Here is a 144,179-nt window from a genome sequence, read left to right as displayed (position 1 = left end):
ATTTGGTCCAAGTATTTCTGGTGAATGAGTCCATTTGAAAGTTTGACCCAAAACACCCTGCTCCCCTCTTTGGCCACGACAGTGCCGGGAAGCCACTTGGGACCTTGTTCATAATTTAATACAAATACAGGATCACTGACTTCAATCTCGTGTGACACATCTGCGCTAGCATGGTATGCACTTTGTTGAAACCAGGGTGAACTAACAAGAGCCTTGTCTTAAATGCTCTTTTCATGAGCAGTTCAACAGGTGGGATCCCAGTGAGTGAGTGTGGTAACGTGCGGTAGCTAAGCAGGACTCGGGATCGGCGAGTCTGCAGTGAGCCTTCAGTTACCCCCTTCAAACCTTGCTTGATGGTTTGCACTGCTCTCTCTGCCTGACCATTGGACGCTGGTTTAAACGGGACAGATGTGACATGTTTGCTCCCGTTACAGGTCATGAAGTCTTTGATCTCAGCATTGGTAAAACATGGCCCGTTGTTGCTCACCAGGACATCCGGTAAGTCGTGTGTGGCAAACATGGCCCGCAGGCTTTCAGTAGTGGCAGCGGACATGTTAGCCAACATTATCTCACGTTCAACCCACTTGGAGTACGCATCTACAACCACAAGGAACATTTTACCCAAGAACGGACCTGCATAGTCGACGTGTACCCTAGACTACGGTTTGGAGGGCCAAGACCATAAACTTAGCGGCGCCTCCCTGGATACATTGCTTAATTGCGAGCATGTATTACATCTGTGGACACAGGACTCTAAGTCCGCATCGATACCGGGCCACCACACGTGGGATCTGGCTATTGCTTTCATCATTACAATGCCTGGCAGGGTACTGTGGAGGTCATTGATGAAGGTGTCTCTGCCCTTCTTGGGGACCACTACTCGATTGCCCCATAGAAGGCAGTCTGCCTGTGTAGACAATGTATCTTTGCGCCGCTGGAATGGCTTTATCTCTTCCTGCATTTCCACTGGGACACTGGACCAGCTCCTGTGAAGCACACAGCTTTTGACTAGAGATAATAAAGGGTCCTGGCTTGTCCAGGTTTTGATCTGCCGGGCAGTGACGGGTGATTGCTCACTCTCAAATGCTTCCATAACCATGGCTCGATCTGCGGGCTGTGCCATTTCCACCCCCGTGGTGGGCAATGGCAGCCTACTGAGAGCATCGCGCAATTTTCTATGCCTGGCCTGTGGAGGATGACGTAGTTGTGTGCAGACAACGTGAGTGCCCATCTTTGGATGCGGGCCAATGCATTGGTATTTATCCCTTTACTCTCGAAAAACAGGGATTTAAGTGGCTTATGGTCAGTTTCCAAATCGAATTTTTGCTGAAAGAGGTATTGATGCATTTTCTTTACCCATAGACACAAGTTAATGCTTCTTTTTCAATCATGCTGTAGGCTCTCTCGGCCTTAGACAGACTCCTGGATGAATAAGCAACCGGTTGCAGTGTCCCAAAATTATTAGCTTGTTGCAATACCCACCCGACGCCATATGACGACGCATCACATGCTCATACCAAACACTTACATGGATCATACAACACAAGCAATTTGTTTGAGCATAACAATTTTCTCGCTTTTACAAAGGCATTTTCTTGGCTTTTGCCCCAAACCCATTCGCCCCCTTTTCGTAGTAATGCATGTAGTGGTTCGAGCAGGGTGCTGAGACCCGGTAAGAAGTTACCAAAGTCGTTCAGGAGTCCCAGGAACGACGGCAGCTCCGTCACATTCTGTGGCCTCGGTGCGTTCTCGATTACCTCCGTCTTCGCGTTGGTGGGCCTGATGCTGTCCGCCGCAATCCTCCTTCCCAGGAACTCCACTTCAAGTGCCAGGAAAACGCACTTCGAGCGTTTTAACCTGAGTCCCATGTGGTTGAGTCGACTAATAACTTCCTCCAGGTTTTGCAGGTGCTCGACTGTGTTCCGACCTGTGACCAAGATGTAGTCCTGGAAGACCACGGTGTGCGGGACCGACTTCAGTAAACTTTCCATGTTTCTCTGGAATATCGCCGCGGCTGATTGGATTCCAAATGGGCATCTGTTATTAACAAAAAGATCTTTGTGCATGTTGATGTAGGTGAGGGCCTTCGATGATTCCTCCAGTTCCTGCGTCATGTAGGCTGAAGTCAGATCCAGCTTCGTGAACGTCGTTCCCCCCGCCAACGTTGCAAAGAGGTTGTCGGCTTTTGGTAGTGGGTATTGATCCTGCAGGGAGAAATGATTGATAGTTACTTTGTAATCGCCACAGATTCTGACGGTGCCGTCTCCCTTGAGGACTGGGATAATAGGACTGGCCCACTCGCTGAACTCGATCGGTCAAATGATGCCCTCTTGTTGCAGCTGGTCTTGCTCGATCTCTACCCTTTCTCTCATCATGCACGGTACTGTTCTCGCCTTGTGATGGATGGGTCGCGCCCCCGGAATTAGGTGGATCTGCACTTTTGCTCCTTGGAATTTCCCGATGCCTGGTTCAAACAGCGAAGGAAATTTGTTTAAGATCTGGGCACACGAAGTGTCGTCAGCGGGCGATAGTGTCAGACGTCGTCCCAGTTTCAGCATATCTTTCCCAGCCAGCTCCTGCCGAGCAGCGTGGGACCATCGTCCGGTACCACCCAGAGTGGTAGCTTGTGCACCACTCCATCGTAGGAGACCTTTACGGTAGCACTGCCGATTACAGGAATCAGTTCTTTAGTGTAAGTTCTTAGTCTCGTGCGAAGTGGAGTTAAGACTGGCCTTGAGGCCTTGTTGCACCACAAACTTTCGAAAGTCTTTTTGCCCATGATGGACTGGCTCGCGCCAGTGTCCAGCTCCATTGACACTGGGAGTCCATTTAGTTCAACATTCAGCATTATCGGGTGACAATTCGTGGTGAATGTGTGCACCCCATGTACCTCTGACTCCTCTATCTGAGGCTTTGGTTTGTAGTGATCCTCTGTGGATCTGTCCTCCTCTGCAACATGGTGGTTTGCAGGTTTAACAGGCTTAGCAGCTCACCTGCACACTAGTTGGAGGTGTCCCATTGTTCCACAGCACTTGCAAACGTATCCTTTGAATCGGCATGAATGGAAACGATGATCACCTCCACAGCGCCAAAAAGGTGTTAATGGCCTTGCATTCATCACCCTTGATGGTGGACTCTGAGTCACAGAAACATAGAAACATACAAAATAGGTGCAGGAGTAGGCCATTCGGCCCTTCAAGCCTGCACCACCATTCAATAAGATCATGGCTGATCATTCCCTCAGTACCCCTTTCCTGCTTTCTCTCCATACCCCTTGATCCCCTTAGCCGTAAGGGCCATATCTAACTCCCTCTTGAATATATCTAATGAACGGGCTTCAACAACTCTCTGCGGTAGAGAATTCCACAGGTTAACAACTCTCTGAGTGAAGAAGTTTCTCCTCATCTCGGTCCTAAATGGCTTACCCCTTATCCTAAGACTGTGTCCCCTTGTTCTGGACTTCCCCAACATCGGGAACAGTCTACCCACATCTAACCTGTCCCATCCCATTAGAATCTTGTATGTTTCTATGAGATCCTCTCTCATCCTCCTAAACTCCAGTGTATAAAGGCCCAGTTGATCCAATCTCTCCTCATATGTCAGTCCAGCCATCCCAGGAATCAGTCTGGAGAATCTTCGCTGCATTCCCTCAATAGCAAGAATGTCCTTCTTCAGATTAGGAGATGAAAACTGAACACAAGGCCTCACCAAGACCCTGTACAACTGCAGTAAGACCTTCCTGCTCCTATACTCAAATCCCCTAGCTATGAAGGCCAACATACCATTTGCCTTCTTCACCGCCTGCTGTACCTGCATGCCAACTTTCAATGACTGATGAATCATGACACCCAGGTCTTGTTGCACCTCCCCTTTTCCTAATCTGCCACCATTCAGATAATATTCTGTCTTTGCATTTTTGCCCCCAAAGTGGATAACCGCACATTTATCCACATTATACTGCATCTGCCATGCATCTGCGGACGTATAGCTGCAGGTATGTGTGACTTGCCCTGTACGTTAAGATTCAAAAACAACATCACTTTGTTCACAGTACTTGTAGCAGCACTTGTGTGCTGAGAGATTTGCTTCATATTGTCACTGGTGGCAATGAACGCCTGTGCTATCGCTATGGCCTTACTCAAGGTTGGGGTCTCTACAGTCAAAAGCTTGTGAAGTATGGTTTTGTGGCCAATGCCAAGTACAAAAAAGTCTCTGAGCATGTGCTCCAAATGTCCTTCAAATTCGCAATGTCCTGCAAGGCGTCTCAGCTCGGCGACATAACTCGCCACTTCCTGACCTTCAGACCTTTTGTAGGTGTAGAACCGGTACCTCGCTATCTGAACTCTTTCCTTCGGGTTCAAATGCTCTCGGACCAGTGTGCACAAATCATCGTATGAGCAGATTCTTCATGAGGCCATACGTTGGTGCCCCACAGATGGTGAGGTGGATCGCTCTACGTTTGGTAGCGCTCTCTTCCCCATCTAGCTCGTTGGCCCCAAAGTATTGGTCGAGTCGCTCCACAAAAGTTTCCCTATCATCTCCCTCCGAGAATTTCTCCAGGCTGCCCACTGTTCTCTGCATCTTTGGGTTCGCTATCTGTATTTCGTTGCCAGTTGTTGTGTATGGAGAAAGAGTCAGACTGAACACTGTGAGCTTGAAGTAACGTGTGACCTTAGTCTTTTATTGCAGGTCTCCAGAGTGCCTCTCTAACCTATGAAGCCTTCTTAAATACCTGTAGTCGCAAGGGATTATGGGATCCCTTGGGACTCCGGGGAATGAGCCCTCTGGTGGCTGTACAGAGTAAATACAAGTCTATATATATAACAGGAAGGAAAAAGGGCAAGGAAAGAGGCGGGGAAGAAAATGGGATGGGAGGTTAGGCAGAGAGGAGCAGCCAGTTAGTTCATCTGGCATGGGAGTGGTCCGAATTTGTTCTCAGATGGGGCGGGGCAACTTCACATACAACCTTTGAAATTCCTCTCACTGAATATGTGCAACACATTTTCTCCTTCTGGCCTTGAAATTCACTTCAATGGGGGTGGGGCAGAACTTCATATCACCCAGGTTACTACAATCCTTACAGTTGATGGAACGGGGATGGTGGGGAAACGTTGGTGGGCAGGTGCTAGTGGCAATTTAAACTTTTGGTCACAATTGAGCCTGTATTTGGTCTCTGTTGGAAGGTGTTGAAATTTGAACATTCCCCAATACTCTGCATTGGGAAAAAGAGGCTTTTCCTACAGAAAAATGCAGAGTTGCCACAGTTCAGCAGCTGGTGGGCTGGGCTCGGTCCTGTATGTGTTCCCATGGCAGGGGTGATTGAGTTTCACTATTGGGAATATAAAAGTCTCCTGGCGGCCAGTTAACATTTTTCATTGGGCGCTCAAGAGAGACTCAGATTGCTTCAACAGCTGGGCAGTGGGTCAGGAATGTTATGTATTTAACCCTTTGCAACCTGTATCACACCACCACCAGAGGGCCTACCTGTTGGAGTCCCAAGGGAACCCAGCATCCCTTGGGAGCATGGTATATAAGCAGGCCACCCTTGAGGTACCTGCACTCTGGAGTCTTATTAAAGGAGCTAAGGTCACACTTATTCATTGTTCACAGTACTCAGTTTCATCCTTTATTATCAGCGTATCAATTGGTGACGAGGTAACAAACAACTGTGCGAAAATGCAAAGAACAGTTGGTATCCTGGAGAAGTTCTCAGAAGGGGACGATTGGGAGTCCTTCATAGAGAGCCTCGACCAATACTTCGTGGCTAACGAGCTGGAAGGGGACGAGAACGCTGCCAAACGAAGGGTGATCCTGCTTACTGTCTGTGGGGCAACTGTGGCCTCATGAAGAATCTTCTAGCTCCAGTAAAACCAACAACTAAATCCTATGAAGAATTGTGTACGCTGGTCCGGGAGCACCTAAATCCTAAGGAAAGCGTTTTGATGGCGAGATATCGGTTCTACACGTGTCAACGATCGGAGGGCCAGGAAGTGGCGAGCTATGTCGCCGAACTAAGGTGCCTTGGTGTGAGTTTGAGGGATTTCTAAAACAAATGCTGAGAGACTTTTTTGTACTGGCCATTGGCCATCAGGTAATCCTTCGCAAACTGTTGACTGTTGAAACTCCAAATCTAAGCATAGCCATAACGATAGCCCAGGCATTTATGTCCACCAGCGACAACACCAAACAAATTTTGCAGAGTAAAGAAGTTTCGGCCAGTACTGTGCACAAAGTAATGTTGTTTTCGAGCAGGAATATACATGGCAGAACGTACACGCCGGCTGCTGCTGCAGGACCTCAGATGACGCAGAGTCCGCCATCAATCGTTAATGCGAGGCAGTTAACACCTTGTTGGCGCTGTGGAGGTGATCATCGGCCCCATCAATGCCGCTTCAAGCACTATGCGTGCAACAGCTGCAGAACAATGGGATACCTCCAGCGAATGTGCAGGCAAGCTGCAAACCCTGCAAACCACCACGTTGCAGAGGAAGATCGATTCATGGCAGATCAAACTGAACTAGAAACTCGAACCGAGACGGCAGAAGTGTACAGGGTACACACATTCACCACGAAATGTCCACCAATAATGTTGAGAGTTGAACTGAATGAAATTCCAGTATCCATGGAACTGGACACGGGTGCGAGTCGGTCCATAATGAGTAAAAAGACCTTCGACAAGCTGTGGTGCGACATGGCGACACAGGCCCAAGCTCAGCCCCATTCACACCAAACTAAGGACTTACACCAAGGAACTGATCCCTGTAATTGGCAGTGCAGAAGTCAACATCTCTTATGATGGAGCAGTACACGAACTCCTGCTGTGGATCATGCCAGGGGATGGCGCCACACTGTTTGGCAGAAGCTGGCTGGGAAAAATCCGCTGGAACTGGGACGACACCCGAGCGCTTTCGTCCGTCGACGGCGCCTCATTGGCCCAGGTTCTGAGCAGATTTCCATCGCTGTTCGAGCCAGGCATTGGAAGCTTCTCGGGGGTGAAAGTGCAAATCCATTTGGTTCCCAGTACACGACCCATCCACCACAAGGCACGGGCGGTACCGTATATGATGTATGAGAAAGTGGAAATTGAGCTAGACAGGCTGCAGCGAGAAGGCATCATCGCGCCGGTGGAATTCAACGAGTGGGCCAGTCCGATTGTCCTGGTACTTAAAGGTGATGGCACGGTCAGAATTTGTGGGGACTATAAAGTAATGATTAACCGTTTTTCGCTACAGGACCAGTACCCGCTACCCAAGGCAGATGACCTATTTTGACCCTGGCTGGAGGGAAGACGTTCACCAAGTTGGACCTGGCCTCAGCCTACATGACGCAAGAGCTGGAGGAGTCTTTGAAAGGCCTCACGTGCATCAACACGCACAAAGGTCTGTTCATCTATAACAGATGCCCATTCGGGATTCGGTCAGCCGTGGCAATCTTCCAACGGAACATGGAGCGCCTGCTAGGTCGGTTCCTCACACTGTTGTTTTCCAGGATGACATACTGGTTACAGGTCAGGACACCATGAAGTACTTGAAGAATCTGGAAGAGGTTCTTAGTTGGTTGGATCGCGTGGGACTCAGGTTGAAATGCTCGAAGTGTGTTTTCCTGCCGCCGAGGTCGAGTTCTTGGCAAGAAGAATTGCAGCTGACAGCATCAGACCCACCGAGACAGATGCCATCAAGGACGCGTCAAGACCACAGAACGTGACAGAGCTGCGGTCGTTCCTGGGACTCCTTAACTATTTTGGTTATTTCCTACCCGGGTTAAGCATTCTGCTCGAACCCCTACATGTGCTACTGCGCAAGGGAGACGATTGGGTACGGGGGAATTCACAAGAGGTTGCCTTTGAGAAAGCCAGAAATCTGTTGTGTTCAAACAAACTGCTTGTCCTGTATAACCCTTGTAAAGGATTAGTGCTAGCTTGTGATGCGTCGTCATACGGGGTCGGGTGTGTGTTACAACAGGCTAACGAATCGGGGATTTTGCAACCGGTCGCTTATGCCTCCAGGAGTTTGTCCAAGGCTGAAAGGGCCCACAGCATGATTGAAAAAGAGGCTCTGGCATGCATTTATGGGGTAAAAAAAATGCACCAGTACTTGTTTGGCTTCAAGTTTGAGCTTGAAACTGACCACAAGCCGCTCATATCGCTGTTCTCTGAGAGCAAAGGGATTAACACCAAAGCCTCTGCCCGCATCCAAAGAAGGGCGCTCATGCTGTTGGCATACAACTATGTAATCCGCCACAGACCGGGCACAGAGAACTGCGCTGATGCTCTCAGTCGGCTACCATTGTCCACCACCGGGGTGGAAATGGCACAGCCTGCGGACTTGCTCATGGTAATGGATGCATTCGAAAACGAAAAGTCACCCGTTATGACTCGCCAGATCAGGACCTGGACCAGCCAGGATGCTTTACTGTCCTTGGTAAAAAAAACTGTGTCCTCCATGGGAGCTGGTCCAGTGTCCCAGCGGAGATGCAGGAGGCGATTAAGCCGTTCCACAGGTGCAAAGACGAAATGTCCTTGCAGGCGGACTGTCTGTTGTGGGGTAATCGCGTGGTCTTGCCCAAGAAAGGCAGAGAAATGTTCATTTGTGAGTTACACAGCATCCACCCATGCATTGTAATGATGAAAGCCATAGCCAGATCCCATGTGCGGTGGCCCGGCATTGACTCAGATTTAGAGTCATGCATGCGCCAGTGCAACACTTGCTCTCAGCTGAGTGATGCACCCAGAGAGGCACCGCTAAGTTTGTGGCCATGGCCCTTCAAACCATAGTCGAGGATCCATGTGGAGTGTGCGGGCCCATTTCTAGGCAAAATGTTCTTGGTTGTCGTGGATGCTTATTCAAAATAGATTGAATGTGCAATAATGTCTGTAAGCACGTCCACAGCCACCATCAAAAGCCTATGAGCCACGTTTGCCATCCACTGCCTGCCTGATGTCCTAGTCAGCGACAATGGACCGTGTTTCACCAGTGCTGAATTCAAGGAATTCATGACCAGCAATGGGATCAAGCACATCGCATCTGCCTCGTTCAAGCCCGCATCCAATGGCCAGGCAGAGCGGGCAGTTCAGACCATCAAGCAAAGCTTGAAATGCATGTTGGAAGGTTCCCTGCAGACCCGGCTGTACCGAGTGCTGCTCAGCTACCGCACCAGAACCCACTCACTCACCGGGGTTCCCCCAGCAGAGCTGCTCATGAAAAGGGCGCTCAAAACAAGACTCTCTCTAGTCCACCCTGATCTCTATGATCACGTGGAGAGCAGGCGTCATCAACAAAGTATGTACCATAACCGCGCAAATTTGTCATGCGATATTGAGATCAATGATCCTGTGTTTGTGCTCAGTTGTGGACATGGTCCCAAATGGCTCGCTGGTACGGACATAGCCGAAGAGGGGAGCAGGGTGTTTCAAGTCAAATTGGCCAATGGACTAACGTGCAGAAAACATTTGGACAAAATCAAATTGCGGTTCACCAACAGCTACGAACAACCCGAAGAAGACACCACCAACTTTGACCCTCCAACACACACACACACACAAGTGGCAACTGACATCATGGTTGACCACGAAACCGAACTCACCATCCCCAGCAGCCCAGCAAGGCCGGCTGCCCAACAGCTCAGTGAAGAACTAACCAACTCACCCACACCCGCATTTGTACCGAGACGATCAACAAGTGAGCGAAAAGCCCCAGATCGTCTCACCCTGTAAATAAATGTACTATTAACTTTACTAGGGGGTGATGTTATGTATTTAACCCTTTGCAACCTGTATCACACCACCACCAGAGGGCCTACCTGTTGGAATCCCAAGGGATCCCAGCATCCCTTGGGAGCACTGTATATAAGCAGGCCACCCACGAGGTACCTACACTCTGGAGTCTTATTAAAGGAGCTAAGGTCACACTTACTCATTGTTCACAGTACTCAGTTTCATCCTTTATTATGAGTGTATCAAGGAGGATGGATCAAACTTACACAGTGCTCGAGCTTTATTTCATTTTCAAATGGACAGAGAAAAGAATGAAAGACTTGCATTTATATAGTGCCTTTGACGACCAACGGACATCTCAAAGCACTTTACAGCCAATGAAGTACTTCTGGAGTGTAGTCACTGTTGTCATGTGGGAAACGCGGCAGCTAACTGCGCACAGCAAGCTCCCACAAACAGCTTTGTGATAATGACCAGAGGAGGTGGTACTCAGTAAGATAATGAGACTAAATGGTAGATAAATCCCCTGGACCTGATGGCTTGCATCCCAGGGTCTTAAGAGAAGTAGCAGCAGGGATTGTGGATGCATTGGTTGTAATTTACCAAAATTCCCTGGATTCTGGGGAGGTCCCAGCAGATTGGAACACTGCAAATGTAACGCCCCTAATTAAAAAAGAAGGCAGACAAAAAGCAGGAAACTATAGACCAGTTAGCCAAACATCTGTGGTTGGGAAAATGTTGGAGTCCATTATTAAAGAAGCAGGACATTTGGATAAGCAAAATTCGGTCAGGCAGAGACAACGTGGATTTATGAAGGGGAAGTCATTTTGACAAATTTGATGGAGTTCTTTGAGGATGTAACGAACAGGGTGGATAAAGGGGAACCAGTGAATGTGGTGTATTTGGACTTCCAAAAGGCATTTGACAAGGTGCCACATAAAAGATTACGGCACAAGATAAAAGTTCACGGGGTTGGGGGTAATATATTAGCATGGATAGAGGATTGGCTAACTAACAGAAAACAGAGAGTCGGGATAAATGGTTCATTCTCTGGAAGAAGAGACTGAGTGTAACATAGCCAAGTTTGCTGAGATACAAAGATGGGAGGAAAAGCAATGTGTGAGGAGGACACAAAAAATCTACAAAAGGACATAGACAGGCTAAGTGAGTGGACAAAAATTTGGCAGATGGAGTATAATGTTGGAAAGTGTGAGGTCATGCACTTTGGCAGAAAAAATCAAAGAGCAAGTTATTATTTAAATGGAGAAAGATTGCAAAGTGCCACAGTACAGCGGGACCTGAAAATACTTGTGCATGAAACACAAAAGGATAGTATGCAGGTACAGCAAGTGATCAGGAAGGCCAATGGTATCTTGGCCTTTATTGCAAAGGGGATGGAGTATAAAAGCAGGGAAGTCTTGCTACAGCTATACTAGGTATTGGTGAGGCCACACCTGGAATACTGTGTGCAGTTTTGGTTTCCATATTTACAAAAGGATATACTTGCTTTGGAGACAGTTCAGAGAAGGTTCACTAGGTTGATTCCAGGGATGAGGGGGTTGACTTATGAGGAAAGGTTGAGTAGGTTGGGCCTCTACTCATTGGCGTTCAGAAGAATGAGAGGTGATCTTATCGAAACGTGTAAGATTATGAGGGGGCTTGATAAGGTGGATGCAGAGAGGATGTTTCCACTGATGGGTGAGATTAGAACTAGAGGGCATGATCTTAGAATAAGGGGCCTCCCATTTAAAACAGAGATGAGGAGGAATTTCTTCTCTCAGAGGGTTGTAAATCTGTGGAATTTGCTGCCTCAGAGAGCTGTGGAAGCTGGGACATTGAATAAATTTAAGACAGAAATAGACAGTTTCTTGAGCGATAAGGGGTAAGGGGTTATGGGGAGCGGGCGGGGAAGTGGAGCTGAGTCCATGATCAGATCAGCCATGATCTTATTGAATGGCAGAGCAGGCTCGAGGGGCTGTATGGCCTACTCCTGTTCCTATTTCTTATGTTCTTATAATCTGTTTTTTGTTATGTTGATTGAGGCATAAATACTGGGGAAAACTCTCCTGGCGATGGTGACTAATGCTCCCAGATAGTTTCAGATTAGAGTTTCTTTCAGTGAACCTGATTTTTACCATTCATTCTTACACTCTTTGGGTGTGATAAATGGTTCCTCAGTGTCTTTGTATTGCAATTGCATGATGAGTCTCATTGGTTAGCATACAGACCCAGTAATGAGTTATGCAGCTAATGTTATATTTTACATTGTAAAAGGCTATCATAGCACTACCTACAGGCAAATCTGGTTTTGCAGGTGACAACTTTCCTATGAGTATTCACATTGACAGGGCCTAATATAGGAGTTTTTAAATGCAATTTGAAATGGACTGTTTCAACCCATACAGTGACTTTAATATATAGTAGATGATCTTGAAGTCTTTTGTTGTGGCCTCTTGACTGCCAGATTTCTCACAACACTATGTCCAAATCTCTGATTCTTCATCCAGTGATTCAAGCACTTGATGATTAGATAAGATGTCGACATTTTAGAACATTAGTAACAGATGAATGCCCTAACTAATACCTTTTTAGTAAGATGGTCTGAACTAAGAACTCTAGGGCAATCTATTTTACTGAGCAACTTGGAAAGGTCTCACCATGACCAACTTTTGTCTTTCTTTTTCTGTAACTGGACTTGTTGGGACCGATAGCAAAAGTGAAGATTGACATTTTAAATTCAGTTCTAATAATCATTGGTCCAGCATTGTAGGGTGGTAGTTTATAGGGAATGTTTAGCAGTATTCTATATGTTTTGTTCATTTATAATAAATAAACGACTACATTACAAACATCGATAAAATAACTTAATTTATTTCATTTACAATTTGTGACTTGAGCAATGAACATTATTAACAATGGTTTAAGATTAGCTTGGTGACAAATGATGATCTTTGAAACCATGGCCCGGAATTTGCTGCAACGTCGATATTGGCCACGAACACCAATGTGCTCCCCGATCCTCCAGTGGCAAATTTACGCCAAAATTTTATGGAGAAATAATTAGAATAGGCCACAGTGAGCCAGCAGCGAATCAGAAGCAGCACAGGCAATGGCCAATGTGTTCATCCTGGCTCCGACATTACAATTTATCTTTCAACCCAATAGCAATACTACAGAATTTTTTTTTCTTCCAAAACATGATACAAAATAAGTAAATAAAGTTGGGCAGTTTGTTTATCAGGCTGATTTTAAAATGTGCTGGTATATTCTGTGAATAGAATAGAGCTCCTAAGGACAAGTGGTCTATGATTTTAGGTGGAAGCTATCACTCATTGAGCTGTCAAAAGCTGCTTACTCTTCAGCATCAACATTGATAATGGAAAAGGTGTTAAAAGTAGGTCGAGCTTTCTTATTTATGGTTGCTTACTATACAGACTTTGTCACATAGAAAACTCATTTTCCATTGATCAGAAAAACCATAAAAACTAGTAATTATTGCTAATTTTGATTGATGAGTAGTTCTCTTTTTAATTAGATTTTAATTAGATAAGTCTAATTAGAGGGATGGCAGGAGAGCTCAGTCCTGTGGAGTGTGCATCCTGCGGCATGCGAGAAGTCCTGGTCGCTTTGCGCGGCCTAGACAACTATGTGTGCAGGAGGCGTCTCCAGCTTCAACTACTCGAGCTCCACGTTTTGGAGCTTGAGCGGCAGCTGGAGTCAATACGGTGCATCTGCGAGGCTGAGAGCTACGTGGATAGCACGTTTCAGGAGGTGGTCACCCCGCAGCTTAAAAGCGTGCGGGCAAAGGGGAAGTGGGTAACCACCAGACGAAGTAAGAATGCTCGGCAGGTGGTGCAGGAGTTCCCCCGTGAGTCCATCTTGTTTTCAAAACGATATTCACTTCTGAGCATCCGTGAGGGCGATGGTGCCTCTGGGGAGTGCAGCCAGAGCCAATTCCAAGGCACCACGGGTGGCTCAGTTGCACAGGGGAGAGGGACGAAGAATAAAAGAGCTCTAGTGATAGGGGATTCTATAGTTAGGGGAACAGAGAGGCATTTCTGTAGCTGCAGACGTGACTCCAGAATGGTATGGTGAGGATGGATGATATGTTAGAGGGATCATCAAATTAGGCCAGATGGGTCGAATTGAAAAATAAAAAAGGGGCAATCACACTGCTGGGTGTGTATTATAGACACCCAAACAGTGGGAGGGAGATAGAGGAGCAAATATGTAGGCAAATTGTTGTGAAGTCTAAAAACCATCAGGTAATAATAGTAGAGGATTTTAACTACCCTAATATTGATTGGGACAAATATAGTGTGAAGGATATAGAGGGTGCAGAATTCTTAAAATGCATTTAAGAGAACTTTTTTCGTCAGTATGTAACAAGCCCAACACGAGAGGGGGCGGTTTTGGATTTAGTTGTGGGGAATGAAGCTGGGCAGGTTGAGGGGGCATCAGTGGGAGAGCACTTGGGTGCCAGTGACCATAATTCAGTCAGAATAAAGTTAGTTATGGATAAGGACAAGGATAGGCCTGGAATAAAAGTCCCAAATTGGGGAAAAGCTAACTTTGCTAAGTTGAGAAGTGATTTGGTCATAATGGATAGGAAACAGCTACTTGTGGGTAAATAAGTGTCGGAACAGTGGGAGGCATTCAAGGAGGAGATCCGGAAGGCTCAGACCAAACATGTACCTTAAAGAAAAAGGGTGAGAATAACAATTCTAGAGCCCCCTGGATGTCTAGGGACTTACAGGGAGGATAACGAAAAAAAGGGAAGTTTATGTCATATTCCGACGGCTAAATACTATAGAATCTTTGGAGGAATATAGAAAGTTAAGAGGTAAAGCTAAAAACGATATTAGGAATGCTAAGAGCATGAAAAATTCTTGGCTAGTAAAATTAAGTAAAACCCAAAGATGTTCTATAAATATATTAAGAGCAAGAGGATAACTAAAGAAAGGGCAGAGCCTATTAGAGACCATGAGGGTAATCTTTGTGTGGAGGCAGAAAATGTTGGTATGGTTCTTAATGAATACTTTGCGTCTGTTTTCACAAAGGAAAGGGGCGATGCAGATACTACTATCGAGGAGGAGTGTGAAATTTTGGATGAAATAAACATAGTGAGAGAGGAGGTATTAAGGCGTTTAGCAGCTCTGAAAGTAGATAAATCCCCAGGCCCGGATAAAATGCATCCCAGGCTGTTGAGCGAAGTAAAAGAGGAAATAGCAGAGGCCTTGACCATCATTTTCCAGTCTTCTTTGAATTTGGGCATGGTGTTGGGGGACTGGAGATGTGGTACCCTTGTTTAAGAAGGGAGAAAGGGATTGGCCAAGTAATTACAGGCCTGTCAGCCTAACCTCAGTGGTGGAAATATTATTGGAAAAAAATCCTGAAAGACAGGATAAATCTACATTTGGAAAGGCAAGTATTAATTAGGGACAGTCAGCACGGATTTGTTAAGGGAAGATCGTGTTTGACTAACCTGATTGAATTTTTTGAGGCAACCAAGAGGGTCGATGAGGGTAGTGCGTACGATGTTGTGCATATGGACTTTAGCAAAGCTTTTGATAAGGTCCCACATGGTAGACTGGTCACGAAGGTTAAAGCCCATGGGATCCAGGGCAAAGTGGCTAGTTGGATCCAAAATTGGCTTAGAGATAGGAAGCAAAGGGTAATGGTTGATGGATGTTTTTGTGACTGGAAGGATGTTTCCAATAGGGTTCTGCAGGGCTCAGTATTGGGTCCCTTGCTTTTTGTAGTGTATATCAATGATTTAGATTTGAATATAGGGAGTATGATTAAGAAGTCTGCAGATGACACTAAAATTGGTTGTGTGGTTGATAATGAAGAGGAAAGTCATGGACTGCAGGAGGATATCAATCTACTTGTTAGGCAGGCAGAGCAGTGGCAAATGGAGTTTAATTTGGATAGTGTGAAGTAATGCACTTTGGGAGGGCTAATAAGGAAAGGGTATACACATTAAGCGGTAGGCCACTTAATAGTGTAGATGAACAAAGTGACCTTGGAGTGCTTGTCCACAGATCCCTGAAAGTAGGCCAGGTGGATAAGGTGGTTAAGAAGGCATACAGAATGCTTGCCTTTATTGGCCGCGGCATAGAATACAAGAGCAGGGAGGTAATGCTTAAATTGTATAATCCTCTGGTTAGGCCACAGCTGGAGTACTGCGTACAGTTCTGGTCGCCGTATTATAGGAAGGACGTGATTGCACTAGAGAGGGTGTAAAGGAGATTTACTGGGATACTGCCTGGAATGGAGAATCTTAGCTATGAGGACAGATTGGATAAGCTGGGTTTGTTCTCATTGGAACAGATAAGGTTGAGGCGTACAAAATTTTGAGGGGCCTGAATATAATGGCTAGCAAGGGCCTATTTCCATTGGTGGAGGGGTCAATTATGAAGGGGCATAGTTTTAAGGTGGTTGGTGAAAGGTTCAGAGGGGATTTGAGGGAGGGCTTCTTCACGCAGGGGGTTGTGGGGGTCTGGAACCCACTGCCTGGAAGGTTGGTGGATGCAGAAACCCTCACCACATTTAAAAGGTGCTTGGATGGGCACTTAAAGTGCCGTAACCTGTAGGTTACAGACCTAGAGCTGGTAATTGGGATTAGATTGGATAAGCTCTTGTTGGCTGGTGCAGATACGATGTTAAGTACTGCAGGGATTCGAATATGGCCAGGGTGATCTCCTGGACTAGTTTCGATCACCTGAATGGGCCGGAGAGGAATTTTCCCAGATTTTATTTCCCCCAATTGGCCTGGGGTTTTATCTGGTTTTTGCCTCTCCCAGGAGATCACATGGTTCCGGTTGGGGTGGAGTGTAGAATGTTTCGGTGTAAGGCGTGTCGCAGTTGTGTGGGTCGGACTGGTTGGGTTGGGTGCTTTTTACCTTTCCGCCATTGCTCATTGTAACCTTCAGGGCTGCTGACCGAGGGCCGTGCAGCTCTTTGTCGGCCAGCGCGGACACGATGGGCAGAAATGGCGCTGTAAGTTTCTATTTTTCTAATTTCTTTTCAGCCTCATATCTTATAGCTATAGTAATTAGAAATGTACTGCTTAAATTTATTTGTGGATATCATTTTAAAAAGATAAATAACTCCATTTTATTGCTATGGTATTTTGCAGCTAAATTCACTTAGATATTACATATGTGTATGTGTTGCTTTCTTGAAATTGAATGCAGACCACCAGGATTAAAATTATTTATCAGATTTTGTAAAAGAATAATGGAAACAATAATTTATCTGTGCAGACTTTTAATTGCAGGTATCTATCTCCTCTGTGCATCGTGTCATGTAACAAATGTTTATGGTCTCTTTCAGGGAAGATTTTAAGTGGCTGGTAGTATAAAAGTGACTATTCGTGATCAGGGTTTTTCTTGGATTAATGGAGTCAGGAGACGTGAATATATCTCGCACAGGATCCAGCTACTTCCCAATCAACAGCTTTGAATTGATTAAGGGAGAAATCCGGATTGCTTAGATTGCTTCCCAATAATGTTCATTACATCTTGGTTTGGAGTATGGCATGTGCTGAGCTCCCAAAAGACTTTCAAAGCCTGGGAAATAAAACAATTCTTTCCTCAAATATCATTTCTCAAATACAAGTCAATAAATCACACCATTGCCAGGTCTCCAGCACCATTATTTTTCAGACTAAGTGGCAGCGGATTGACTTAACTGCAGCAAATTTGTGACCGCCTTTGATTTTAATGGGGGCAGAGCTGTGATAATGATCTTCTAGCTGTTTTTGGCAAGGAGTAATGGAGGAATGGTGAAAAAGTTACAGGAAATTATGGCGTAGCGTAAGAAACGGCATAAGTCATTCATGCCATAATTTTCTGAATCTTCTGCACTAGCATAAGTATTAAGCAAATTCCGGGCCCATATATATATATAATTAAAATTGACAGAATGAAAATTATATATGCATTCTGAGATACATTAAAGATAAGATTGTCACTGAAAAACAAAGCACGTCAAAACTTCCCAATAAAACACTGCATTTAACGAGGAGCATTAGGATAAGGGTAATAAGGAATGATGGCAATAGGGTTTGTAATCTATGACTTGTTTGCAGACCAATTGTGACAGATTTTCTTTTGTAGTTATTTGTAAATATTTAACTTTGACTAAAGACTTGAAACCAAATCGCAAATTTCATTATTTCAGAGAGCACACAAAACATAACTGGGTAAGTAATTTGGCATGGCATGACAAATTCTATGAATGTCTATACTTTCTGCATGTAGAGCAATTTGCTTTCAGAGTCTTATAATTTTGCATGTAAAACATCTGAGACAGTGCTGGTTTATGAGCGGATATAACATATCACTTAGCACAACAAATCACCTACCGGTAAATAACACAGGAAAATCAGATGAATATTTGTTATCAAACTAAATGAAGACTCTTCTACATTTTCACTACTATCAGTGCTTAAAAGAGATCTTAAGATGGTAACCTATACAAAAATCTTCACATATGATTAAAAAAGTTAAGTAATAAACATTCTTTTGGTATCGAGTATGAGTCATTGGTGTTGTTGGTGAAGGGTGCTGAGAGGTGCTTTTTCACTCATTCAGTGCACTAAACTTCAAAGGCCCTGATCTTGCGGTCAGGTGGCAAAGTGATGGTGCTCACTGCTTCGAAGAAAGCTGCTCACAAAGATCTAGTGATCTCTGAGACACGGATTTCATCTTTCCCAATGTTAAATTAATTCTGGCGCCAAGTCTAGGGGATCTCCAGCACCCAGCAATAGTGATGTCATCAAGCAGGCTAAGCAGTCAATCATATTGGGAAATATTCTCACAGACAGCAAACCAGATAGTAAAATGCACTGATTATCCTTCATTTTTTAATCATTTTACAGAGAGCGAAATAAAGATTGGGACATATACAGGGGATTAAGGTAGAAGCTGAAATATCACAAACAAACTTCAATTTTTAAAAATATATTAAAAACCTAGTGAATTTTTATCATAATGGAGAAATTTGACATTCCACAAATATATAATTAGTTTTTCAGGGCCAGACAGGTTGTTCCGCAGCAGTTATGACTTAGTACACCATTAAAAACCTAGTTACACCTCATTCAACAAGGCTTAACTTTTGAGGGGGATTTTACAGCGCGATTTGAGCGTAAAAAATGGAAGTTCACATCAATTCAAGTGAATTCTAAAGATTTCTGTCTGCGTAGACTTCAACAGCACCCCCTCTGGAGGAGCATGGAATCACTGACAGGAACATCTGGATTTCCACGTTTAACTGTGCATGTGCGGACGCCAGAAGTTACTGTCAGTTTCAGAGTTATGACGGCGCACAATGACAGTTTCGCCATTATCACAACTGCAAAATCCAGGCCAATGTCTTTCAAGTTTTAGCCATCCTTGCTGTCCAAAGGGGACTGGATGATATAGTGGGTTAGATAGTCTTCTTTCTCTCTGAGATTTGTACCCAACTCTAGCCCAGGCCGATGGGATGAATGCCCCAATGTGAGTGCCATATGAAATTTGGGTAGCTTCAACTCATTTCTTAGTAGGTACAACCAACAGCAGAAATATACTCAGTGTAGCACAAATTGGCAGTCTCATGAAGAAAGGTTAGTGTGGCAAATAGAAAAATTGACACGTGCCATGAGGAACACTCTTTTGTGCTGGGACCATGGGATATTTCAGCCCAAGTAACTCCCCTTCTGTGTGCAAATATTGCCAATCTTTACCATTATAAATTCCTACATAAGCTTGTCATACCATAATTGCACACTCCAGTCAATGGAACTGCTGCAGTGACACAACTGGCAGGAGGATGCAATTATTATGTGATAAGTTTATATAGGTAATTTCCATGAAAATGTGGGCTTAAGAACTTAGAATGGAATATAAATATAAGCACAAGATGTATAACCAGAATTATGCTGGTGCTCAGCTGTGAAATATGAGTTGACAGTGGGTCGAAAACCCATTGTCAAAATGTGCACACAAGACTTTCCCGATGTTGGGTTGTCAGCATTGAGCAGACCAGACAGGCAGTGGCAGGGGAGGCGGCTAAAATCATTACTACCTTGTTTGCAGCCATTTAACAATGGTTTTTTGAAAATGACGCCAATTGGTTTCCCACTATGACTAGATCTCGTCAGTGAAGTTGAGGTGGGAGGTCAGTGGCCATTGAATCACTGAGTTCACAGCTCCAAATGTCAAGTCAAAGCTCCCAGCTGATCTGAGACATCTTCCCTTAACCACTAGCTTTTATTAACTGCATTTCCATTACAAATTCAGGATGCTGCAAGTCTATACACAAGTCTCCATCCACTATTGACGGATCGTTTCTGTCATCTCTACTTCATCTGCCATCTATTCCATCAGCATGAGTGTCCTTGATACTCTCTCACCTTGCTCCTCATAATCTGACCTCAACATCAGCATCACCAACAACACCAACCTTCTCCGCAATCACCTGATGCTGCACAGGATAGACATCAGCACGTAAGAACATAAGAAATAGTTGTGGGACGAGGTCATTCGGCCCCTCGAGCCTGCTCTGCCTTTCAATAAGATCATGGCTGATCTTCTACCTCAACTCCACTCTCCTGCACTATCCCCATAGTCCTTGATTCCCTTTATGTCCAAAAATCTAGCAATCTCTGTCTTGAATGTACTCAACGACTGAGCCGCCACAGCCCTCCAGTGAGTGTGGGAGGTGTTAGTGAGATGGGGATGTGATAATGTAGAGAGAAGGATGGGTGGAAGTGCAAGGTAAGTCGGTGTAAGTAAGGGTGTACAGGAGTAGGGAGGGAAGGCAGAATGATGGGGATGTGATGAGTCTGAGTGTGGCTTTGTACTAATATTTCATGATCTACTGAGATCTTTGAAAAGTTTGCACCACTGTACCCAGGTCCTCCTGACCACAGCCCTCCTCTGCAATGTGTAATCAGGCTGTGTTGATCTCCTGGGGAGGTTTCTTCTGCCCATGGGAAGGAAAAAGAACCTAGCTGTGTGCTGTGACTCCTTCCATAAGCATATGGAGGGAGTCATGGGAGAGCCTGGGTGCAGCCCTGTGCCTTTGTGCAGTGATTGTCCGTGTTTGCAGCCCTCAATGCTGTAGAACACTGACAGCATAAATGTCAAGATAAATTTGGCCATGGTCCCTTTAAAGAAACCGACTGATGATGCATCAACAAATGACGTCGCCAGACCCGCTGGGAAACATGCTGGGCGGGCTTAACAAGCCCTATCAAGTGAAATTCATTTCAGAGGCCAGAATGGAACCAGCAGCGAGAAAGGGACCCGCCACCGACATAGCCAGCCATGGACCCACCGAGGTTTGGAAAATCGCGGCTGAAGAGTTTAAAATGAGGATGGAATATTGTCTATGCTCCTGCCCTCCAAATTTATTTCACCTGAACACTACACTTGATCTCGACTCCCTGTGTTTCTGCCAAAATCTGCCATGAACCAGCACAACCAGGCAGCATTTTAAAACATAGGAATGTGGGAAGGGAGGACCTTGAGATGATCACTATCACTAGGGAGGTAGTGCTGGACAGACTAATGGGACTGAAGGTAGACAAGTCCCCTGGTCCTGATGAAATGCATCCCAGGGTATTAAAAGAGATGGCGGAAGTTATAGCAGATGCATTTGTTATAATCTACCAAAATTCTCTGGACTCTGGAGAGGTACCAGCGGATTGGAGAGCAGCTAATGTAACGCCTCTGTTTAAAAAAGGGGGCAGGCAAAAGGCAGGTAACTATAGGCCGGTTAGTTTAACATCTGTAGTGGGGAAAATGCTTGAAACTATCATTAAGGAAGAAACAGCGGGACATCTGGATAGGAATAGTGCAATCAAGCAGACGCAGCATGGATTCATGGAAGGGAAATCATGTTTAACTAACTTACTGGAATTCTTTGAGGATATAACGAGCATGGTGGATAGAGGTGTACCGATGGATGTGGTGTATTTAGATTTCCAAAAGGCATTCGATAAGGTGCCACACAAAAGGTTACTGCAGAAGATAAAGGTACGCGGAGTCAGAGGAAATGTATTAGCATGGATAGAGAATTGGCTGGCGAACAGAAAGCAGAGAGTCGGGATAAATGGGTCCTTTTCGGGTTGGAAATCAGTGGTTATTGGTGTGCCACAGGGATCAGTGCTGGGACCACAACTGTTTACAATATACATAGATGACCTAGAGGAGGGGACAGAGTGTAGTGCAACAAAATTTGCAGATGACACTAAGATTAGTGGGAAAGCGGGTTGTGTAGAGGACTCAGAGAGGCTGCAAGGAGATTTGGATAGGTTAAGCGAATGGGCTAAGGTTTGGCAGATGGAATACAATGTTGGAAAGTGTGAGGTCATCCACCTTGGGAAAAAAAACAGTAAAAGGGAATATTATTTGAATGGGGAGAAATTACAACATGCTGCGGTGCAGAGGGACCTGGGGGTCCTTGTGCATGAAACTCTTTTTGGAGTTCACCTGCAAAAACATAAAACATTAAACCGTGCCACCCGACCTGGGTGACACACCAGACATTTACAAGGCCCTTTTTTCCTTTTTTTTTTGTGTTTTTCATTTTTTTGGGGGGTTTTTTTGGGCGCTAAAATCACATTTTTCCAGTGCCCCCTATAAAAGGGAAGGGGACACTAAAAGCACCGGCAATTAAAACAAATTAAACTTTAAAACGTAAAATCAAATTAAAATTTGGTTGCCGGGCGTGATGATGCACTCCAGTCCCTCCGGTGCCCACCTCTCGCGGAAGGCCGCGAGCGTACCGGTGGACACCGCGTGCTCCATCTCCAAGGACACCCTGGACCGGATGTAAGAGCGGAAGAGAGGCAGGCAGTCAGGTTGAACGACCCCCTCGACCGCCCGCTGCCTGGACCGGCTGATGGCACCCTTGGCCGTGCCCAGGAGCAGTCCTACGAGGAGGCTTCGGACCTACCTGCTCCCCTCCGCACAGGGTGCCCAAAGATCAGGAGAGTGGGACTGAAGTGCAGCCAGAATTTCAGGAGCAGCCCCTTCAAATAATGGAACAGGGGCTGCAACCTCGTGCACTCGATAAAAACATGGAACACGGACTCCTCCAGACCGCAGAAATTGCAGGCGGCCTGGGAGTCCGTGAACCGGCTTAAAAATTTATTGCACGGCACTGCTCCGTGCACCACCCTCCAGGCCAAGTCCCCGATGAATAGTGGGAGGACCCCTGCGTAGAGTGCCCTCCATCGGGGACCCCCGCCTCCTCCGGACGGCAAGATGGTACGCCATGGCGTGTCCGGACGGCCGGCGAGGATGGCAAAGTTGAGAGTGTGCAGGAGCAGCCCGTACAGGAAACCCCTCCGCGCGGAACTGAAAGGCACGGAGGGGATTTCCCCGAGGCGGCTCAAGTTGTGAGGCGCCGGCTCCTTGTGCATGAATCCCAAAAGGTTAGTTTGCAGGTGCAGCAGGTAATCAGGAAGGCAAATGGAATGTTGGCCTTCATTGCGAAAGGGATGGAGTACAAAAGCAGGGAGGTGTTGCTGCAACTGTATAAGGTATTGGTAAGGCCGCACCTGGAGTACTGCGTGCAGTTTTGGTCACCTTACTTAAGGAAGGATATACTAGCTTTGGAAGGGGTACAGAGACGATTCACTAGGCTGATTCGAGAAATGAGGGGGTTACCTTATGATGATAGATTGAGTAGACTGGGTCTTTACTCCTTGGAGTTCAGAAGGATGAGGGGTGATCTTTTAGAAACATTTAAAATCATGAAAGGGATAGACAAGATAGAGGCAGAGAGGTTGTTTCCATTGGTGGGGGAGACTAGAACTAGGGGGCACAGCCTCAAAATACGGAGGAGCCAATTTAAAACCGAGTTGAGAAAGAATTTCTTCTCCCAGAGGGTTGTGAATCTGTGGAATTCTCTGCCCAAGGAAGCAGTCGAGGCTGGCTCATTGAATGTTTTCAAGTCAAAGATAGATAGATTTTTAAGCAATAAGGGAATTAAGGGTTACGGGGAGAGAGCGGGTAAGTGGAGCTAAGTCCACGACCAGATCAGCCATGATCTTATTGAATGGCGGAGCAGGCTCGAGGGGCTAGATGGCCTACTCCTATTCCTAATTCTTATGTTCTTATGTTCTTAAATCGTAATTAAATAAAAAAGATTAAAAAATATTCCTTGATCTATTTAAGAGTGGTAGCTTGGTGCAGTTTCATTAATACAGTTGAAAATAGGTTTCTGTCAAAAATAAGCATTTTTAACCAGTGTCAATCTACCACCTGTGAGTAATCTGATTTTAAATTACTGAAAAAGACTTTTAAAAAATGTTCATAATCATCTGCTAGTTATATTGGGGTACAGTAGTCAGTTTTTTAGTAACTTAAAAGAACTTACATTCAAAAGCTTTTAAAATGTGCCCATTAGAATCCTTGCATCCAAACGAACCAGCTTACCATTTAGAGCCTTCTCGAAGGCCTGCAAAATCGCGCAATTGGCAGAAACTCCCAATGGTGATTAATTCATCCCGGGGGCATGGCCAATTTTGTGGGTCTGGCTGGCTTTTAGCACGATATTTTTTAAACTGCTGCAAAAGATTGCAGAAACTCAATTTGCACCGCACATAATTTGTGCTTAAAATTCTGGGATCTTTTGCATGGGTTACCCCGATATTGGATCAATGGCGCCGAAATAAACAGCGCAATTAAGTGGAAGCTCTACCCCAACATATATGTGCATATTTGTTCAAGAATATAACCATTGTCTGAACTAATCTTTAAGCATACTGTTAAAATGAATTCTGAATATTTTCTTCATAAATGTTTTCACAATTGTGTATTTCTCATTCAAATAACCCCAGTATCTTAATTTCCGATTATGCTGTTTTTAGCAGTTCCTTAATTAACCTCAAATAACCTTTTGTCCTAAAGCTATAATGGCTCTTGAAGTGAATAACAAAAGCACCTTTCAAAATGCCAAAAGGTTGATTCCTGTTGATTTACCATAATTATCTGAGATTTCCCTTTCCCTATGATATGAAAAAGAGAAAAAAACAGTATGACTCTCAAAATACTATATTCTTAGCCACTTTTCTAATCAGCAGAGGAACTGATAAGACCACGATCTAAAGAAAATACGTACCAATATACACTGGCAAGGTTTTGGTCCAAAGGTGTAGTATCACTTGGCAAACATACTCGCCTTGAATTTCCTTGGTACACTTGGAGCACTGGAGGTGTTATTGGGCTGGGTGGGTCTGCGTGGAAATTACAATGGGACCCATTTACGTGAGAGGTCTCCACCCCACTGTGGATATACTGGTGGTTCCTGGAAGGCAGTGGGCGTTTCTTACATCCTTTGCTGTTTACATAAAAGATATAGGCGCGAGTGGAATGATGATATCAACTGGCAGAATTCCCCTTAGTTCTATCTCTGGTGCCCGAGTGTACTGTACATCTGCATGAAGTAGGCATACAGTCCTTGTCTGATGGTGGAAGTAGGGCTCACCAAATATGAAAAGGCGAAAGTCCTTATGGCATTCAGATACAAAGCAGTTGGCTGGTCTAAGTAAGGTGGCCTTCTCGGAAAGGGCCAGTTCTTTCCTCCAGCAAGTTACCTCGGTCACACTGGCCAGCGCTCAAGTCCAGCAGTTGGCTGACACATAGGGGGGTAAATTTTAACCTAAAAACGGGTGGGTTGGGGGTAGGTTAAGTGTTAAAAATCAGAATCCCGACCTGATCCCGTCTCCATCCCACCCACTTCCGGCTTTAACGGAGACAGGACAGGAGGCGGGCAGCCAAACAACTTCCATGGGGCAGGTCGTCTATTTAAATATTATAATGAGGCTGGAAGCCTCTTCTTTAACCTCGATTTTGCATTTAACTGTAGCTAGTCACGTTTTTCATACTTTTTAAAACTCGGCAGCTACAGCAAGTCGAGGATTACTGTATCCAGGAGGTAAGTGCCTTTACACTTAGGGTCCCTGCTCAACAAGTCCCTCCCCCCCACCTTCCGTAATCGGAGACGCCCCACGAGGTCTCCGTTTGCCTTCCCGGACTCCCGCACCTGCCCACCCTTCCCACTATGATCCTCAGTTTGGCCCCTCTGTTTCCACCCCCCGCCACCAATGATCCTCAGGCTGAGCCCTAATGCTCCCCTCACCCTCCTGATGATCCTCAGGCCGACCCTGACGCTTTCCACCCACCCGATCCTCCAAACCGATCATTGCCTCTCTCTCGCCCCCGCACCCCCACCCGCCCTCATCACAATGGCCTGGCCCCGATTGTTGCTTCTTTCTCCCAGCCTCCCAATGCTCCGGCCCTGACCGATGCTTCTCTTCCTCCACCCCTGATGCTCCATCCCCAATCGTTGCTTCTCTCCCTCTAACCCCCACTCTCCCCCCCACATTACTCAGGCCCTGATCGTTGCTTCCCCGCCTCCCCCCCCACCCCCACACTGATGCTCTGCCCCAATTCTCTCTCCCCCACCCCCATCCTGCTATGGCCTCCGACACATTACCCAGCCCCCAACTGATCCCTCCCTTCTCTAGTGCCACAGGCCTACCCACCAGCCAGCCAGCCAGCCTCTCATCTGGATGGCTGTGGGTAGGAAACAGAGGCTTCCCGGTCAAAATCAAGTGCTGCTGTTAAATTAATCGGGAAAGCTGTTCTCCTGGGTTTCTCGGCCGCCTTGGAGGCCCCACTCCCCCAAACAGCCTTCCCAATTAAACTTCATCCCACTATTTCCTACTCATAGAAGTTTACAGCAGAGAAGGAGACCATTTCAATCCATCATGTCCGCGCCGGCCAACAAGAAACTATCCAGCCTAATCCCACTTTCCAGCTCTAGGTTCGTAATCCTGCAGCACTTCAAGTGCACATTCAAGTACTTTTTAAATATGGTGAGTGTTCCTGCCTCTACCACCCTTTCAGGCAGTGAGTTCCAGACCCCATAACCCTCTGGGTGAAGAAATTTCTCCTCAAATTCCCTCTAAACGTAACAATTATTTTCAATTTATGCGCCCTGGTTGTTGACTCCTCTGCTGAGGGAAATAGGTCCTTTCTATTCACTACATCTGGGCCCCTCAATTTTATACACCTCAATGTGGTTTCCCCTCAGCCACCTCTGTTCCAAGGAAAACAAACCCAACCTATCCAATCTGTCGTCATAGCGAAGATTCTCCATTCCCGGCAACATGCTCGTAAATCTCCTCTGTACCCTCTCCAGTGCAATCCCGTCCTTCCTGTAATGCGGTGACCAGAACTGCATGCAGTACTCCAGCTGTGGCCGAACTAGTGTTTTTCCAGTTCAAGCATAACCTCCCCCTGCTTTTGTATTCTATGCCTTGGTCAATAAAGGCAAGCATTCCGTATGCCTTCTTAACCACCTTATCTACCTGGCCTGCTATCTTCAGGGATCTGTGGACATGCATAGAAACATAAAAACACAGAAAATAGGTGCAGGAGTAGGCCATTCGGCACTTCGAGCCTGCACCGCCATTCAATAAGATTATGGCTGATCATTCCTTCAGTACCCCTTTCCTGCTTTCTCTCCATACCCCTTGATCCCCTTAGCCGTAAGGGCCATATCTAACTCTCTCTTCAATATATCCAATGAACTGGCATCAACAACTTTCTGCGGCCGGGAATTCCATAGGTTAACAACTCTCTGAGTGAAGAAGTTTCTCATCATCTCAGTCCTAAATGGCCTACCCCTGCTGGTGACTGGTGTACCATGACACCCAGGTCTCGTTGCACCTCCCCTTTTCCTAATCTGCCGCCATTCAGATAATATTCTGCCTTCGTGTTTTTGCCCGCAAAATGGATAACCTCACATTTATCCACATTATACTGCATCTGCCATGCATTTGCCCACTTACCTAACCTGTCCAAGTCACCCTGCAGCCTCTTAACGTCCTCCTCACAGCTCACACCGTCACCCAGTTTAGTGTCATCCGCAAACTTGGAGATATTACACTCAATTCCTTCATCTATATCGTTAATGTATATTGTAAAGAGCTGGGGTCCCAGCACTGAGCCCTGTGGCATTCCACTAGTCACTGCCTGCCATTCTGAAAAGGACCCGTTTATCCAGACTCTCTGCTTCCTGTCTGCCAACCAGTTCTCTATCCACGTCAGTACATTACCCCCAATACTGTGCGCTTTGATTTTGCACGCCAATCTCTTGTGTGGGACCTTGTCAAAAGCCTTTTGAAAGTCCAAATACACCACATCCACTGGTTCTCCCTTGTCCACTCTGCTAGTTACATCCTCAAAAATTCCAGAAGATTCGTCAAGCATGATTTCCCTTTCATAAATCCATACTGACTTGGTCTGATCCTGTCACTGCTTTCCAAATGCGCTGCTATTTCATCCTTATTGATTGATTCCAACATTTTTCCCACTACTGATGACAGGCTAACTGGTCTATAATTACCCGTTTTCTCTCTCCCTCCTTTTTAAAAAAGTGGTGTTACATTAGCTACCCTCCAGTCCATAGTAACTGATCCAGAGTCGATAGACTGTTGGAAAATGATCACCAATGTAGCCACTATTTCTAGGGCCACTTCCTTAAGTACTCTGGGATGCAGACTATCAGGCCCCGGGGATTTATCAGCCTTCAATCCCATCAATTTCCCTCACACAATTTCCCGCCTAATAAGGATATCCTTCAGTTCCTCCTTCTCACTAGACCCACTGTCCCCTAGTACATTCGGAAGGTTATTTGTGTCTTCCTTCGTGAAGACAGAACCGAAGTATTTGTTCAATTGGTCTGCCATTTCTTTGTTCCCCATCATAAATTCACCTGAATCCGACTGCAAGGGACCTATGTTTGTCTTCACTAATCTTTTTCTCTTCACATATTAATAGAAGCTTTTGCAGTCAGTTTTTATGTTCCCTGCAAGCTTCTTCTCGTACTCTATTCTCCCCTTCTTAATTAAACCCTTTGTCCTCCTCTGTTGAATTCTAAATTTCTCCCAGTCCTCAGGTTTGTTGTTTTTTCTAGCCAATTTATATGCCTCTTCCTTAGCTTTAACACTATCCTTAATTTCCCTTGTTAGCCATGGTTGAGCCACCTTCCCCGTTTTATTTTTACTCCAGACAGGGATGTACAATTGCTGAAGTTCATCCATGTGACTCTGTTTCTCTACACCTGTGTCCTACCATTTAATGTGTATTCCCTTTCCTTGTTTGCCCTCCCCAAATGCATTACCTCACACTTCTCCGGATTAAATTCCATTTGCCACTGTTCTGTCCATCTGATTGATATCTTCCTGTAGTCCGCAGCTTTCTTCTTTATTATCAACCACACAGCCGATTTTAGTATCGTCTGCAAACTTCTTAATCGTCGCCCCTATATTCAAGTTTCGACCATTGGTGTATACCACAAAAAGCAAGGAACCTAGTACTGAGCCCTGCAGAACAGATAGATTTTTAACCAATAAGGGAATTTGGATTTCCGGATGTGGTGTATTTGGATTTCCGGATGTGGTGTATTTGGATTTCCAAAAGGCATTCGATAAGATGCCACACAAAAGGTTACTGCAGAAGATAAAGGTACGCGGAGTCAGAGGAAATGTATTAGCATGGATCGAGAATTGTCTAACTAACAGAAAGCAGAGAGTCGGGATAAATGGGTCCTTTTCAGGTTGGAAATCGGTGGTTAGTGGTGTGCCACAGGGATCGGTGCTGGGACCACAACTGTTTACAATATACATAGATGACTTGGAAGAGGGGACAGAGTGTAGTGTAACAAAATTTGCAGATGACACAAAGATTTGTGGAAAAGCGGGTTGTGTGGAGGACACAGAGAGGCTGCAAAGAGATTGAGACAGGTTAAGCGAATGGGCTAAGGTTTGGCAGATGGAATACAATGTCGGAAAATGTGAGGTCATCCACCTTGGAAAAAAAAACAGTAAAAGGGAATACTATTTGAATGGGGAGAAATTACAACATGCTGCGGTGCAGAGGGACCTGGGGGTCCTTGTGCATGAATCCCAAAACGTTAGTTTGCAGGTGCAGCAGGTAATCAGGAAGGCGAATGGAATGTTGGCCTTCATTGCGAGAGGGATGGAGTACAAAAGCAGGGAGGTCCTACTGCAACTGTACAGGGTATTGGTGAGGCCGCACCAGAGTACTGCGTGCAGTTTTGGTCACCTTACTTAAGGAAGGATATACTAGCTTTGGAGGGGGTACAGAGACGATTCACTAGGCTGATTCTGGAGATGAGGGGCTTACCTTATGATGATAGATTGAGTAGACTGGATATTTACTCATTGGAGTTCAGAAGGATGAGGGGTGATCTTTTCGAAACATTTAAAATAATGAAAGGAATAGAGACAAGATGGAGGCAGAGAGGTTGTTTCCACTGGTCGGGGAGACTAGAACTAGGGGGCACAGCCTTAAAATATGGGGGAGCCAATTTAAAACCGAGTTGAGAAGGAATTTCTTCTCCCAGAGGGTTGTGAATCTGTGGAATTCTCTGTCCAAGGAAGCAGTTGAGGCTAGCTCATTGAATGTATTCAAATCACAGATAGATCGATTTTTAACCATTGAGGGAATTAAGGATTATGAGGAGCGGGCGGGTAAGTGGAGCTGAGTCCACAGCCAGATCCAGCCATGATCATGTTGAATGGCGGAGCAGGCTCGAGGGGCTAGATGGCCTACTCCTGTTCCTAATTCTTATGTTCTTATGTTAATCCCACTGAAAACATCCTTCCAGTCACAAAAACACCCTTAACTTTACCAGCGCTAAAATGGAATTTCTTTAGTTAGAACTCAGAGTTTCTCAGCAAGAAAGCTAATTTTACAATTGCAAATAAACCCTGCAGAAAGCTGAAAACCCCTTTCCCTGCTGATACTCCTATGGAGCCCATTCCTCTTTCAAACTTGCTCTGCACTTTTGTTTACAATATATGCTGTAGAACCAGCAACATTGGGGCTGACAGAAGAAAAGTCCAAGGGGTCAGTGTTCCATCGATTTCCTTTTCTTGCAGTGATGGACCATCAATGGAAGGATCAATGCTAATTTCTGCTGATCTCAGTAAGAACAGGTCAAAGTCATTAGCCTCCAAGTCACACACCATCCTGACTTGGCTATATAGCGTCATGTTAAAAGCTGGAATTCCCTGTTCAATATAATCATGGGGGTGCCATCAACACTAAGACCATAGAGGTAAATGAAGTGGCTTCTCAAGGTAACTCAAGATGGCAATAAATGCAGCCTTACAATGTCACCCATATCCTGTGTACACAAAAGAAACTAGAACTCCATCAAACAATGATTCTGTCACTTTTTAAATTCTGGTAACAGCTGACACAAGAGCAGCGATAGACTCCTGAAGCAAGCCTGTTTGGGCCCCAAAGACCCCTTAGCAGGTCCTACTTAGCAGGCATCCTAGGTGCGTTGATATACCCTTTGGAATTTCAGCATGGTCAGTGGTACAAGTAGCCAGTGGGCAGAAGTCTCACCACACTGAGTTATGACAGTCCTGCAGGCTTTGAGGAAATTCAGTATCAATACTATCATAGACTAATATGAAACAACCTGCCTGGTCCATCCTTTAGGACATCTATTGCTGGAAAATCTGAACCAGAGTGGAATAAACCAACCCCATGAACTCCATTTATATGACTTACCTTTTATTTAAAATAAATTATACATAGCTATGATTTTTGGTATATCATCTCATCTTTGAATTCTGATGGCATACATGGCCTTTCTCTCATTTTTTTCCATTCTTATTTTATTATCTCCTAATTACTCCAAGATATCCAGTGTTCTTTTTGCAAGCTAAGATTTTCACCCTTTTATACAAACCTAACTCTCAGTCACTCACTATTTTACTGGCAAACTGTTCCAGAATCTCCCTATTCTTGGGGAGCTATGCAGGAAATTGAAACTACTAATTTTTCTGTTTGGGGGCAAGGGTTGTTGCAGAAACATAGAGATTTATTAAATATAGCAGTGAGGTGGGTCCACCCAGAGCCATCTGCTGAAACTAGTCGATCTCCCGACGCATGGGCCCCTTGAAATTCTCTCACGGACCCCTGGGAGCCGTGGACCCCCAGTTGAGAACTCCTGCTTTGAAGATCATCTCTTCCAACAACAACTTGTATTTATATAGCGCCTTTAATAGAATCATGGAATCATAGAATGGTCACAGCACAAAAGGAGACCATGAGGCCCGTCGAGCCCTTGCCGGCTCTCTGCAAGAGCACTTCCGCTAGTTCCACTCCCCCGCCCTTTCCCCATAGCCCCCCTGCAAGCTTTTTCCTTCAGGTACTTATCTTTTGAAAGCTACGATTGAATCTACCTGCACCACCCTTTCAGGCAGTGCATTCCAGATCCTAACCACTCGCTGCGGAAAAAAGTTTTTCCTCATGTCACCTTTGGTTCTTCCACCAATGGGAACAGTTTCTCTCTATCTATTCTGTCTAGACCCCTCATGATTTTGAACACCTCTATCAAATTCCCTCTCAACCTTCTCTGCTCTAAGGAGAACAACCCCAGCTTCTCCAGTCTATCCATGTAATTAAAGTCCCTCATCCCTCGAACTATTCTCGTAAATCTTTTCTGCAGCCTCTCTAAGGCCTTCACATCCTTCCTATTGTGCAGTGCCCAGAATTGGACACAATATTCCAGTTGAGGCCGAACCAGTGTTTTATAAACTTCTTGCTTTTGTACTCTATGCCTCTATTTATGAAGCCCAGTATCCCGTATGCTTTAACCACTTTCTCAACCTGCCCTGCCACCTTCAACAATTTGTGCATATATATCCCCAGGTCCCTCTGTTCATGCACCCCCTTTATAATTGTACCCTTTAGTTTATATTGTCTCTCCTCGTTTCCTACCAAAATGTATCACTTTGCATTTTACTGCGTTAAATTTCATCTGTCATGTGTCCACCCATTCCACCAGCTTGTTTATGTCCTCTTGAAGTTTATCACTGTTCACTATACTTCCAAGTTTTGTGTCATCTACACATTTCGAAGTTGTGCTCTGTACACCCAATTCCAAATCATTCGTATATATCAAGAAAAGCAGTGGTCCTAGTGTCGACCCCTGGGGAACACCACTGTGTACTTTCGTCCAGTCCGATAAACAACCGTTCACCACGACTCTCTGTTTCCTGTCACTTAGCCAATGTCTTATCCATGCTGCCACTGTCCCTTTTACTCAGTGGGCTTCAACTTTGCTGGCAAGCCTATTATGTGGCACTTTATGAAACGCCTTTTGGAAGTCCATGTACACCACGTCAACCACATTGCCCTCATCAACCCTCTCTGTTGCCTCATCAAAAAAACTCAATCAAGTTAGTTAAACACGATTTGCTTTTAACAAATCTGTGCTGGCTATCCTTAATTAATCCACACGTCCAAGTGACTGTTAATTTTGTCCCGGATTATCATTTCTAAAAGCATCCCCACTCCCAGGGTTAAACTGACTAGCCTGTTATTGCTGGGTTTATCCTTACACCCTTTTTTGAACAAGGGTGTAACATTTGCAATTCTCCAGTCCTGCTATGAAGATAATCTCTCCCAACAACAACATCTTGTATTTGTATAGCGCCTTTAACATAGCAAAACATCCCAAGGTGCTTCACAGGAGCATTACACCAAAATTTTACACTGAACCACACAAGGAGATATTAGGGCAGATGACCAAATTTAGTCAAAGTGGTAGCTTTTCAGGAACGTCTTAAAGAAGGAAAGAGAGGTAGAGAGGCGGAAGGGTTTATGGAGGGCGTTCTAGAGCTTGCAGGCCCATGCAGCTAAAGACACGGCCACCAAAGATTGAGCGAGTAAAATCAGGGATGCTCAAGAAACCAGTATTCGAGGAGCGTAGATATCTCCGAGGGTTATGGGGCGGCAAAAGAACAGAGATAGCGAAGTCATGGAGGGATTTTAAAATAAGGATGATAATTTTAAAATAGAGTGTTGCTTAACTGAGAGCCAATGTAGGTCAGCGAACATAGGGGCGATGGGTGAATGGGATGATGCAAGTTAGGACATGGGCAGCAGAGTTTTAGATGACCTCAGTTTTACGGACGGTAGAATGTGAAAGGCCAGCCAGGAGTGCATTGGAATAGTCAAGTCTAGAAGTAACAAATGCATAGGTGAAGGTTTCAACAGCAGATGAGTTGAGGCATGGGCGGAGTCGAGCGATGTTACGGAGGTGGAAATAGGCTGTCTTAGTGATGGCGTGGATTTGTAGTAGGAATCTCATTTCAGGGTTAATTATGACACCAAGGTTGCAAACAGTCTGGTTCAGTCTCAGACAGATGCTAGGGAGAGGGATGGAGTCGGTGGCTATGAAATTGAGTTCGTGGCGGAGACCAAAGACAATGGCTTCGGTCTTCCCAATATTTAGTTGGAGGACATTTCTGCTCCTCTAGTACTGGACTAATTGTCGGACAAGTGGTCTGACAATTTAGAGACAGTGGAGGGGTCGAAAGAACCAGCCGTGTGTCATCAGCGCACATATGAAAACTGACGACGTGTTTTCAGATGATGTCGTTGAGGGGCACCATGTAGATGAGAAATAGGAGGGGGCCAAGGATAGATCCTTCGGGACACCAGAGATAACGATGCTGGAGTGAGAAGCGAAGCCATTGCAGGTGATGCTCTGGCTACGATGAGACAGATAAGAATGAAATCAGTCCCACCCAGCTGGATGACGGTGGAGAGGCTTTGGAGGAGGATGCTGTGATCAACCATGTCAAAGGCTACAGACAAGTTGAGAAGGACGAGGAGGGATAGTTTACCTTTATCACAGTCACAAAGGATGTCATTTGTGACTCTGATAAGAGCCGTTTCAGTACTGTGGCAGGAGTGGAAACCTAATTGTAGGACTTCAAACATGGAATTCTGGGAGAGCTGGGCACAGATTTGGGGATCGACCACAAGTTCTAGGACTTTGGAGAGCAAAGGGAGGTTGGAGATGGGGCGGTAGTTTGCAGGGACGGAGGGATCAAGAGTTGTTTTTTTGAGGAGAACCAACGGTCTAGTGAGAATGAGGAACTAAAAGAAATTAGTGTTGGTAAAAAAAAATAGTATTGGAGAAATTAATGAGACTGAAAGCCGATAAATTCCCTGGACCTGATGGCCTACATCCTAGGGTTTTGAAAGAGGTGACTATGGAGATAGTGGATGCAATGGTTGTCATCTTCCAAAATTCCATAGATTCCAGAACGGTTCCTGCGGATTGGAAGGTAGCAAATATAACCCCGCTAATTAAGAAAGGACGGAGAGAGAAAACAGGGAACTACAGACCAGTTAACCTGACATCAATAGCAGGGAAAATTCTAGAATCTATTATTAAGGATGTGGTAACAGGGCACTTAGAAAAGAATCATAGGATTGGGCAGAGTCAACACGGATTTATGAAAGGGAAATCATGTTTAACAAATCTGTGAGAGTTTTTTGAGGTTGTAACTAGCACAATAGATAAGGGGGAACCAGTGGATGTGATGTATTTGGATTTTCAGAAGGCATTCGATAAGGTGCCACACAAGAGGTTATTAAACAAAATTAGGGCTCATGAGATTGGGGGTAATATACGAGCAGGAATTGAGGATTGGTTAATGGAAAGAAAACAGAGAGTAGGAATAAACGGGTCATTTTTGGGTTGGCAGGCTGTAACTAGTGGGGTACCGCAAGGATCAGTGCTTGGGCCTCAGCTATTCACAATCTATATCAATGCTTTGGATGAGGGAACCAAATGTAATATATCCAAGTTTGCTGATGATACAAAGATAGGTGGAAATGTAAGTTGTGAGGAGGATGCAGAGAGGCTTCAAGGGGATATATCCATTTTGGTAGGAAAAATAAAAAAGCAAAGTATTTTTTAAATGGTGAGAGATTGGGAAAGATTGGTGTTCAGAGGAACCTTGGTGTCCTTGTCGAAGAATCACTGAGAGTTAACATGCAGGTACAGCAAGCAATTAAGAAAGGAAATGGTATGTTGGCCTTTATTACAAGAAGGTTTGAACATAAGAGTAAAGATATCTTACTGCAATTATATAGGGCCCTTTATATAGGGCCCTGGTGGGACCACACCTAGAGCATTGTGTACAATTTTGGTCACCTTACCTAAGGAAGGATATACTTGCCATAGAGGGAGTACAACCAGACTGATTCCTGGGATGGGGGACTGTCCTATGAGGAGAGATTGAGTAGACTAGGCCTATATTCTCTGGAGTTTAAAAGAATGAGATGCAATCTCATTGAAACATACAAAATTCTTACAGCGCATGAAAGGGTGGATGCATGGAGGATATTTCCCCTGGCTGGGGAATCTAGAATCAGGGGTCACAGTCTCAGAATAAGGGGTCGGCCATTTAGGACTGAGATGAGGAGAAATGTCTTCACTCAGAGGGTGGTGAATCTTTTGAATTCTCCACCTCAGAGGACTGTGGATCCTCAGTCATTGAGTATCTTCAAGACAGAGATCAATAGATTTTTGGATATTAAGGGAATCAAAGGATATGGGGATAGTGCAGGAAAGTGGAGTTGAGGTAGAAGATCAGCCATGATCTTACTGAATGGCGGAGCAAGCTCGGTGGGCCGAATGGCCGACTCCTGCTCCTATTTCTTATGTTCTTAACCGTTAACAATATCCACTAACATGGGAGCCAGAAAAGGAAATCGGGTAGTCAGCTGTTCAGTGCGAATAGGTAATTGGTTCAATGGAGTAGGAAGTGGGTCTCAGAGACTATGAGCTCAGAGAGGGCATGAGATCGGAAAGAAACTGGAGAAGATGTGAGTTCAGGGCTAGGGCAAGGGGGAACCTTAGAGGAAGTTTGGTCCGGTGGGCGAGGGGAAGGAATGGAAGTGGCAGAGGCAACTGATCTGGTGGTCTCAATCTTCGTGACAAAGAGCTCTTTGCACTTGTTGTTGGAGGCTGAGAAGACAGGGAAGAGGGGTTTAAGAAAATGGTTTGCAGTAGCGAAAAGAAGCCCGGGGTTATTTTTGCATTCCAGAATGATCCTGGAATCCCTTGGACTTAAGCGAGTGAAGATGAAGGCCATGCTAGGGAGAACGGCCAGGGTGAGAGAGTAATGGGGACTAGGGCATCAAAGGTGGTGGTGAGGGTATGGTTGAACAGCTGCAGAATTGGAGGGCCAAAGGCTAGACAGTTGGGATTTTGGAAGTGCCACTATAAGTGAGCTGGGAGAGGGTTTTTTCCAGGGCGAATACAGAAGGAAGTAGGGCAGGTCGGGGGAAGGGGGCTGTGGGTGGTGAGCAATATAAGGAATTGGTCAGAGATGGCCATAACTGTGATTGACACGATGGGAGTAGTAAGGCCACATAAGATGGCAAGATCATGAATAGGGGTTGGGGAGTTTACATGGCGGGAGAGATTAAGGGAGGATCGGAGGGCAATGAATTCAGAGGAGAGATTGAAATGGAGATTGAAATCACTAAGGATGAGAAGTCGCTCAGCGCAGAGGCTGAGGGAGAAACGCAGGAAATAAATCTTGTTGAGAAAATGTTTATGGTACTCCCGATTTTCATTTCCATTGACTGAAGACTTATACTATCACCCAAAGTCAAAATTACCCCAATGACTTGATCAAACAGATACTATGCAATGAATTCTAAGAACTGAAGACAGTTAAAGTAAATTGAGGAAACATGGATATCACAGTGATGATAGCACATCATATCAAATTCAAACACCAGTTGTAGTATATGGACTCCCAGGAGGTGCAGAAAAACATGATTAACATTCAAGGATTTGACGGCTATTCTTTCAAAACAGGGAGGGAGTTGTTGAAACAATAAATGAAGGTTGGCAGATTCTCTAGGGAAATACTTCCTTTCTCCTCCATTAGGCAGTCAACAAAGGCAATGTTGCAAGGCAACAGATGTACAAAACAATCCAGTACTCAATAAAAATGTAACTATATTATACACAGGGTATGCTATTCCTATACATTGGAGTAAGTTTAGTCTAGTATCGAATCATGTGGTAAAATATCACCAGTTCAAATCACCATTTATCAGGGTCTGCTGTCAATCACTGTTTGCTACAAGCAAGGAAACACAATCCCCACAAACTCAACCTCTATATAGTATAAAGAATAACAGAGCACATAATGTATCTCAGGATTTTGTGTGTGTGTGACAACATTTGAATCATTCAACATGTTACTCCAGTGTAACACAATCTGGCTTACGTCCAGTCTTTTTAAAAAGCTTTAAATATTCACAGCTATTCCCTTTAACTTGCCTTTCTGCATGGCCTGTCTACTTCCATTGTCTCAATCACAGAAATGGCCAAATCTGATCACTGGTCACAGGAGGGCAGGAAAAAGAGTGGGAGGGCGATAGTGATAGGGGATTCAATTGTAAGGGGAATAGATAGACGTTTCTGCGGCCGCAACCGAGACTCCAGGATGGTATGTTGCCTCCCTGGTGCATGGGTCAAGGATGTCTCGGAGTGGGTGCAGGACATTCTGAAAAGGGAGGGAGAACAGCCAGTTGTCGTGGTACCAATGATATAGGTAAAAAACGGGATGAGGTCCTACAAGAGGAATTTAAGGAGCTAGGAGCTAAATTAAAAAGTAAGACCTCAAAAGTAGTAATCTCGGGATTGCTGCCAGTGCCACGTGCTAGTCAGAGTAGGAATCGCAGGATAGCTCAGATGAATACGAGGCTTGAGCAGTGGTGCAGTAGGGAGGGATTCAAATTCCTGGGGCATTGGAACTGGTTCTGGGGGAGGTGGGACCATAAGAACATAAGAATTAGGAACAGGAGTAGGCCATCTAGCCCCTTGAGCCTGCTCCGCCATTCAACAAGATCATGGTTGATCTGGCCGTGGACTCAGCTCCACTTACCCACCTGCTCCCCATAATCCTTAATTCCCTTATTGGTTAAAAATCTATCTATTTGTGATTTAAATACATTCAATGAGCTAACCTCAACTGCTTCCTTGGGCAGAGAATTCCACAGATTCACAACCCTCTGGGGGAAGAAATTCCTTCTCAACTCGGTTTTAAATTGGCTCTCCATATTTTGAGGCTGTGCCCCCTAGTTCTAGTCTCCCCTACCAGTGGAAACAACCCCTCTGCCTCTATCTTGTCTATCCCTTTCATTATTTTAAATGTTTCTATAAGATCACCCCTCATCCTTCTGAACTCCAACGAGTAAAGACCCAGTTTACTCAATCTATCATCATAAGGTAACCCCCTCATCTCCGGAATCAGCCTAGTGAATCGTCTCTGTACCCCCTCCAAAGCTAGTATATCCTTCCTTAAGTAAGGTGACCAAAACTGCACGCAGTACTCCAGGTGCGGCCTCACCAATACCCTGTACAGTTGCAGCAGGACCTCTCTGCTTTTGTACTCCATCCCTCTCGCAATGAAGGCCAACATTCCATTCGCCTTCCTGATTACCTGCTGCACCTGCAAACTAACGTTTTGGGATTCATGCACAAGGACCCCCAGGTCCCTCTGCACCGCAGCATGTTGTAATTTCTCCCCATTCAAATAATATTCTCTTTTACAGTTTTTTTTTCTAAGGTGGATGACTTCATATTTTCCGACATTGTATTCCATCTGCCAAACCTTAGCCCATTCGCTTAACCTATCTAAATCACTTTGCTGCCTCTCTGTGTCCTCTACACAACCTGCTTTCCCACTAATCTTTGTGTCATCTGCAAATTTTGTTACACTACAATCCGTCCCCTCTTCCAGGTCATCTATGTATATTGTAAACAGTTGTGGTCCCAGCACCGATCCCTGTGGCACACCACAAACCACCGATTTCCAACCCGAAAAGGACCCATTTATCCCGACTTTCTGCTTTCTGTTAGCCAGCCAATTCTCGATCCATGCTAATACATTTCCTCTGACTCCGTGTACCTTTATCTTCTGCAGTAACCTTTTGTGTGGCACATTATCGAATGCCTTTTGGAAATCTAAATACATCCATCGGTACACCTCTATCCACCATGCTCGTTATATCCTCAAAGAATTCCAGTAAATTAGTTAAGTGTGATTTCCCCTTCATGAATCCATGTTGCGTCTGCTTGATTGCATTATTCCTATCTAGATGTCCCGCTATTTCTTCCTTAATGATAGCTTCAAGCATTTTCCCCATTACAGATGTTAAACTAACCAGCCTATAGTTATCTGCCTTTTGTCTGCCCCCTTTTTTAAACAGAGGCGTTACATTAGCTGCTTTCCAATCCGATGGTACCTCCCCAGAGTCCAGAGAATTTGGGTAGATTATAACGAATGCATCTGCTATAACTTCCGCCATTTCTTTTAATACCCTGCGATGCATTTCATCTTGAGATCCATTAGCCTGTCCAGCACTACTTCCCGAGTGATAGTGATTGTCTCAAGGTCCGCCCTTCCCACATTCCCGTGACCAGCAATTTTTGGCATGGTTTTTGTGTCTTCCACTGTGAAGACCGAAGCAAAATAATTGTTTAAGGTCTCAGCCATTTCCACATTTCCCATTATTAAATCCCCCTTCTCATCTTTTAAGGGACCAACATTTACTTTAGTCACTCTTTTCCATTTTATATATCTGTAAAAGCTTTTACTATCTGTTTTTATGTTTTGCGCAAGTTTACTTTCGTAATCTATCTTTCCTTTCTTTATTGCTTTCTTAGTCATTCTTTGCTGTCGTTTAAAATTTTCCCAATCTTCTAGTTTCCCACTAACCTTGGCCACCTTATATGCATTGGTTTTTAATTTGACACTCTCCTTTATTTCCTTGGTTATCCATGGCTGGTTATCCCTTCTCTTACCGCCCTTCTTTTTCACTGGAATATATTTTTGTTGAGCACTATGAAAGAGCTCCTTAAAAGTCCTCCATTGTTCCTCAATTGTGCCACCGTTTAGTCTGTGTTCCCAGTCTACTTTAGCTAATTCTGCCCTCATCCCACTGTAGTCCCGTTTGTTTAAGCATAGTACACTCGTTTGAGACACTACTTCCTCACCCTCAATCTGTATTACAAATTCAACCATACTGTGATCACTCATTCCGAGAGGATCTTTTACTCGGAGATCGTTTACTATTCCTGTCTCATTACACAGGACCAGATCTAAGATAGCTTGCTCCCTTGTAGGTTCTGTAACATACTGTTCTAAGAAACAATCCCGTATGCATTCTATGAATTTCTCCTCAAGGCTACCCCGTGCGATTTGATTTGACCAATCGATATCTAGGTTAAAATCCCCCATGATTACTGCCGTTCCCTTTTCACATGCCTCCATTATTCCCTTGATTATTGTCCGCCCCACCATGAAGTTATTATTTGGGGGCCTATAAACTACGCCCACCAGTGACTTTTTCCCCTTACTATCTCTAATCTCCACCCACAATGATTCAACATTTTGTTCATTAGAGCCAATATCGTCTCTCACAATTGCCCTGATATCATCCTTTATTAACAGAGCTACCCCACCTCCTTTCCCTTCTTGTCTATCTTTCCGAATTGTCAGATACCCCTGTATGTTTAATTCCCAGTCTTGGCCACCCTGCAACCATGTTTCTGTAATGGCCACCAAATCATACCCATTTGTAATGATTTGTGCCGTCAACTCATTTAATTTATTTCGAATGCTGCGTGCGTTTAGGTAAAGTGTTTTAATACTAGTTTTTAAACCATGATTTTTAGTTTTGACCCCTCCTGCAGCCCCTTTATATTCATACATATTGTCCCTTCCTATTACCTTGTGGTGTACACTTACCCCAGTGCTACTCTGCTCTGTTGCCTCCTGCCTTTTGCCTCCTTTCTTGGGGTTCTGTTCATCTGAGCTCTCACCCACTCTAACGAGCTCAGAGCCCTTTCCTGGGTTCCCATCCCCCTGCCAAGCTAGTTTAAAGCCCTCCCAACCGCAGTATCAAAACCACCCGCAAGAACATTGATTCCGTCTCTGTTGAGGTATAACCTGTCCGACTTGTTCAGGTCCCACCTACCCCAGAAGCGGTCCCAATTGTTCAGGAAACTAAAGCCCTCCCTCCGACACCAATGCCCCAGCCACATATTTATCTGACTAGCCTTCCTATTTCTACCCTCACTAGTACGTGGCACTGGCAGTAATCCTGAGATTACCACCTTTGAGGTCCTGGCTTTCAATCTTACTCCGAGCTCCCTAAACTCAGCTTCCAGGACCTCACCCCTCTTTCTACCTATGTTGTTGGTACCAATGTGGACCACAACCACTGGCTGTCCCCTTCCCTCCCCAGAATACCCCGCAGTCGCTCAGTGACATCATTGATCCTTGCACCAGGGAGGCAACACACCATCCTGATGTCACTTTTGCTGCCGCAGAAGCGCCTATCTGCTCCCTTAACTATTAAATCTCCTATCACTATAGCCCTTCCCATCTTCTTCCTCCCCCCCTGTGCAGCTGAGCCACCCACGGTGCTGTGAACTTGGCCCTGGCTGCACTCCCCAGAGGCATCACCGCCCTCGCCAGTAATCAGAATAGAGTACTGGTTGGAGAGCGAGATAGCCTCAGGGGACTCCTGCACTACCTGCCTTGCCATACTCTTGTGTGCGACGGTCACCCATTCCCTATCCTCCCGGACGGTCTGCACCTGGGCAGGACTGGAACCAATGTCCAAGGGGGAATGTTTGCTTGTGCTGTGGGGGAGGAGTTAAACTAATATGGCAGGGGGATGGGAACCTATGCAGGGTGGCAGAGGGAAACAAGAGGGAGACAGAGGCAAAAGATAGAAAGGAGAATAGTAAAAGTGGAGGACAGAGAATCCCAAGACAAAGAACAAAAAGGGCCACATTACAGCAAAATTCTAAAGGAGCAAGGTGTGTTAAAAAGACAAGCCTGAAGGCTCTGTGCCTCAATGCAAGGAGTATCCGTAATAAGGTGGATGAATTAACTGTGCAAATAGATGTGAACAGATATGATGTAATTGGGATTACAGAGACGTGGCTAGAGGATGATCAGGGCTGGGAACTCAACATCCAAGGGTATTCAACATTCAGGAAAGATAGAATAAAAGGAAAAGGAGGTGGGGTAGCATTGCTGGTTAAAGAGGAGATTAATGCAATAGTTAGGAAGGATATTAGCTTAGATGATGTGGAATCTATATGGGTAGAGCTGCAGAACACCAAAGGGCAAAAAACGTTAGTGGGAGTTGTGTACAGACCTCCAAACAGTAGTAGTGATGCTGGGGAGAGCATCAAACAGGAAATTAGGGGTGCATGCAATAAATGTGCAGCATTTATCATGGGTGACTTTAATATGCATATAGATTGGGCTAACCAAACTGGAAGCAATACGGTGGAGAAGGATTTCCTGGAGTGCATAAGGGATGGTTTTCTAGACCAATATGTCAAGGAACCAACTAGAGGGGGGGCCATCTTAGACTGGGTGTTGTGTAATGAGAGAGGATTAATTAGCAATCGCGTTGTGCGAGGCCCGTTGGGGAAGAGTGACCATAATATGGTGGAATTCTACATTAGGATGGAGAATGAAACAGTTAATTCAGAGACCATGGTACAGAACTTAAAGAAGGATAACTTTGAAGGTATGAGGCGTGAATTGGCTAGGATAGATTGGCGAATGATACTTAAGGGGTTGACAGTGGATGGACAATGGCAGATATTTAGAGACCGCATGGTTGAACTACAACAATTGTACATCCCTGTCCGGCGTAAAAATAAAAAAGGGAAGGTGGCTCAACCGTGGCTATCAAGGGAAATCAGGGATAGTATTAAAGCCAAGGAAGTGGCATACAAATTGGCCAGAAATAGCAACGAACCCGGGGACTGGGAGAAATTTAGAACTTAGCATAGGAGGACAAAGGGTTTGATTAGGGCAGGGAAAATAGAGTACGAGAGGAAGCTTGCAGGGAACATTAAGACGGACTGCAAAAGCTTTAATAGATATGTAAAGAGAAAAAGATTAGAAAAGACAAACATAGGTCCCCTGCAGTCAGAATCAGGGGAAGTCATAATGGAGAACAAAGAAATGGCAGACCAATTGAACAAGTACTTTGGTTCGGCATTCACTAAGGAAGACACAAACAACCTTCCGGATATAAATGGGGTCAGAGGGTCGAGTAAGAAGGAGGAACTGAGGGAAATCCTGATTAGTCGGAAAATTGTGTTGGGAAAATTGATGGGATTGAAGGCCGATAAATCCCCAGGGCCTGATGGTCTGCATCTCAGAGTACTTCAGGAGGTGGCCTTGGAAATAGCGGATGCATTGACAGTCATTTTCCAATATTCCATAGACTCTGGGTCAGTTCCTATGGAGTGGAGGGTAGCCAATGTAACCCCACTTTTTAAAAAAGGAGGAAGAGAGAAAACAGGGAATTATAGGTCGGTCAGCCTGACCTCAGTAGTGGGTAAAATGATGGAAAGAGGTGACATGGTAGGTCCAATCAGCATGGATTTGTGAAATGGAAATCATGCTTGACAAATCTTCTGGAATTTTTTGAGGATGTTTCCAGTAGAGTGGACAAGGGAGAACCAGTTGATGTGGTGTATTTTGACTTTCAGAAGGCTTTCGACAAGGTCCCACACAAGAGATTAATGTGCAAAGTTAAAGCACATGGGATTGGGGGTAGTGTGCTGACGTGGATTGAGAACTGGTTGGCAATCAGGAAGCAAAGAGTAGCAGTAAATGGGTACTTTTCAGAATGGCAGGCAAATGACTAGTGGGGTGCCGCAAGGTTCTGTGCTGGGGCCCCAGCTGTTTACATTGTACATTAATGATTTAGACGAGGGGATTAAATGTAGTATCTCCAAATTTGCGGATGACACTAAGTTGGGTGGCAGTGTGAGCTGCGAGGAGGATGGTATGAGGCTGCAGAGTGACTTGGATCGGTTAGGTGAGTGGGCAAATGCATGGCAGATGAAGTATAATGTGGATAAATGTGAGGTTATCCACTTTGGTGGTAAAAACAGAGAGACAGACTATTATCTGAATGGTGACAGATTAGGAAAAGGGGAGGTGCAACGAGACCTGGGTGTCATGGTACATCAGTCATTGAAGGTTGGCATGCAGGTACAGCAGGCGGTTAAGAAAGCAAATGGCATGTTGGCCTTCATAGCGAGGGGATTTGAGTACAGGGGCAGGGAGGTGTTACTACAGTTGTACAGGGACTTGGTGAGGCCACACCTGGAGTATTGTGTACAGTTTTGGTCTCCTAACTTGAGGAAGGACATTCTTGCTATTGAGGGAGTGCAGCGAAGGTTCACCAGACTGATTCCCGGGATGGCGGGATTGACATATCAAGAAAGACTGGATCAACTGGGCTTGTATTCACTGGAATTCAGAAGAATGAGAGGGGATCTCATAGAAACGTTTACAATTCTGATGGGTTTAGACAGGTTAGATGCAGAAAGAATGTTCCCAATGTTGGGGAAGTCCAGAACCAGGGGTCACAGTCTAAGGATAAGGGGTGAGCCATTTAGGACCGAGATGAGGTGAAACTTCTTCACCCAGAGAGTGGTGAACCTGTGGAATTCTCTACCACAGAAAGTTGTTGAGGCCAATTCACTAAATATATTCAAAAAGGAGTTAGATGTAGTCCTTACTACTCGGAGGATCAAGGGGTATGGCGAGAAAGCAGGAATGGGGTACTGAAGTTGCATGTTCAGCCATGAACTCATTGAATGGCGGTGCAGGCTTGAAGGGCCGAATGGCCTACTCCTGCACCTATTTTCTATGTTTCTATGTTTCCTTGTATCCCTCATCACTCACATCCCCTGCACCTTTCCAAGCCCATTTCTTCTGTGCCCGCTTCTGGAAAAAAAATCTCCCTAAGTCACGACCCGTGAGGCTGGCACAGACACCACTAGCGGCAGCATTGTGGGTCGCAGGGCAATATCTACCACATGGTGGAAAGGGGTTGGTGCGCGGCGCTAAGAGGTTGCTACTGACGACAATGATGTCATCACCAGTTGCGCAGCAACCCAGGGTGCTACTCGCGGGGCATGGCACTACTGTGGCAGTGCCTCCACTGGCTCCCGTGCAATTCCATGCAAAAAGTATTTTGCACCCTGGTAGGCACTAATGGGCATTGCAAAAAGGGACAATTTCAACCGCTTACTCTCTCCCATTCTGGTTGGTAGCCTTGGAATGGTCCTCACCTTTGTTCCTTCAAGTCCAAGAGGAGCAAACTTGAACTTATCTGGCGCACAACTGGCTATTTATTGGCAGGTCTGATTTGACTACATCAAGCACTATCGAGGCTTGTTCTTTTCTGCCACTGCTCACGACTCCAGGATCATCCTGGAAAGAAAAGATAATGTCTAGCTTATTTTCTCCATTATAAACTGTCTCCCCAAAGCCAACTTCCTGCTCCCTTCACCCTCATTTCCATCAACAAGTGCGAGGAACAACTTCTTTTGTATGGAAAGCAAATCAAATGTCAACATCAAAGTCAGATATCAAGACCAAAGCTTGCTGTGTAACAGCGTGGATATCGTGTAGGCTGCCTGCAAATTTCCTCTGGGGGCAATGCTCAATGATGTGCTCCAGGGTGTGATTTAGGATTATGGGGATGCTTTAATCTGCCATCTATGGAGAAGGTGGCAGCATCTACCATGGTTGCTTCTGAGGCAGTTGATGGTTGTCCACTGTTTGCAAGGAAGTTTTGATCCTTGTGGGGTTCTCTATAAGGAATCCAATCAGTATGTCACTCTTGCAAGCATTTCATCATCGGTCATCAAGGCCGAGGGATGAACAGTGAAGGACTTTGGCAATGGTCCAAAATGGCCTTCTAGATTTGAGATGGGTTGATGGTAGGTTGCTCAAGTCGATCAGGTGTAGTAGTTGTATTCTTTGGAGATTGTATATTCGCGACGTAGGTGATGCGATGTTTGCAAACATGGGCAGCCCAGGTGTTGGTATTGATAATTCTCAGTCGAATTATCCATGAGCAAGGAGCTTCTTTGTCACTAAGGTTGAGGCCATTCAATCAGCTGCCTTTGCTGCACCCACTTCCCCATGCCCACCAAGCCAGACTTTCTCCAAGTTCCCACGACCATCTTTCTCTAGCTTCTTTCCTATCTCCCCTCATGTCCTTGCTGTTGCTGAGCTCATCCTGTCCAAGAGATCCAAGTTCTGCTCTCTCAACTCTATTCCCACTAAACTGTTAACCACCCATCTTCTCTTCCTGGTCCCATGCCACCTGACATTGTAAATGGTAGCCTCGCCTCAGCGACTGTCCCCATCCCTTTCAAAACTGTTGCCAGCATCCCCTTCTCCCCAAACGGTTCAACCCCTCTTGTCCTTGCAAATCTCCAATCTCCCTTTCTTTTCCAAAGTCTTTGAACATGTTGTTGATTCCTAAATCTGTATTCATTTTTTCCCAAACGCCATGCTTGAATCTCTCCAATCAGCTTTTTGCCCCTGTTATCACACTGAAACATTGAAACAGGAGTAGGCCATTCAGCCACTCAAGCCTGTTCCGCCATTCAATTTAATCACGGCTATTTTGTATCTCAACACCATTTACCCACCTTGAATCCATATCTCCTGATACCCTTACCTAACAGAAATCTTGCGACCTCGATTTTGAAGGTTTCAATTGACCATGCATCCACAGCCTTTTAGGAGAGCGAGTTCAACTACCCTTTGTGTGAAAAAGTGCTTCCTGATTTCTCTCCTAAATGGCTTATCTCTAATTTTAATATTACGTCCCTCAATCTTGATTCCCCCACCAGTAGAAATTGTTCCTCTGTATACAAGAACACAAGAACATAAGAATTAGGAGCAGGAGTAGGCCATTCGGCCCCTCAAGCCTGCTCTGCCATTCAACGAGATCATGGCTGATCTTCCATCCCTTGGTTCCCTTAATATCTAAAAATCTATCGATCTCTGTCTTGATTATACTCAAAGACTTATACGATGTCTCCGCAAGATCCTGCAAATCTTCTGGGAGGACAAGTGCACCAACATCAGTGTCCTCGACCAGACTAACATCCCCAGTATTGAAGCACTGACCACACTCGATCAGCTTCGCTGGGCAGGCCACATAGTACGCATGCCAGATTCGAGACTCCCTAAGCAAATGCTTTATGTGGAGCTCCTTCGTGGTAAATGAGCCAAAGGAGGACAGCGGAAACGTTATAAGGACACCCTCAAAGCCTCCCTGGTAAAGTGCGACATCACCACTGACACCTGGGAGACCCTGGCCGCAGACCGCCCGAGGTGGAGAAAGTCCATCCGGAAGGGCATTGAGCTCTTTGAGTCCCGATGTAAGGAGCATGAAGAGGCCAGGCGCAGGCAGCGGAAGGAGCGCGCGCAAAACAGCCCTACCAACCCCTTCCCCCGATGAATGTCTGTCCCACCTGTACCAGGGTCTGTTGCTCTCGTATCGGACTGTTCAGCCATCAAAGAACTCACTTTGGAAGTGGAAGCAAGTCTTCCTCAATTCTGAGGGACTGCCTAATGACTCAAAGACTGAGCCTCCACAGCCCCCTGGGTTAGAGAATTCCAAAGATCCACCACCCTCTGAGTGAAGAAGTTTCTCCTCCTCTCAGCCCTAAATGGCCGATCCCTTATACCCTATCAATTCCCTTTAACATTTTAAACATCTCAATCAGATCTCCCCTCAAGTTTCTCTTCTCATGGGAATACAAGCCAAGTTTATGCAACTTGTCCTCATAATTTAGCCCTTTGAGCCTTGGTATTATTCTAGTGAATCTGCGCTGCACCCCGTCCAAGGCCAATATATCCTTCCTGAGGTACGGTGGCCAAAACAGAACGTAGTATTCCAGGTGGGGTCTGACCAAGCCTCTGTACAAGTGCTTCAACCATTCCTTGTGGCAACAAGTTCTACACTCTCACCAGTCTCTGCATAAAGAAATTCCCCCTAAATTCTTTATTTGATCTATGAGTGACTATTTTATATTTATGCCCCCCTGTTCTGGACTCACACAATTGGAAAGTTTCTCCATGTACACTTTATCAACATCTTCATAATTTTAAAAAATCTCTCAGCTCTCCTCAATCTTTTTTTCAGAGGAAAGAGTCTCCTCTTAGCCTGTTCAATCTTTCCTAATAGATACATCCTCTTAATTCTGATAACATCCTCGTAAATCAATTTCGTACATTTTTCTGCAAATTTTGACATCATGGCCTCGAAATTAGATATCGCCATGAAATGGGCAGTCTTAAGGCCAAACGACGTTAAGCTGTGCCACCTGAAAATGATAACGGTAGCATGCAAAATTTATGCTCATTCTTCATTCACATGATTATAGTCATGATTTCAGCACTAAAACTGCTGCTCATTGGCTTAATGCTCAACAGCTGGACCAACACCAGTCTAATTCACAGTCATGTTTGGCACAGGCTTTTTCCACTACTTAAAGGGGAGGTGCATTAATGCTACAACACCTTATTGTCGCGGCAGTTGGATTTGAGCTTCCCCAACAAGCACAATCCTGAGTCTGAGTCTACATTGTGGATAAATAGAAACGGCAGATCGTCATACAAAGGAAAGAGCCAGGAGGTTCTCCAACGAAGGTCTAGAGGCACTTGTAGTGGTCGTGGAGAGGTGGCGAGCTGTCCTCTACCCCCAAAGTGGCAGGAAGCTCTCGCCCGAAACATCTCGTACCATGTGGCAGGAGATAGTGGACCATGTAACAGCAGGAAGAAGTTTAATGACCTCATTCAGCAGGTCAAGCTGAGTGAAGGCTTCAGCAAATGATAAATACCACCATCTGCACCACAAGCCTCTCACACTGCTCAATGCACCAAATGTCCAGCAGTCTCCTACCAACAATCTCTAGCTATCACCACTCGCACCTCACAATCATGGCTTCACTTCACACTCACGATCATACCACTGCTGCAATACTCACACCCACATCTCACATCTTGCACACACTGACTACTATTCAATTATAGGTGTCAGCTGTGGCTCAGTGGGAGCATACCCGCTTCTGAGTCAGAAGGTCGAGGGTTCAAGTCCCACTCCAGGAACTTAAGCACATAAATCTAGGTTGACACTCAGTGCAGTGCTGAGGGAGTGCTGCACTGTCGGAGTTGCTGTCTTTCAGATGGGACGTTAAACCAAGGACGTAAAAGATCCCATGGCACTGTCTATCCCTTAATCAAAATAATTAAAAAAAATTATCTGGTCATTGTCACATTGCTGTTTGTGGGAATTTGGCTGTTGTGTTTCCCACATTACAACAGTGATTACACTTCATTAGCTGTAAAGCGCTTTGAAATTTCAAATGATTGTAAAAAGTGCTACATAAACGCAAGTCTTTCTTTCTTCTATGGCAGGCACATCATCCAAACACATTGCACGACACACACTTCTCTTTCTCTTGCATGCTAATCTGGCACATAATCGGAAGGAGCAGCAGCAGACAGGCGGGGACCAAACTAAAATACAGGACTTCAGCCAGTTGGAGGAGCAAATTGGGCGGCATATGCTAAAGGCTGTGGCAACCGGCGAGGTTCAACCCCTTGGGGGACAATAACTGTATGCTCATTCCTAATCCTTCTTCTCACACCTATTTCCCCCTCAACCCACAATCTTTTCTCACTTTCAACCTACTCATGCTGTATGCATGCATTTCTGGCTTCCACCCTCCGAGAGAGAGTTCCCGTGCGAGTTCTGCTGCACAGATCTCAGATGGGACGGCCTTCAGAAGAAGGGTGAAGGGCATGCACACCGAACTGATGGGTGTAATGGCAAGCCTGCCAGAAAGCCTCACGGCAGTGTCAAGGAGTATGGAGGAGTTCGCCTCCAACATTGCACGGGGCTCTGTGCAGAGCATGGAGCCCAGGATTTCCAGCCTGGAAATGACTGTACATTCCCAGAGAGACCGTGACAACCCAGACGTGAAGGTGCGCAAGATGGGCAATGCTGCAGCTTCCATTGCAGCACAGACAGAGTGACCCAACATCTTAATACATAGATATATAAAAAGGAAAAGAGTGGCAAAAGTAAATGTTAGTCCCCTAGGTTGGTACCTTCCAGGTTGACCTCCCCGCTGCCAAGTCCCTCCAACTGAACCCTCGCTTCTCGCTCCCCACTGGCCGACTCAGCTGCTCCAACCGATTCCCTGCGATCTCAATGGCGGTGAACCCCCGACCAGCTGCAAATACAGGTTTGGGCTCTATCTTCATTCCTTGCCCTCAAGCATGAGCTTTCCCTCCGGCGACGTCCTGGCCTTCATTCCACCAGCGACATTAGGGCCTTCATCCCTCCGGCAACGTTCAGGTCTCCATCCCTCCGGCGACGTTCGAGCCTCCATCTCTCTGGCGACATCCTGGCCTTCACTTTGCCAGCGACGTTCTGGCCTTCATCCCTCCAGCGACTTACTGGCCTTCCCTCCTCCAACGACGTTCTGGCCTCCACCCGGCCGCTGGTACCACTCAACGGCGGAGTCTCTGTCGAGCACATGGTGCGCACAATGGCTATTGTCACGCTGACCTCTGTGACCTCTTCCACAAAGTGGACCTCTGACCTTCCCAATGACTGCCCTCAGCCAGGCCTCGGTTTTCTCACTACCTCACCGAAGGGTGCTGCTCAGCACCGAGCTTATGGCTCACAACCCACCGTAGGCAACTAGGCTCATACAGAAATGCCTGGTCTCCAGTTGTCTTGCACCCCCTTGTCACTGAACCAAGACCTTGCTCTGCTAAGCCCGTGTGGTAGCCGGTGTGCAACGGCCACCCCATGTTAAAAGAACTCAGCACAGGCATCTTCCACCCTTCATAATGAAGTTCGGGACCTGGAACGACCGGAACGCCACACCGCCATCATTGCCAGGGAACTTAGACGCATCGATGTCAACACCGCCCTAAGCGAGACCCGGCGCGCAGGGGAAGGCCAGCTCAAAGAACAAGGTGGAAGTTACACCTTCTTCTGGAAAGGCAAACCAGAGGAAGAATGCCGCCTCCATGGAGTCGGTGTTTTCATCAAGAATGAGCTGGTCGACTGCCTCAGAGACTCCCCCTGCGGGATTTGCAAACATCTCATGACTCTCTGACTCACTCTACCCCGGAACCAGTGCGCCAGAGTTATCCGCGTACGACCCAACACTCGACGCAACAGATGAGGCCAAAGAGGGATTTTACTCCAGCCTCGCCTCCAATGACTGTCTGTCCCACCTGTGACAGAGACTGTAGTTCCCATATTGGACTGTTCAGTCACCTGAGAACTCATATTTAGAGTGGAAGCAAGTTTTCCTCGATTTCAAGGGACTGCCTCTGATGATGATGATGATGGTGGTCCCCTAGAGGATGAGACTGGGGAATTAATAATGGAGAACAGGGAAATGACAGAGACTTTGAACAAATATTTTGTATCGGTCTTCACAGTAGAAGACACTAAAAACATCCCAATAGTGGATAATCAAGGGACTATAGGGAGGGAGGAACTTAATACAATCACAAATGAAGTAGTACACAGTAAAATAATGGGACTAAAGCGGACAAGTCCGCTGGACCTGATGGCTTACATCCTAGGGTCTTAAAAGAAGTAGCTGCAGAAATAGTGGCAGCATAGGTTGTAATCAACCAAAATTCCCTGGATTCTGGGGCGGTCCCAGCGGATTGTAACGCCCCTATCTAAAAATGGAGGCAGACAAAAAGCAGGAAACTATAGACCAGTTAGCCTAACATCTGTCATTGGGAAAATGCTGGACTCCATTATTAAGGAAGCAGTAGCAGGACATTTGGGAAAGCATAACTCAATCAAGCAGAGTCAGCATGGTTATATGAAAGGGAAATCATGTTTGATAAATTTGCTGGAGTTCTTTGAGGATGTAACGAGCAGGGTGGTAAAGGGGTACTAGTGGATGTAGTGTATTTGGATTTCCAAAAGGCATTCGAAAAGGTGCCACATAAAAGGTTACTGCACAAGATAAAAGTTCACAGGGTTGGGGGTAATATATTAGCATGGACAGAGGATTGGCTAACTAACAGAAAACAGAGAGTCGGGATAAATGGGTCATTTTCTGTTGGCAAACAGTGACTAGTGGGGTGCCGCAGGGATCGGTGCTGGGTCCTCAACTATTTACAATCTATATTAATGACTTGGATGAAGGGACCGAGTGTAATGTAGCCAAGTTTGCTGATGATACAAAGATGGGTGGGAAAGCAAATTGTGAGGAGGCCACAAAAAATCTGCAAAGGAATATAGACAGGCTAAGTGAGTGAGCAAAAAATTGGCAGATGGTGTATAATGTGGGAAAATGTGAGGTTATCCACTTTGGCAGAAAAAATAGAAAAACAAATTACAATTTAATGCAGAAAAAATTGTAAAGTGCTGCAGTACAGAGGTACCTGGGGGTCCATGTGCATGAAACACAAAAAATGGAGATGATTCCATGATCAGATCATCCATGATCATATTGAATGGCGGAGCATTCTCAAGGGACCAAATGGCCTACTCCTGCTCCTATTTCTTATGTTCTTATGTTAATGCTGCAATGCTCATATTCCTCTCATGCAGTCACTACTTGGTGCCATCGAAACTCAGACTGCTATCATGCAGTCTCAGCTGAAAGCCACCTAAGCTCAGACTGCTGCCATCGTGGCTAGGTTTACCATTGTTTATCGGGGCTTGCAGGTTTTCACAGCAGGCCAGCAATCTGCTCCAACAGATTGCTCGGAATGCTGAGGCACTGCCCCGGGGGAATGGCAATGGGTCAATGGAGCAGGACCCTGCTGTCCTCTCTCAATAGGATAGTATTCCTGTTCCTGCCTCTGCCATTCTGCCTTTACCCTTGCTGTTGTCTGTCAGCTAACCATCCCAGATTGCTGCCGCCTATGCCAAGGTGGTGCAGGTGGTGAAGACGGGCCTTCTAGGGCCACAGCTGCTCGAGGTCATCCTGCAAGGCCATCTGAAAGCTCCTGCAAGGTAACTCAGCAGTCATGAGCCAGGTGGAGAGCAAATAGGTCTCGTCTCCATGCAGCCACTCTTAAGTTTGCTGTGGTGGCTGGAATATTGCTGGCACACCAGCCTGTCACAGGATGAAGGCATCATGGCTCCTGCCAGAATAGTGACCATTCACATTGAGGAATCGCTGGGTGTGGTTGTACACCAACTGCACATTAAGTGAGTGGTAACCTTTGCAGTTGCAGAAGATCTCAGGGTTGTTTTGCGCACCCGCAAAGCCATGGGGAAGCCCGTTATTCTGTCAAAGCTACATGCGGCTCCTTTTGAGAGAGAAGACTACGCTGTCCCTTCTCCTGATGTAGAGAGCCTCAGTGACCTCCCGGATGCAGTGATGGACAGAAAATTGAGACGTTAGCTCTGTCTCCTGCTAAGGCTAGAAGAATCTGCTGACAAAGAAAATAAGGGCAATGGTGACCTTGAGGGCCATTGGAGAGCCGTGGTCGCCCAGCTCTCAGGCTGCTGGACTGGTTGCAGGAGATGGCAAAATTCTGTGACCACCTTCTTGGTGAAGCATAGCCCCTTGTAATACATTGCTCCTCGCTTAAGAGGAGGTAGGAGAAGTGTCCTCTGAAGACCCTAAGTGGGTAAGGCCTCCTGTTGAGAGCCTTCATTGCTCTCCTCACCTTCTTCTGCATGCATGTTCCCATCTTCCTCGCTGCCTCCACTCCCTCTGCCGTAGATCCTGGAGCGCGAAGTCGACTGCTATTACAGCCCCCATGACTGTAGGCAAGTGTTGTGAGCAGATGCCTTTAAAAAAATAATGAAGGCGTTCTGCACTTGCACCAACATTCCCTGTTACATTAGAACCTTGAAAGAAGTTAATAAGCTGGTGGAGTTGCAGAAAGTAGCACAGAGCAACTCAAACTGCATAACCATGTCAGGTGCTCTGTCTATCATTGTTAGTGCATGCTGGTACGTGCAGCGGCAAAATCCAATGGTGCTGATCGGGCACCAAGTGAGCATTGCGCACTCACTGACGAAATGATCTGGTTAATTTCAATCCCTGTTGGCAGCGCTGCCAGCCATCGCTGAATGACGGCCGCCGCGGGACCCGTCGCCAGCTGGCAGAAGAGCGGCCATTGCCATTTTTTCGCCCAATTGTGGCGGTAACGGATAGTGTTATACACCTGAATTTTTAGCCCCATAAGTCCAAATCATTTAGGTATATGGTAAACAGCAGTGGCTCTAGCAGGAATCCCTATGGGACAACACTTCCCACTTTCTGACAATCTGAGAAGCTTTCCTTAAATCTTATATTGTTTTGTAGTCATCATTCAATCTATTCTGCTACCTGGTTCACAACTCCACATGACCTGACTTATGTTACAAGTCTCTTATGTGGTACCTTATTGAAGGCCTTCTGAAAGTCCATGGGCTAGAACCTCCACTTTTTTTGCATGCTTAACGCCCTCTTAACGCCCATTTTACCGCTGAAATGATGTATAACGCCCATATATCGCCCATTTAGCTACAAAATGGAAACTGATGGGCATTTTTTGGAAACTTATTGCCGAGCGATACCGGTCGGAACGGGGCGATACCGGTCGGAGTGGGGCGTTACCGGTCGGAGAGTGCGCGATACGGGTCGGAGAGTGGGCGATATCATTTACACCCCATTCGTGGGTGGCACAAACGACCTGAATTTTTGCCCCCATTATTTTTCCAGCAAGATCCGGGCCAATGTCTCTATTGTTTAATCTAGACAGGATCCATTCTTCTGCTTGCTGTTCAAAAGCTTTTGCTGTAACGTATACATATATGGATGTGAAAATCAGGCTCAGCTGTGATGCCGAATATTCACTGTCCAGGCTCACACATGAAGAATGGTCATTTGGGTAAGGCACCAGAGTACTGGCAAAAGTCAATCTTCAGGAGAAAATTGATGGGACAAAAAAAGGGAAGTTTATAAAAAGATTAATTTCATATTCTAGATTTTAAAAAGGATTCAATCTACATGCAATCACAGTTTTCACATAGATCTCACATGTCAATATAATTTCTTATTTATTTATAAACTACTTTTTTATAAAGTGCTCTGGATGTTTTCAGATTAAAGGGATTGTAAGGTGAAACTGTTGTCATCATCTTAGCAAAGGGTGCTTGTTGCCTATATTTTGTCTGTTTTTCAGTGCTGTGTGGAATTCTGGAAAAAAAAGTCAAGTTATGATTATGATGAACCTTTGTACTGCACTTTAACCCTTCTCCCTGCACTCTCACCAGTATTTATTAGTACTTTGTAAAAAGGATCTTTAGCAGGCCAGAAATTTAAAAAAAGGAAATGCATACATTCTTGAAGATTAATCTTTTTTTTTTCTGAATGTTTGACAGTCTGCATTTTGGTGATCTGGGCTTGGATTTACACTACTTGCAGTAAACCCTAACCATATCAATCACAAAGGAAAAATAAGTCAAAAACTGCCTTGCCTTAGAATAACATTTAGGTAGGATTGCTATATTGCAGTTAAAATCAGTATTAACTGTGAGATTGGATTCTTAAGATAGATATGATTTTAAATAATTCAAATTATTTCAAACAATCCTGAAGCAATATTGACAGTGTGCCATGACCTTGATGTCTCTAGAAAACCTCGTATTCATGAAGTTCAGCTTTTCCATCACCAGATGGCAATGTTGTTCTTTGGAAAACCAACTTGTAAACACACAAGTTGTAGGTATGTACAATGCCCCAGCATTCCCACTTAAAGGCAATGCGGCTGAATTTGCGGCCCCTATGGGTGCATACAAAGTGGGCACCCACTCGTAGGAGCCACATAAGTTCTGGGTTTAGGCATGCACTGCACAAGCATCGAAACCTGGAACTTGCGATCTGTCAAGATCTGTTTTTATCAGCATAAGACTTTTAAAGGACAGATAAATGCTTTTTTTCAATAATTTAAACATTTAAAAACCTGTGAAATAAGGTAAGTTTATTTTTAGACCCTTTAAAATATGTAAATTTATTTTTCAAAAAATGTAATTTTTGTTTTAAATAATTAATTCAATTACATTTTGTTTAATTTAAAATGTGATTTAAAAAATATATATTTTAAGTATTCATGTATTTTTGGCCCCCAACCCGGTGGTGCTCCCAATGCATATGAAGCTTCACAAAAATATTTAAATTAGCTGAGCATACATTATTGTGCAAGTTCAGCTCAGCAGAAACCTGGCAGGTGTGCAGTAAAAATTGCCCTGGCTCTTATCTCTCCGAAAGCCACCATGATCGCAATTTTAACTTTCTCTCCCGAGCAGGCAGCAAGGTCACGTGTCTGGAGCCAACAGGATCCTTCTTTACGTATGCCTGTTGTGGCTCAATGACATCTCTGAGAACTGACTGTAATTTTAACTCAGACCTGAGTGGAAATCCACCTGGTGTTAAAATCGGGACCTTGAGCTGACCTCCTATCATATTGTGAAGCCAGCTCATTTCAATATTTTTGTTGCACTCCTGGCACTACAGCTTTTGCCACTATGTAAATGACAAATAACATCAGTGAAGTTTACTATTTACCCATGTGCTCGTTCTGGAGGTGGATTGAACATTCTTGAAACACTGGATTTATTAGGTTCCGTACCAGTCCATTGCCTTTTACCTGTATAACCAGGTATATTTGGGCTACTGAAGATAGGAAAATAATGAAGACAATAAGTAGCATTGCTGCTGAAAGAATAAACTGAATCAAATCAAACTTATGGAAATAGCTCCTTAAATCCAAAAATTCAGCAGATTAAAAAAAATGTAAGCATGATGCCATTTAGTACCGCATCCTTTGACAAATATGAAGGAAATAATGACTAAAAAACAGAATTCTAGTTATTGCTTCACAATCTCAAAATATATATGGCCCAGAATTTGAGGTCAGCGGCGAAGCAAAGGCCTTTGACGCGGGCCCTGAAGTATGCTTTACACAAGGATCTCGTGATCCCAGTGTTGAGAACTTCAATTCAAATTAACGGAGGTTAGTGGGGATCATTGTTCCCTCTTTTTTGGGTGCACAACTCATTCAAAATACCGCACGTGTAGTTTTTTGCATTGGGAAGCCGACGTGCCGGTTGTTGTGCGGTCACTCAGCTTAAAGGGAACATTAGTGGGGATCCCCCTGTGCGAACTGCTGTGACGTCAACAAGCTGTCTAGACAGCCAATCAGAACACAAAATTCTCAGACAGTGAACAAGGAGTAAGATCTTAAAATTCTAAAGTTTTAAAAAATGTTAAAGAGAGGAAAAACAAAGACTGGGGGGTCTCACATGGGAAAAAGGCAAACCTGGAATTGTTTTTTTGAAATTTAGACCCCAAATTTCCCCAGCCGCTTAGAGCGGCATAGTTAGATGTGGTGCACTGACTTCCTGGGGGGAAAAAAGCGCAAAAAATTTACCTTTGAATTTGGCCGTACCCTCGTCTTCTGGATCCTTCGGCGTGGCGCTGCAGAGCCTGGGGGGGTGGGGGGGGGTGGATCTTCAGCCGCGTTTGCTCAGGTGGCTGGCAGGGGGGTGGAGCTTGGGCCCAGCGTTTTGTGTAGTGCCGGCAGGGGCACGCATTACTGTTTGAGTGTGCATGCACAATGGGTGGTTAAGTTTGTGCGAATGCGCAGTGCTACAGGAAGCTTGGCAATCGACCAATTAAAAGGAGAGCATCCTCAGAATCATTGGTTATGGAGCATATATAAAGGTGAGGTCTGAATATTATTTTTGTGTGGCTGAGGGAGTGGAAAGGAGTGCTTGATAGGTGTAAGAGGGGTGTTAATATGATCTTTGAACATTACCTGCGTTTGTGTCCAATAGACGAATGGTGCAAGAGCATGTAAGACGAACCAAGAATTTCCTTCATGAGGAAGTGGAGAAATTAGTGACTGTAATTGAAGAGAAATGACTGGAGCTTGATATCAGCAAGAGTGGTCCGTCAAAAGTCTCACCCAAGGAAATGAGAAAAAGATGGAATCTCGTTGCAGAAGAATTCTCCGCTGGGGTCAACACCGCAAGATCTGGAAGCCAGTCCAAAAGAAATGGCAGGACGTTGGTCAAGTAGTGAGTGTAAGTAATATCCTCATCTTTAAATTGAATTGCAGTGGAAAATGTGAGCATCTGTATGTGTCCCATCCATCAGAAGCGCACCATGTCTGAAAATTTATATTTTCATCTTTGCAGAAGAAATTGGCCCACAACAAGAGGGAGAGAACTAGAACAGGAGGAGGGCCGGCAAATCTGCACCAACTGACACCCCTGGAACAGAGGGTTGCTGCCTTGCTGACTCGCACCGGCAGAAAAAGAATCAACTCTGCACAAGCTGGACCCACACGCGAGAGTGAGGGCGAGTCATTAAAATGCATAGTCGCCCTTCAAATCAACCTGATGACTGGCCTGCTACGCGTGAGACTACTCATGCCACCCATCCTGCCCCCTCCTGTGCTGCTAACCATTTGACTCTTCTGTTGTCTTTTGCAGAAGAAGAAGACACTCCTCATGATCCTGAGGATCCAGATGCATGCGCTGCAGACCAAGGCGGGTGTGGGGAGGAGGGGTCCATGGAAATGTGTGCTCAGGAGAATGCTGACCGTGATATGGATCAGGACATGGCACAGGGCATCACACTGCCAGAACCCTCCATGAGCTCCTCGGCAACATTCCATGGGTTCACACCTTCCGAGGTCGACTGCCCGAGTGGCGGTCGGGAAATGCACTTGGGACACCCAGTCCCCCACCGTCCCAGCCTGCGCCTCGCACTGGAGGGTTGCCACTAGGCAGACCCACGGCGAGGGGAAGGAGAAGCCGACCAGTCTCTCCTGAGAGGCAGTCCTCAGCAGAGGTTAATCAGTTTGTTTCATTGGTGAGGCGACCAATGCCCTCACAAGATCACTCGTAGCAACCGTCAGTGGGGTGCATGATGAGGTCGCGACATTGTTGGGTGAAATCTCTGCACTAAGACGGGAAGTGAGGGCGGGCATTTCAAAGGGTGTGCTGACGATGGCAGATACCATGAGGAAGCTGGCTTCTGCAATGTCACTCAAATGCCAGTCCCACTTTACTCCATGCACCAGCCACCGGTCAGACCCAAGCCGGGCCCCCAACAGCCCCCCCCCCCCCGCCCCCATCACCATCAGCGACTCTATGAGGAAGTGCACTTTCCCCGAGATGTGAGTGAAGCATGGGTGCAAACTTTCTTTCCTATTGTTGCTGTTGTTCTTGTTGTTGTTGGTGTCGTTGATGTGCACTGTAAAATTTACAATAAAAGATATCTTGCATCAAAACTGAATCATCCTCCATTTGGACCACGCAACATTTAGGGTCAACTGTAAAAAGTAAAAATCCCTCACCCCTACAGTCATGCGTGCCTGCCTCCCCTAGCCCTGGTGGGAGGGCTAGCCGGTGCGTTCTGCAGTCAGCAAGGTAGGACTGCTCTATTTTCAGTAGCTGATTTATCTTTCATTTATTTGTGATGATGTTGTGCAGTTGTTGTGCTGAAGATGTTGTAATGCTGTGCTGATGTTATGAAGGTCTTTATTGCTTTGGAATCCTCTAACTCACCTTCCCCGTCCCCCCACCCTATCTCTGGCTACCTGCGCTGATTTCTTAAATGTAGATAAGGTTTTTCTGTGCCTACAAAAGTGGCCACATACACTGGCCTAAGTTAGTTTGGAGCAACTTTCAGCTGGCCAAATTTGCTTCTATGATCAGAAGAGGCGTAAGTGGCTTGTCACGCCTGCTTTTGGAGAGAACAAACTAAACTCGAAAAAAACCTAACGAACTGACTTACATTGGAGCAAGTTAAATGGGAAAATTAGCGATTTTTAAGTTCCTCCAAAAAAAGCTACTTACTCCAAAAAAAGGGGCGACTCTTGGGGAAATTTGGGCCCTTAACTTTTTTTTAAAGTTTCTTACATTTTTTTAAATTAAAATGTACAAATTTCACACTGCACGAAATTAAAATTTGTTTTTCAGGTCCCTAACCATTGATTAGCAGTCCATACATTGTTACAATCCCAGTTACACCTAATCTCTTTGGGTCTAATTTTTAGTGGGGAATTTAACAGCGTACTTACTGAAGAAGAGCCCAATTTTTCGTCAGATTCCCTGATCTGGGTGATTACATTAATTACCAGCTCTGTGTGGGGGACGGGGGCGCAAAGCGCAGCCTGTGTCAGAACAGTGTGTGCCTGTGCATGCGCCAAATCCCAAAGTTGCATTCAATTTCAAAGGAGGACTGATGGCAAACGCTGCCAGTTCGCCATCATCTTAACCGCAAATTCTGGGCCATAATCTCAGTGCAATTATAGGGCCGGATTTTCGTCTTTCGGGGTTTTTCGGCGAAAACGATACATGAAACTTACCGTTGTCACTGCGCTATCGTTTTTAGCCCGAACTTTCGGCCTTTACGTCTGCGTCAGGGGCGCATTGGTAAGGGGGGCGTTGCACAAGCATTCGCGGTGCAAAAATGCGAGTTTCGCCAAATTTAGTCCGGGGTCGGGAGCGCTGTGAGAGAGGCCTTAGGAGGGGAAAAATAAAAATTCCAAAAATCATTCCAAAAACATTTACAAGACCCTTATCTATCGAATCACTGAAAAAAAGTAAAAAATCAAAACTTTAACTTATCTTTTTTGCAGATTTTCATACTTATCGTTGCTGGCAGGGGTGCACCGATAGGTTTGAGCAGTCGCTATTCTGGGTGTGGCGTATGGGTCGGGAGAGAGTCGAAAGTCCAACACAAACGCAATCAGTGTCGTTGCATGTCGCCCACCTCTCCCCGGCGGTACTTGGAAGCGCCGCCGCAAACAGGATCCTGCCCGGGCTTTGCGGAGGGTCAAATCGCGGCGAAAACCCGGTCGCAAACTTCTCGAAGATCCGGCCTTATTCTTAAATTTCTCTACTTCTTTCACTGAATGGTTCAATCCCTTAAACTGAATCATATACCAATGTGGCCATGTACTGTCCCAGACAAATGGAATTATCACTTGAATAAACAAACGCTGGATCCCTTGTTCACTTTTGAAATTGTAAAGTTAGGCTTTCAGACTAATTAAAGGATTTAACAGTAACTTGGTACAACATAAAATAGAACTAATGTAACGACAGCTTTTATAGTGCTTTAAATATGACATTTTTAGATACGTACTATGTTGTATCGGTATGTCGTGGCTTTTGAGTTCGAGGTACAGTGAAGGGGGTAAATTCACTGTAAGGATTATCCACATCCTCTAGATTAGTACCACCAACAGAACCACTACAAAGAAAAAGTGAAAACAATGTTACTTTGAGTCCATCAGGAAAATACTCTTCAATCATTGCAGAACAAGGTGCCTCACCTATACAGTGGAATTTGATGAATTCTGGGAAAAGGGCTTGTACTGTAAAATATGATACTAGAGTTATTTCTGCTGAATTGAATTAAAATCAGATTCTTAAACAGCTTAATATACATAACCAACGTCTTTTCTAGGGTTCCCTTTATTATGTTAAATGTAAGTACAATAATAACCAAAAGGTCTTTGAAAATGTATTGTTAAATAAACCATACATTCTATTGACACATATAACATCCAAAACATAGGAAAAAGTAAATGCCATTTTCTTGAAAATACTTGTGAGAATCATGTGTAAGAGATTGGTTTGAGAGTTGAAGTAGAAGGATTGATTTTAATAGGTGAAAATAAGAGAAATACTCACAAGTTGATTGGTTTAGCTATAGCACTTGAGGGTCGAGACTGAGATTTGTCCCAGAATCCAAGCCCACTTATAGCCTAGGAAGAAGGATAAATAACTAAACAAACTTTCCATGCCAACAGATAATCTTTTATCTATTTACATTTTACTATAGAAGGGAAATGTGCTATGAACATTCCTCAGCAACAAGCTTTGTGTGTAGTTCACACAAATCAGTTACAAGTACTCTGAACGTAGCAGCCCAATTGAGCTGCTAAGTAAAAACAAACCAATTTGGATCCAGTTCAATTCTTGCACAACTAGATGATCCTACATGTACCAGATCAATATACTTAAAATTGGACAAAAAAAGTCTTTGGCTCCTAGCTCAGCTCACTCCAGCTCTTGTGTATACTTTAGGAAAAATAGATTACCTCCCTTTTTGGGTTTTCACTCTTCAAATGATAGGCATCCTTCACGCAATGTAGAAACTTGTTTCTACAGAAGTCATGTGCTAAACCTGGCTATAAAAATTGGCATCATGACATCATACTGTGTGGCAACACATGGAACCGACCTGCTCCCACCTTGTTTAAAGCCTCGACAGTTCTACTGACCCAAAGGTAATGTCTACCAACTTCTCTCTAAGGCCCCAAATTTCCCCAGCCACTTAGTGCGGTGTAGTTAGAGGTGGTGCGCCGATTTCCTGGTGGGAAAAAAGCGCAAAAAATTTACCTTTGGATTTGGCTGCGCCCTCGTTGTCCTGATCCATCGGTGTCGCGCTGCAGAGCCTGGGGGGGGAGGGCGGAGCTTCAGCCGCGCTTGCTCAGCACGGCTGGCAGGAGGCGGGGCTTGGGCCCTGGAACAGAGGGTTGCTGCCTTGCTGACTCGCACCGGCAGAAAAAGAATCAGCTCTGCACAAGCTGGACCCACACGCGAGGGTGAGGGCGAGTCATTAAAATGCATAGTCGCCCTTCAAATCAACCTGCTGACTGGCCTGCTATGCGTGAGACTACTTATGCCACCCATCCTGCCCCCTCCTGTGCTGCTAACCATTTGACTCTTCTGTTGTCTTTTGCAGAAGAAGACACTCCTCAAGATCCTGAGGATCCAGATGCGTGCGCTCCAGACCAAGGCAGGTGTGGGGAGGAGGGGTCCATGGAAATTTGTGCTCAGTGGAATGCTGACCGCGATATAGATCAGGACATAACACAGGGCGTCACACTGCCAGAACCCTCCATGAGCTCCTCGGCAACATTCCATGGGTTCACACCTTCCGAGGTCGACTGCCCAAGTGGCAGTCGGGAAATGCATCTTGGAACACCCAGTCCCCCACCATACCAGCCTGCGCCTTGCACTGGAGGGGTGCCACTAGGCAGAGCCACGGCGAGGGGACGGAGAAGCCAGCCAGTCTCTCCTGAGAGGCAGCCCTCAGCAGAGATGAATCAGTTTGTTTCATTGGGTGAGAGACCAATGCCCTCACAAAATCACCTGTGGTGGCCGTCAGTGGGGTGCGTGATGAGGTCGCGACACTATCGGGTGAAATCTCTGCACTCAGACGGGAAGTGAAGGAGGGCATTTCAGAGGATGTGCAGACAATTGCAGATGCCATGAGGGAGCTGGCTTCTGCAATAACGGCACAAAAGCCGGAGACTCAAATGCCACTCCCACTTCACTCCATGCACCAGCCACCGGTCAGACCCAAGCCGGGTGCCCAACCCCCCCCGCCCCCAACACCATCAGCGACCCTATGAGGAAGTACACTTTCCCTGAGATGTGAGTGAGGCATGGGGTGCAGACTTTTTTTCCTGTTGTTCTTGTTGTTGTTGGTGTCGTTGAAGTGCACTGTAAAATTTATAATGAAAAATATTTTGCAATAAAACTGAATCATCCTCCATTAGGACCACGCAACATTTAGGGTCGACTGTAATGAGTAACAATCCCTCACCTCTACAGTCACGCGTGCCTGCCGCCCCTAGACCTGGCGGAAGGGCTAGCCGGTGCGTTCTGCAGTCGGCAAAGTAGGACTGCTCTATTTTCAGTAGCTGATTTATCTTTCATTTATTTGTGATGATGTTGTGCAGCTGTTATGCTGAAGATGTTGTAATGTTGTGCTGATGTTGTGAAGGTCTTTAGTGCTTTGGAATCCTCTAACTCATCCCCCCCCCACCTCCCCCCCCCCCCCGGCCTATCTCTGGCTACCTGCGCTGATTTCTTAAATGTAGATAAGGTTTTTCTGTGCCTACAAAAGTGGCCACATACACTGGCCTAAGTTAGTTTGGAGTAACTTTCAGCTGGCCAAATTTGCTTCTATGGCCAGAAGAGGCATAAGTGGCTTGTCATGCACCCTTTTGGAGAGAACAAACTAAACTAGAAAAAAACCTAACTAACTGACTTACATTGGAGCAAGTTAAATGGGGAAATTTGCGATTTTTAAGTTACTCCAAAAAAAGCTACTTACTCCAAAAAATACGGGGCAACTCTTGGGGAAATTTGGGGCCTAGATCCCTAACTAAACTGAAACAAACTAAATGCGGTTGGGCCTAATATGATGATTGCGAGAGTTATTAGTCAGTGCGTGTGCGTGTGTGTAAAGGATGTCTATCATTACGAGAATGAAGAAACTCTAAAGGCAGGTAAACTATTTTTCATTTTCATTTTGGCATCATTTACACAGGAACCATACCAAAGTAGTAGCAAATTAGGTGAAGGGAGATCCTAGCTAAAGAACTCAAATCCCTAGTGCTCAGACTATTCAGCCAAAAACTTTGTCTAGTGCAGTAATTAAATTAAATAGTGGTGTTTGATAAACCTGCTCGGAGAACTTCACATAGCTTTCTTACAGGTACCATCAATAGAAGCAAGATGAAGGAATCCAGAAAGTGTTAATGCAACAACTGGGATAGACTAGGATTCCTATCATTCAGATGGTAATAGGAAGTATACACTCTATCAAACATTTAGCTATCCGCTGTTGTGTGGCATAGACCTCTCTTACCATAATAGACAAATAATTGCGATAATTTCTTGAACTCCTGATTTCAGTGAACAAAAAAGAGAACTCTGTGTGCATTCACATAGTGGAACTTATGTTCTCTATCTAATGGGTATGGGGGAAATAAATTGATGGAAAAAAAATTCTCATTTAAATGACACTAGGATAGCACCTGGGGGGGGGGGGGGAGCGGTGGGGGAAACTAGGGTGATTTGTAAGACCTATTCTGTCTTCATGAAAAATAAAGTAAAGTTAACCTACAACTTAGACCTGCAGTTCATTAACCCTGCAAGCTGAAACTAATGCTACACCAAAGCTATTTTCCAAGTATCAAATCTTTGAACACTCATTCAGAGATTTGAAGGGTGGGTTCAATATTTTAACAAAAATGAAAGGAAGAAATAATTTGCAGGTATGCAGCATGTTATCACAGCTCTCAGAAATGTTCCAAAGTGCTTAACATTCAATTTAGTACTTTTAAGTACATTTCGCTGTTGTTATGAAAGCGAATGCAGCAGTCATTTTGTTATATCAATGTCCCATGGACAGAAATGACATGAATAACCAGCTAATGCATTTTTGGTGGTGTTGGTTAATGGAGGATTACTAGCTAGGAAACTGGGCGAACTCTGCTCTTCAAATAATGCCATTGGATCATTAATGTTGACCAAATTATTGGAAAAAGCAGACTAGACTACACCTCAGTTTAACATCTTATCTAAAGAACAACAATTCATTATTATTGCATAGAAGTATCAGCATAGATTTTCTGTGCTCAAATCCTGAATTAAAATCCCCATTTGGAAATAAGGGAGACCTGTCTAGATGCAACATTCATACAGCTCATAACAGGATCATGTGTAAGAGAGACATTAATTAAGGGACATAAAAAGGAAAAGAGTGGCTAAAGTAAATGTTGGTCCCCTAGAGGATGAGACCGGGTAATTAATAGTGGAGAACAGGGAAATGGCAGAGATGTTGAACAAATATTTTGTATCGGTCTTCATGGTAGAAGACACCAAAAACATCGCAATAGTGGATAATCAAGGGACGATAGGGAGGGAGGAACTTAGTAAACACTATCACTAATGAAGTAGTAATCGGTAAAATAATGGGACTAAAGGCGGACAAGTCCCCTGGACCTGATGGCTTACATCCTAGGGTCTTAAGAGAAATGGTTGCAGAGATAGTGGATGCATTGGTTGTAATCTACCAAACTTCCCTTGATTCTGGGGCGGCCCCAGAGGATTGGAAAACCACAAATGTAACGTGCCTATTTAAAAAAGGAGGCAGACAAAAAGCAGGAAACTATAGACCAGTTAGCCTAACATCTGTCATTGGGAAAATGCTGGACTCCATTATTAAGGAAGCAGTAGCGGGACATTTGGAAAAGCATAATTCAATCAAGCCGAGCCAGCATGGTTTTATGAAAGGGAAATCATGTTTGACAAATTTGCTGAAGTTCTTTGAGGATGTAATGAGCAGGATGGATGAGGGGGAACCAGTGGATGTGGTGTATTTGGATTTCCAGAAGGCATTCGATAAGATGCCACATGAAAGGTTACTGCACAAGATAAAAGTTCACGGGGTTGGAGGTAATATATTAGCATGGACAGAGGATTGGCTAACTAACAGAAAACAGAGAGTCGGGATAAATGGGTCACTTTCCAGTTGGCAAACAGTGACTAGTGGGGTGCCGCAGGGATCGGTGCTGTGTCCTCAACTATTTACAATCTATATTAATGACTAGGATGAAGGGACCGAGTGTAATGTAGCCAAGTTTGCTGATGATACAAAGATGGGTGGGAAAGCAAATTGTGAGGAGGACACAAAAAATATGCAGGTGGATATAGACAGGCTAGTGAGTAGGCAAAATTCTGGCAGATGGAGTATAATGTGGGAAAATGTGAGGTTATCCACTGTGCCAGAAAAAAATAGAAAAGCAAATTACTGTTTAAATGGAGAAAAACTGCAAAATGTTGCAGTACAAAGGGACCTGGGGGTCCTTGTGCATGAAACACAAATAGTTAATATACAGGTACAGCAAGTATACAATAGACACCTCAAATCGCTGGAGAAATACCACCAACGATGTCTCCGCAAGATCCTGCAAATCTCCTGGGAGGACAGATGCACCAACGTCAGTGTTCTCGACCAAGCCAACATCCCCAGCATCGGAGCACTGACCACACTCGACCAGCTCCGCTGGGCGGGCCACACTGTTCGCATGCCTGACACAAGACTCCCAAAGCAAGCGCTCTACTTGGAACTCCTACACAGCAAGCGAGCCCCAGATGGGCAGAGGAAATGTTTCAAGGACACCCTCAAAGCCTCCTTGATAAAATGCAACATCCCCACTGACACCTGGGAGTCCCTAGCCAAAGGAGCCCTAACTGGAGGAAGATCCGGGAGGGCGCTGAGCACCTTGAGTCTCGCCGCCGAGAGCATGCAGAAAACAAGTGCAGGCAGTGGAAGGAGTGTGTGGCAAACCAGTCCCACCCACCCTTTCCTTCAACTACTGTCTGTCCCACCTGTGACAGAGACTATGGGCTAGACTTTCCACTTTCAGGCTAAGGCCAAAAAAAATCGGCCTTGTTCCAGCGATGCCCGACCTATCACCCGTGCTGATCGCCGGCTCAATGCCCATTTTTTTTTGTTGAGATTTTCTACTTGGCCTTAGCCCAGCGATATCAAATGGGCAATGTAATTTCTCGGCGATCTCCTAATCGCCCAAAGAAAATGGAAGTGAATGAAAAATAAAACTTCCCTAGCAACGCATTACTGCGCATCTGCAGGTTGATTTTTTTTTCAAGTTGATGCTTCTTCCCACGTTGAGAGGTCAAGGGTCTTCACACATGCTCAGAAGCTCTGGGTGGGTCTGGGAGAGAAAGGGAGAGAGAGAGAGAGGAGAAAGGAAGCAGGCCAGAAAGACTTATCGAAATTACAGATACATTTAAAGAATGGAGGAAGGTGCAGGAAAGAGAAGGGCCAAACCCTTCAGCGAAGAGGCAAATGAGGCCCTCGTAAATGCTGTCAGCTCCAGGTGGGAGGATCTGACATGGGGTGGGCGGGGGAAACCTCCACCCTGTGCATATCGCAGGAATTGGTCCGAAATAGCGACGTAGTCACATCGGCCTCCAATGAAACGCGCACACCGGACCAGTGCCGCAAATGGTGGAACAGCCTACTGGCAGCTGCGAGAGTAGTTGAAATTTATATGTATGTATTATTTAATGATCTAAATAGTAACTAGAATCTGCAATGTTATTGGGTTACATTTAAAAATAACTAAATTTTACGCAACCCAGCATAAAGTTAAACGTTCACTTGTTCACTTGTTATCATTACTTAACTGTTACCTTTCCATTCTTTCTGAAATGGTCACTTGTTGTCATGACTGAAATGGTCACTTGTTATCATCACTGAAATGGTCACTTGTTGGCATGACTGAAATGGTCATTTGTTGTCATCACTGTAATGGTCACTTGTTGTCATGGCTGAAATCGTCACTTGTTGTTATGACTGAAATGAGAGGGGACCTCATAGAAACGTTTAAAATTCTGATGGGTTTAGACAGGTTAGATGCAGGAAAATGTTCCCAATGTTGGGGAAGTCCAGAACCAGGGGTCACAGTCTAAGGATAAGGGGTAAGCCATTTAAGACCGAGATGAGGAGAAACTTCTTCACCCAGAGAGTGGTGAACCTGTGGAATTCTCTACCACAGAAAGTTGTTGAGGCCAATTCACTAAATATATTCAAAAGGGAGTTAGATGTAGTCCTTACTACTAGGGGGATCAAGGGGTATGGCGAGAAAGCAGGAATGGGGTACTGAAGTTGCATGTTCAGCCATGAACTCATTGAATGGCGGTGCAGGCTCGAAGGGCCGAATGGCCTACTCCTGCACCTATTTTCTATGTCTATGTCTATGAAATGGTCAATTGTTATCATAACTGAAATGGTCACTTGTTATCATGACTGAAATGGCCACTTGTTCTGTAAAATGTTCATTTCTTCTTGTAACATTTTGGGGATTTTGAGGGAAGGGTGGGTTGGTGTGGGGGGTTGGGGGTTGGAGGGAGGGTGTTGTTCATTAGTTCTTTGTTAATAAAAAAAAATTCTACAACTTTTGAACCTTCTCTCTTACATAAGTTTTACAACGTACAGTTCTTCATGCAGATTTGTTTGTTTATTCTGTTTCCCCACGGAATATCATTAAATAACTTCACAATGTAAAAGCTATTTAATAAATAATTCCAATATATGCATAAATAAGGTGATAATACCTATTTATATTCCCTGTCCCAAATTTCTGAGTACAATTTGCATCAATTTTATTCTCTAAATAACTCAGAACAATTCTCCACCCTTCCTCAGAGGCTAAAAATGGTGTCCGTAGTGCCCATTTCCCTCTCTAAGGCCCTGAAAAAGCAACTATTTTTGAGCACTCTTTTGGGCCTTGCATCGGCCCAACGAAGTGCATGCTAAGTGCTGAAACTTGGGTAGGGCCTTGTGTGGGCAATCATTTGGGTGATCATCTCAGCGATCAAAGTGGAAACTTGCGGGCCTATTTTTCCGCCGATATTTTGGGCCGAGTTTTCACTTTTTGCTCAAAATGGGCGATAGAGGTCCATTTTGGGCCATAGATGGGCGATGTGAAGTGGAAAGTCTAGCTCTATAATTCCCGTATTGGACTGTTCAGTCACCTAAGAACTCATTTTTAGAGTGGAAGCAAATCTTCCTCGATTTCGAGGGACTGCCTATGATGATGACAGCAAGTAATCAGTAACACAAATGGAATGTTGGCCTTTATTGCAAGGGGGATAGAATATAAAAGCAGAGAAGTCCTGCTACAATTGTACAAGGCCAAAATTAGAGTACCGCATACAGTTTTGGTCTCCATATTTAAGGAAGGATATACTTGCATTGGAGAGTGTTCAGAGAGAGAGATGTGTGGGGAAGAGAGACGGGGAGAGGGAGGGAGACGGGGGAAGAGAGAGAAACGGGGGGGGGAAAGAGTGAGAGAGAGGGGGGAGGGAGACGGCGGGGGAAAGAGAGAGAGAGAGAGATGGGGAGGGGGGGGCGAGAGACAGACAGAGGCTGCAGGGAGAGAGTGAGAGACAGGGGGCGGGGAGAGAGAGAGAAAAGGGGGGGAAGAGAGAGATGGGGGTGGGGGGGGAGAGAAAGAGAGAGAGAGACAGAGACGGGGGGATAGAGAGTCATGGGGAGAGAGAGAGAGAGATGAGGGGGGGGAGGAGAAAGAGAGAGAGACAGGGGGGGAGTGAGCGAGAGAGAGAGAGCGCTCATTGGGGGTGTGTGGGGAAGAGAGAGACTGGGAGAGAGAGAGACTCTGGAGAGAGTGAGAGATATTGGGGGGAGAGTGAGACTGGGGGAGAGAGACTGGAAAGAGAGAGAGGGGTCATGGGAGAATGTGATCGGAGGGGAGAGAGACAACTGTGGGAAAACGGATCATGTTCTTCTAATCCTACCATCTTTACACCCACACCCGATTTCTCGGAAAGCTCGATGCGTGTGTGACACGTGGCTTCATTGGAGTGGATGAAATCCTGAAGTCACGACACTGTCACTATTCATTTCATGTGTAATAAACTTGTTAATAATCTGTGACCCACACACAATGCGGGGTAGGGACATAAACTTGGGCTGGGGGGTGTCAGAAAATTGGGCTGGGTTGGGGAGCTCTATCCTGTCTGGGATCTGAAGTCAGAATGGCTCGAATTACACTTTGCAAAGCCACTGAAAACTTGGGCTGGATGGTTCTAATTACACATTCCAAAGAAACTGTTGGGTGTGTCTTATTTTCCAAGGGGACCAATCAGCAATCAGGTCATGTGATCACGGAGACCCAGAATACTTTTCTAGTGCAACTAGCTACGTTCTAAAAGATTTACTAGAATGATACCAGGAATGAGGTACTTCAGTTATGTGGAGACTGTAGAAGCTGGTGTTGTTCTCCTTGGAGCAGGCAAGGTTAAGAGGAGATTTAATGGGGTTGTTCAAAATCATGAACACTTTTGATAAAGTAAATAAAGAAAAACTGTTTCCAGTGGCAGAAGGGTTGGTAACCAGAGAACACAGATTTAAAGGTGATTGGCAAAAGGCAGAGGCGACATGAGGAAATATTTATTTTACACAGCGAGTTGTTTTGATTTGCAATGCACTGCCTGAAAGGGTGGTGGAGGCAGGTCCAATAGTAACTTTCAAAAGGGACATGGATATATATGTGAAGGGAAAACAATTACAGGACTAATTGGATAGCTCTACTAATAGAGTACTATTTACTGAAGGATTCAATATGGGCTTTTAATATCAGTTGATAAGGTAAACTAATAGATGGGCAAGAAACCTCGGATTAGAACAGAAGAGCAGAGCGTGATTTAAAAATAGCAGGAGCTGCGTAAACAGTGGCAAATTGGCGATATTTCCTCATGTCGCCTCTGCCTTTTGCCAATCACCTTTAAATCTGTGTTCTCTGGTTACCAACCCTTCGGCCACACACGAGCAGTGAAAAGAGCGGCAATGTAAAAAATAGCGGGAGCAGTGAAAAGAGTGGCAGAGCAGCGATTTAAAAAGAGCGAGATTAACAACCCTAGAGGAAAAAAAAAATCACAAAGTGACGTCATAATTGCTGGTGGATCCGGAAGAAAATAAGCTCAGTATTTAATCTACTTTATATTAAAATTTTTAACTTAAAAATAAATAAACTGTTAATAAGTATTCAGAATAATTGAAAACTAATATTTTAAAAATCGTTTCAGAGCAGGCAGCAAAACTAACGAAAGGGAAAATCTGATAAAGGGAGATCATGAAGGAGGAGCTCTGAGTGAGTGACTAAATCTGGTGAGTAAATTGCGGCCTCTCCGGGTATGTATGATGTGCGCACGCACCTGAAGAGGCCTCACAAAAGCCGGTTCTCGGAGCGCGATACTTTTAGGCGTATAGCCTACTTTTACCAACATAAGAGTTTTAAAATATAGAAAAATTAAATGTTATTACTTATTTTTATATTAAAAACTCTGGGGGCTAGACTTTCGCCTTCATTTTCGGCGGTACAGCTGCTTTTTGATGAAAAACCACCCGGCGAAAGTTTCCTCTTTATTTTTTTTAAAGAGTTCCGCCCACATTTTGGAAAGACCGCCGGGTAGCAAAGCACCCACACGCACCGCCGAGGAAACTGCCAGGATCAAGTTTTGCTTCAATGGAGGACCCATACACACCGCCGAGGAAACTGCCCGCGAAAAGCTGCCTGAAACAGGGCGGTAGGTGAGTATCCTGCAAAGAAAGGTAAGTTCAAGTTTTTTATAATTATTTTTTAAATTCTAAAATGGCGATGTTAAAAAGAATCTTGAGAATGTTTTATAACTTTTTATTTTTCGTTTAAGTGAAAAAATATTTTTTGAGTTTTCTCCCTCCCTAGGCCCAACCGCAGCCTCGGAGTAAATTTAAAAGTTATTTTTTAAGAACCGCTCATTCTCGCTACTTTCGACTGTAACGGCCCAGAAACTGCCGAGAATCTTGGTGTAAGAATCATTTTTTCGCCGGGCGGGTTTAATTACCTAATTAGTGGAAACATTTTGCCGGCGTTCACTGATAAAGCTTAGCGGTATTTTCTGGGCAGCAATCAGATGGTGAGGGCCTTGGGGAAAGTTTACCCCCCTGTCTATAAAGGTAAGTTTATTTTTAACACGATTAAAACATTTTTTTTAAATTTAAAAAAAAAGTTTCTCAAGCAATTTCTATTCATTTTTAAAATGTGGTGTTTTTTAATTTGATTTTAGGGGTATTCTCATTGATAGTAATGGGTGCTCCGAGCTCCCATTACTATAAATGAGAATACAGGTACAACATCCGAAATCCAGAATCCTTGGGACTGAATCCATGCCGGTTTTGGGGGTTTTCTGGATTTCAGACAAGAAAATCAATAGTCTGAAATCCGGAATACTCGACTGAATCCGTGCCGGGTTTTGAGTGGCGAGGTCCGAAATCCGGCAAAACCCAAAATCCGGCACGGATTCAGTCGAGTATTCCGGATTTCAGACTATTGATTTTCTTGTCTGAAATCCGGAATCCTCGACCAAATCCGTGCCGGATTTCAGACCTCGCCGCTCCCGCCGATCCTCAGCTCCTCGCCGCTCGCCGATTCACGCAGGTACTCCGCTCCTCGCCAATTCACACCGTCCAGTTTTCGGAGAATAATTCCGGATTCCGGACGACTCCATCCTCGATGCGTAAAATATCTGGTTTTCAGAGTTCCTGATTCCAGACGTTGTACCTGTACTACACTGTGATTGGTGGTCCAGGCCCACATGATCCCGGGGTACGCATTTTCCCGTACGCTTTGCTGCGAATCGAGGCCTTGGAGCGCAATCCTACGCTCCTCTGGGACCATCAGGTATTTTCGTTAAAAAATTTTGGTCGGAAGTATTCGCCTGCAAGAAGTCTCTGACCGTATTTTTCCTCCCAATAAGTCATTTGCTTTTTGCAAATAAAAGCTGTTTACCTTATTTTAATTAAATATTTAAATCAATAAACTCCTTGGGAGCAGCAGAGCAGTGAAATAAAAAACATCAGGGAGTGACATCACAGGACAGCAGGTAAGTGATTGATTAGTGAGTAATACAGCTTTTTTTCCTCTTTAAGATAGGGTAGTGGGTTAAATTAAGAGCTCAGAGAATAATAATTTCTATTAATTTATTAAATAAATAACAAACTAATTTAATAACTTAAATTAGATATACTAATTAAAATTAAACATAAAAATAATCGATTGAATAAAACCTTTAACTAATTAAATAAAATAAGGTTAGATCGAGATGGCAGAGCAGTTGGTGTGTCATAACTGCAGTTTGTGGTGAGCAGCTTGATCCTGAGCAACCACATCTGCAACTCGAAGAACTTCGGCTCAGAGTTTTTGAGCTGGAGTCCGAGCTGCAGATATTCCGATGCATCAGGGAGGGGAAGAGTTATCTAGGCAATTTGTTCCAGGAGGCAATCACACCTCTTAGTTTAAGTAATTCCTTGGAGTAAGTCCATGGTCAGGGACAGGAGGGTGTGACTGTGAGATATGGGGATGCAGGATATAGTGATGGGGGAACCTCAACCCTTGATTTTGTTCAACAGGTACAAGGTACTTGTTGCCTGTATGGATGGGAACAAGGACTGCAGAGAGGATGGGCAAACGGACCAGGGCACTGTGATACAGGAGGCCATTCAAGTGAGGGGAGTGAAAAGGAATGTTGTAGTGGTAGGACAGTGTAGTTAGGGAGATAGATACTTTTTTCTGCAGCTGCGACTGGAAGACCCAAAGGATATGTTGCCTGCCCCGGTGCCAGGGTTAAGGACAGCTCCTCACGGCTGAAGAAGAACTTGGAGTGGGAGGGGGAGGATCCAGTTGTCGTGGTTCACGAAGGAACTAATCACATAGGTAGAACAAAGAATGAGGTTCTGCTGAGGGAGTTTGAGGAGCTAGGGTCTAAATTTATCAGCAGAACCTCAAAGGTGCTAATCTCTGGATTACTACCTAAGCCACATGTAAATTGGCATAGGGATATGCAGATCAGAGAGTTAAATGCGTGGCTCAAAGAGTGGTGTGGGAGGAAGGGGTTTTGATTCATGGGACACTGGGACGAGTTCTGGGGAAAGAGCTGTTCCATTAGGTGTTCACCGGTACACTCGCAGCCTTCCGTGAGAGGTGGGCGCCGGAGGGACTGGAGTGCATCATCACCCCCGGCAACCAAACTTTAATTTGAGCCTTAATGTTTAAAGTTTAATTTGTCTATGTTTGTCGGTTTTAGTGCCCCTCCCTGCTTTTAGCCAGGGGGCAATTGTAAAATTTGTGTTTCTGGTGCCCTTAAAAAAAACAAGGGGGCACTTGAAAGGTTTTTGGAGTGTGACCTCCCTTTAATCAGGGGGCACTTGTTTAAGGTTCACAACTAAAATTGTTGTAGATCAGCAGGTTCTGCTGCCATTAACTTGAGTCCCGCAGAACCTGCCTTGCCTGCTCCCAGTGCAGACCCACAAGGCAGCAGCTCTGCCAATTATGTTTGAAGCAAATAAAAACAGAAAATACTGGAAATACTTTTTAAAAATTCGTTCATGGGATGTGGTCATCACTGGCCAAACCAGCATTTCTTGCCCATCCCTAATTGCCCTTGAGAAGATGGTGGTGAGCCGCCTTCTTGAACCGCTGCAGTCCGTGTGGTGAAGGTACTCCCACAGTGCTGTTGGGGAGTTGTGGGATTTTGATCCACCGACGATGAAGGAATAACGATATAGTTCCAAGTCAGGATGGTGTGCGACTTGGAGGGGAATGTGGAAGTGGTGGTTTCCCATCCGCCTGCTGGTGTTGTCCTTCTAGGTGGTGGAGGTTGTGGGTTTGGGAGGTACTGCCGAACAATCCTTGGTGAGTTGCTGCAGTGCATCATCTTCAACATCATTATAGGCAGTCCCTCATATCGGGAATTACTTTCTTCCACGCCAAAAAGGAATGAGTTCACAGGTGTTTCAATGAAGGACCTAATATTTCAGGTCCTAAGCTACATGTTAAAGGGTGGAAGATGCCTGTGCGTAGATTTTTTAATGTGTGGTGGCTGTTGCACACCAGCCACTGCACGGGCTTGACAGAGCTAGGTCTTGGTCCAGTGGCAAGGATTAACCAAGACGGCTGCAGCGCATCTTGTAGATGGTACACACTGCAGCCATGGTATATCGGTGATGGACGGAGTGAATGTTTTAAGGTGGTGGATGGAGTGCCAATCAAGCTGGCTGCTTTGTCCTGGATGGTGTTGAGTTTCTTGAGTGTTGTTGGAGCTGCACTCATCCAGACAAGTGGAGAGTATTCCATCACACTCCTGACTTGTGCCTTGTAGATGGTGAAAAGGCTTTGGGGGAATCAGGAGGTGAGACACTGGCCGCAGAATACCCGGCCTCTGACCTGCTCTTGTTGCCACAGTATTTATGTGGCTGGTCCAGTTAAGTTTCTGGTCAATGGTGACCCCCAGGATGTTGATGGTGGAGTATTCAGCGATAGTAATGCCGTTGAATGTCAAGGGGCGATGGTTGGACTCTCGATTGTTTTAGATCGTCATTGCCTGGCACTTGTGTGGTGTTAGAGGGAGTTAGATATGGCCCTTACGGCTAAAGGGATCAAGGAGTATGGAGAGAAAGCAGGAATGGGGTACTGAGGTGAATGATCAGCCATGATCTTATTGAATGATGGTGCAGGCTTGAAGGGCCAAATGGCCTACTCCTGCACCTATTTTCTATGATTCTATGTTTCTATTAGGGCAGGCTCCACTTAAACCAGGCTGGGACTTGGCAAATCGAATAATTAGTGCTGTAGATAGGGCTTCAAAATTAAAAAAAAAGTGGGGGGGCAGGTGAGGGGAAATTTAGAAATCTAAAGAGAAAAGTCAAGGTAATTTTCTTGAACAGTGCGTTGGGGAACTAACCAGGGAGCAGGCTATCTTAGATCTGGTATTGTGTAATGAAACAGGATTAATAAATGATCTTGTAGTAGAGGATCCTCCAGGAATGAGTGACCATAACATGGTTGAATGTCAAGTTCAATTGGAGGGTGAAAAAGTTGGTTCTTAAATCAGTGTCCTAAGCTTAAATAAAGGAGACTACAAAGGAATGAGGGCAGAGTTGGCTAAAATGGACTGGGAAAATAGATTAAAGTACTGGACGGTTGATAAGCAGTGGCAGACATTTAAGGAGATATTTCATAACTCGCAACAAAAATATATCCCAATGAGAAGGGATAGCCATCCGTGGCTAACTAAGGAAATAAGGGATGGTAGCAAATTGAAAACAAGGGCATACAATGTGGCCAAGACTAGTGGGAGGCCAGAAGATTGGGAAACATTTAAAAGCCAGCAAAGGACGACTAAAAAAATGATAAAGAGAGGGAAGTAAACTAGCATGGAATATAAAAACAGATAGTAAGAGTTTCTACAGGTGCATAAAAAGGAAAAGAGTGGCTAAATGTTGGTTCCCTAGAGGATGAGACTGGGGAATTAATAATGGAGAACAGGGAAATGGCAGAGACGTTGAACAAATATTTTGTATCGGTCTTCATGGTAGAAGAGACTAAAAACATCCCAATAGTGGATAATCAAGGGGCTATAGGGAGGGAGGAACTTAATACAATCACTATCACTAAGGAAGTAGTACACAGTAAAATAATAGGACTAAAGGTGGACCTGATGGCTTACATCCTAGGGTCTTAAAAGAAGTGGCTGCAGAGATAGTGAATGCATTGGTTGTAATCTACCAAAATTCCCTGGATTCTGGGGCAGTTTAAAAAAGGAGGCTGACAAAAAGCAGGAAACTATAGACCAGTTAGCCTAACATCTGTCATTGGGAAAATGCTGGACTCCATTATTAAGGAAGCAGTAGCAGGACATTTGGAAAAGCATAATTCATTCAAGCAGAGTCAGCATGAAAGGGAAATCATATTTGACAAATTTGCTGGAGTTCTTTGAGGATGTAACGAGCAGGATGGATGAGGGGAAACCAGTGGATGTGGTGTATTTGGATTTCCAGAAGGCATTTGATAAGGTGCCACATGAAAGGTTACTGCACAAGATAAAAGTTCATGGGGTTGGGGGTAATATATTCGCATGGCTAGAGGATTGGCTAACTAATAGAAAACAAGGAGTCAGGATAAATGGGCCATTTTCCGGTTGGCAAACAGTGACTAGTTGGGTGCCGCAGGGATCGGTGCTGGATCTTCAACTATTTATAATCTATATTAATAACTTGGATGAAGGGACCGAGTGTAATGTAGCCAAGTTTGCTGATGATACAAAGATGGGTGGGAAAGCAAATTGTGAGGAGGACACAAAAAATTTGCAAAGGGATAAAGATAGGCTAAGTGAGTGGGCAAAAATTTGGCAGATGGAGTATAATGTGGGAAAATGTGAGGTTATTCACTTTGGCAGAAAAAAAATAGAAAAGCAAATTATAATTTAAATGGAGAAAAATTGCGAAGTGCTGCAGTACAGATGGAGCTGGAGGTGCTTGTGTGCATGAAACACAAAAAGTTAGTATGTAGGTACAGCAAGTAATCAGGAAGACAAATGGAATGTTGACCTTTATTGCAAAGGGGATAGAGTATAAAAGCAGAGAAGTCCTGCTACAACTGTACAGGGTATTGGTGAGGCCATATCTGGAGTACTGCGTACAGTTTTGGTCTCCGTATTTAAGGATATACTTGCATTGGAGGCTGTTCAGAGAAGATTCACTAGGTTGATTCCGGAGATGAGGGGGTTGACTTATGAAGATAGGTTGAGTAGGTTGGGCCTATATACATTGAAGTTCAGAAGAATGAGAGGTCATCTTATTGAAACTTATAAGATAATGAGAGGGCTTGACAAGATGGATGCAGAGAGTATATTTCCACTCATTGGGGAAACTAAAACTAGGGGACGTTGTCTCAGAATAAGGGGCCCATTTAACATTGAGACGAGAAGGAATTTCTTCTCTCAGAGGGTTGTAAATCTATGGAATTCTCTGCCCCAGAGAGCTGTGGAGGCTGGGTTATTGAGTATATTTAAGGCGGAGATAGACAGATTTTTGAGTGATAAGGGAATAAAGGCTTATGGGGAGCAGGCACGGAAGTGAAGCTGAGTCCATGATCAGATCAGTCATGATCTTATTAAATGGCGGAGCAGGCTCGAGTGGCCAGGTGGCCTACTCCTGCTCCTATTCTTATGTTCTTATAATAGAGCGGTGTAATAAATTGGGTTAAAGACAAGAAGTATGTGACAGGAAGAGATGAGGGGGAGAAATTTGCATCGTTTCCGCTTCCTATAACAGGTCACAAACTATTTCTTGCCCGGGGGGGGTCGAAATTGCGCAGGAGTTAGCGGAGGTGCAAAACAGGTAGCACCCCGCGCCGCTGTGCCGTGCTGATGACATCATCATCGTGCATAGCGACCCGTTTTCGTCCCGCAGTGGAAATTGGCTGCCGCCACGGGCGATGTCAGCGCCAGCCTTGCAGGTTGCAAACCTGGATGCAGTCCGCTCGTGGGGTACAAAGTAAACGGGAGGTGCATGGCGCCACTTTTTTCACGACAGACTTATGGGTCCGGCCTTCTGTTGTATATTTTGCGGGATCGTGCTGCGATGGAGTGGCCTGGCACTCCGCTTTTGTGCCGGACTGCGGCAACGGCACCTGCATCCCCAGTGGCGTAGTGGAGGCCCCTCTCAGAGCTTGCAGCGTGCCCTCCCCTTTAATAGAAGGGGAGGGCCCTGTCCTCGGGCTAGAGCTATGCAAAGAGGCTGCGTAGCGCTGGAAAATTTGCGTGTTTACCGTTCTGACGAAGGATCATTGACCTGAAACATTAACTCTGTTTCTCTCTCCACGGATGCTGCTGAGTATTTCCAGCATTTTCTGTTTTTATTTTAATCTTTATATAGTTTGGAAAAATCAAATTGGCAAGTGTCGTCTGGAGGATGAGCTCATGGAATACATTCAAGACAGCTTCCTCGAACAATACATCATGGAAACAACCAGGGAACAGGCGATTTTCGATCTTGTTTTGTGTAATAAGACAGGGTTAATTAGGAATTTTACAGTAAAGGATCCTCTAGGCAAGGGTGATTATACTATGATAGAATTTCACATTGAGTTTGAGAGTGACATTCTTAAATCCGAAATTAGAGCCTTAAACTTAAACAAAGCCAGTTACATAGGTATGAGGGGTAAGATGGCTGAGGTAGATTGGAAAATTAGATTAAACAGAGGCAAACATTTAAAGAACAAATCCAAAATTCTCAACAAATACATATTCCATTGAGAAATAAAAACTCCATGGGAAAAGTGATCCATCCGTAGCTAACTAAAGAAGTTAAAAATAGTATTAGATTAAAAGAAGAGGTTTATAATGTTACAAAGAATAGTAGTAAGTCTGAGGATTGGGAGAGCTTGAGAAACCAGGACAGAATGACCAAAAAATTTATAAAAAGCGAGAAAATAGAATATGATTAAATTAGCAAGAAATATAAAAACAGATTGTAAGAGCTTCTCCAAGTATGGTAAAAGGGAAGAAAGTGGCAAAACAAGTGTTGGTCCCTTAGAGGCTGAGACAGGAAAAATTATATTAGAACAAGGAAATGACTGAGACTTGAAACAAGTATTTTGTATCTGTCTTCGCAGTAGAATACACAAAGAATACCTAAAATGGTGGGGAACGTAAAGTAATTAATATCAGTAGAGAAAAGGTACTTGAGAAACTAATGGGACTACAAGCCGATAAACCCCCTGGACCTGATGGCTTACATCCTAGGGTTCTAAAAGAGACAGCTGCAGAGATAGTGGATGTATTGGTTATGATCTTCCAAAATTCCCTAGATTCAGAACTAACGTCCCAGCAGATTGGAAGGTAGCATAATGTAACCACGCTATTCAAAAAAGGAGAAAACAAGGAACTACAGGCCATTTAGCCTGACATCTGTCATTGGGAAAATGCTGGAATCCGTTATTAAGGATGTGATAACATGACACTTAGAAAATCATAATATGATTAGGCACAGTCAATGTGGTGTTATGAAAGGGAAATCGTGTTTGACAAATTTATTCGAGCTTTTTGAGGATGTAACTAGCAGGATAGATAAAGGAGAACCAGAGGATGTAGTATATTTGGATTTCCAAAAGGCATTCGATAAAGTGCCACATAAAAATTGTTCTGTAAGATAATGGCACATGGGGTTAGGGGTAATGTATTAGCATGGATAGAGGATTAGTTAATGGACAGAAAACAAAGAGTAGGGATAAACAGGTCTTTTCAGATTGGCAGGCTATAACTAGTGAGGTGCCACAAGGATCAATGATTAGGCCTCAGCTATTTACAATCTATATTAATGACTTAGATGAAGGGACCGAGTGCAATGTATCCAAGTTTGCTGACAATACAAATCTAGGTGGGAAAGAAAGCTGTCAGAACGATGCAAAAAGCTGCAAAGGAATATAGACAGGAATATAGTGAGTGGGCAATAAGGTGGCAGATGGAGTATAATGAGGGAAATGTAAGGTTATTTACTTTGGTAGGAAGAATAGAAAACAGAATTTTTTTTAAATGGTGAGGAACTATTAAATGTTGGTGTTCAGAGAGATTTAGGTGTCCTCATACAAGAAACACAGCATTAGCATTCAGGTACAGCAAGCAATTAGGATGGCAAAGGCATGTTGGCCTTTATTGCTAAAGGGTTGGAGTACAAGAGTAAGGAAGTCTTGCTACAATTGTACAGACCTTTGGTGAGACCGCACCTGCACAGTTTTGGTCTTATCTAAGGAAGGATATACTTGCCTTAGAGGCGGTGCAACAAAGATTCACTAAATTGATTCCTGGGATGAGAGGGTGTTCTATGAGGAGAGATTGAGTAGATTGGGCCTATACTCTCTTGAGTTTAGAAGAATGCAAGGTGAGCATATTGAAACATAAAAGATTCTGAGAGGGATTGACAGGATAGATGCTGAGAGATTGTTTCCCCTGGCTGGAGAGTGCAGAACTAAGGGGCGTAGATGATGAATGTTACTATTAAATCTGCATCCACCACCTTTTCAGGCAGTGGAGTCCAGATCATAACAACTCACAACATAAAACATTTTTCCTCATGTTGCCTCTGCTTCTTTTGCCAAAAGTGGAACAAGGTAGGTAAATCTTTTTAGAACTACTGTGTTAGGGAAATTGATGGGATTGAAGACCGATAAATCCCCGGGGCCTGATAGTCTGCATCCCAGAGTACTTAAGGAAGTGGCCCTAGAAATAGTGGATGCATCTGTGATAATTTTCCAACAGCCTATCGACTCTGGATCAGTTCCTATGGACTGGAGGGTAGCTAATGTAACACCACTTTTTAAGAAAGGAGGAAGGAGAAAACGGCTAAGTATAGACTGGTTAGCCTGACATCAGTAGTGGGGAAAATGTTGGAATCAATTATTAAAGATGAAATAGCAGCACATTTGGAAAGCACTGACAAGATCGGTCCAAGTCAGCATGGATTTATGAAAGGGAAATCATACTTGACAAATCTTCTAGATTTTTTTGAGGATGTAACTGGTAGAGTGGACAAGGGAGAACCAGTGGATGTGGTGTATTTGGACTTTCAAAAGATTTAGATGAAGGAATTGAGTGTAATATCTCCAAGTTTGCAGATCACACTAAGTTGGGTGGCGGTGTGAGCTGTGAGGAGGACGCTAAGAGGCTGCAGGGTTAGGTGAGTGGGCAAATGCATGGCAGATGCAGTATAATGTGGATAAATGTGAGGTTATCCACTTTGGTGGCAAAAACACGAAGGCAGAATATTATCTGAATGGCAGCAGGTTAGAAAAAGGGAAGGTGCATTGTCATTGAAAGCTGACAAGCAAATACAACAGGCGGTGAGGAAGGCAAATGGTATGTTGGCCTTCATAGCTAGGGGATTTGAGTATAGGAGCAGGGAGGTCTTACTGCAGTTGTACAGGGCCTTAGTGAGGCCTCACCTGGAATATTGTGTTCAGTTTTTGTCTCCTAATCTGAGGAAGGACGTTCTTGCTATTGAGGGAGTGCAGCAAAGGTTCACCAGACTGATTCCCGGGATGGCAGAACTGACATATGAGGAGAGACTTGGTCGACTAGGCCTGCATTCACTGGAGTTTAGAAGGATGAGAGGGGATCTCATAGAAACATATAACATTCTGACAGGACTGGACAGGTTAGATGCAGGAAGAATGTTCCCGATGTTGGGGAAGTCCAGAAACAGGGGACATAGTCTAAGGATAAGCCATTTAGGACTGAGATGAGGAGAAACTTCTTCACTCAGAGAGTTGTTAACCTGTGGAATTCCCTATTGCAGAGAGTTGTTGATGACAGTTCATTGGATATATTCAAGAGGGAGTTCGATATGGCCCTTACGGCTAAAGGGATCAAGGGGTATACAGAGAAAGCAGGAAAGGGGTACTGAGGTGAATGATCAGCCATGATCTTATTGAATGGTGGTGCAGGCTCGAAGGGCCGAATGGCCTACTCCTGCACCTATTTTCTATGTTTCTATGTTTCTATTTACGTGTGGAGGGTAAACACTAATATGGAATGTTTGGGCCAAATGGTCTGTTTATGTATTGATGCAGGAGACTTTTGCAGCATACCCCCGGACCTGTCCAAGGACCGAAGCACTCTCTTACAATATCAAAGTGGAGGGGCATGTGTATCGTTATATCTCCTCTCAACGGGCAAGCTAGAATGATATGAAAGAGTGAGCAGCCAAGGGAGCAATGGCTACCCATGATTGCCAAGGAATCAACTCTTTACTCTATTTTAATTTGCAAATATGTGGGGGTTGTACAGATGACTGCCTCATAATAAATGCTAATGACAGCTGTCTGATGTCTGGCAGCCACTTGCATAATTCAGACATGATTGTCAAACACCAGGTATACATTAGTGGAATAATACATCTTGCTATTCATATAGGAGGTATTTCTGCCAGGAGGAGCCTGTGGCTTCCTTCAATAACCCCATGCACTCTGGAGAATCCTGCTATGTAATAGAAACTGAGAGCATCCCAGACTTCTACAGGGAACTTAATATAGTTATTGTCTTATGTGAACAGGTCATCTATCATTCGCTGGATGCACCTATGTACTGAAGACAGACAGATATTCAATATCTCACATCTGCCAACCTGGAATGACCTTGATGTAAAGAAGTTCAATGCAATGGCAGCTTTCACTGTTTCTTACCATGGTTTGAGGCAGAGGTCATCTTCTAATAGGGCGCAAAGCTCCCTTACCACTTCCCAGGTAGAATGGAGTCTTCAAATTCACTACTGCTCATAATAGTTTAAAAATGTTGTTCAAAGTCAATAATCCTTGGACACTGGTTAATGCCAGGTAATTTCACTCCGCTTCGTGTGTTGCCTAACCTCGCTGACATCTAAATGTACTTTCTACTCCAAATAAGTTAGGTGCAATAGGATTCTAAAAGCAGGAGGGACTGCAACTTCAAACGTCTCTCAGGATTAATTCAGGTTTTTAAGGTGCTCACCTCCAAACAAGAAACAAAACATCTTTTTATCAAATCAAACAATGACGGACAGACAAAGACTCTTTGGTCCATCGAGCCTATCCTACCCAATTGTGATATATCACTATATATATTGTCCACCCCACCTGAAACCATGTTACCAGTATTTTCTGGACAACTTCCGTACACTTTCCCTAGAACTACCCTGTAGGAACACTAAAAAAAAACTGTTTTTATGAAGTGAAAAACAGGTTAGGTGAATATATTTTGAAGGTTTCCATACTGAAGCTTTACTACATATGCAAACAAACATGTAAACACTTACTTGCCACATATGAGGACTTGGATCGAATCTTTTTAGAGTAGAATGTCGTGACAGGGGGTCAGCTATTTTGTCTTGTGTTGTATCTGCTGGTTTGACTTTGGGTGCCAACTTACAGTCCCAATTAAGCTCCTCATAACTCCTATATATTTAGGAAAAATATGTCATAGTCCACATTAAAATCGGATAAATATGAATAGGTGAAACTCACCAAATAACTCACAATTGAGAAGCAATAAATAGCAGCAAATGGAACTGGCTCCAAAGCTGGAGCTGGTTATTTTGTGGGTCAATTATATGTCGAAAAACAGCAAGCACAATCTTTTCTTTAATAGAGATGGAAACATTTGGCTGAAGAATGTTCTGATGGATTTCAAAAAACTCAGAATACCCAAAAAGTGGAATTTTGTCAGATACCTAGGGGCCGAAATTGGAGAACATACCGCTCACTGCCGCCGACTGTCGCCGACATTTCTCTTGTCGACCACCCAGTGCCAATTTCGTCGGGGACTGGAGTGGGCAGGAGGGAAGAGCCGCTGGGAAGTGCCCGCCAACATCAGTGGATGGCGATGTGCATAAGTACACTCCCGCCCGCCAAGATGTCATATTCATGCAGGCGGGAGTCGGCTGGAGTCGGTGACGGTGCACTGCTGCGTGCACACATAAGAACATAACAAATAGGCGTAGGCCATACAGCCCCTCGAACCTGATCCACCATTTAATACGATCACGGCTGATCCGATCATGCCCCGTTCACTTCAGTGTCCGCTCCCCATAACCCCTTATCGTTTAAGAAACTGTCTATCTCTGTCTTAAATTTATTCAATGACCCAGCTTCCACAGCTCTCTGAGGCAGCAAATTCCACAGATTTACAACCCTCTGAGAGAAGAAATTCCTCCTCATCTCAGTTTTAAATGGGCGGTCCCTTATTCTATGATTATGCCCTCTAGTTCTAGTCTCCCCTATCAGTGGAAACATCCTCTCTGCATCCACCTTGTCAAGCTCCCTCATAATCTTATACGTTTCGATAAGATCACCCCTCATTCTTCTGAATTCCAATGAGTAGAGGCCCAACCTACTCAACCTTTCCTCATAAGTCAACCCCCTCATCTCTGGAATCAACCTAGTGAACCTTCTCTGAACTCCAAAGCAAGTATATCCTTTCTTAAATATGGAAACCAAACTGTACACAGTTTTCCAGGTGTGGCCTCACCAATACCCTGTATAACCGTAGCAAGACTTCCCTGCTTTTATACTCCATCCCATTTGCAGTAAAGGCCATGATTCTATTGGCCTTCCTGATCACTTGCTGTACCTGCATACTAACCTTTTGTGTTTCATGCACAAGTACCCCCAGGTGCCCGCTGTACTGCAGAACTTTGCAATTTTTCTCCATTTAAATAATAACTTGCTCTTCGATTACTTTCTGCCAAAGTGCATAACCTCACACTTTCCAACATTACACCCCATCTGCCAAATTTTTGCCCACTCATTCAGCCTGTCTATGTCCTTTTGCAGATTTGTTGTATCCTCCTCACATATTGCTTTTCTTCCCATCTTTCTATCACCAGCAAACTTGACTACGTTACACTCGGTCCCTTCATCCAAGTTGTTAATATAGATTGTAAATAGTTGGGGTCCCAGCACTGATGCCTGCGGCACCCCAGTAGTTACTGGTTGCCAACCCGAGAATGAACCATTTATCCCGACTCTCTGTTTTCTGTTAGTTAGCCAGCTCTGTCTTCAATGCTGAGTGTGAAGATGCTGTAAAAAAGGTTAGTGAAGTTTATTTAAATTATTTATTTACAGATACTTACCTGGATGGGGTCCCCTGACAGTCATCAGATTTTGTTTTTGTTTTTGATGCTTTTTATTTTTAGTTCTTCGACCTTCTGTGGGCCCGACTCCATCCTTGGCAGCACTTGGGCAGCAAGCGCCTCTGCCGCCGAAAATGAGAACTCCCGCTAGCTGCTGCCCAGATTGGTGGCATACGTCGCAGATTTGCCGCCCACCGATCTTCAAGGGACCTGGGTGATGAAAATCCCGCCCAAAGAACCCGTCAGAGACCTCAGCGGCCATCGGCGGCACTTGGGCGGGTGGAGTCCTTCACCAAGTTTGGGCCCAAAGTCTGGCATGAAATCTCCTAATAAACTTAAAATTCCATAATCTATCACAAAATAAAAAAATTATAGGTAATGCAGTTTAAAGTTTACTTTTACAAGTATCACTGTTTTTTTTAATTTATACCACATAATGTTACTTTATTTCAAATAAAGGAGCAAGAATGTTTTTATATTTTCAGTTTTATAGCGAACTCTCTTGTTAGTTAGTGGCATAGATAAAAGTACAGGCTTAATATGAAGTTTCCTATTTTCTTCAACTGTGAAAATAAAACTGGGCTACCCAACCCTGCTCAAGTTTGCTGTTGAAAACTGAGCAAAGAATGTAATTGAGATGTAAAGATTTGGTGTAATCGATCCAGTAGATCCAGAGACAGAAGGTTGTGAAAAGGGAAAGGTGCAGAAGAACCGTAATGAGAAGCATCATAATAGGGAAGGAGAGTGGCTGCATATAGAGAGAAATGGGTTTACTGGCAGGAAGAAAAGCAACAAGCTGCTGCCACACAAATTGACCCTTTAGTGGACTGGAAATGGCTACTTGAAGGTAAATAAGTGTCAGTGCAGCGGGTGGCATTCAAGGAGGAGATCCTGAGGGTTCAGAGCAAGTATGTTCCCTTAAAGGAGGTTATGCTTGAACTGTATAAAACATTGGTTGGGACGCAGCTGCAGTTCTGGTCACCACATTACAGGAAAGATGTGATTGTACTGGATAGGGTGCAGAGGAGATTTACAAGAATGTTGCCTGGACTGGAGAATTTTGGCTATGAGGAAAGATTGGAGATGCTGGGTCTGTTTTCTTTGGAACAAGGAGGCTGAGAGGAGACCTGATTGGGGTGTATAAAATTATGAGGGGCCTGGATAGAGTGGATAGGAAGGACCTGTTTCCCTTGGAAGAGGGGTGAACAACCAAGGGGCATAGATTTAAAGTAATTGGGGGGAGATATAGCAGAGAAATGAGACAAAATGTATTTACTCAGAGGGGACTGGAACTCACTGCCTGAAAGAGTGGTAGAGGCAGAAAGCCTTACCACATTTTAAAAGTACTTGAAGTGAAGCACTTAAAGTGCTGTAACCTACAGGGTTACAGACCAAGAGCTGGAAAGTGGGATTAGGCTGGATAGCTCTTGGTCGGCCTGCACGGACACGATTGGCCGAAATGGCCTCCTTCCGTGCTGTAAATTTCTATGATTCTATGATTTAGCAGGAGAGAACAATCAGTCTGGTCCATTTTATAGCAGTGGGAAGCTCATATAAGGGCCATAAAAACAAACTGTTGTTTCACATGCCAGATATGGTATAAAAGCTAACAATATTTTCTCCTCAATTTTTTTTTCTCTTTTCCTTTATATAATTACAATTTCATGTCTTATCAATTCCTATTGTCTCTTTCCCTCTCCTTAGCAACCATCTGTGTATGAATACACAAAATTAGTTTAAGATATCATCTGAACCCTATATTTTGTGTTGGTATATGCTGGTTATTGGCATTACAATTGTAGTATATGATGGTTATTAACAGCCTTAGAATGTTTTATTTCTCTAAAACATAATCCTCAGTGTCAGGCTGGCTCGGTTAGTAACCCTGCCACCCATGTGTCATAAGGTCATGGGATAGAAATCTAGGCTGATACTTTAATGCAGTACTAAAGGAGTGTTACATTGTTGAAGATGCAGCATTTTGGATGGGAAGTTACGATAACAACACTAGTGCCTTTAACATAGCAAAATGTCCCAAGACACTTCAGAGGAGTGTTATCAAGTAAATTCTGACACCATGCCACATAAGGAGATATTAGCACAGGTGACCAAAAACCTGGTCAAAGAGGGAGGAGAGGTAGAGAGGTTTAGGGAAGGAATTTCAGAGTCTAGGGTCGAAGCTGAAGGCATGGCCGCCAATGATAGAGCGATTAAAATCAGGGATGTGCAAGAGGCCAGAATTGGAGAAGAGCAAAGATCTTGGAGGGTTGGAGGGCTGGAGGAGGTTACAGAGATAGGGAGGGGTGAGGCTATGGAGCGATTTGAAAACAAGGATAAGAATTTTAAAATCGAGGCTGTTATGTATGGAGAAAGAGTCAGACTGAACACTGTGAGTTCAAAGTATGACCGTAGTCTTTTATTGCAGGTCTCCAGAGTGCCTCTCCAACCTGTGTGGCCTCCTTAAATACCTGTGCTCCCAAGGGATTATGGGATCTCTTGGGACTCCAGGGAATGAGCCCCCTGGTGGCTGTACAAAGTATATACAAGTTTATACATATAACAACACTCCCCCGCCAAAGTCAATAGTGTAGTTATTTACAATGTGAGTCGATTTAGGGCCCTTCTTGCCCTGGTTGATCATCTCGGTGGGAAAGCTCGTATTGTTGAATCAATTGTTGGGCCCTCGCTGGGCTGCTGTGCAGCTGGCCTTGTTAGGCTGCCCGGTATGGTGGGTCCTGCTGGGCTGCTGTGGATGATGGGTTCTGCATCGTGGTCAACCGTGGTGCCGGTTGCCACTGGTGTGTATGTTGTGGAGTCAAAGAAGGTAGGGTCCAAGGTGGGTTGCTCAGGATAGTCCGTAAATCTGAGTTTGATTTGGTCCAAGTGTTTCCGGTGAATGAGTCCATTTGAAAGTTTGACCCAAACATCCTGCTCCCCTCTTTGGCCACGACAGTGCCGGGAAGCCACTTGGGACCTTGTCCATAATTCAATACAAATACAGGATCATTGATTTCAATCTTGCACTGTCATGGTATGTACTTTGTTAAAGCCACCTGCTCTCTATCTGTTCATGTAGATCAGGGTGAACTAACGAGAGCCTCGTCTTAACTGCTCTTTTCATGAGCAATTCAGCAGGTAGGATCGCAGTGATTGTGTGGGGTCTCGTGCGGTAGCTAAGCAGGACTCGGGACAGACGAGTCTGCAGTGAGCCTTCCGTTACCCTCTTCAAGCCCTGCTTGATGGTTTGCACTGCTCTCTCTGCCTGACCATTGGATGCTGGTTTAAATGGGGCAGATGTGACATGTTTGATCCCGTTGCGGGTCATGAATTCTTTGAACTGAGCACTGGTAAAACATGGTCCGTTGTCGCTCACCAGGACATTGGCAGGCCGTGTGTGGCAAACATGGCCCGCAGGCTTTCAATAGTGGCAGCGGACGTGCTAGCCGACATTATCTCACATTCAATCCACTTGGAGTACACATCTACAACCACAAGGAACATTTTACCCAAGAACGGGCCTGCATAGTCGACGTGTACCCTAGACCACGGTTTGGAGAGCCAAGACCATAAACTTCGCGGCACCTCCCTGGGTACATTGCTTAACTGCAAGCATGTATTACATCTGTGAATGCAGGACTCAAAGTCGGCATCGATACCGGGCCACCATACATGGGACCTGGCTATCACTTTCATCATTACGATGCCTGGGTGGGTACTGTGGAGGTCACTGATGAAGGTGTCTCTGCCCTTCCTCGGAACCACTACTCGACTGCCCCACAGAAGGCAGTCTGCCTGTATAGACATTTCATCTTTGCGCCGCTGGAACAGCTTTATCTCTTCCTGCATTTCCACTGGGACACCGGACCAGCTCCCGTAAAGCACATAGCTTTTGACTAGGGACAATAAGGGGTCCTGGCTTGTCCAGGTTTTGATCTGCCGGGCAGTGACGGGTGATTGCTCACTCTCAAATGTTTCCATAACCATGGATAGATCTGCGGTCGCCGTGGTGGGCAATGGCAGCCTACTGAGAGCATCGGTGCAGTTTTCTGTGCCTGAACTGTGCCTGGGCTGTGGCGGATGGCGTAGTTGTATGTGGACAACGTGAGCGCCCATCCTTGGATGTGGGCCGATGCATTGGTATTTATCCCTTTACTCTCGGAAAACAGGGATATGAGTGGCTTATGGTCAGTTTCCAATTCGAATTTTAGCCCAAACAGATATTGATGCATTTTCTTTACCCCAGACACACGCTAATGCTTCTTTTTCAATCATGCTGTCGGCTCTCTCAGCCTTAGACAGACTTCTGGATGCGTAAGCAACCGGTTGCAGTGTCCCAAAGTCATTAGCTTGTTGCCATACACACCCGATGCCATATGACGATGCATCACATGCTAGTACCAAACGCTTACATGGACCATACAACACAAGCAATTTGTTTGAGCATAACAATTTTCTAGCTTTTACAAAGGCATTTTCTTGGCTTTTGCCCCAAACCCATTCATCCCCTTTAAGCAGTAAGACATGCAGTGGTTCTAATAGTGTGCTGAGACCCGGTAAGAAGGTACCGAAGTAGTCCAGGAGTCCTAGAAATGACCGCAGCTCCGTCACGTTCTGTGGCCTTGGTGCGTTCTCGATTGCCTCCGTCTTTGAATCGGTGAGCCTGATGCCGTCCGCCGCGATCCTCTTCAGGCACCAGGTTTGTGCGTTTTAACCTGAGCCCCACGCGGTTGAGTCGACTAAGAACCTCCTCCAGGTTCTGCAGATGCTCGACTATGTCCCGACCTGTGACCAAGATGTCGTCCTGGAAGACCACGGTACGCAGGACCGAATTCAGTATACTTTCCATGTTTCTCTGCAATATCGCCGCCGCTGATCAAATTCCAATCGGGCACCTGTTATAAATGAAAAGACCTTTGTGCATGTTGATGCAGGTGAGGCCCTCCCTTCGATAATTCCTCCAGTTCCTGCGTCATGTAGGCTGAAGTCAAATCGAGCTTCGTGAATGTCTTTCCTCCCGCCAGCGTTGCAAAGAAGTCATCGGCCTTTGGTAGTGGGTATTGGTCCTGCAGGGAGAAACGATTGATAGTTACTTTGTAATCGCCACAGATTCTGACAGTGCCATCTCTCTTGAGGACAGGAACAATCGGGCTGGCCGACTCGTTGAAATTGATCGGTGAAATGATGCCCTCTCATTGCAGCTGGGTTAGATCTTTACTCTTTCTCTCATCATGTACGATACTGTTCTCGCCTTGTGATGGATGAGTCGCGCCCCCGGAATTAGGTGGATCTGCACTTTTGCTCTTTGGAATTTTCCAATGCCTGTTTCAAACAGCGAAGGGAACTTGTTTGAGACCTGGGCACACGAAGTGTCCTCAGCGGGTGATAGCGCTCGGACGTCGTCCCAGTTCCAGCATTTCTTTCCCAGCCAGCTCCTGCCCGAGCAGTGTGGGACCATTACCCGGTACCACCCAGAGTGATAGCTTGTGCACCGCTCCATCGTAGGACACCTTTACGGTAGCACTGCCGATTACGGGAATCAGTTCTTTTGTGTAGGTTCTTAGTTTCGTATGAACTGGAGTTAAGACTGGCCTTGAGGCCTTGCTGCACCACAATCTTTTGAAAGTCTTTTTGCTCATGATGGACTGGCTCGCGCCCATGTCCAGCTCCATTGACACTGGGAGTCCATTTAGTTCAACATTCAGCAATATCGGGGGACAATTCGTAGTGAATGTGTGCACCCCATGTAATATGTCCTTACTCTACTGTATAAATGCACACGAGGCCCATACTTGAGAAAAGATCACTCTGTGACCAGTTACCTTTATTACCAAGACCTCAAGAGACAGATGGTGGGTGGAGCTCCCCCTTTTATACCGGAAAGTGCAGGTTAGGAGTGTCTCCCACAAGTTCGCCCCCTGTGGTCAGTTTTCTCAAGGTGTACAACTTAGGTCAGCTGATACATGGGTTACAATGACAGTTGAATACATGACATCACCTCCCCCCACAAAGTCTTATAGGGATCACAGTCTGAGTCTCTCTGGTGGTTTACGCTCCCTTGTATAGCGCCTGAGTTGGGGCTCCGGTTGTTGGGCGCTGGCCTGAGTGTCTGCTGTTTGCGGTGCCTCAGGCCTGTCCGGACTGCCCACAGTGACTGGGCTCTCCTCCACTTGGTTCTGTTCGGTCACCTGTGGTGGAGTAAACTCTACGTCATGTTCTTCCTCTGCTTCTTCTATGGGGTTGCTGAAACTCCTTTTAGTTTGATCCATGTGTTTGCGGCAGATTTGTCCATTGGTAAGTTTAACTACCAAAACCCAATTCCCCTCTTTGGCAATCACAGTACCTGCAAGCCATTTGGGCCCTGCAGCGTAATTAAGGACAAAAACGGGGTCATTGACATCAATACATCGCGCCCTTGTATTCCTGTCATGGTAGTCACATTGTGACTGACGCCTGCTCTCAACAATTTCTTTCATAGTAGGGTGTATAAGGGATAACCTGGTTTTGAGCGTCCTTTTCATTAGAAGCTCTGCGGGTGGAACCCCTGTGAGCGAGTGTGGTCGGGATCTATTGGCCAACAGGAAGCGTGATTAGCAGCATTGTAGGGAACCCCATTGGATTCTGAGCATCCCCTGTTTGATTATCTGCACTGCTCGTTCCGCCTGGCTGTTTGAGGTCGGCTTGAACGGTGCCGTTCTGACATGGTTGATTCCATTGCCTGCCATAAATTCAGTGCTTGTGAAACACTGGCCATTGTCGCTGACCAAGACGTCCGGTAGACCATGGGCGGCGAACATTGCCCGAAGACTTTCGACCGTGGCAGAGGATGTGCTTGAATTTAAAATGGCACACTCAATCCATTTGGAGAAGGCGTCTACTACAACCAAAAACATTTTTCCCATGAAAGGACCTGCGTAGTCCACATGGATGCGTGACCATGGCTTTGCAGGCCAGGACCAGGGGCTAAGGGGGGCTTCCCTGAGTGCGTTGCCCAGCTGAGCACACATGTTGCACCTGCGAACACAAAGTTCCAGGTCTGCATCTATCCCTGGCCACCAAACGTGTGACCTGGCAATTGTCTTCATCATGACAATGCCCGGATGCTCATTGTGAAATTCTCTGATAAACACCTCTCTGCCCTTCTGGGGCATGACTACTCGGTTTCCCCACAGTAGGCAATCGGCCTGAATCGAGAGTTCATCCTTACGCCTACGAAACGGTTTAAACTCCTCAGGGCATGCCCCGTACGTGGTTGCCCAGTCCCCATTCAGAACACATTTTTTAACTGAAGACAGTAGTGGGTCTTTATTTGTCCAGACTTTAATCTGATGGGCTGTCACAGGCGAGCCTTCGCTTTCGAAAGCTTCAACAGCCATGACCATCTCAACATCATGCTCAGCTGCCCCTTCAGTGGTGGCTACTGGTAGCCTGCTGAGTGCATCGGCACACTTTTCAGTGCCCGGTCTGTGTCGAATTGTGTAGTCATAGGCGGCTAACATAAGTGCCCACCTCTGTATGCGGGCCGATGCATTCGCATTTATGGCCTTGTTGTTGGCCAAAAGGGACATTAGGGGTTTGTGATCTGTCTCCAGTTCAAATTTCCTGCTAAACAGGTACTGGTGCATTTTTTTTACTACATATACACATGCTAGCGTTCCTTTTCTACCATCCCGTAGCCCCTTTCTGCCCGGGACAGACTTCTGGAGGCATAAGCTACCAGCTGTAACTTACCATTGGCATTCACATGCTGCAACACACACCCGATCCCATAGGACGATGCATCACACGTTAAAACTAGTTTCTTACACGGGTCATATAACGTTAACGTTAACTCAGGGAAGCCCCCCTTAGCCCCTGGTCCTGGCCTGCCAAGCCATGGTCACGCATCCATGTGGACTACGCAGGTCCTTTCATGGGAAAAATGTTTTTGGTTGTAGTAGACGCCTTCTCCAAATGGATTGAGTGTGCCATTTTAAATTCAAGCACATCCTCTGCCACGGTAGAAAGTCTTCGGGCAATGTTCGCCGCCCATGGTCTACCGGACGTCTTGGTCAGTGACAATGGCCAGTGCTTCACAAGCACTGAATTGTTAGAGGATAACAAATTGCGTGCTCTATCAAAAGCCCTTTCCTGGCTGTACCCCCAGACCCAATCACGACCTTTGCATGGGAGCACGTGTAGCGGCTCTAACAGCGTGTTCAATTTGGGAAGAAAGTTGCCAAAATAGTTCAGGAGCCCCAGGAACGAACGCAGCTCCATCGTGTTACGGGATCTGGGTGCTCTCTGGATCACTTCTGTCTTGGACGCAGTAGGGCTGATCCCGTCTGCTGCTACCCTCATCCCCAGGAATTCTACCTCTGGAGCTAAGAAGACGCACTTCGCCTTTTTCAGTCGCAGCCCTACCCGGTCTGGTCTGCGTAACACCTCCTCCAGGTTGTGGAGGTGTTCTTCTGTATCACGACCCATGATGAGGATGTCGACTTGAAAAACCACCATCCTTGGAATAGACTTGAGGAGGCCTTCCCTATTTCGCTGAAAAATCGCGGCGGCTGAATGAATCCCGAACGGACATCTGTTATACTCAAACAACCCCTTGTGTGTCGTGATGGTGGTCAGCTTCTTCGACTCACTCGCCAGCTCCTGGGTCATGTAAGCTGAGGTCAGGTCCAATTTTGAAAAAAGTTTGCCACCGGATAGCGTCGCAAAGAGGTCCTCCGCTCTCGGTAGTGGGTACTGGTCTTGGAGTGACACCCGATTGATGGAACGCTTTGCCCTTCTCGCCGCCGGTGCGTATAAAACCGGTGTCTCGCCATGTGCGTGCTGCTCGCCAGTTTAAGGTGTTTCCCGATCAACTTACTGAGCTCTTAGAATGTCTTTTCCACCGGCTTCTCTGGCGCTAGAAGGTCCTTCATTAGGGAGTACGTTCTGGATCCACAAACCGTCAGGAGATGAGCCCTGCGTTTGTCGGCCGAATCCTGTCCCAACCATTCCTTAGTGACAAAACTTTGCTGTAGTCTCTCAATAAAGTCGTCCTAATCATCACCAACACAGTACCTCTCTTCTGTGATGCTAGTGGCCATGCTCATGTGGTTTAAATCCCAGTTTCTCGTCGCCAGTATGTCCTTACTATACAGTATAAATGCACACGAGGCCCATATTTGAGAGAAGATCACTCTGTGACCAGTTACGTTTATTACCAAGACCTCAAGAGACTGACGGTGGGTGGAGCTCCCCCTTTTATAGTCCAGGATAGGAGTGTCTCCCACAAGTTCGTCCCCTGTGGTCAGTGTTCTCAAGGTGTACAACTTAGGTCAGCTTATACATGGGTTACAATGATAGTTGAATACATGACACCATGTACCTCTGCCTCCTCGGTCTGAGGCTCTGGTTCGTTGTGATCCTCCGTGGATCTGTCCTCCTCTGCAACATGGTGGTTTGCAGGTTTAACAGGATTTTCAGCTCGCCTGCACATACGTTGGAGGTGTCCCATTGTTCCACAGCCCTTGCAAATGTACCCTTTGAATCGGCATGAATGGAAACGATGATTGCCCCCGCAGCGCCAACTAGGTGTTCATGGCCTTGCATTCATCACCCTTGATGGTGGACTCTGAGACATCTATGGATGTGCAGCTGCACGCATGTGTGACCTGCCCTGTACATTGCGATTTGAAAACAACATCACTTTGTTCACAGTACTTGTAGCAGCACTTGTGTGCTGAGAGATTGGCTTAGTATTATCACTGGTGGCAATGAAAGCCTGGGCTATCGCTATGGCCTTACTCAAGGTTGGGGTCTCTACAGTCAAAAGTTTGCGAAGTATGGTTTCGTGGCCAATGCCAAGTACCAAAAAGTCTCTGAGCATGTGCTCTAAATGTCCTTCAAATTCGCAATGTCCTGCAAGGCGTCTTAGCTCGGCGACATAACTCGCCACGTCCTGGCCTTCAGACCTTTTGTCGGTGTAGAATCGGTACCTTGCCATCAGAATGCTTTCCTTCGGGTTCAAATGCTCTCGGACCAGTGTGCACAAATCATCGTATGATTTCTCTGTGGGTTTCGCTGGAGTAAGCAGATTCTTCATGAGGCCATACAATAGTGCCCCACAGTTGGTGAGGAGGATCGACCTTCATTTGGCAGCGTTCTCTTTCCCCATCTAGCTCGTTGGCACGAAGTATTGGTCGAGTCGCTCCACAAAAGTTTCCTAATCATCTCTTTCTGAGAATTTCTCCAGGATGCCCACTGCTCTCTGCATCTTTGGGTTCGCTATCTGTATCTCATCGCCAGTTGTTATGTATGGAGAAAGAGTCAGACTGAACACTGTTAACAAAGTAAAGTGTGACTGTAGTCTTGTATTGCAGGTCTCCAGAGTGCCTCTCCAACCTGTGAGACCTCCTTAAATACCTGTGCTCCCAAAGGATTATGCGATCCCTTCGGACTCCAGGGGATGAGCCCTCTGGTGGCTGTACAGAATATATACAAGTTTACGTTTATAACAACGGCATTGCTGGGCCGGGAGCTAATCTATGTCAGCCAGCACAGGGGTGATGGATGAACGGAACTGGGTCCGAGTTAAGATATGGATAGAAGAATTTTGGAATTCAAGTTTATGGAGGGTAAAAAATGGAAGGCCGGCCAGGACAGCATTGGAATAGTCAAGTATAGATGTAGCAAACGCATGGAAGAGGGTTTCAGCAGCAGATGAGCTGAGGCAGGGGTGGAGACGGGCAATGTTACAATGGTGAAAGTAGGTGAGACAGTGACCAGGGAGAGGGATAGAGTCAGGGACGAGTGAACTGAGTTTGTGACGTAGACCAATAACAATGGCTTCAGTTTTCCCAATATTTAGCTGGAAGAAATTTCTGCTCATCCAGGATTGGATGTCGGACAAGCAGCATGACAAATCAAAGGCAGTGGAGGAGTTGAGAGAGATGGTAATGAGGTGGTTAGTGCTGGGTGTTGTCAGCTTAAATCTGATGTTGTTTTTTCAGATTATGTTGCCAAGGGGCAGCATGTAGATGAGAAATAGGAGCGGGCCAAGGATAGATCCTTAGGGGACTCCAGAGGTAATGATGCGGGAGCAGGAAGGGAAGAGAAGAGAAGCCATTGCAGGTGATTCTCTGGCTACAACTGGATAGATGAGAATGGAACCAGGCGAGGGCAGTCCCATCCAGCTGATTGATGGAGGAGAAATGTTGGAGGAGGGTGGTGCAGTCAACTACGTCAAAGGCCGCATACAGGTCCAGAAAGATGATGAGGGATAATTTACCTGGTCAGGTGAACTGTACAAAAACTAGAGGGCCTCGAAATTGGTTTGCCCCTGAAAACTGTCGCAGGAATGGCGAAGCGCGATCAACTTGTGCCCATTCAAAAGAATGCAGGCAACACGCAAACTTCATGCCTCCTGCTCATTTCCATGATTGTGATGTTCAGTCCAATGCCGAATGCATTGCTGAGTGATTGAATGCTCAGCAGCGAGTCCAAGTACGTGCGAGGCTAGCACCACTTAAAGCTAGCCTGCACTACTTAAAGGCAGTCTGCACTACTTAAAGGGGAGGTGCATTCTGCCTGCAGCAGCTCATTGAACTAGCTGTGGAAGACAGTGAATAACAATTAATGATGGCACAACAGGGGCGAGAACATGCAGCATTATCGGATGCAACACGAGAGGTCTTAGTGCAGGAGGTGGATAGGAGGAGAGAGGTCCTCTTTCCACATGGGGCCAGGAGGCATTACAAGCAATAGTGCAAAGTGCAGTGGGAGCAGATGGTCGCTGTGGTGAATGTCAGCAATATAGCCCGGAGGACATGGGACTGCAGAAAGAAGTTTAATGACCTCAGATGAGTGGTCGAGGTCAGTGAATTCATCTTCAAATGCCATATCCCACCATCTGCACCACGAGCCTCACACACTGCTCAATGCACCACAACCCCATCATTCACCTACCAACAATCTCTACCAAACACGACTCAGATTTCACTTTCATAGCTTCATCTCTCCCTCACACACTTACCACTTCTGCAAGCCTTACACTCACATCTTACAGCTTGCACACACTGCCAGATCATCAACCATGACAGGTACATCACCCAAACAGACTGCACCACAATCACTGACACACTTCCGTTTCTCTGGGAAAATTCTTGGGAGGGGCATTGCTGAGCTCATGGCCAGTGCCGGGGCTGAAAGAATACAAGATGTTGGTATCCTCATACGTAATCTCCTCACATCCCACCTCCCCTCATCCCACAACCTCTTCTGATTTACAAGCTCTACATGGTGTAAGCATGCATCTCTTGCTTTCCCCCTCTCTCCTCATGACAACCCTATCCTTGTGCCTTTCTCATTTCAGAGACCCAAGAAATTCATCCTGCCCAAGAGAGGGAAGTGATGAATCATAAAATTCATAGAATCATAGAATGATTATGGCATAGAAGGAGGCCATTCAGCCCATCAAGCCTGTGGAGAAGAAGAAACACTGTCACTCAATCTGACACTCGTAGCCACCAGTTCAGATACAGGCATGGTGCGTAGTTTAGAGAGTAGCTTAGAGGCGAGATCTGCACATGGTGATTCACCAAGCATGAGTGGGCTGCAGCCAGGGAGGGTGGAATGGGTAGTGCAGGTACCAGCTCCCTGGAGGGCGAGGTCGCACACGGGTTCTGCTGCAGAGGACTCAGATGAGGACATCGATGGGGTAACCTACAGATGTGCATGCACAACAAAATGCAAGGAGATAAGAGAATAAAGGGTTGTGGAAAGCAGGCAGGGAAGTGGAGCTGTCCATGATCAGATCAGCCATGATCTTATTAAATGGCGGAGCAGGCTCGAGGGGCCAGGTGGCCTACTCCTGCTCCTATTTCTTATGTTCTTGAGTCTGGCACTAACCTTGGAGTCTGGTACTAACGCATAGCATGGAGCCCATGATTTCCAGCATGGAAGGGATGGGCAGATCCATTAGTGCACTTGTGGACCCAACTATGAGGCAGTGCCTGATGGCTGATGTCCCAGCTTTCATTGTAGCACAAGCAACACCCACCCAATGTCTGAGTGCTGCAATGGAAGCTCAGATGTCTGTCACGCAAGCTCAGACTGCTGCCATCGTGGCTGTGTTTACCAGTGTGGAAAGGGGCTTGCAGAGTGTCACAGCAATCCAGAAAACTGTCCTGCAATAAATGTCTAGGACAGCTGAGGCGCCGGCCCAGAGGAGTGGCCGTGGATCCGTGGAGCACGAGCCTGCTGTCCTCTCTCAGGATGATAGTATTCGTCCTTCCACCACTGCCAATCTGCCAGTGCACTTGATGTTGCCCGTCATCCAGCCAGCCCACACTGCTGCCGCCTATGTCATGGTGGTGCAGTCCACAGCTGGGCCTTCTAGGCCTTGCAGTTTCCCCCACTGAATGTCAGCAGCCTTCCACCAGCCATGCTGCAGCCACTGGGGTAGCACTTCATAGCAGCACTAGGACAGGCAAAGGCACACAGAAGACAGGCACTAAGGGAATGCAGAAAGGTGATTAGTTGACTTTGTTAAATAAGATTGTATGGATTCATGTATAAAGTTGGATTGGAATGTTTCTTTTGTGGTGGCTTTTTCTTAAACATGTGGCCAAGGGGACGCTATGCTGGTCAGTCACAAAGGGAAGGCAAAGTGTGGGACTATTGTTGAATGGGGAATTGGAGTTGTGTTCACTGATACCGCAGTCGGATGAGTCGATTACATACAGCCCAGGCAGAAAGGGGCTGTCTGGGTTGCCTCCTCCATCTGCTTCCTCCTCAATCGTTAAGTGTTTAATTAAATAGAAGTAAAACTACAAAGTATATCTCTCTTAGTTAAAATCTCCAGTCTCTGAGCACAGAGAATATCTGTAAAACAAGACAGGGAAATCACATACACGCAAATTTAGTTTAGAACAAAAAAAAGTCAACCAAAGAAGTACAGAATGGCCAAGGTCAGTGACTCACTGCAGATGTCCCCAGAGGTGAAATTATAATACCAGAAGCCAGAACTTTAAAATGCCACAGCAGACAACCTACTACAAAGGATGTGAATGTACATCTTATGCTTACATCACACAATAACCTTTATATTAGAAACATCAATATTAAATACAGACTATAAACTTAGCCTTTCTAAGCCACAGTATTATCTCAAAATTTGAATACAACTTAGTTATACTGTTCATATACGAAACCCAGCCAAAGCGAAGATATTTTGATTTACTTAATATACTTGATGTACTTTGATATACTATTGTGCTAATGTTGATTCTGTTGATTAAGAGAAGGCCACTAAGAAGAGAAGAACAGGAACATTGAGCATCAAAACGGGGGTCCGGAACCAAGGGTCCAATAATGAATCGGGGAATTCTTTACATATGCAAATTATTACGAATTACTTTCATTAGTTACAGCTTGACTCAGTCATGTCGAAATCCCCCATAAATGGAACACTTTGAACATATGCATTAGTGTAGCACCACAAGAGAAGGTTAGGAATACATGGAGAATGAAAATTATGTTTGAACATTATTTGATGTAATGTTACCTCACACTCCATTAGAGTTACCCTATTACAGTGTTACCATTCGGTCCCTCGAGTTAACTCCGCCACTCAATAAAATCATGGCTGATCTTCTACCTCAACTCCATTTGCCTGCACGATCCTAATATCCCTCGATTCCCTTAATATCCAAAAATCTATCAATCTCTATCTTTAATATATTCAATGATTGGGGTAGAGAATTTCAAATATTCACCACCCTCTGAATGAAGACATTTCTCCTCATCTCAGTCCTAAATGGCCGACCCCCTTATTCTGAGTCTCTAGACTCCTCAGCCAGTGGAAACATCCTCTCTGCATCTACCCTGTCATGCCCTGTAAGAATTTTGTATGTTTCAATGAGATTACCTCTCATTGTTCTAAACTCCAGAGTCGAGGAGGCGGGAGCTCGGAGCAGCGCGAGTCCGGGGTCGGCGAGAGGCCTATAAAGGCCAGCGGGAGCTCGGAGCAGTCAGTCGAGGAGGCGGGAGCTCGGAGCAGCGCGAGTCCGGGGTCGGCGAGAGGCCTATAAAGGCCAGCGGGAGCTCGGAGCAGTCAGTCGAGGAGGCGGGAGCTCGGAGCAGCGCGAGTCCGGGGTCGGCGAGAGGCCTATAAAGGCCAGCGGGAGCTCGGAGCAGTCAGTCGAGGAGGCGGGAGCTCGGAGCAGCGCGAGTCCGGGGTCGGCGAGAGGCGTACCGGTGCAGCTACAGGGAGAAGGCAAAAAAACAAAGGTGACGTCACAGCCTAGGGGGTAAGTGATTGGCTGGTGATTGGTGAGTAGTTTTTCTTTTTCTTCTTATATTGGTCAGTAACTTTTAACATTGTTATTACCAGTTTAAGTGTATCTAAGGGTTAAGTCATGGCAGGAGAGCTCGGTCGGGTGTTATGCTCCTCCTGTACCATGTGGGAACTCAGGGACGCTTCCGGTGTCCCTGACGACTATGTGTGCGGGAAGTGTATCCGCCTCCAGCTCCTGACGGTCCGCGTTACGGAATTGGAGCTGAGGGTGGATTCACTCTGGAGCATCCACGATGCTGAGAATGACGTGAGTATCACGTGTAGTGAGTTGGTCTTACCGCAGGGAAAGGGTCCACAGCCAGATAGGGAATGGAAGACCAGCAGGAAGAGTAGAGCAAGGAAGGTAGTGCAGGGGTCCCCTGCGGTCATCCCCCTGCAAAACAGATACACCGCTTTGGGTACTGTTGAGGGGAATGACTCATCAGGGGAGGGCAGCAGCAGCCAAGTTCATGGCACCGTGGCTGGCTCTGCTGCACAGGAGGGCAAGAAAAAGAGTGGGAGAGCGATAGTGATAGGGGATTCAATTGTGAGGGGAATAGATAGGCGTTTCTGCGGCCGCAACCGAGACTCCAGGATGGTATGTTGCCTCCCTGGTGCAAGGGTCAAGGATGTCTCGGAGCGGGTGCAGGACATTCTGAAATGGGAGGGAGAACAGCCAGTTGTCGTGGTGCACATTGGTACCAACGACATAGGCAAAAAAAGGGATGAGGTCCTACGAAACGAATTTAAGGAGCTAGGAGCTAAATTAAAAAGTAGGACCTCAAAAGTAGTAATCTCGGGATTGCTACCAGTGCCACGTGATAGTCAGAGTAGGAATCGCAGGATAGCGCAGATGAATACGTGGCTTGAGCAGTGGTGCAGCAGGGAGGGATTCAAATTCCTGGGGCATTGGGACCGGTTCTGGGGGAGGTGGGACCAGTACAAACCGGACGGTCTGCACCTGGGCAGGACTGGAACCAATGTCCTCGGGGGAGTGTTTGCTAGTGCTGTTGGGGAGGATTTAAACTAATATGGCAGGGGGATGGGAACCAATGCAGGGAGACAGAGGGAAACAAAAAGGAGCCAAAAGCAAAAGACAGAAAGGAGATGAGGAAAAGTGTAGGGCAGAGAAACCCAAGGCAAAGAACAAAAAGGGCCACTGTACAGCAAAATTCTAAAAGGACAAAGGGTGTTAATAAAACAAGCCTGAAGGCTTTGTGTCTTAATGCAAGGAGTATCCGCAATAAGGTGGATGAATTAATTGTGCAAATAGATGTTAACAAATATGATGTGATTGGGATTACGGAGACGTGGCTCCAGGATGATCAGGGCTGGGAACTCAACATTCAGGGGTATTCAACATTCAGGAAGGATAGAATAAAAGGAAAAGGAGGTGGGGTAGCATTGCTGGTTAAAGAGGAGATTAATGCAATAGTTAGGAAAGACATTAGCTTGGATGATGTGGAATCTATATGGGTAGAGCTGCAGAACACCAAAGGGCAAAAAACGTTAGTAGGAGTTGTGTACAGACCTCCAAACAGTAATAGGGATGTTGGGGAGGGCATCAAACAGGAAATTAGGGGTGCATGCAATAAAGGTGTAGCAGTTATAATGGGTGACTTTAATATGCACATAGATTGGGCTAGCCAAACTGGAAGCAATACGGTGGAGGAGGATTTCCTGGAGTGCATAAGGGATGGTTTTCTAGACCAATATGTTGAGGAACCAACTAGGGGGGAGGCCATCTTAGACTGGGTGTTGTGTAATGAGAGAGGATTAATTAGCAATCTCATTGTGCGAGGCCCCTTGGGGAAGAGTGACCATAATATGGTGGAATTCTGCATTAGGATGGAGAATGAAACAGTAAATTCAGAGACCATGGTCCAGAACTTAAAGAAGGGTAACTTTGAAGGTATGAGGCGAGAATTGGCTAGGATAGATTGGCGAATGATACTTAGGGGGTTGACTGTGGATGGGCAATGGCAGACATTTAGAGACCGCATGGATGAAGTACAACAATTGTACATTCCTGTCTGGCGTAAAAATAAAAAGGGGAAGGTGGCTCAACCGTGGCTATCTAGGGAAATCAGGGATAGTATTAAAGCCAAGGAAGTGGCATACAAATTGGCCAGAAATAGCAGCGAACCTGGGGACTGGGAGAAATTTAGAACTCAGCAGAGGAGGACAAAGGGTTTGATTAGGACAGGGAAAATGGAGTACGAGAAGAAGCTTGCAGGGAACATTAAGGCGGATTGCAAAAGTTTCTATAGGTATGTAAAGAGAAAAAGGTTGGTGAAGACAAACGTAGGTCCCCTGCAGTCAGAATCAGGGGAAGTCATAACGGGGAACAAAGAAATGGCGGATCAATTGAACAAGTACTTTGGTTCGGTATTCACTAAGGAGGATACAAACAACCTTCCGGATATAAAAGGGGTCAGAGGGTCTAGTAAGGAAGAGGAACTGAGGGAAATCTTTATTAGTCGGGAAATTGTGTTGGGGAAATTGATGGGATTGAAGGCAGATAAATCCCCAGGGCCTGATGGCCTGCATCCTAGAGTACTTAAGGAGGTGGCCTTGGAAATAGCGGATGCATTGACAGTCATTTTCCAACATTCCATTGACTCTGGATCAGTTCCTATGGAGTGGAGGGTAGCCAATGTAACCCCACTTTTTAAAAAAGGAGGGAGAGAGAAAACAGGGAATTATAGACCGGTCAGCCTGACCTCAGTAGTGGGTAAAATGATGGAATCAATTATTAAGGATGTCATAGCAGTGCATCTGGAAAATGGTGACATGATAGGTCCAAGTCAGCATGGATTTGTGAAAGGGAAATCATGCTTGACAAATCTTCTGGAATTTTTTGAGGATGTTTCCAGTAAAGTGGACAAAGGAGAACCAGTTGATGTGGTATATTTGGACTTTCAGAAGGCTTTCGACAAGGTCCCACACAAGAGATTAATGTGCAAAGTTAAAGCACATGGGATTGGGGGTAGTGTGCTGACGTGGATTGAGAACTGGTTGTCAGACAGGAAGCAAAGAGTAGGAGTAAACGGGTACTTTTCAGAATGGCAGGCAGTGACTAGTGGAGTGCCGCAAGGTTCTGTGCTGGGGCCCCAGCTGTTTACATTGTACATTAATGATTTAGACGAGGGGATTAAATGCAGTATCTCCAAATTTGCGGATGATACTAAGTTGGGTGGCAGTGTGAGCTGCGAGGAGGATGCTATTAGGCTGCAGAGTGACTTGGATAGGTTAGGTGAGTGGGCAAATGCATGGCAGATGAAGTATAATGTGGATAAATGTGAGGTTATCCACTTTGGTGGTAAAAACAGAGAGACAGACTATTATCTGAATGGTGACAGATTAGGAAAAGGGAAGGTGCAACGAGACCTGGGTGTCATGGTACATCAGTCATTGAAGGTTGGCATGCAGGTACAGCAGGCGGTTAAGAAAGCAAATGGCATGTTGGCCTTCATAGCGAGGGGATTTGAATACAGGGGCAGGGAGGTGTTGCTACAGTTGTACAGGGCCTTGGTGAGGCCACACCTGGAGTATTGTGTACAGTTTTGGTCTCCTAACTTGAGGAAGGACATTCTTGCTATTGAGGGAGTGCAGCGAAGGTTCACCAGACTGATTCCCGGGATGGCGGGACTGACCTATCAAGAAAGATTGGATCAATTGGGCTTGTATTCACTGGAGTTCAGAAGAATGAGAGGGGACCTCATAGAAACGTTTAAAATTCTGACGGGTTTAGACAGGTTAGATGCAGAAAGAATGTTCCCAATGTTGGGGAAGTCCAGAACCAGGGGTCACAGTCTGAGGATAAGGGGTAAGCCATTTAGGACCGAGATGAGGAGAAACTTCTTCACCCAGAGAGTGGTGAACCTGTGGAATTCTCTACCACAGAAAGTAGTTGAGGCCAATTCACTAAATATATTCAAAAGGGAGTTAGATGAAGTCCTTACTACTCGGGGGATCAAGGGTTATGGCGAGAAAGCAGGAAGGGGGTACTGAAGTTTCATGTTCAGCCATGAACTCATTGAATGGCGGTGCAGGCTAGAAGGGCTGAATGGCCTGCTCCTGCACCTATTTTCTATGTCTATGTTTCTAATATAGGCCTAGTCTACTCAATCTTTCCTCATAGGACAATTCCCCCATCCCAGGAATCAGTCTGGTGAACCTTCGTTTCACTCCCTCTATGACTAGTATATCCTTCCTTAGGTAAGCAGACCAAAACTGTACACAATACTCCAGGTGTGGTCTCACCAGGGCCCTATATAATTGCAGTAAGATATATTGGGCCAGAAATTCAGTACCGTTGGAAAGCTGGTGTTCCCCCCACCTTTTTGTGGCCATTAGCGCCAACATTTTTTTGTGTTTGGGCTACCCCATATTCAGCTCCAAAAGTGAACAAATGGGTTCCAGCGCTAATGAACCCTTCCAAAGTGTGGCTGTCTTAATTTGAGCATTATCATCACTGAGAAATTCAGCATGCAGTTAAGGGTTTCTAATGAGTCATTAGAAGGATGGCTGGTGTAAGAGGTGCAAGGAGAGTCAACAGGTTCACTGATATGGAGCTTGAGACACTGATGGAAGGTGTGGAGGACAGAAGAAGAATACTGTTTCCTGACGTGGGGAGACCTGGCGGACAGGCCGTACATAATGCATGGAGGGAGTTTGCAGGGGAGATGTCAGGCACCTCCATATATGTGAGGACGCATCCTCCCAGGAGGGTGCTGGCCAGTCTGCACCCGGCCCTTCCAGGGTGGCGATCAATTGATGCCTCCTAGCTCTGGGGGGGCGAGGATCCTCCTCCTGTGCCTCCTCCTCCTCCTGCGCTTCCTCCTTCTGCGCCTCCTCCTCCTCCTCCTCCTCAGTTGTACAGGGCCTTGGTGAGGCCACACCTGGAGTATTGTGTACAGTTTTGGTCTCCTAACCTGAGGGAGGACATTCTTGCTATTGAGGGAGTGCAGCGAAGGTTCACCAGACTGATTCCCGGGATGGCGGGACTGACATATCAAGAAAGACTGGATCAACTGGCTTGTATTCACTGGAGTTCAGAAGAATGAGAGGGGACCTCATAGAAACGTTTAAAATTCTGATAGGTTTAGACAGGTTAGATGCAGGAAGAATTTTCCCAATGTTGGGGAAGTCCAGAACCAGGGGTCACAGTCTAAGGACAAGGGGTAAGACATTTAGGACCGAGATGAGGAGAAACTTCTTCACCCAGAGAGTGGTGAACCTGTGGAATTCTCTACCACAGAAAGTTGTTGAGGCCAAATCACTAAATATATTCAAAAAGGAGTTAGATGTAGTCCTTACTACTAGGGGGATCAAGGGGTATGGCAAGAAAGCAGGAATGGGGTACTGAAGTTGCATGTTCAGCCATGAACTCATTGAATGGCGGTGCAGGCTCGAAGGGCTGAATGGCCAACTCCTGCACCTATTTTCTATGTCTACGTCTATGTCTATGTCCTCCTCCTCAGGTTGTACTGCTGGCTCGACCTCCAGCAGCTGTCCCCGCATGATAGCCAGGTTGTGCAGCATGCAGCAGGCCACGACGATTATGGAGACCCGTTGAGGAGAGTACTGCAAGGTGCCACCAGAGCGGTGCAGGCACCGGAATCTCTGTTTAAGGATGCCTATGCACTCCGCGATGATGCACTTGGTGGCACAATGAGCGTCATTGATGCATGCTCTGGCACTGTCCTGGGGTTCCGCAGAAGAGTGAGCAGCAAAGTGGACAGGGGTATCCCTTGTCCCCACGCAGCCAACCGCAATCCTGATGGCGGGCACACTGGTCTGGTGCAGAATGAATGCATCATGGCTACCGCCTCCCTTGCCGACTGCCTGTCTGCACGGTGCTTACAGCAACACCTTCTCCTGTGTGCCGCCATGCTTCTGACTAGGTGTACCAGGTGTCGCCCTCCCAACACTCCTCCCATCCTCAGGGTGAATCCTGCCAGGCAGGTCTCTGCAGCCCACAGGACTCCACTATAGATGCAGACCTGAAAGTTGTACAAGAGTATAGGGATATGTGCAAACCTCTGAGCAGCACTCAGCAGGTTTAATGGAGCCAAAACAATTAATAAAACTATATGAAAAGGTAAATACTGCGGATGCTGCAAAATGAAATAAAAACACTAATAATTAATAAAACTATATGAAAAGATAAATACTGTGCATGCTGGAAAATGAAATAAAAACAATAATAATTAATAAAACTATATCAAAAGATAAATACTGTGCATGCTGGAAAATTCAATAAAAACAATAATAAGTTATAAAACTTTTTACCTACCAAAGGGCCCCAGCGGTGTCGTATTCGAGCACCGCATCGAAAACCTCGTGGAAGCACTGTCCTACCTTTTCCTCAGTGAATTTTGCTGTTGTAGTCCCTTTCCAGCGGCCTGCATGCTGCAGAGCTCACTGCTGGAAACCTTCCTTTACAGCACTTCACCGCGCCATTTCCGGCGGAAGTGAACACCGCAAAATCCTCCCCGAGCTGAATATGGCTCAGCGAGGGAAAAGTACCCGACCGCGGCGGTCAATCGATCACCCAAACTCCGCGGTAGCCGTCCCTTCGGGGACGATGAATTTCGGGCCCTATATAATTGCAGTAAGATATCTTTACTCTTATGCTCAAACCTTCTTGTAATAAAGGCCAACATACCATTTGCTTTCTTCATTGCTTGCTGTACCTGCATGTTAACTTTCAGTGATTCGTGTACAAGGACACCCAGATTTGAACATCAACATTTCCCAATCTCTCACCATTTAAAAAATACTCTGCTTTTCTATTTTTCTTACCATTATATTCCATTTGCCATGCTCTTGCCCGCTCACTTAACCTGTATATATCCCCTTGAAGTCTCTTTGCATCCTCCTCACAACATACATTCCCACCTAGCTTTGTATCATCAGCAAGCTTGGATATATTACATTTGGTCCCCTCATCCAAATCATTGGTATAGATTGTGAATAGCTGAGTTTTAGTAATTATCGCCCATTTTGTTTAAGAACCGCCCAATCGGACCAAGATTGCGTTTCCCGCCGAGAATCGGGGTGTAAGGTCCATTTTGTTTCGCCGGGTGGAATTTTTTCCTTTTTTGTGGAATTTTTCGCCCGTGGCAATGTGGATATCTGAACGGAATATATGGAATTAAGGACAGTAAGGTAAACGGGATATATGAAAATGTATAAACCATGGAAGAATAGCTGGGAGAATGTCAGATTGCAAATAGTGCAACATCAGCATAGCTAACAGTCTTTCTCAAGGTTTCAAGTCACTAATCCTGCCAATAACATCTAATTGTAACATGAAATAAATCTGCAGAATTGCAAGGTCTCAGTTAATAGTCACACCACTAGATTGAAACATTTAGAGGCAATACTTGAGCTTTCAAGAAAAAACATCTCATATAGATTGACTAATGAGTGACTGAGTTAGAATGTCAATCCAATTGTATTTTGTTATCTGATTTCAAAACTGTATAACTGTTGACGTTTTACGATGTAACTTCACCTATCCGTAGGGAGTGTGTACGCTCTATCCAGAGAGTATATCTTCTGTCTGATAGGTCTTACTGGCCGGTAATAAAGACTGCTTTGTTCAAAGCACAAGAGGTATTCGACTCAGTAATTTTACTGAACCAGATTGAGGTAAAAGAATCCAGGAATTTACATTAATTTTAAAATCTTGGCGTTATTTGGGCGGCAATTTGGCGCTGGCGGATTTTGGGGAAATTCTAGCCACTTGTCTTTAGAGTCGGATATGTTAATGGATTTATGGAGACAATTATTGTAATTATGTTTGCTGGTTAATGCTCCCTGTCTGGAAGACAGTCACAAAAGACAAGAGAAGATGGGAACAGATCATAAGATTGGAAAACGATAATTCAATCATCAACAGAATGAGTCAAAGCTCAGACAGCCATCAACAAGGAATGTGACTAATGCATATTGAAGAAAGGTATCAGAAAGTTAACTTCCAGACCCCTCGACACATGGAGGAGACGACTTAAAGGAAGGGAGAGAGGGTGTCCAGCGAAACATTCCACGTAAGCGCGTTCCCCCGTCCTTGGTTGTATGGGAAGTAATGCCTGTATTTTAACCAAGTCATTACTGTCCAAGTTTGTATAATGCATGTTGTGTGTGTTTAATAAACTGTTCTGGTTTGCTAAAGCGCGTAACCTTGTCGTTGCCATTTATGCCAGTCGAATCTAAGTCAATGAGGGCATTTAAAATCCCCTGCAGAGGGACAACCAATTGCAATTACCTGCTTGTAATATAGAGCTCCACCTAGTGGACTATGGCGCCACCTAATGGACTACTGTGGTAATGCAACTGCTGCTGTAAATACAATAAAAGGAATAAGGCCATCTTGACTGTGTGCTATAGTGATGTCGTAAAGAAGATATCGGGGCCAAGGAGAGGTGTGAGTTCGGGGCCCAGAAGAGGCGAAGGCCCAGGGGCAGCACAGGCCAGCCCACAATGCAATATGTGTGCGCACTTGGTCTGTGCAGCAGAGCAGGTCTCCAGTCATCTTGGGTAATCCTTGCCACTGGATCAAGACCTAGCTCTGTCAAGCCCGTGTGGTGGCTGGTGTGCAACGGCCACCACATGTTAAAAAAATCCACGCACAGGCATCTTCCACCCTTCAAGATTTAGTTCGGGACCTGGAATATTAGGTTCTTCGTTGAAACACCTGCGAACTTTTTGGCGTGGAAGCAAGTCATCCTCGATTCAAGGGACTGCCTATGATAGATAGTGAATAGTTGGGGCCCAAGCATTGATCCATACGGTACTGCACTAGTTACAGCCTGCCAACCCGAAAATGACCCATTTATATCTACTCTCTGTTTTCTGTCCATTAACCAATCCTCAATCCATGCTAGTATATTACCCCCAATCTCAGGAGCCATAATTTTGTTTAATAACCTCTTGTGTAGCACCTTATTGAATACCTTCTGAAAATCCAAATACACCACATTCACTGGTCGCCCCTTATCTATTAAGCTAGTTACAACCTCAAAAAGCTGTAACAGATTTGTCAAACATGATTTCCCTTTCATAAATCAGTGTTTACTCTGCCCAATCCTGTTATTATTTTGGAAGTGCCCTGTTACCGCATCCTTAATAATAGATTCTAGCATTTTCCCTAATACTAATGTCAGGCTAACTGGTCTGCAGTTCCCTGTTTTCTCTCTCCCTCCTTTCTTAAATAGCAGGATTACATTTGCTACTTTCTATGAAATCCATGGAATTTTGGAAGATGACAACGAATGCATCCACTATCTCTATAGCCACCTCTTTCAAAACCCTAGCATGTAGGCCATTGGGTCCAAGGGATTTATCTGGTTTCAGTCCTATTAATTTCTCCAGTATTATTTTTTTTTACTCATACTAATTTCTTTCAGTTCCTCATTCTCGCTTAGTTCTCCACTATTTCCGGCAAATTTTTCCATGAAGACAGACACAAGTATTAGTTCAATTTCTCTGACATTTCATTATTCCTCATTATAAGTTCTCTGTCTCAGCCTGTAAGGGACTCACATTTACTTTCACTAATCTTTTCCTTTTTACATACCTATAGAAGTTTTTATGTGTCTCGCTAGTTTACTCTCATATTCTAATTTCCCTTTCTTCATCAATTTCTTGGTCCTCCTTGCTAAATTCTAAAATCCTCCCAATCCCCAGGCTTACTACTCTTTTTGGCAACATTATAAGTCTCTTCCTTTGAGCTAATACTATTTTTAACTTCTCGTTAGCCACGGTTGGATCACTTCTCCTGTGGGGTTTTTGTGCCTTAAAGGAATATATAATTGTTGTAAATTATGTATTAATTCTTTAAATATTATCTGTTGCTTTTTTACGGTCATATCTTTTAATGTAGTTATCCAATCTATCTTTGCAATCTCGCCTCTCATACCTAAGTACTTTGTTTTGTTTAGATTTAAGACCCTAGTTTCGGATTTAACTAATTCATTTTCAAACTCAATATAAAATTATATTGTATTATAGAGACTCTTCCCTAAAGGCCTCTTTACTATAGAGGGCACCTCAAGTCGCGGGAGATATATCACCAACGATGTCGCCGTAAGTTCCTGCAAATCTCCTGAGACGACAGGCGCACCAACATCAGTGTTCTTGTCCAGGCTAACATCCCCAGCATTGAAGCACTGAGCACACTCGATCTGCTTCGCTGGGCAGACCACATAGTTCGCATGCCAGATACGAGGCTCCCAAAGCAAATAATTTACGCGGAGCTCCTTCATGATAAACGAGCCAAAGGTGGGCAGCGGAAGCATTACAAGGACACCCTCAAAGCCTCCTTGGTAAAGTGCAACATCACCACTGACACCTGGGAGACCCTGCCAAAGAACTCCCGAGGTGGAGAAAGTGCATCCGGGAGGGCATTGAGTTCTTCGAGTCTCAACGCAAAGAGTGTGAAGAGGTCAAGCGCAGACAGCGGAAGGAGCAAACCAGCCCCACCCACCCCTTCCCTCGACGAATGTCTGTCTCACCTGTGACAGTATCTGTGGCTCTCGTATTGGACTGTTTAGCCACCAGAGAACTCACTCTGGGAGTGGAAGCAAGTCTTCCTCAATTCCGAGGGACTGCCTATGATGATGACTTTACGACAAGGTTATTAATTAACCCTTTCTCATTGTACTATACTATATCTAAAATAGCCTGTTCCCTAGTTAGTTCCTCAACATACTGATATAGAAAACTATCTTGTATGAGGTATATTTTATATTAAGTACAAGGAACAGTTAAAGAAAACTAAGGGCACAGAGTTTGGGAGGAGCCACAGCAGCGGGAGCGGGAGATCGAGAGGCCCATAAAAAGGGCAGGGAGTTCGGGAGGGGCCACAGCAGCGGGAGCGGGAGATCGAGGTCGAAAGTAAAACAAAGAAGTAAAAAGAAATAGAAGTGTGACGTCACAGCTAAGCGGGTAAGTGATTGGCTGGTGGATTGGTGAGTATTTTATCTTTTTCTTTTTTTTTTCTTTTCTTATCTGTAGGAAACCTTTGGCATTGTTACCAAATTCAGTTAATATAAAGGTTAAGCCATGGCAGAAGAGCCCAAACCCGTGAAATGCTCTTCCTGTGCTATGTGGGAAATCAGGGACAGTTCCAGCAGAGTGGAAGGGACACGTCCAGTGTCCCTGACGACTATGTGTACGGGAAGTGTATCCAGCTGCAGCTCCTGTCAGCCTGCATTGCGGCACAGGAGCTACACATGGATTCACTCTGGAGCATCCGCGATGCTGAGGATGTCGTGAATAGCACATTTAGTGATTTGGTCACACCGTAGGGAAAGGTTACAAAGGCAGGTAAAGAATGGGTGACCATCAGGCAGAGCAGGAGTAGGAAGTGCAGGGGTCCCCTGTGGTCATCTCCCTCCAAAACAGATATACCGTTTTCGGTACTGTTGGTGGAGATGGCTCAGCAGGGGAAGGCAGCAGCAGCCAAGTTCATGGCACCATGGGTGGCTCTGCTGCACAGGAGGGCAGGAAAAAGAGTGGGAGAGCTATAGTGGTAGGGGATTCTATTGTAAGTCGTTTCTGCGGCCACAATTGAGACTCCAGGGTGGTATGTTGCCACCCTGCTGCAAGGGTCAAGGATGGCTCGGAGCGGCTGCAGGGCATTTTGGAGGGGGAGGGTGAAAAGCCAGTTGTCGTGGTGCATATAGGTACCAACAATATAGGTAAAAAATGGGATGAGGTCCTACAAGCTGAATTTAGGGAGCTAGGAGTTCAATTAAAAAGTAGGACCTCAAAGGTAGTAATCTCAGGATTGCTACCAGTGCCATGTGCTAGTCAAAGTAGAAATAGCAGGATAGTTAAGATGAATACATGGCTTGAGCAAAGGTGCAAAAGGGAGGGATTCAAATTCCTGGAACATTGGAACCGGCTCTGGGGGAGGCAGGACCAGTACAAACCGGACAGTCTGCACCTGGGCAGGACCGGAACCGATGTCTAAGGGGTATGTTTGCTAGTGCTGTTGGGGAGGGTTTCAACTAATAAGGCATTGCGATGGGAATCTATTCAGGGAGAGAGTGTAAAGTAAAATGGGGGCAGAAGCAAAAGGTTGAAAGGAGATAAGGAAAAGTGGAGGGCAGAGAAATCAAAGGTAAAAATCAAAAAGGGCAAATTTACAACATTACAACACGTAGGCGGAATATTATCTGAATGGCGGCAGATTAGGAAAAGGGGAGGTGCAACGAGACCTGGGTGTCATGGTACATCAGTCATTGAAAGTTGGCATGCAGGTACGGCAGGCAGTGAAGAAGGCAAATGATATGTTGGTCTTCATAGCTAGGGGATTTGAGTACAGAAGCAAGGAGGTCTTACTGCAGTTGTACAGGGCCTGGGTGAGGTCTCACCTGGAATATTGTGTTCAGATTGGTCTCCTAATCTGAGGAAGGAGGTTCTTGCTATTGAGGGAGTGCAGCGAAGGTTTACCAGACTGATTCCCGGATGGCAGGACTGACATATGAGGAGAGACTGGATCGACTGGGCCTGTATTCACTGGAGTTTAGAAGGATGAGAGGGGATCGCATAGAAACATATAAAATTCTGATGCGACTGGACAGGTTAGATGCAGGAAGAATGTTCCCGATGTTGGGGAAGTCCGGAACCAAGGGACAGCATCGAAGGATAAGGGATAATCCATTTAGGACTGAGATGAGGAGAAACTTCTTCACTCAGAGAGTTGTTAACCTGTGGAATTCTCTACTGCAGAGAGTTGTTGATGCCAGTTCATTGGATATATTCAAGAGAGAGTTAGATATGGCCCTTACGGCTAAAGGGATCAAGGGGTATGGAGTGAAAGCAGGAAAGGGGTACTGAGGTGAACGATCAGCCATGACCTTATTGAATGGTGGTGCAGGCTCAAAGGGCTGAATGGCCTTCTCCCGCACCTATTTTCAATGTTTCCATGTTTCTATAATTCTGAAAGGACAAAGAGTGTTAAAAAAACAAGCCGAAAGGCTCTGTGTCTCAATGCGAGGAGCATTCGTAATAAGGTGGATGAATTAACTGCGCAGATAGCTGTTAACAGATATGATGTAATTGGGATTACGGAGACATGGCTCCAGGGTGACCAAAGCTGGGAACTCAACATCCAGGGGTATTCAATATTCAGGGAGCATAGACAGAAAGGAAAAGGAGGTGGGGTAGCGTTTCTGGTTAAAAAGGAGATTAACACAATAGTAAGGAAGGACATTAGCTTGGATGATGTGGAATCTGTATGGGTAGAGCTGCGGAACACCACAGGACAGAAGACGCAAGTGGGAGTTGTGTACAGACCACCAAATAGTAATAGTGAGGTTGAGGATGGTATCAAACAGGAAATTAGGGATGTGTGCAATAAAGGTACAGCAGTTATCATGGGTGACTTTAATCTACATATAGATTGGGCTAACCAAACTGGTAGCAATACAGTGGAGGAGGATTTCCTGGAGTGTATTAGGGATGGTTTTCCAGACCAATATGTCGAGGAACCAACTAGAGAGCTGGCCATCCAAGACAGGGTGTTGTATAATGAGAGAGGATTAATTAGCAATCTTGTTGTGCGAGGCCCCTTGGGGAAGAGTGACCATAATACAGTCGAATTCTTCATTAAGATGGAGAGTGACACAGTTAATTCAGAGACTGGGGTCCTGAACTTAAGGAAAGGTAACTTCGATGGTATGAGACATGAATTGACTAGGATAGACTGGCGAATGATACTTAAAGGGTTGACGTTGGATAGGCAATGGCAGACATTTAAAGATCACATGGATTAACTTCAACAATTGTACAACCCTGTCTGGCGTAAAAATGAAACGGGGAAGGTGGATCAACCGTGGCAATCAAGGGAAATTAGGGGATAGTGTTAAATCCAAGGAAGAGGCATATAAATTGTCCAGAAAAAGCAGCAAACCTGAGGACGGGGAGAAATTTAGAATTCAGCAGAGGAGCAAAAGTTTTAATTAGGAGGGGGGGAAAAAAGTATGAGAGTAAGCTTCCAGGGAACATAAAAACTGACTGCAAAAGCTTCTATAGATATGTGAAGAGAAAAAGATTATGAAGACAAATATAGGTCCCTTGCAGTCAGAATCAGGTGAATTTATAATGGGGAACAAAGAAATGACAGACCAATTGAACAAACACTTGGTTTCTGTCTTCACGAAGGAAGACACAACTAACCTTCCGGAAATACGAGGGGACCGAGGGTCTAGCGAGAAGGAGGAACTGAAGGAAATTCTTATTAGTCAGGAAATTGTGTTCGGGAAATTGATGGGATTGAAGGCCGATAAATCCCCGGGGCCTGATAGTCTGCATCCCAGAGTACTTAGGAAGTGGCCCTAGAAATAGTGGATGCATTGGTGCTTATTTTCCAACAGTCTATCGACTCTGGATCAGTTCCTATGGACTGGAGGGTAGCTAATGTAACACCACTTTTTAAGAAAGGAGGGAGAGAGAAAACAGGTAATTATAGACCAGTTAGCCTGACATCAGTCGTGGGGAAAATGTTGGAATCAATTATTAAAGATGAAATAACAGCACACTTGGAAAGCAGTGACAGGATTGGTCCAAGTCAGCATGGATTTATTAAAGGGAAATCATGCTTGACAAATCTTCTGGAATTTTTTGAGGAGGTAACTAGTAGAGTGCACAAGGGAGAACCAGTGGATGTGGGGTATTTGGATTTTCAAAAGGCTTTTGACAAGAGATTGGTGTGTAAAATTAAAGCAATGGTATTGGGGGTAATGTACTGACGTGGATAGAGAACTGGTTGGCAGACAGGAAGCAGAGAGTCGGGAAAAACCAGTCCTTTTCAGAATGGCAGTGACTAGTGGGGTGCTGCAATGCTCAGTGCTGGGACCCCAGCTATTTACAATCTACATTAATGATTTGGATGAAGGAATAGAATGTAATATCTCCAAGTTTGCAGATGACACTAAACTGGGTGGCGGTGTGAGCTGTGAGGAGAACGCTAAGAAGCTGCAGAGTGACTTGGACAGGTTAGGTGAATGGGCAAATGCATGGCAGATGCAGTATAATGTGGATAAATATGAGGTTATCCACTTTGAGGGCAAAAACACGAAGGCGGAATATTATCTGAATGGCGGCAGATTTGGAAAAGAGGAGGTGCAACGAGACCTGGTGTCATGGTACATCAGTCATTGAAAGTTGGCATGCAGGTACAGCAGGCGGTGAAGAAGGCAAATGATATGTTGGCCTTCATAGCTAGGGGATTTGAGTATAGGAGCACGGAGGTCTTATTGCAGTTGTACAGGGCCTTGGTGAGGCCTCACCTGGAATATTGTGTTCAGTTTTGGTCTCCTAATCTGAGGAAGGATGTTCTTGCTATTGAATCAGTGCAGTGAAGGTTCACCAGATTGATTCCCAGGCTGGCGGGACTTACATATGAGGAGAGACTGGATCGACTGGGCCTTTATTCACTGGAGTTTAGAAGGATGAGAGGGGATCTCATAGAAACATATAAAATTCTGTTGGGATTGGACAGGTTAGATGCAGGAAGAATGTTCCCAATGTTGGGGAAGTCCAGAACCAGGGCTCACAGTCTAAGGATAAGGAGTAAGCCATTTACGACCTTGATGAGGAGAAACTTCTTCACCCAGAGAGTGGTGAACCTGTGGAATTCTCTACCACAGAAAGTTGTTGAGGCCAATTCACTAAATATATTCAAAAAGGAGTTCGATGTTGTCCTTACTACTAGAGGGATCAAGGGGTATGGCGAGAAAGCAGGAATGGGGTACTGAAGTTGCATGTTCAGCCATGAACTCATTGAATGGCGGTGCAGGCTCGAAGGGCCAAATGGCCTACTCCTGCACAATTCCAGTAAAATGTTGGAAGCCACTCAGTAATTTTATAAAAATAGTAGCCACTCTCGTGACATGGGGGTATGAAATCAAGTCCAATTTTCAAGTCAAGCATGTGGGCCTTGATGACATGGATACAACTTTTAAAAAGGTGCTTGCACATCACCACATTTATGTTGAGGCACTGTGAACAGTCTCTCATAGTGTGCAGGACCCGTCTGGCCAACTAAAAGATTTAATGGCTGGGATGTGCAGCACCACCAGGGATGGATTCACACAACTGAGGCATGTGGCAGCTCCAGTCAGCCTTGCAGCAGACACACCCAACATATGAATCATCGAATAGAATTATAGAATGGTTACAGCACAGAAGGCGGCCATTCGGCCCGTCGAGTCCATGCTAGCTCTCTGCTGGAGTCTGTAGCACTGCAATTTTTTTTCCTTCAGGTACTTAACCAATTCCCTTTTGAAAGCCACAATAGAATCTGCCTCCACCACCCACTCAGGCAGTGCATTCCAGATATCAAGCATAAAAAAGTCTTTCCTCATGTCGCCTTTGGTTCTTCTGCCAATCACTTTAAATCTGTGTCCTCTGGTTCTCGACCCTTCCACCAATGGGAACAGTTTTTCTCTATCTACTTTGTCTAGACCCCTCATGATTTTGAACACCTCTATCAAATCTCCTCTCAATCTTCTCTGCTCTAAGGAGAACAACCCCAGCTTCTCCAGTCTATCCATGTAACTAAAGTCCATTGTCCCTGGAACCATTGTAAATCTTTTCTGCACCCTCTTTAATGCCTTCACATCCTTCATAAAGTACGGTGCCCAGAATTGGACACAATACTCCAGTTGAGGTCAAACCAATGTTTTATGCAGGTTTATCATAACTTCCTTGCTTTTGTACCCTTTGTTTCTATTAATGAAGCCCAGGATCCCATATGCATTTTTAACCGCTTTCTCAACCTGCCCTGCCACTGTCAACGATTTGTGCACCTAGTCCCTCTGTTCATGCACCCCCTTTAGAATTGTATCCTTTAGTTTATATTGCCCCTCCTCTTCTACCAATATGTATCACTTTGCATTTTTCTGCATTAAATTTCATCTGCCACGTGTTCACCCATTCCACCTGTCCATGTCCTCTTGAAGTCTTTCGCTATCCTCCTCACTGTTCACGATACTTCCAACTTTTGTGTCATTTGAAAATTTTGAAATTGTGCCCTATACACCCAAGTCCAAGTCACTAATATTCATCAAGAAAAGCATTGTTCCTCGTACTGACCCCTGTGTAGCTTCCTCCAGCCCAATAAACAACTGTTTACCACTACTCTCTTTTTCATGTCATTTAGCCAATTTCATATCCATGCTGCCACTATCCCTTTTATTCCATGGGCTTTAACCATGTTGGCAAGACTATTATGTGGTACTTTATCAAATACCTTTTGGAAGTCCATGTACACCACATCAACTGCATTACAAAACTCAACCAAGTTAGATAATCACGATTTGCACAAAACCCCAAAAAATGCACACATAAAGAAACAGAACACTTCACTTTTTTAACATTAATAGAAAGTAAATTAAATTCAATGTTTTATAAAAATATATATTTTTTTGAATTTTTAAAAATGATTTAATAGTGTTAAACATAAACTTACCTACATGGGCAGAGTTTTTAACATAACAATAAGTAATTACATTTATTTTTTCTATCTTTTGAAATTCTTACGCTGGTAAAAGCAGCCCTTTGAAGGACAAGAATTGGGCAAATAGCCCAAATCTGCGCCTGCAAAGGCCCTTCTCCCAGACAGGCACCCGATAAATTTTGACAGATTGCAGGTGCCAGGTTTAAGCACATGTGCTTTGCATGCCTAAACCTGGAACTTGCGGGGCCTCTTCACACACGCACATCGTATGCACCCGGAGAGGTCGCAATTTACAGCATAATGTGATATGCTGCAGTATAATCACATTGCAGGAGGCATACATTGAATTAGCTCAATTTGTGCTTCAAAACTGCAGAGGATCGAAGCATTTATGTAAACTATATATTTATTTTTAAAAGCAACTTGCCATTAATGTTGCTGTACATTCCTGAATAAAAGCATATATGGAATTTAAACAGCCACACAATCTTACAACACAGTAAAATTTCAAAGTTGGCAGAAAAGTTTCTACAGCATTTATCATCATAGATAAACAGAATGGCATTTCCTCACCTCTGGGTGGCTGATGTGTACATATATTTTCTTGCTGTCGCATCTCTCGCACTTTCAGATTTTACATCATATGAAGTCTATGATACAATACAGATAACTTCACATTTTACAATACAAAAGACAAGGATTAAAAACTGCATGACTAATTATAGATTGACATTCAACAAAAAAAGAAACTTTGCATTAAAATACCTGTGTTCTGACATAGTACTGACTGGTCATACCTGAACCGAAGGATCCATATTGAAGGTAAAAGCATGAGTTTTGAGAGAAACAGGAATTTGGTGTGGTGATGGTGTCACTCGGACTGGGCTTGTCCAACCTAAAAAAACATTTAGAATTGATTTAATCAATTGCTTAATTGCTACCCCATTCAGTTCTCCACATGAAGGCTTAATTTACAATTTAGAACCGAGCGAGAGTTAAGCAGAGAGGCTCACTGACAATGGAAACTATTGAAAGCATGTTGCTGATTAAGTTATTTAAAAAGTTGAATCTCGACCATTAACTTAGATATTCATTTTCCTGGTTACAGAACATAAGAAAGCATGGAATGAAAAAGGGCCAGTCAATCACACTCTTTGACTGGCCATATGCAATTTACTCTATTATGGAATCTAATTTACTTACTTAACCATCTGATGGAAAGCTCACATAACCAATTCCTGATCCCCGAAACATAACCAAACAAAACTCCACAATATTCACATATCTGTTATTTAACCCAGGCTACTGCACTTATTAAAATTCTCTTCCCATCTCCTCCCATCCCACCACTGGCCCTAGCAAAATTGTTACTGCACGTGTTGTCAACAGAACCCTTACTGCCTCAAGTCGCTGGAGAAAAACCACCAACGATGTCTCCGCAAGATCCTACAAATCCCCTGGAGGACATATGCACCAACGTTAGCCTCGACCAGGCCAACATCCCCAGCATTGAAGTACTGACCACACTTGATCAGCTCCGCTGGGCAGGCCACATTGTCCGCATGCCAGACACGAGTCTCCCAAAGCAAGGGCTCTACTCAGAACTCCTTCACGGCAAACGAAACATTACAAGAACACCCTCAAAGCCTCCCTGATAAAATGCAACATCCCCACTGACACCTGGGCGACCCTGGCCAAAGACCGCCCAAAGTGGAGGAAATGCATCCGGGAGGGCACTGAGCACCTCGAGTCTCATCACCGAGGGCATGCAGAAATCAAGCGCAGGCAGCGGAATAAGCATGCGGCAAACCAGTCCCACACATCCTTTCCCTCAATGATTATCTGCCCCACCTGTGACAGGAACTGTGGTTCTCGTATTGGACCGTTCAGCCATCTAAGGACTAATGTTTAGAGTGGAAGCAAGTCTTCCTCAATTCCGAGGGACTGCCTATGATGATGATGATACTGCATTAGTGAAATGGAAACAAAAATTCTTGGAAAGACTCTGCAGGTTAAGCAGCATCTGTGGAGAAGGTTTACTGGCTGGATATTTATGGCATATTTCATAGACGGGGCGGACAGGAAAACTGGAAGTCTGGGTTTTGCCACATGCTGTAGAGTTTTAACTCCACTGCGTGCAACTTTTGGCCCTGACAAATACCCTGCCCAGAGGTTATCCTGATTGACAGGTTTGGCTTCCTGTCCAGGCAGGGAGCACTCCAGAGGAGGCTGCAGGACCAGGTAGGTCTGATCCCCGACCCAGTGGTTTGTGGTCTGATGATGGGAGAGCTTGGCAGGGCTGGTCTGATGGTGGGGGAGCTTGGGGAGCTGGGAGAAAGCGCTCCTGCATTTCCTGGCTTACAAGGAGTGCTCTGAAGGCACTTACCTTCTCCCCGAGGCTCCACTCGCCTCACTGCAGCTGTTGGGTTTTCCCAAGGCCCAGGAGAGCCAGCCGGCCACAGTAAAACCTGGCTAAATCTGAGGCGACCAGCCTTATTGACATATTTAAAATGTCAACCCACCTCTTGGGAGCGGGTTGGCTGCCCGCCCCTTGGCCTGCCTCAGTAAAACCCAGAAGTCGGCGAGTTGGAGTCGGTTTCCCAATGCGTTTGGAATTGCTACCCATTTAACTCCCATCTGCACCCAATCCCACCCGCGTAACCATTGTTAAATCCCCCCAATGTTTCAGGTCGATGATCTTTCATCAGAACTGCAAGATGTAGAGAGGAACAGTTTTTAAGTCAGTACAGAGCCAGGGAAAAGGAGCAGGAAAAGAACAAAAAGGAAAGGTCTGCAATCGGGCAGAGGGCAGGAGTGATTAAATTACAAAAGTGGTGATGCTGCAAGGCAAAAGGAGATGATAATAAGACAAGTATAGAAACATAGATGGGTCCAAAGGTGATGTAAATAGTTACAACAGAATAGTATAGGGGGAGGCTTGCATGGAAAAACTGGCAAAACAAAGGCTCCTATGGACTGGGAATGTGGCGAATGAAAGGCAGGTAAACCTCAGAGATGTGGATTACCCTTTTGGCTGTGTGGGGGATCACCAAATCTGAAAGATGAAGTATTTAAATTTTAACGACTATATCAAGTGAGAAGTATCGAGACTACTGCCATTTATCTGATTTCTATGTTCAGCTTCATCTTTGTTTTGACTGTTGGACACATTTCAGAGTAATCATGTTCATACCAGGGAACAATGTAATTTTCAAGAAAATGCTGAGAAACAATGAGGGGATTTTTCAGCCCAAAATAGCTCCCATCTGGGTTTTGGGTCAGGTGGGAGCTTAAAGTGTTAAAAATCTGAATCTCGACCCCAACCCGCTTCCAATCTGCCTACTTCCGGTTTTAACGTGGGCGGAGTGCGGGGCAGGTAGCCAACCCTCTCCTTGGAGGCGGGTTGGCACCTTAAATATGATAATGAGGCTGGAAACCTTGGATTTAACTTGTTGTGCAAGTTTTACTGTGGCCGGCTAGTTTCCCAAGGCCTCGGAATCCTAGCAGCTGCAGCGAGGCGAAGACAACTTCAGGGAGCACTCCTTGTGGGCCAGGAAGAAGCACGAGTGCTTCTCCCTAGCCCTCCAAGCTCCCATACCATCGGCTCCCCCACCCCATACAAACCCAGGATTGGGGCTCACACCTACTTGGGGCTACAGCCTCTTCCCCTGTATTTCCCAGTCTGTCAGTCAGGCTGACGTCCGGGTGGGGAAACTGTCAGTGACGTCTCACACACACGCTATGGAGTTGCAGGGAGATCTGGACTCCCAGCGCCACCACACCCCACTCCCAGCGGGTCCAAAATTTAAAATTCCCATAACGTGTATTAAAAGCAGGCTTGATTCCCATGCATGCAATACAAACCTGTTTTTGCTGCAATTATAGTGAGAATATCTCTCAGAATATTATCAATTGTTTCATTGCTTAACTGTTTCTTTTTTTGTTCATTCTTGTGAGTTACTGGGATTATTGCAATTGTTGGAAAGTAATAACCACCCATTCCAAATATTTGATGGCTGGGATTTTGTTTTCACAACTCAAGTTACAAATCACATTGATACATGTACTGACAAAGCATGTGTATTTTGTTATAGTTACAATATATATCATTGGACAGAATAGCATTAAAAATGATGTAATGTGATATCCCTCGTTGAGCATTCTGCATCATTTCATCCTCAACTGCCTGTTCTCTGTTGTTCAACTCTTTGGGACTGACTTTGTATGCCTCCACTTTCACCTGTCCCATAGCAGCCAATGCATCTGAACAATGGCTTCTCTTCCTGGCACTGCAAATTCATCTCCAGAGTTCAACATGGATTCAATCTTTGTCCCCGATCTTCCCACATCTTTTTAAAAAATTCATTCTCGGGACAAGGCTGCCGCTGGCAAGGCTGGCATTTATTACCCATCCCTAGTTCACCTTGCGAAGGTGGTGGTGGGCCTTAGTCTTGAACTGCTACAGTCCACGTGGTGAGGGTACTCTCACAATGTCGTTAGGGACGTAGTTCCAAATTTTGACAATGAAGGAATGATGATGACTTAGGAGGGGAACTTAGACGTGATGGTGATCCCATGCACCTGGTGCCCTCATCCTTCTAGATGTTGGAGGTCAAGTTTTGGGAAGTGTTGCTGAAGAAATCTTGGCAATTTGCTGCAGTGCATCCTGTAGACAGGAGGGAGTGGATGTTTAAGGCAAGTAGAGAGTATGCAATCATAATCCTGATTTGTGCCTTGTAAGTGGTGAAGAGAAATTGGGGAGTCAGAAGGTGAGCCACTCACCACAGAATATCCAGCCTTTGATCTGTGGCTAGTCTAGTTGAGTTTTTGATCAATGGTGACCCTTCCTGTCACTGCAAATCCATCTCCAGATATGGTATCAACATGCAATCGCTCAGTATCATTACTTGCAGCCATATGCTCGACTTCTTCATCACTTCCCTTGACCTCATGATTACATCTGTGTTGACTGACATTAAGTCATGGATATGTTTATTCCAGTCATCCACTATTGAACTTTGGAACGGTTGAAAGGCATTATTTCCTACCCTGCCTTTAAACTCTGTTCCCTTGCCACTGATTTCAATCTCCGTCTTTGGGCATTTGCTCAAACTAAATAGTGTTGGGCAAAACCTTAGTGCATTGTTTGACTGGAGCTAAGTTTCAAACCTATTCATCATCATTCATCATCAAGATTTATCACTTCTACCTTCATAACATTGTCCATCTCTGCTCTGATCTCACTCCCACTTCCGTCTAGATCCTTCTCCATGCTTTTGGTAGCTCTAGCCTCAATTTGTCCAACATCCTCCTTGCTAGCTTCCCACCCTCCTTCCTCCAATTTAATACCCTCATCTTCAAATCCCTCCTCAGCCTCACCTCACCCTACATCTACAACATCTTCCAGCCTTATGTGCTCTCCCTCACTCTTTGGTTCTTTAAATACAGTCTTCTATGCAATTCTCCTCCCATTGCCCTACCATTGGTAACAGATCTGACATTGTCTCAGCTTCACTCTCTGAAACTGCCTCCCTCTTTGAAACTGCCTACCTAACTTCTTCCACCTCTGTTCCCTCTCTATCATTAAAAGCCTTCTTAAAAATCAATCTTTTAAACCTAGCTTTTATTCATCTCTCCTAACTCTCCCATCCTGGCTTGGCAACTGTTACTTTCATTATTTCCTTCTGTAAAGTGCATTGGGATGTTTTTCTTTGTGAAAGCTACAATATAAATGCAAATTGTTATAGATATGTCAGAACTTGGTGGCAGTGAGTAAAGAAATCAAATGTTGGGATGTATTAAAAGGTCAATATTGAGCCGAATTAGTGAAGTAATCGTACCACTTTATAAATCATTCCTGCAGCCGCACGTACAATATTGTGTACAGTTCTGATTGCCACAGTGTAAAAAAGGATATTGCAGATATTGACATGATACAGAAGAGAGCAACCAGACTGATTGAGGGGATTAGAGATAGGATTAAGAGGAGCGATTATGTACATTGGGCATGTTCTCAGTGAAAAGAAATGGTTGAGAGGTGATATGATTGTAATTTTTAGGATTCTAAATGGTCTAGATAATGTAGAGCATGACAAGCTATTTCACTTTGTCTAGAACAGTAGAACCAAAGGACACGGTCTGTGCTTAAAGTAGGGTAAATTCAAACCTATTCGCGGAAACAATGGGCCCAAGTTTCCACATGATTTGCGCCTGATTTTTAGGAGCAACTGGTGGAGAACGGACTATCTTAGAAATCGCAATTCTCCACATTTTTTTTTCTGCAGTTCTAGTGAGGTAGAACAGTTCTACTTTAGAACAGAATTTTTTTTTCAAAAGGGTGCGTGTCCGGCCACTGACGCCTGATTTCAAAGTTTCCACAGTGAAAACTAAAGTAGAATGGAGCAAGTGAAGATTTTTGTAGAACTGAAAAAACCTGTTCTACACATTAAAAAATCAGGCGCAGGTTACAAATTAGGCGTCCAGAACGAGGTGGGGGGGGGGGGGGGTAGGGGGGGAAGGGAACTCATTAAATTCTACAATCAATCCTTATTTATACTTCTACAAATATTATACAAATAAATCCAACCTGAATAAACATTTATAAGCAAATAAAAGGTTAAATAAACCATCTTCCTATCTGTGTGAAAGTGCTTCAGCCATCGTTCGAAGGAAACCGCCGTTTGTTGCCGCGCAGGGGAGGGAGGGGAAGGAGACAGCGGCTTGTTGCCGCGCAGGGGAGGGAGGGGAAGGAGACAGCGGATTGTTGCCGCGCAGGGGAGGGAGGGGAAGGAGACAGCGGCTTGTTGCCGCACAGGGGAGGGAGGGGAAGGAGACAGCGGCTTGTTGTCGCGCAGGGGAGCGAGGGGAAGGAGACAGCGGCTTGTTGCCGCGCAGGGGAGGGAGGGGAAGGAGACAGCGGATTGTTGCCGCGCAGGGGAGGGAGGGGAAGGAGACAGCGGCTTGTTGCCGCGCAGGGGAGGGAGGGGAAGGAGACAGTGGCTTGTTGCCGCGCAGGGGAGGGAGGGGAAGGAGACAGCGGCTTGTTGCCGCGCAGGGGAGGGAGGGGAAGGAGACAGTGGCTTGTTGCCGCGCAGGGGAGGGAGGGGAAGGAGACAGCGGCTTGTTGCCGCGCAGGGGAGGGAGGGGAAGGAGACAGCGGCTTGTTGCCGTGGAGGGAGGGGAGGGAGGGGAAGGAGACAGCGGCTTGTTGTCGCACAGGGGAGGGAGGGGAAGGAGACAGCGGCTTGTTGCCGCGGAGGGGAGGGAGGGGGAGGAAACCTCCGTTTGTTGCCGTGGAGGGAAGGGGGGGAGGAGACAGTGAGAAGGGTAGCCTCAGTGCTGATGTGCTGAGATTATTAAAAAATGTTCAAAAATTAAACAGCTACAAAGAACTACAAAAATGGCCGAGTGCCAATGTTTATTTTCACACTGAGCATGCGCGAACGCTCCAATGCGCATGCGCAGCGTTGCCGGCAGGAAAAAAACTAATTTAAATAGTACCCGCCCCCTCCCACTTACAAAATCGGCACGAGTGTAGGCTCCACCCCCCTGGGCGCCGCGCCAAACAGACAAGGAGCTGCAAAGCGCTCGAGAATAGCGCGTTTTTTTTCTGGCGCCGTTTTAGGCGCGAAAAACGGGCGCCCAGCTCAGAGGGGCGCCCGTTTTTTATCCTGTGGAAACTTGGGCCCAATATTTCAGTGAGCGTGGTCAATCTACGGAACAGGTTCCCTAGGGAGATGATGGAAGCAGATAATATTGATTCTTTCAAATGCATATCAGATAGATTCCTTTCAGAAAATAACATTTTGAGATACAGTATGTGAGAAATTTGAGACATGACATGTGGTAAGTGTAGCATGCTTGGGAGGAACAGCTAACTATGGACCTATGTTCCCAAAGCTCTCGACTAATGCTTGTGTTGTATCTGGGTCTGTTGTAGACTAATTAATAGAAATTGATTGCTATAATCAACTCCATTATCACTGAATCATGCAACTATCAAGATGGCAGATGAACTAGGAGGACCTTGGTCTTTATTCGTCTTGAAATTTCTATGTTTTATTGTTTCGTTGACAAATTTTATTAGAATATTGCAATTTTGTGGAACTAATAACCTTCAATCAAAAAAAAGTCATAACTCTAATCAACAAAAAAGTGTGCCAAAGATTATAATGACAATATCTGGTTATATACAGATATCCTTAGTTGCATGAAAACAACACAACTGCAGAGCATCATGGTAAAAGTGCCTTGAAGTAGAATCCGGTGGCAGCGGAGTCACACTTTTATTCTCGCTTTTCCAGGACGAGGCCATAATGCTAAAAGTGCCTGAGACACTTGGTGCTTACACAATTTTCCCCTTCAGAAATGTTGCACTTAGCTATCTTCAGTTACAGGTGCAGACTTTAAGGTACAATTAACTGCGCGTAATGCTGAATCCAATTCTTTTACCCAAACCCTCATATTATATATAAATATAAAACAAAATATTTGGAAGTTTGAAAACAAATGTGGGGAACATGCAGCACCATCTGGAAAAATGTGCCAAGGCTCGGAGTGAATGAGACAATGACCATTCAGGTATACACTACCCTAATTGCACATACAAAACAGAGCACCTCCCCCACCCCAGCCTCGGCCCCCAGCAGAATGCTTCCAGCCCACAGCCCCAGGCTCCAGTCACTGCCCTGAGAATTCTGCTCCCAGCCTCCAATTACAGCATTCAACCCCCACCCTAACCCCTGCATCCACCTGCCTCCCTCACCCCTAACACAAGCGTCCCATCCCCACCCTAACCCCAGCATCCATCCCCTCCCTAACCCGCCCCTAACCCCAGCATCCATCCCCCTCCGTAACCCCACCCCTAACCCCAGAATCCACCTGTCTCCTTCACCCCGAACACAAGCGTCCCATTCCCACCCTAACCCCAGCATCCACCCACACCCGTAACCCCAGCGTTCCGTCCCCACCCCTAAACCCTGCATTCCCCGCCCCGCCCTTAAACCCCAGCATCCACCCACTCCCTAACCCCAGCATCCACCCCCTCCCTAACCCCACCCCTAACCCCTGCATCCACCCCCTCCATAACCCCACCCCTAACCCCAGCATCTACCCACTCCCTAACCCCACCCCTAACCCCAGCATCCATCCCCCTCCCTAACCCCTCCCCTAACCCCAGCATCCATCCCCGCCCCTAACCCCAGCATCCATCCCCCTCCCTAACCCCCCCGCTAACCCCAGCATCCATCTCCCTCCCTAACCCCGCCCCTAACCCCGACATCCACCCCACCCCTTCCTGAACTCTGCCCCTAACCCCAGCATCCATCTCCCTCCCTAACCCCGCCCCTAACCCCAGCATCCATCCCCCTCCTAACCCCGCCCCTAACCCCAGCATCCACCCCCCCTAACCCCACCCCTAACCCCAGCATCCATCCCCCTCCCTAACCCCACCCCTAACCCCAGCATCCATCCCCCTCCCTAACCCCACCCCTAACCGCAGCATCCATCCCCCTCCTAACCCCAGCATCCATCTCCCTCCCTAACCCCGCCCCTAACCCCAGCATCCATCTCCCTCCCTAACCCCGCCCCTAACCCCAGCATCCATCTCCCTCCTAACCCCGCCCCTAACCCCAGCATCCACCCCCCCTAACCCCACCCCTAACCCCAGCATCCATCCCCCTCCTAACCCCAGCATCCATCCCCTCCCTAACCCCGTCCTACCTCCCACCCTCGCTCGGATAGATGCCGCCGACACTGCTCTCGAGTTCCAGCGCATCTGGTCGCGCATGCTGGTGGGGATGGCGGTACGGGCTCTGCCGTCGGCGCTGGGCGCCGTGTAGAAGGCTACGTTGGGGATCCTCTGGCTGCCCGTGCTGGCGCTGGCGCCCGGGCTATTGAAGCCGGAGGTAGCGTCCTGCAGCGGCACGTCCTGGCGGTGCGGCGCCAGCGGGTACAGCTGGTCGGGAGCCGTGGCGTACGGGCTCCAGCGGGCGAACGCGGCGTTGTCCTGGTCCTGGAAGCTGGTGAAGAAGTGCCGGTCCTCGGGCCCTCTCACGTAGGGGATGACGGTCTGGCCAATCCTGGCCGGCCGGGCCAGGCTGACGGCGGGCGCCATCGCCGCTGCCCCCAATATTCGCCTCACGCTTTACGCTCTGCGCTTCCTTCCCCTGCCGCTTGCCGAGGCTCGGGCTCGGGCTCCGGCTCCCTCCACGAGTTGCAGTGCCTGACGCTCCCTGTGCTCTCCCCGGGAGCCGGGCTCAGACTCGGGCACCGGATCGGAGCGCAGCGTCGTGCCGCTGCTAGGCGACCGCGATCATAAAGGAACCTCGGCAACAGGCAGGTGAGGAGGGAGGACTCCGTCTCCGGGGCAACCGGCAGCAGCCCAGGAACCTGAACCTGCACCGGCAGAGGCTTCCTGCCAGACAAACAGAAGCAACACTCTCACTGGCAGGATCCACACCACTTGTCTAAATCCCGAGAGCTTAGGCACAGGTTGGCAGAGGCCAGGAATAAGTGTACACACAATTACAGAGGTAACCAGATAAAACCACCGAGGTTACCACCGCAAAATACTTGGCAACTCCCCACTGCTTGTCGAGCCATGGCCCGTATTGGGAATTCTCCTACGTCTTGTCTAGCGTGGTCACCCTACCTGCTTACTTCAGCCTGGCCTCAAAGATGGTAGTCACTAGCTAGCATCAGATAACAGAGCCATGCTCGCCGGACGGCTTCCAGCTACTTAGTGGCAGCATGGTGCACAGTACTACTCATCACAAAATATTTGGATGCATTTCAACCATACCTCATTGAATGGTCATACTGCCAGTTGGAGAACTGAAGCTTCAGCAGTAATTGCTTGCCCCTCTCAGAAATCCAATCGTGGTACACATGGAAGTCTGGGTATACGAAAGCATGTTTCTATGCCTGGATGCAGATAATAACACCTTGCAGCAGCTGTTGTCCCAAGTGTAAGAATTTTCTCTTTGGCTACATGTCTTCAGGGAGGAGGAAGAACCTAGATAGGCAGCTTGCAATGTGATTACCAACTTGATGTTTCAGACATCTGAATACAGTACCATGTAGCAGATGTAATTGTCATCAATTGCTTAAACCAGGTACTTATGAGGGTCTTTGGCAAAAAGACTTGCTGGCCATGAGCCTGATTTTTCCTTCCAACATACTCATTGACAGGCCTCCCAGTCCCAACAATAATTTCTCTCTTTATCCACAAATCCATGTTGTAATTTGATCTTAGATTTAGTACGTGGGCTGGAGGAAGCCTTTTTATAATATCGCTAGGAGTTCTGAACCATGACAGAGATCTTTCTGAATATGTTTTATTTGCTAGAAGCTAAATTTATACTGGGACTTCGCTGTTATTGAAGAAAGATGAGTTCTTAGGTGGCTGTACAGTCCAATACGAGAACCACAGTCTCATCACAGGTCGGACAGATAGTCATTGAGGGAAAGGGTGGGCAGGGAGCCTGGTTTGTCGCATGCTCCTTCCGCTGCCTGCGCTTTATTTCTGCATGCTCTCGGCGACGATACTCAAGGAGCTCAGCGCCTTCCCGAATACACTTCCTCCATTTAGGGCGGTCTATGGCCAAGGATTCCCAGGTGTCAGTGGGGATGTCGCACTTTATCAGGGAGGCTTTGAGGGTGTCCTTGTAACGTTTCCTCTGCCCGCCTTTGGCTCGTTTGCTTTAGACGAGTTCTGAGTAGAGTGCTTGCTTTGGGAGTCTCGTGTCTGGCATACGGACTATGTGGCCTGCCCAGCAGAGCTAATCAAGTGTGGTCAGTGCTTCAATGCTGGAGATGTTGGCCTGGACGAGGACGCTAATGTTTGTGCGTCTGTCCTCCCAGGGGATTTGCAGGATCTTGCGGAGACATCGTTGGTGGTATTTCTCCAGCGACTTGAGGTGTCTGCTGTACATGGTCCACGTTTCTGAGCCATACAGGAGGGCGGATATTACTACTTCTCGAGTGTGCACTTGAATCCTCAAACAACATAATACCATCTTTCAAAAGGAGTGCTGCAAATCTTCTAGGGAATCTCTTATTCTTTGTTCTTTACTTGACTACTTTTAAACAACTTTCCTCTTGCACTCTAACTCACCCCCATGCCCACCAGACTTTCAAAAAAACAGATAGATATGTATTCAATGCACTGCAGTAGCTCACTTGTAAACAGATTGACATTCATGCTAGGATTGCAACTTGGTTATTAATTTACACAATCTTTTATTAAAATGTTGGTTATATTTTACTTTGACCAATTCTTAGATATTTAATATATTGCAGATAAACACGATAATTTCCCTTTTGATACATTAATACTTTAAGGTAGTTTTTCAGAGGCTATTATGAATGAAAAGCTTACAACATTTAGTCACGTGGTGTTATATTTGTAGCCATCCTACAATTAACCAGGGCGGCAAATGATCTCAGTAGAAAACACCCACAGTGACAGTTTACACAGAAGAGTTTAGAGATTTTACCCATCAACAACTTGTATAACTGAGCAAGTTCCTGAACATGTTATCAATGCATTGGTTAACTATGGGAGAAGTAATATTTAAACAAATACAGTTTTGAGAAGTAGTAACTTATTAATATTACAATTCTTTGAAATAGTCTTGTCTCTCACTCAAACTGCCAGACAAATGATCTTTTGACACCCTTCCTCTATGCCTGAGGCTTCTGCTTAATAAAAATACAATTAATACTCACGTGTATTTTAAATGTAACAAGTCCTCAGGCGTTTTCTTATTTAATAGTCAAGTCTATAGCACATTACTTAAATTCATCATGGCTACAACACTGCAAGTACAAATGCTTGAGTCTCTTGGGGCTGGAGGTTGAGAATGTATATACCTGTACATTGAATACATTATTAAAACTTAACTTCTCCAATGATGCTGAGAAACCTGTGAAACTTCACAGAAGCAATAAAAATATTTTAAATTTAAATTCCATATGGTATATAATATAGAGAGATGAAATCTTGAAATTAGTTTTCTAAAATGTTATGCTTGGATCAGGATTTTATAATCTTTAGATAAAAAAACTATACATCATTGGGTTAGTAGTTCAACTGACATGAGAGAGAAAATGGATTTGGGGAAGCAGCAAACCTCCAGATCTCTAAGGTAAAATCAAGCAACAGACTTTGCTGAGATTGAGGATGTGGTACCTCAATGCCAAGCCATCTGAAGCAGAAGTGACATAAGGGAGGTCGAGAAGGCAGAAATGCATCCTCTGTAAGATACCTCCCTATACAACAATGAGCTAATCAATCCTATCTTACTGGGGATGTGCACAAGCACTAGTATGTTGGGTGATGTGGAAGTGCAGAGGAATTTAGGGGTTCAAGTTCACAAGATATTAAAGCACCTCAAGTTAATAACATTATTAATAAAGCTAGGAGTACTGGGCTTTATAGCAAGAGGTGTAGAATATAAAAATTGAGATGTAATGGTAAATCCACATAAAATCGTTGTAAGACCAGAGTTGGAGTACTATGTGCAGTTTTAGGCTGCACACTATTGGAAATATATTGAGGCAATAGAGGGTACAGTGCAGATTCACTATGATGCTGTCTGGCACGAAGAAGTGCAAATATAAAGACTTAAAAAATTGGGACTGTTTTCATTAGAACAGAGGAGATTAAGGGGTGATTTGATAGAGCTGTTTAAAGTTCTGAAGATATGGGACAGGGAAAATAGATGCAGACTGTTTCCAGTAACTGAGGGGACTAGAACAAGGGGACATAGATATGAGATTAAATGTAAGAGATTTAGGACTGATAGAAAGAGAATGTATATTACATTGAGGGTTGTGAGGCTCCCCCGAAATGTTCTACCAGAGTTATTGATTACAGCAAGGAAGGAAAGGGGAATAAAGAGATATGAGAACAGGGTAGCCGCATGAGCTTCGTACTACTGCTCATGTGGAGAATAAATGCCAACACAAACTGGTTAGGTCAAATGGCCTGTTTTCATGTTTTAATTTCTATGTAAACCTCTCCTCCGCTCATTCTAAACTTCAGAGTATCCAGCAGAAGAAAATGGCTTTCTCAGCTTTACTCAAAGTTGCCATGAGCATGGACGAATCTGCCAGATTACTTGGATCAAATCTTTAGACCTCTTACTGGTCCTACTCTGTAGACCAGCCACTTGATAGAAACATAGAAATTTACAGTGCGGAAGGAGGCCATTTTGGCCCATTGTGTCTGCGCCGGCCTACAAAGAGCAGCACGGCCCTCAGTCAGCAGCCCTGAAGGTTACATATAAACCTATGAACAATGAACAATGGCAGAAAGGTAAAGAGCATCCAGCCTAATCAGTCTGCCCCACACAACTGCAACATCCCTTACACTAAAACATTCTACATTCCACTCCAACCAGAGCCATGTGATCTGAGAGAGGCAAAAACCAGATAAAAACCCAGGCCAATTGGGGAAAAAAGAATCTGGGAAAATTCCTCTCCGACCCATCCAGGTGATCGAAACTAGTCCAGGAGATCACCCTGGCTGTATTTGATTTCCTGCAGTACTTACCATCGTATCTGCACCAGCCAAGAGGTTATCCAGTCTAATCCCAATTACCAGCTCTAGATCCATAACCCTGCAGGTTACGGCACTTTAAGTGCCCATCCAAGCACCTTTTAAATATGGTGAGGGTTTCTATATCCTCCACCCTTCCAGGCAGTGAGTTCCAGACTCCCACAACCTTCTGCGTGAAGAAGCACCCCCCTAAAATCCCCTCTGAACCTTCCACCAACCACCTTAAAACTATGCCCCCTCGTAATTGACCCCTCCATCAATGGAAATAGGCCCTTGCTATCCACTATATCCAGGCCCTTCAAAATTTTGTACACCAAAATGAGGTCTCTCAACCTCCTCTGTTCCAATGAGAACAAACCCAACCTATCCAATCTGTCCTCATAGCTAAGATTCTCCATTCCAGGCAGCATCCTAGTAAATCTCTGCACCCTCTCTCTGATTGTCCTACATAAAGGTAGAAAATACCTTCATGAGACAAAAATAGGTGCAGCCATTAGTCCTCCAAGCTGGAAAGATTGACTGCATTTAGAAATTTCCCAACTCAATCCCTACCATAGGCAAACAGCACAACCAGAGGTAAAGCTGGAAATGGACAGCCAGAAAACCTTAATTCCAAATCAGTGTTAATGATTTTATTAGATTTTTAATATTAATATGCCAATTTTTTAGGGATATCTCAGTGTGTTTTAGCAGTTAGTCGTTTTGATGAGGATCTTTCATTACTGCTCTTTGCACATTAGAAGGCATATTTTTCAACCTGGCAGAAGATCAGCAGAAGTTTAAACGCCAGGACATCCACTTGCCCCAGTGGCCTCCTGACTTAGCCAATTTTCCAGAGTCGGGGTCATTTCACTAGTTTTGATGGGGTTCAGGTAGGATTGCTGCCTCCTTCAATTAACCTGGAGGGAAGGGAAGGAAAATTGCTTTGACAGACACATGACCTGTTACAGCATAATGGTGCATAATAGGGCTGGCTACCTCTGGGGCAACTGAAAAGGAGCCTTGGAATTTTATTTAAAATTAGGGATTGAACTTGATTGTCTTATAGGACAGCAACACTTTCACCAGGAACACATGGTATTCCTATGTCGGCCTGGCTCAGTTAGTAGCACTCTTGCCTCTGAGTCAGAAGATTGTGGGTTCAAAGTCCCACTCCAGAGACTTGAGCACAAAAATCTAGGCTGACACTCCAGGACAATACTGAAGGAGTGCTGCACTGTCTGATGTGCTGTCTTTCAGATAAGACATTAAATCAAGGCGTGGCCTGGCTCTCAGGTGGATGTAAAAGATTCCATGGCATTATTTCAAAGAAGAGCATGGGAGTTATCTCCAGTGCCTTGGCCAATATTTTATCCCTCAATCAACATCACTAAAAAATGATTATCTGGTCATTATTACATTGCTCTTGGTGGGTATTTGCTGTGTGCAAATTGGCCACTGTGTTTCCTACATTACAACAGTGACTACACTTAAAAAGTACTTCATTGGCTGTAAACCACTTTGGGGCATCTTGAGGTCATGAAAAGTGCTATATAAATGCATGTCTTTCTTTTTTTATGTTGCTATGGCACAAATGACAGGAGTGTGGTCTATTTTAATATGACCATCTATATTTAAGTGGATGTATGGAATGCCCACTGCCACTTCTGGTGAGAAATCTGGGACTGGTGAGAGGCGGTGAAGAGTTGGCAGATTGTATGCTCCTGCTCATCACAGATACACCCAAAATCAGGCATACAGCAAAAATCTGCTCTTAAGTTATTACAATGTTAATATTGGGCATTGTTCAAAGAGAAGGTGCAATAATTCAATTAAAAAAATAATGCTTATATAGACATAGGTGCATTATTCAGTACAGTGCAGCATCTTAATGCATTTGTAGTGTGTAAAACCCATTTGGCTGCCTTGAGCAGTTAATAATGAGATCATAAATTCATTACCGTTTCGTTAAAATTCGACGAGAGCAGATTCTTACTATTGTATTCCAATGCCCTTGAGATAAAGGCCAACATACCATTAGCCTTTTTCGATTACTTTTTTCAGCTAACATTTAGCGATTTCTGTACATTATTTTGTCCTTTCTCCACTGTGAAAATGGATACTCATTTAACAAATCTGTAATTTCCTTATTGTCCATTATAGCATTGCCTGCATTTGTCTTTAATAAGCCCATATTCCCCTTTACCACCTCTATTTCTCTTAATATATTCACAAATAATTTTGCTGTTAGCTTATATCTTGCAATTTTTTTTTTCATGTTCCCTTTTTGCACTTATTATTTTCCTTATATCCCTTTGTTGCTTGTTATAGCTCTCCCAGTCAGCTGGATTTCAATTTTTACTTGTATAAGCCTTTTCTTTGAGTTGATACTGTCTCTTATCTTATTTTTTGGCCACAGTTGCTTAACTACACAAGTGGAGCTTTGCCTTTGCCTTGCATGTACTGGTTTTGTATCGTACCAAATACTTTTTTGAATACTGTTTGTCTGACGGTTTACCCATTAACAGTTCAGCGCAGTTTGCTGTGGTCAATGCATTGTTTAACTATTCAAAGTTTGCCTTACTTAAATTTAAAACCATGGTTTGTGGCTCTCTCTTTTCCTTCTCAAATCTATTATCAAATGTAGTCATATTATGTTCACTATTTGCAGGATGTTTCCTTACCGTCAGATTGTTAAATAGTTCTGGTTCGTTACTCATCACCAAATCTTACATAAGATGCCCTCATTGGTTCTAAATAATTTTGTTCTAGAAAACTGTCCTGAATATATTCTCGAAATTAATTGCCTTTACTACCTGAGCTGTTCTGCTTCTCCCAATGTAAAAGTTAAAATCTTCATTATAACCACATTTATTTTTGCTTTCATTTCAAACTGCCAATGGGATATCAGCCATCTCAATTTCTCTGCTCCCCTCACTTACTCCAACCTACCTCCCTCTGAACTTGCAGCACTCCACTCACTCAGATCCAACCCCAACCTTGTCATTAAACCTGCTGACAAGGGTGGCGTTGTTGTTATTTGGCGAACTGACCTCTACCTTGCAGAGGCTGATCACCAACTCTCTGACACCTCCTCCTACCTCTGGACCATGACCCCACCACTGAACATCAAGCCATCATTTCCCAGATCGTTACTGACCTCATCTCTGGAAATTTTCCCTCCACAGACACCAACCTCATAGTTCCCCAGCCCTGCACAGCCCACTTTTACCTCCTTTCCAAGATCCACAAACAGGACTGCCCCGCTAGACCCATCATTTCAACCTGTTCTTGCCCCACAGAACTTATTTCTTCCTATCTCGAATATTTTTTCTCCCCTTGTCCACTTTCTTCCAACCTACATCCGCGACTCCTTCTATGCCCTCCGTCACTTTAACAGTGTCCAGTTTCCTGGCCCCAACCATCTCCTTTTCACCATGGAATTCCAATCCCTCTACACTTCCATCCCCCACCAGGATGGCCTGCGGATGCTCTGCTTCTTCCTCAAGCAGAGGCCCAACCAATCCCCATCCACTACCACCCTCCTTCGCCTGGCTGAACTTGTTCTCACGTTGAACAACTTCTCTTTTAGCTCCACTCACTTTCTCCAAATTGAAGGTGTTGCTATGGGAACTCGCATGGGTCCTAGCTATGCCTGCCTTTTCGTGGGATATGTGGAACATTCTTTGTTCCAGTCCTACTCGGATCCCCTCCCTCACCTCTTTTTCCGGTACATTGATGACTGTATCGGTGCCATTTCCTGCTCTCGCCCTGAACTTGAAAATTTCATTCACTTTGCATCCAATTTCCACCCTTCCCTCACCTTCACATGGTCCATCTCCGACTTTTCTCTTCCCTTCCTCGACTTCTCTGTCTCCATTTCTGGGGATAGGTTTTCGACCAGTATCCACGATAAGCCCACTGACTCCCACAGCTACCTGGACTACACTTCCTCCCACCCCGAATCCTGTAAGGACTCCATTCCATTCTCCCAGTTTCTCGATCTCCATCGCATCTGCTCTGACGACGCCACACACTAGTGCCTCTGACATGTCTTCCTTTTTCCTCAACCGAGGATTCCCCTCCGCCGTGGTTAGCATGTCCATTATATTTCACGCATCTCTACTCTTACCCCTTCCCCTCCCTCTCAGAACAACGACAGAGTTCCCCTTGTCCTCACCTTTCACCCCACCAGCCTCTACGTTCAATGATCATCCTCCGCCATTTCCACCACTTCCAGGGTAATCCCACCATCAATCACATCTTCTCCTCCCCTCTCAGCTTTCTGAAGGGACTGCTCCCTCCGCGACACCCAGGTCCATTCCGCAGTCACCCCCAACACCCCCTCCCCTTCCCACGACACCTTCCCGTGCAAGCGCAGAAGATGCAATACCTGCCTTTTTACTTCCTCCCACACCACTATCCAGGGCCCCAAATACACCTTCCGGGTGAAACAGCAATTTACTTGTACTTCTTTCAACTTAGTATACTGTATTCACAGCTCACGATGTGGTCTCCTCAACATTGGGGAGACCAAGTATAGATTGGGTGACCGCTTTGCTGAACACTTCTGTTCAGTCCATATGTGTGACCTTGATCTTCCGGTTGCCTGTCACTTTGATTCTCCGGTCCACTCCCACTCTGATATCTCCGTCCTCGGACTCCTGCACTGTTCCAATGAAACTCAACGCAAGCTCGAGGAACAGCATCTCATCTTTCATTTAGGCAATTTACAGCCTTCTGGACTCAACATTGAGTTCAACAATTTCAGAGCATAACCTCTGGCCACCTTTGGCTCCCTTTCCCTCCCCCCCCCCACACCCCACTCCCCAAAAGCCCCCCGTCCCCATCTTATGTTTTTTTTTCTTCTTTTTCCTCTTTGTCTATAATGGCAGCTGGTCATTACTATGCCATTCACACCCTATCCAGATTAACCTTTTTCTGATTTCTGTCATTACTATTTCAATTTAGCCATCATCCCTTCTGTCTCTTTCATCTCTCCTGTCTTCCACCCTATCACAGACCTTCCCTTCCCTTTTGTGCTTTCTTCCCCTCCCCCTTTCAGTGCTTAACAATGTGTTCTTTTTGAACGTTTGGTAGTTCTGACGAAGGGTCGTTGAACCGAAACATTAACTCTGTTTTTCTCTCCACAGATGCTGCCTGACCCGCTGAGATTTCCAGCATTCTCTGTTTTTATTTGTTTTTGCTACATGCTCACCTGATCTCTGTATTTTTAGATCCTCCCCCTCCCCCACCGCCCCACATTACATCATCACTATCAACAACTACTACTAGAGTTGGATCCTTTGCTATTCCTTAACTCTATCCATAGTGTTTCCATTGCCTGATCTTCCTTACTGACATCCCTTCTTCCTATTGCTGTAATTAGGCATTTTATTAATATTGTTACATCCTTCCTTTCCCAATTTCCCTATTTTTTCTAAAGATCCTATAGCTTGGAATATTTAGCTCTCAAGGGCGCCTAGCATATAGCCAAGTCTCTGCAATGGTACTACAACATACCATTTAAATAGAATTTGTGCTTCTGACTCACTTTTATTTCTTATGCTACGTGCATTTCTGTATAGAACTCTTGTTTGGGTATATGTCCTCACCCTACCCATACATCCTGCTGGTCATTTTCTCACACTTTTGACTTACTGAATGGATTTTCCCTCCCACCCCTTAACTAATTTAAATGTTTCCCCACTGCCCTATTTACATTTTCCACAAGGAACAAGTGCTTCTTTGGGTTAGGTCAAGGCTGTTCCATCTGTACAACCTTCCTTATGGTGCCAGTGTCCCAAGAATCTAAAAATATCCCTTCTACACCATCTTTCCAGCCACGTGTTGACAATCCTAATCTTTCTCACTGTCTGGTCCAGCGCGTGGGATTGGAAGTAGTCCAGAGAGTACTATCCTGGATGTTCTGCTCCTTAATCTAGAATTTAACTCCTTGAAATCTTTATGCAGAACTCAAGCCTAATCCTATCTTTGTCATTGCTTACCAAATAAACTATGATGGGCTAGAACCTCCACTTTTGTGCAGATCGCCTAAAAATGGGCGTTATTTCCGACGTGGGCAGTAAAAAAGGGTTTTCAGAGCGCCGGCTTCTCGAAGCACCTAATCCCCATTTTTAAAAATGGCCGTTACTGCGAGCGATATGAAATGGGCGTTAGCGTTAAATATTTTTAACCTTCTGCCGTAAAGTGTCACCGTCCTTAACAACGGCATGGCAACACTCGATTCCCGCGATTCAGGAGGTCAAGGGTCATGACATGCACAGAAGAGGAGACAGAGAGAAAGGGAGCTCAGAGGCACTGAAAGCGTGTGTGGCTGTAGTGTGTGCTTGTCTGGCTGTTGTGGGAGGCACGAGGGACATTCACCAGCAGCAAAAAGCCTACTAAGCACCAACAACATAGTTGACACTGAGTTTTTGTCCAACAAATAAGAGATAACATCGAAGGGATGGAGGAGGCTCTGGAGTTGTTAGTCAGGAACACTGGTGGCAGAGGGCTCCCAGTGGTCCCAGAGTGCGGCACTGCACCCCAAGGTGCCACACCCCCATTGCCAACCACACATGAGAGTCAGGAGCAACATCTTGCTTCTGGCTCGGAGCACGTTCCCACCTCGGGACTGTCCTCTCCCGTATCCGTCCAAGCAGCGGTTCAGCTGTCACCCGCCCCCCCGCCCCAGCGCCGCCGATGAAGCATCGCCTGGGGAGCTCCTCGGCCAGGCGGCTTGGAGTCAGGAGGGGAAGGGGAAGGGGTAGAGGTGGGGAGGAGAAGCGGGTGGGGGGGGGGGTGGCGGGGAGGGTTGATTTGTACAGAAATACTGATGATTTCAGACTAATGTTCGGTTTAAATATTTCTTATTTAACAAAACCTTGCAGCGCATTGGCTCAGATAGCTGCACCATTACACGCTGGTGATTCCTTAACATCAATGGATATAATGACACTTAACTTCAATCAACTTAAACTTTAACTATCACCAAGGTGATGCCCACCATTGATGTATCACCTGTACACCCAGCAGTGTGTCAGCCTTGTAAATAACACCAACATTCTTTCAGGCAAAGTGATCATTGATGAGCTCCTGAAGTAAAGCTCTTGCAGTTATCATGCTACCACGGGCCCTTTCATGCGGTCTACAGGGGGATGGGGGCATGGCTTCAGTGTCAGCCTGATTGTCTGGGCCGATGTCAGCGTCCACTTTCTCATCCTCTGCTTCCTCTCTCTGGTGAGGTGGACTGTCATACTCATCAGGCAATTCTTGTCCCCTCCTGATAGCCAAGTTGTGCAGCATGGAGCACACCACCACGAATTGAGCTACCTGCTCAGGGTGGTATTGGAGCTCGCCTCCTGAGTGGTCCAGGCATCTAAAGCGCTGCTTCGGCACTCCAATGGTTTACTCCACGATATTGCGAGTTGCTCTGTGGCTCTCGTTGTATCGCCTCTCGGCTTTGGTGTGGTTGTCATGCAGGGGGGTCATCAGTCAGGTGGCGAGGCCATATCCTTTGTCACCATATCCAGCATTGACCTTGTGCCTGATTGTTAAACAAGTCAGATACAGTGCTCTCACGCAGTATGTGAGCATCATGGATGCTGCCTGGAAATTGAGCATTCACTGCCAGTAAAATTTGCTGGTCACTGACAGCGCATCACCTATCTACGACATTCCCGCCCTCATGTGTACCGACATGGTTTTAGCTGACTGAGATATTCCCACCACAGTGTTTCCACTTCTCGTGAGAGTGTTGTTAATTCTCCTGACAATCCCGATACCTCATCACCACCCCACTGATGGTGTCCAGGAGTGATCGCATAAGGTCAATGCTCTCCGCACTCATTGCCATCATCTGAACTGCATCTGCTAGATCCTGCACCTCAGGAGAGTGCAGTCGAACTCTCCTTCCCCTCCTCACCCTGGGTGGGACTCACAGCCTTGGACGGTGGAACCATGGGTGTGCCTTACTGCATCCCACTGGGACCCGCAGTCTTGGACGGTGGGGCTCTGGGTGTGCCTTGCTGCACCCCACTGGGACCCGCAGCCTCGGACGTGGAACCCTGGGTGTGCCTTGCTGCATCCCACTGGAATTCCCCAGCTTCGGACAGTGGAAAACCATGGAATGTCCCACCAAAACTCAAACCACTACTCAGGGAAGGGGCTGGCACCTCAATGGGTGCCACTTGCACCTCCTGAAAAGTGAGTACAATAGTGGGGGCTTCATCCATCCCCTCCCCTCCACCTCCACCCTATGCTCTTGGTCTGGAAGGTGGGATTGGAAGATGTTCTCCTCTTCAGGTTCATCCTCATCTGAATCTTCTTCTGCATTGTCAGGGTTGGCCTCAAGTTCTGCAAAATATAACAGAACAGACAAATGGTTAGCAACAGAGGAGGGGACAGGGTGGCATGAGTAGGTTCACACAGCACAGGCAGCAGGCTGATTTGTAGGACCACGATGAATGATAGCACATTGCATCAACCGAAACATAGCTGATGGACACATCCCCATGAACTGAAGCATGGCTAGCCCACACAGTACTTTTGCAAAGCCAGACTCTGGAATTTCCAGTACTTACTGTTATGTATCTGGACTTGTATATACTCTGTACAGCCACCAGAGGGATCTCATAATCCCTTAGGAGCACAGGTATTTAAGAGTGCTTCACAGGTTGGAGAGGCACTCTGGAGACCTGCAATAAAAGACTAAGGTCACACTTTACTTTGAGCTCACATTCAGTCTGACTCTTTCTCCATACACTACATTCACCTTCTCCTTCGAGTGTGGGTCCAGCTTGTGCAATGGTGGTTGCTTTTCTCCAGGCAGGACCTATCAAAACAGCGACCCACTCTTCCAAAGGTGTCAGTGGGTGCAGATTTGCCGGGCCTCCTCCTGTTCGAATTCTTTCCCTTTTGTTGTGTGCCACTTTCCACTGCAAAGATGAAAATACAATTTTTCAGAGAGGGTGTCTTTCTGTTGGGTAGGACATATACAGCTGGTCACATTTACTTTATAATTGCAATTGCATTGAATAACTGAAAATATTACTTACACTAATTACTTGACCAAGATCCTGCCACTTCTTTATGCACTGGCCTCCAAATCTCGAGGTGGTCACCATTGCAAAGTAATCTTCTGCAAGTTGGTTCTAACGTTTCTTTGGGTGGAACTTTTATGTGACCTCTGCTGGTGTCCAGCTCCTGCCATCTAGCCTCAATCACATTAACTAGTGCCTCCACTTCATCCTGTAAGAAATTCTTGGTGCTGGCACTGCGTTGCATCTTGTATTGCAACTCCGATTTTTCCAATGATAGTTACAGTTCTCACACAGCACTCAACACTCTCACACACACAACTGACTCTTTAAAAAAAATGGCCAAATGCAGACAGGGAGCTGTACTGCGCATGCGTGCCCATAAGAATAACGTCAAAAACTTATTTTTTTTCTCGCGCATGCGCAGAAGGGGTGCCATCGTTTTTTCAGCGCAGTCAGTAGGCTCCACCCCCGAGGCGACTGGACAGACTGCATGGCACCAAATTTGGAAAATACAATGGGGAAACTTGGCACGTTTATTTTTGGAGTAGTTTTGGCCTAGAAAAACAGGTGTAACTCTGGTAATACATCAGAAAACGGCTTTGGGCAAAAGTGAGCCTAATGTTTTTTTGTTATGTTGATTGAGGCATAATATTGGCCAGGACACCAGGGATAACTAAATAAAGTAGCAGCAGGAGGAAGAATACAATGTAGGGTAGTTAAGGCAGACTATGATAACAATGCCAATTAATTTTATTGGGCTAATGTACACAAGTGAACAAGGCTCATTATGCAGTGGGAAGCTTAGGTAAATATGCTGTCAATTAGAGCCTCGTGCATATGTCTTTCATAAGAACATAAGAAATAGAAGCAGGAGTAGGCCATTTGGCCCCTTGAGCCTGCTCTGCCATTCAATAAGATCATGACTGATCTGATCTTGGTCTCAACTCCACTTTCTTGCTTGTTCTTCCATAACCCTGGTTTCACCTGTAGTTCAAAAATCTATCTATCTCCGCTTTTGAATATATTCAATGGCTCAGCCTCCACAGCTCTGTGGGATAGAGAATTTCAAAGATTCACGACCCTCAGAGAAGAAATTCCTCCTCATCTCCGTCTTAAATGGGCGACCCCTTATTCTGAAACTGTGCCCCCTAGTTCTAGATTCCCCCATGAGGGGAAAGATCCTCTCAGCATCTACCCTGTCAAGCCCCCTCAGGATCTTATGTTTCAATGAGATTACCTCTTATTCTTCTAAACTCCAATAGGCCATACCTGCTTAACCTTTCCTCATAAGACAACCCCTTCATCACAGGAATCAACCTAGAGAACCTTCTCTGAACTGTCTCCAATGCAAGTATATCCCTCCTTAAATAAGGAGACCAAAACTGCACGCAATACTCGAGATGTGGTCTCATCAACACCCTGTACAGTTGTAACAAGAC

The 144,179-nt window shown here is 45.4% G+C and overlaps 1 protein-coding gene across 1 annotated transcript; it reads right to left on the bottom strand.

Annotated features, from left to right (window-relative positions):
* Positions 1-55,572: 55,572 nt before the first annotated feature.
* On the bottom strand, positions 55,573-129,268 carry LOC139264124 (protein SPMIP7). The gene is made up of 9 exons (XM_070880215.1): positions 128,875-129,268; positions 119,952-120,049; positions 119,728-119,804; positions 84,551-84,689; positions 62,227-62,300; positions 61,866-61,907; positions 61,676-61,783; positions 57,080-57,187; positions 55,573-55,711 (listed from the first exon to the last, which is right to left on the bottom strand). Exons 1-9 carry the CDS (start codon positions 129,266-129,268, stop codon positions 55,573-55,575), a joined length of 1,179 nt encoding a protein of 392 aa, XP_070736316.1.
* Between the last annotated feature and the right edge of the window lie 14,911 nt (positions 129,269-144,179).

The sequence above is a fragment of the Pristiophorus japonicus genome, chromosome 5 (genome assembly GCF_044704955.1).
Source record: "Pristiophorus japonicus isolate sPriJap1 chromosome 5, sPriJap1.hap1, whole genome shotgun sequence".
Lineage (NCBI taxonomy): Eukaryota > Metazoa > Chordata > Chondrichthyes > Pristiophoridae > Pristiophorus > Pristiophorus japonicus.
This window is presented reverse-complemented; position numbering and strand designations above follow the sequence as displayed.

Bases quoted from the DNA above. Each gene is read 5' to 3' on its own strand.
- LOC139264124 (XM_070880215.1), bottom strand. From the start codon at position 129,268: ATGGCGCCCGCCGTCAGCCTGGCCCGGCCGGCCAGGATTGGCCAGACC. The intron at 84,690-119,727 runs GTGAGGAAATGC...CTAAATATATAG, and splicing joins TACACATCAGCCACCCAGAG to GAGTTATGAGGAGCTTAATT. The intron at 57,188-61,675 runs GTACGTATCTAA...TCCTATCTTCAG, and splicing joins CGACATACCGATACAACATA to TAGCCCAAATATACCTGGTT.